Here is a 144,179-nt window from a genome sequence, read left to right on the forward strand (position 1 = left end):
TAGCTTTTCTCTTCGTGGTAATAAAACTTTTGTTTATATTTGCCAGCCTCTGCAACAGGAATCTCAGAGCACGAATTCTGAAAAAAAAAAAAAAAAGGACCCTACAGTAAAATTCAAGTCCAGCCTTCTTTAGAGTAGGCAGGATTTTCTTTTATGAAGATACAGAAGATACAAAATAAAGAAGTGGTTGGAAGGTATGCGTGTGACTTCACCACCTAGTCCTTCAAGAGCTAACGTTTCCTGTCTACTACTAATCAAACAATGCAAAAAACCTGTATTTGTGAGTAATGTATTTTAGAAAAGAGCAATAAAATTGTATCTTGCATTGTATTACAGTTCATTTTTATATATATGCAAGCAATGGCTTAGCTATGGAGTGTACAGGTCCTGCAAGAGAAGTATGGGCTGGAAAAGCTTTGGCAGAAAGGCAGGGAGAGGTCAGAGGCAGCTAAAGAAAAGTGAGACTTGGTTCACTCCCCATACAAACACACAACGACAGTTTGTGAGAAGGACTGTGACTGGCTTTACATCAAGTGTCAATTTCCCTGCCTGCTCAGTCTTTATTGGCGTCAAAATTTTATTGTTAAAACTGACAGATGACTGAACATGACTTTAAAGGGTTAGGGCATTGTATTCAAGTGTGGCTCCAGCTGTCTTAAATCAGGGAGTTGTAGCACCCCTGATTCCTCAACTTCTTGTCTTCCCAACCATTACACTGGCATTCATGAAAACAAGGAGCCAGACCAGTGAGCTGATCTAACTGAGCCTATATTTATATAGGTATATATTGTGGGGGCAAAACAGCTATATAGTCAGTTTTCCACACAGCTTTCCAAGCAACAGTGAACGTGGGAACTGCATGACTGCAGGCAGAAAATGGGACCCTGGCATCCCTACTACGGCCAGCTTAAATTCTGCTGGAAGTAATTCCTGAAAGAATGTTCCAACACACCTAACCGCAACAAAGGAAAAAAATATACAGCATGTAAGGGCAGTATTAGGTACCCAAGCAATCATGCTGAGCAGCATTCATGTCCACTGAACACACTTGGGGAATAATTGCTTTCTATCACAGGTATTTTTTCAAGGGTGTCTTATTCTTTTCCTGTCATTAACATAGCCATGCTCCTGGCTGTACAACTGAGGTCTTTCTCTAAAAAACCCCTGCAATAACTAATAGTTCCTTTGTGGCCTATCTGCACAGTCACAAGGGAACTATTAGTTATTAGGAACTGGATAAAAGAGTGTTACTCTTTGATTGTCAGTCACACTCAGAGGTACAGTAAAAAAGATTTTTCTTATATTTAAATGTAACCTCCCGTGTCTCAGTTTGCACCTATTACCTCTGGTCCTGTCACTGAGCGCCACTGAGAAGAGTCTGGCTTTGCCTTCTTACACTGTTCCATCAGGTATTTATACACATTGATCAGATCCCCCTGAGCCTGCCCTTCCTCAGGCTGAACAACCTCAACACTCTCAGCCTCTCCCGACTGGAAAGATGCTTCGATCTCTTAATCATCTTCATGGCCCTTTGTGGACTCTCTCCTGTCTGTCCCTTGTACTGGGGAGTCCACACCTGGACCCAGCACTCCAGATGTATTTCTCCAGTGCTGAGTAGAGGGGAAGGATTGTCTCCCTCAACCTGCTGACAGTGCAGGGGCTGTTGGTCCTCTATGCTGCAAAGGCACTTTGATGTCTCATGTTCAAGCTGTTGTGCACCAGGACCCCCAGGTCGTTGTCTACAGAGATGTTTTCCAGCTGGTCAGCCTCCAGCATATACTGGGACATGGGGTTATTCCTCTCCAGGTGCAGGACTTTGCATTTCCTGTTAAAGCATTTGCATGTAAAAGAAAATCACTCATAAGACTGCATTATGTATCTCAGAATATTAAGTACTTGAGAGGGCAGATGCTGGCTGACCATGTGCAGATAATTTTCATACTGTTAAATAAGTATAGAGTTAAGTCTCTTTATGTGTCAGGACTTCTCACGTCTTACAGAAAATGCAAAGAAGGAGAAGAAATCAGAAGAAACTGGTAAAATGTCCAGTCTGAGCCCTAGTGCTTTCTCGATGTAAACATGGAGTGTGGAGAAAAAAAAAAAAAAAGGAAAAAAAGAAAGAAAGAAAATTAGTAGTGTGTGACAAAACCTCAGTTTATTTACACAGGTGAAAAATGTGAGAGCAAGTGCGATTTAAAAAAAAAAAAAAAATCAGACTCTCAATTTCCAAGACTTCCCTTTTAACAGAGCTAAATGAAAATATTACTAAACATTTTTCTTGTTGCATTTTCCCGGAGTAAAATGTAGAAGCAGAACAAAAGACCTGATTTATTGAGATGTTGAGTGCTCTCAACTCCCCCTAAAATGAGCTTCTTACTGGATGGAGTCCCAATTTTTTTACATAAAATACCAGAGAGGGAAGCCTTGTTTTCCATATGTGAAGGCACAGACAAGAGACTGGAATAACATGATATACAGAAATTCATGTGGTGGTTTTTTTTTTTCAAAATGAGGATATGCACGCCCACACCTTATGGATATCTGCAGGCAGTTGTGGGTTTTCTTGGAGGGGAGCTTTAATTTCAACTCCATTTGCATCTGTGGTGCTTGACTTAAGAATGATATATTCACAGCTCAGTGCCATAGAGATGTGTAGTGTGCAAAGACAATAGATAACCTAATATAGATGGGATAAAACACCTTGAAGGCTTTTCCCTTTTATGTTGATGCTTTTACAATGAGCCTCGGAAACTCAACTCAGAGCCTGAGACTGCAGCTGCTGAGCCACTGTCATCCTCTTGGGCAGCTGGTGTGAAAGGTCTCAGGTTTAATCAGCCTTTTAAAATTACAGGCATGAGAAAGTTGTTTGTAACCACGGGGACCCCTTGTAGTGTGGTGCTCCTGCCATAAAGACCCACTCCTCCTTCCCTCTCTCCTACCCCAGTAATATCTAGCTACTGACCAGGACATGCTGCAAAATGCTTCCTGCCTTGCTCCTCGACCTTGGAGAACAGCAAAACAAACTAGAATAACTTTATACAGCAGCTTTCTAAGTGCTGCCCCAGAAGCCTGAGTAAAACTTTTCCAGCTCTTTCCACATCATGACCAGCCTGAAGCCAGAATGGGTAGGTCTGAGCATGGTGGTTTCCTATGGCTCTATGACCTGTCCTTGGATGATCCAACATGTACTGAAAACGTGAATTTCAGTAAAAGCTTTTTCTGTGGTTAATTCCTACCTCCTTCTCCCATGCAGATCCTTTGGTGTCTTTATTAAAGTTCATCGCTGGCTTCACCCTTTCCTTTAGTGGAGAACTACTCCAGTTCATTTCCTTCTTTTCTTTCTATTTCATGACAATTATAGGAAAAAAATATCTTTCAGACCTTTATCTGTCTGTCAAATTTAGTTAAAATTGGCCAGAGAGTTTACAATTTTTTTCTGAGGGAGGCCAAGAGCAGCTGACAGCTAAGCATTTTCTGTATGGAATCTCGATAGAAACATCTAAAAATGCATAATACTCTCAGGAACTCTAAAGTTTTATACATGTTAGATAATGGAATTCACTAATTTCTATTTCTTTTAAATAACATTAGGAAAAAATCCAAATGCTCCAATTTCCATATGAAAATAGAATTTCTTTTATTTGGTGCCCGAAACTTTTGAGTGAAGCCACAATGGCAGGTTCATTTTAAAGAGGGGGGTTTCCCTTTCCTAACCCAGTGAAGCCACTGTTGTTAGAAACCTTTATCCTTTTAACTTAAGGTCTGATCCAGCAGTCAAAACTGCAGATTGCAGTCCAGTTACAAAACCAGAACTGTAGACTGTGCAAGTGTTGAGCTTTTTAATCTCTGCAGTGTCACACTCTAGTTCATGTTACTATTCATTAAACAGGAGCTGTTAATGTTATTTGTTGACAGCAAGAGTTATCACTATTTGACAGTCATTATCCTGCAGCAAGGCTCTTCAGACCTTTTTGGTCCCTTTCTCTGTGATTATGCTGTACTAAATTTTTTCTGTTTGCAGTAGCTCATTTATCATTTCAATTGCGAATTACCACAGAAGCCAAATTTCCCACTAAGAGTTAGGAAGAAGAAGGGAAGTAGTACTTTTGAATTAAGTTTGGTCTGTCATATCTTTTAAATAGGGAAAAAAATTATGTTTTCCATGTAGACTGATAGTTTTCCTTAACAGTGTTTCAAATGTGGCTGTGTTACTTTCACTGATCAAAGCTTTTTTCATAAAGGGAAGAAGGAAAAGAAGAAAGGCATGACTCCTGATGCCTGCAAAATTCATCACTTCAGTAGTAGGAGGAAGACAATAAAAAAAGAAAAAAAATATTTAGTGGGATGATGGACAATGAGGCAATAAGATGATCTAAGGGAGCCTGAGTCAGGTTGCCTTTTCAGTAGGATTTTGTAACCCTTGGAGTATCACATTATACTGAAAAGTAATATGGGCAAAAGTTTGAATTTCTAATCCTTTGGAAAAGCATCTTCTCATTCCAAATCAATGTCAAAATATTGAGGTTTTTTCTCATCAGAAAGTTCAGAAAAACTCTGATTCAGAAATAGCTAAATATTGTGTTATGAGTCAGTTTGACATTAAATTGGATTATCTGCCATCCCACATGGTCTCAGAGGAGCTGTATCACTACCAGCTCATAATCTACTTCATAAGCAGTGCTCAGTGTCAGAACTTCATCTTTCACAATGCACTGACACTTATGAATCTTCACATGTTTCAATCAAAAGGCTACTATATGGCATCATGAGAGTTATAATCCATCTGGGGAACGTAGATTACAGACTGTCTAGAGGCAGGACTCTAAGCACCTAATCTACAGATGTTACGAAATTTCAGCGACAAGGAGGAGATCCAGGTTAATGCTGAACTGAAGCTAACATTTCAAATTTGGCAAAAAGGAGTGTTTAAGTATTCCTAATGGATTTTTTTTTTTTTAATCACCAACATAAAAACATGGTTTTATAGAAAATTTATGTTGTGTAGAAGTTGGTCTCCTCTACCTAAAAGAAACAAAACAAAAATTTCCTGGCCATCTCCTTCTGTGATGCAAGTTGATGATTTTAGACTATGCAGGAGAATAGGAGACAGTTGTAACGAATGAAAGAACCTGTTCCCTTTTATTCTAGCAGGAAATAACTGTGTAGAGTCTCTACATGAGGCACTGCCTCAGAAAGGCAGGATGGGCATTAATAGCTGGACTATTAAAAAAAGTCAGATGGCAGAATGTAAGGCAACATGGCTGGAGTATTCTGATGCTTGGTAACTCTGTAACCGGATCTATTTCAGGCTATCTTACTAACCAATTTAAAGCAGCTAATTTATCTGAGCAACCAATTTATCCGAGCTATACAGAATCACATCAGCAAAGAACTATTACATATCAAAGCATAATAAATTGAGGGCATGTTGAGAACCAAGGGTCACTGGCGTGTTGCTTTATGATTTATCCCCACTCAACAAAAAAGGCAAAGAAAGATGATTTTCTAATCAGTCCAATATGAAAATTGGAGATGAGAGGTCTTTCTATGCTCTTTGATGCATTTCCTATGCATTTGTTTTTTCAACTCCAGAGTTCTTTCACAAAAATGAGATGATTCCTGAAAAACTTTCAGAAATTTTCTAATTATAAAAAAATATACTTTACAGGATATATTTCTTGCTCATGCATTTTTTTGCTTTTGTTTTGGAAAATGTGGAGGAGAACGTGCAAGAGTCATATCTCTTTCACTACACTGCAGTCTGTTCTGAGCAATTTCATCCTGTATTGCATCATGTTTCCTATTTGATGTAATAAAGTAACTCATCATTTCTTAATCATGCCCCTTGCCTTTGCTGTTATGAAAAGGTTGGAACAAAATGCAGGTAATAAAGAATTACAGAATAAGAGTACATTTAATGTCACTTGGTGTAGCTAGAAGGAAAATAGGTCTTGTCAAACAAATAAGATTTCATTTTGGCTGAGCTCACAGGTTTGATTGATGAAGATAACTGCAGAGGTATAATTGAATAGTTAAGTACTGATGTCTAAAATTCTGATTTAAATATTAACCATCTGTATGATTAATGAATTAGGAAACGTCCAACTGAGAAACCCCCCAAAAGTCAGTGGTGATCGTCACTCAGTGCTTCTACTGGAACAGACCAAAAGGCTTTCCTGTCTCTGACAACCACGATCTAAAAAGCATTAGCATTTTGTGGTAGAAACTTACAAGATTAGACAGAACTTCTCACTAGAGAGGACATTGTCCTGCTCACCTACTGAATATTTAGCTATATATATAAAGCAAAGAGGTATTGAGACCCTTCTAATAATGACTACAGTATGGTAAAATGTTTCATTTGGGATGTGGGTAATCTGAGTTGAAATCAAATCTTTAGGCTGAATCAAGAAAAAGAGAAATCTGCACTTGGACTTTACAAATTCCTAAAAGGTATATTTCTCATTATTCTGGAAGGGTATTCTGTATCTGTAGTTTTCATTACACATTCCTTAATCTGAGAAATCTCTCTGTAAAATTCTCATTGAAACCAGCACAATCTATGAGGGATTATTGATGTCAATTTATTGATATAATCCAGTGAAAAAGACCTTTAAGAATACCAGCCTACACATATTTTCTACAGAAATTCTGCAGGGTCTGACAATACAGCTGACATTAATCAGTATCTTCTTCAGTGATATGGAAATAACATAAAACCACTGCTGATAAAATCGTATCAAATGATGCAAAGATAAGTGGAATGCTAAATAATGATGAAGAAACACCATTGCACGTGGTAAATCGCTCGGTAAACTAAGTCCATTCAGGCAGGATACTTTACACTAAAATATGTAAGAGGTGCAATACATGTAGTACAGAAGGAGGAACTATTTTGTGGACACAGCAGCTGTGAACAGGTTTATAGGATTCCCACTGTCCAAGTCAACTACTGCAGTAGAGGGTGGATGCAGACCCTGTTCAGATGACAGGTGACTATCTCAGGCTGTATGTGTGTTTCTGAATGATACTGCTTACTAAAGATCTCTCAGATATAACAGAAAAAGCTACTCACATTCAAATTGGAAAAAGTCTCACATTTGCAACAATTTAAACACCAGGGAAATGGCAAATTCATCTTCCTTCACTCTCTTCAAGTGAAGACTTGGTTCTTCAAGAGAAATAATGCTTCAGTCAAACAATTTCCAAAGTTTTCTTAGGTAACATTGTTTCTGTGTTCACAATCTCATCTTGGATTGCAATCCTGTAGCCTGGGAACCACTGACATAGCTAAAAACAAGTTATTAGCCTTCAACATTTCCAGCAAAATGAAATTTATTAGTTTCCAAAATACAGAAGGTTTGATGAGGTTCAGTTCTCTGAAGTGTATCAGACATTAAAGTATGTCATGTGCTTCAGCACTCAGTTCAAGTGACAAATGTAGCACCTCAAGCTACTCCATAGGATAGGTACTTTCCCATTACTGATATGTGTAATTCCGCCATACTCCATCATCAGTGTCAACTATGTTACTGATCAGTTTTATAAAAAAGTAAAAAATCACTCCAAACAAGCATGTATTTCCACAGGCTCCAGCACTGAGTAAGCCTGGTTTCCCATGAACTTTCAACTTACATCATAGACTTTGGTATGTAAAAAATGCTAACTCCAGCTGGAAATTCAATCTCTTTCCCACATGGATTGCCCAGTGCCTCCACTGGGTGAGCTTCCAGACTGCTTTTGCCCTAGCTATTGCATATGCAAAATACTTTTCCTTCACTTACCCACCTATTTTCATGAAACTGGAGAACTAGCCTGCGGTCTACTCAAGCAAATTCAAGCCTGTCATTTGCACCTCAGTTTTAGGTACCTAGTGACGCTGTTTACATGCTTTAGCACAATAATCACTGAATGGAAAGAAGCAGCTGTTTCTGAAAGCTTTTAGAAGCACTTATTGTTCAACTAACTTTAATGCCTAAACAGTGTTCATCAAGATCTCTCCTCAGAGAGATCTCTAAAGGCACCTATTCCTCTTCCTTAACCCTACAGAGAATTTAGCCAGCTGCTTTAAAAAATCTTCTTTGCTAGTAGTGAAAAGATAAACACATTATAAGTCTTCAGCTGAGGAGACTTGACTCTGAATACTAGTCATCATCAACTGCAAAAAAAATTATAAGAGAAGAGCAGAACCCCAAAGGCCATATTAGCACACAAACATGTGGGTATTGTATGTTCCCAAGTCTTTTTTCCATAGAAAGCATATTGAACATAAATTTTATTTTTTAATTTCTGTTTTATTTTTCCCTCTAAAAGAAAAGCTTCAGCATATTTTAAGGTAAGCTGACATCCAAATTTTTTGAACAAATTTCTATTGTAAGGAAATTTGAATAAAAAGGTTTTCCCAAAGTCTAGCAAAATTTATTTTTATTATGTGAGATTCTTATTGATATCTTTATTTGTTCAGAGAACAGTGCTTTATAAATATCAACACCACTTCATCACATTTTTCTAAGTTAACATTACCACTTACCATTATCACTGAGATGATGTTACAGGTGGTTCAACTATCCAGTAAGAATCTAACTGATCACCAGACTGGTCTTAAATACGTCAGTAGAGTTGCTAGCAGCAAAGTCTGTGCGCTGAGAACATATAGATCTACTAGACATGTACTTCTGTACATTATAAAGCTACAAATTTTCAGTTAGTGTACGCAGAGAATATTTTATCCTTGGGCTACCTGCAGTTTAGGATTTGACTTGGATTTTTTCCTCTCCCTCCTCTGTGTGATAGCCCAAAGGATAGTCCTTTTTCTTCCTGAATTTTTTGTTGCTCTTTCCAGCATAAACCTATGAGGTTTATTTTACCCATTATTCTATCTTTGTCTTGTTTCTTGTCCCTTTATCTTGATACACTTGTTCCAAACTGATGGCTATTCTACTTCAGTGCTCTCCCTGAAATTCAATAGTAGACTTCTTTATGAAGATAAAGGTTTTCCTTTCATAAATCTTCCTAGTAAGCTGGATCCACACACTCCACAAAAGATTCAGCCTTTGATTTGGGATTCCTTTCTCTAAAATCATATGGGAATGGAAAAATTCTTAACTGTGTGAACTTTTGGAACATCTTTTGATCTGCAGTTTTTGTTTCAGAACTCATCGAATTTCTCTCTCCTCTGTTCAGACACTATTTCTAACAATGATGTCCCATTTATTTGCTTGGTTTTTTCCCTCATAAAATTATTTAAAAGTTACTATCTCCATTTTTTAAAATCTTTATCATGGGGACCTCTGTATACAGACTCAATTCTGTCATCTGTTGCTTTAGGTAGTCCAGCCTGAACCTGATTTTCTTCTCAGGACTGTAATGTTCAGCTGTTAATCACGGTGTCTTTCTCAGCAAATATCACAAAACTGAAAATTGTTAGTGTTTTCCTTGCATCAAGTGTTAAATGTATAAAAAGATTCTTTTTTCTGATGGCCCATTTTCTGTATATTAAGACTTAGAGATATTCTGCAACACCAGCCAGCAATCTAGCCACACGTTGGCTTAGTCTCCCTTTCAACAGGTTGCTCCTGCAAGCTGGATGGTTTCTTTCTCTAAGAATTTTCCAGAATTTTTAATTAATGCGAAGTTTACTAGAGGGTAAACATGCAAGCAGCAGTGTTGCCAGTGTTCAGTAGCTTTGGTTCCCCTTATGGACCAATAATTTAGTAATCTCCTGCACATTACCAGTACATGACTTTCCCTCTATAGTAGCAGCTGAACAGCAGCTGATGATAGGAAAAATTTCACTGATCCTTCCTGGAAATGCCACAAACTCATCTGGAACTGTGAATCTCCAGAAGACATCCAGGAATTTTTTTCATGTGAGGGTCTACCACAAATCAGTGTCTCAGTATCCCTTAGCGGATCTACAGTTTCTCTTCCTATCTCTGCACTTGGGACACAGATAATGGACTGATTCATAAAACAACTCTAAACTGCAAAACTAGCAGAAGACATGAGAATACAATGCTTTATGATTGCAGCAAACACTTGTGAGGTGTAAGGTAATTAATTATTGTACAAGTGCTTGAAAGTCATATGACTGTCTGAAACTGCCAAGACTTTGAAACTTTATTATTTGTAGTGTTAACTAATAATTGCGAAGTACCTCAAGCAACTATAAACAAGTGCAAAGCATCTTCAGTACTTTCTCAGTTCCTGTCTCAAACTGACAAAACAAAGCATATCTCTGATACCTGAAGACAATAAACAGTAAGCACAAATGATTAGTTGTATAAAATCACAATGGTACCAGAGGGGAGTGGAAGAAGGTAAAATACTAAGAATTGCCCTGGAACAGTGTTGGTTTGTTCAACGGTAGGATCTAATTTGAGCTCATAAAATTGTACTCACAGTTAGGAGGAATGCGGAGCTCCCATTGGCAAAAGATGTTTTACTGAATGCAACAAGCAGTTGTATGTGCAAATCGCTGCTTCAGCATGTCAGTACCCTTTCTCAAGCTGATGCCACTCAGCTGGGTGTACAGCTGTGAGACAGCAACACATATCTTTAAATTGTTCACCAGACTTTGAAAACAGTAATGCAGCAAGTCAGCTCCTCAGCTGGGATAAGACACTGATGGTCATCTGAGATCCTGTTTTCAAACTAGTGGCTGGAAGCCCTGAAACTCTTTCATCTCCAGAAGTTAAAAAATATTGGACTTCTTTTCCATACCCCAACTTTCCACACTTCCATGTTTCAAGATGGGCAGAGAAGAGAGAGTGGCAAGACCTTGATCTGTCTCTTTCCTTTCTGTCTTTGTTCTCTTTAGGTTTGCTCGACAGTGATATTTTTTGTTCTGTAAGTGAAACCACAACAATGACCTTTGTTCAACAAGGACTACCAAACTTATTAGCCCTGGTGACAGAAACAGAGCCTGAGATACAGGTTTTGGAAAAAAATCAAGATGTATTGTTTGTCCTATTTCTCTTCACTCCATTTTTTATCATAAAATTGTCACATCATATGTCTTTCCTTAAAAATATTGCTTTTTGCCTCCAGCAACCCACAAATCACAAACATAGATTGCTAATGATGTTTCTATCTTGCTTTCTTCCTCTCAGAAGTAAAGTTTTTGTCTGATATTCTCTCTCCAAGAGAAATGATCTTTTAAAAAGTGTGGTATGCATTTATTCTGAGACAGTCTTATTTTACCATGCACCCCTCCCATGACTGATTTTTCACTTTGCTGACTTTGTTTTTTATGTCTTTTAGCACTTCAGAAAGCTTACGGTAGGCATTATGACTTTTGCATGAGCACAAATTCTGGTAACATAAATTACATTCAAATCCTCCTGCCCAGCATCTTCTGTTCTCAGCTGGTAGGCCCTCACAGATGAGTGGCTAATAGGAAGCACTGTACAATGAGACTGAAGTGGAATTGAGGTTGTCAAAACCTGCATCTTTATCCTTACAAACCCGAAGTCTCAAGGAGACTCTTTCTTCTGTCTGAATTGAGAGGGCTTTGTACTGAAATATAATAGGTAGCACCCTTCAGATCTAGAGTTATCTTTAAATGAGTTATTGAATTATATGCCTTCCCAGGTTTCTCAGGGCAGTAGTGAGTACTAGACAGTTGGCTGTCTTCTGTAACGTCAGTAACTCATCAAAGGCCAGTTCCATTAGCACCACATACACCTGTGTGAAGCACGCTGAACCCTTATGATCAAGCAGACACTTTGCATGCATTCATTTAGCAATGTAAAATATAAATGTGATGCAAGTGAGGCAGGAGTACGAATTTTTATTTACTGCTCCTGTACTCCTGATAAGAATTGCTCCAACTTATGCAAAGATCAGGAATCCAGCCAATATTTTTGGTTAGTTGAACAAGTAATTTTCTGCAAGGGCTCTCAGCAAACCAGTTTCTTTTACAACATACTGGGTTTAAAGGATATTCAACTCACTGCAGCTGTTAAAGTCATTGAATTGGATGCAATTTGCAGCTCAGGAAGCTTGTGGCATTACTGTCTGAGAGAAGGTATGAAGAAGGAACAGTCTCTAATATTTTTTTTTCTGTAGTCATACACTACTGTATAGCAGAAACAGGACTCCATCCAGCTGATTCTTTGTTTTGGCCACTATGTGTATTTTTATTGTGAGCCACCTCTATACTTGGGGGTCCTTTCAGCTTCAACATATGAATACCGATAAAGCTTTCTGGTATTAACTGGTTTAGTCTAGTTGCTGACTACTATATGAATGTTCTGGGCAGGATTTAAGAACGAAGAGAAACAAGGTGCAAATCTCTCAAGAGTGCCACTTCTATCAGCTGGACACAGTGGGTGGTTGAATCTATTTTTAATAGAAAGCAGGTGACCTATTGTTGGGATTTTTACTTTTCATTCCTGCATTGGTGAAACAGAAGAAAGTAAAGAGAAGAGTTTCAATTAATGGGAGGACATAGCATAAATGAATATTTGTAGTCAAATTCACAGGACAAGGGGTAACGGCTTTAAACTGAAAGAGAATATATTTAGATAAGATGTAAGGAAGAACACCCTCACTGTGAGGGTGGTGAGGCACTGTAACAGGTTGCCCAGAGAAGCTGTGGCTGCCCCCTCCCTGGAATTGTTCAAGGTCAGGTTGGATGGGGCTTTGAGCAACCTGGTCTAGTGGAAGGTGTCTCTGCCCATGGCAGGGGGCTTGGAACTAGATGATTTTTAAGGTCCCTTCCAGTCCAAACCATTTTATGATTCTATGATTCCTTGATTCATTAAATTAGTGGGATCTGCAAGACTTTTCACACATACTAGAAATTCCTCATTTCTTGCAAATATTTAACAAACAAAGCTATACCTAACATTTTATTCTTTGAAATATTTGTGAATTCCTTTTTAGAGGAGCAGAAGCCATATAACATGTCCCATTAAAGGAATTTCAGCATGTACATTTATCATCTCTGTGTAGAAGTCTGTTGTAATTCTTCCAAAATCCCATCCTCATCAATACCACTCTAGCTTAACCACAGAATCGCAAAATGGCTGAGCTTGGAAGGGGCCTCCAGAGGTCATCTTGTCCAACCCCCCACTCAAGCAGGGCCACCTAGAGAAGGTTGCTCAGTGTCATGTTCAGACAGCTTCTGAATATCTCTAAGGATGAAGTCTCCACAACATCTCGGGTCAACCTGTGACAGTGCTTCATCATCGTCACAGAGGAAAAAAGTGTTTCCTGATGTTCAGGGGGAATTTTCTGTGTTTCGGCTTGTGCCCCCTGCCTCTGGTCCTGTCACTGGGCACCACTGAAAAAAGCCTGGCTCTGTTCTCTATGCACCCTCTCGTCACGTATTTCTGTACATTGATAAGATCTCCCCTGACCCTTCTCTGATCCAGGCTGAACAGTCCCTGCGTTTTCATGCTGTCCTCATAGGAAAGATGCTCCAGTCCCATAACCATCTCTGTAGCCTGTCACTGGATATATGTCCATATCATATGTCTGTATGTCCATGTCTCTCTTCTAATGGGAAGCCCAGAACTGGATGCAGTGCTCCAGATGTGGCCTCGCCACTGCTGAGTAGAGGGGAAGGACCACCTCTCTCAACCTGCTGGCAATGCTCTGTCTACTGCAGCACAGGATGCATTAGCACACATTAGCCTTCTTTCATGCCCATACTGAATAATACAAGAAGGGAACAAAGTCCTTGTGCTTTCTCCACGGAATACAAAGTGTTAGGTAGTTAAATCTTCTTATAAAAAAGGAAGCATTAAGGAAAAACAGATGATCAGTGGTCATTACAAGTGAATTAATCTTCTTTATTACCATCCATAAATATTGTTAATGCATTAGTGTTTCACACATTGAACTCAGAGATGAGAAAATATAAATCATTAGTACATCCAGTATTTTCCAGCCACCTCATAATACAAAAGCCTGATGTATCTGTACAATACCTTGTAAAAATTGTGAGACTCTCCATATCCTACAGAGCTGAGAGACCCATGTAAGCTTATTTGCAGCAGGCAGCTGGTTGTAGGAGGAGTTACTAGTAAATTCAGTTCCCAAAGGACAGATTCTTCAGTGTTCATAAGCCTCCTGGCATCAAAAGCAGACAAGTTTGCTCCTCCGTACATGGTATGAACCTGAGAAGTATCCTCAGGTATGGTATTCGGCCAGTGTGATGCCCATATATAAGAAGGGTCAGAAGGATGATCCGGGAAATTACAAGCCTCTCAGCTTGACTTCGGTGCCCGAGAAGCTGATGGAGCAGATCATCCTGAGTACCATCATACAACACATGTGGGACAACCAGATGATCAGGCCCAGTCAGCATGGGTTTATGAAAGGCAGGTCCTGCTTGACAAACCTGATCTCCTTCTACGACAGAGTGACCTGCTTATTGGATGAGGGAAAGGCTGTGGATGTTGTCTACCTTTACTTTAGTGAGGCCTTTGACACTGTTTCCCACAGCATTCTCCTGGAGAAACTGGCTGCTCGAGGCTTAGATGGGCACACGCTTTGCTGGGTAAAAACTGGCTGGATGGCCGGGCCCAAAGAGTTGTGGTGAATGGAGTTAAATCCAGTTGGCGGCCGGTCACAAGTGGTGTCCCCCAGGGCTCAGCTTTGGGGCCACTCCTGTTTAACATCTTTAATGATGATCTAGACGAGGGGATCGAGTGCACCCTCAGTAAGTTTGCAGACGACACCAAGCTGGGTGGGAGCGTTGATCTGCTCGAGGGTAGGGAGGCTCTGCAGAGAGATCTGGACAGGCTGGAGCGATGGGCTAAGGCCAACTGGATGAGTTTCAATAAGGCCAAACGCCGGGTGCTGCACTTCAGCCACAACAACCCCCAGCAGCGCTACAGGCTTGGGGAGGAGTGGCTGGAGAGCTGCCAGTCAGAGAGGGACCTGGGGGTGTTGATTGACAGCCGGCTGAACATGAGCCAGCAGTGTGCCAAGGTGGCCAAGAAGGCCAATGGCATCCTGGCTTGTGTCAGAAATAGCGTGGCCAACAGGGACAGGGAAGTGATCTTACCCCTGTACTCAGCACTGGTGAGGCTGCACCTCGATTACTGTGTTCAGTTTTGGGCCCCTCACTACAAAAAGGACATTGAATTACTGGAACGTGTCCAGAGAAGGGCAACAAAGCTGGTGAAGGGTCTGGAGCACATGTCGTACGATGAGCAGCTGAGGGAACTGGGGTTGTTTAGTCTGGAGAAGAGGAGGCTGAGGGGAGACCTCATCGCCCTCTACAACTACCTGAAAGGAGGTTGCAGAGAGCTGGGGATGAGTCTCTTTAACCAAGTAACAAGCGATAGGACAAGAGGCAATGGCCTCAAGTTGCACCAGGGAAGGTTTAGACTAGATATTAGGAAGCATTTCTTTACAGAATGGGTTGTTAGGCGTTGGAATGGGCTGCCCAGGGAGGTGGTGGAGTCCCCGTCCCTGAAGGTGTTTAAGAGTCGGGTTGACATAGCGCTGAGGGATATGGTGTAGTTGAGAACTGTCAGTGCTAGGTTAATCAAACTAGGTGATCTTCAAGGTCTTTTCCAAACTAGATGATTCTGTGATCACACAGGTGTGAAGAGTACAATTGTACTGTGTTTAAGGCAGACATGTCTCAATCCTCCAGCAATGCCATACAGCTATCCATTCTTTACTTTCATCTGAGGTCTCACTTTGCTTCTGCCTATGACACACCTTTGATTTTCTTCCTACTCCCTTCCATATCTTTCCAAAACACATCCTAATGGTGAATTCCCCTCTCCCTGGAATTGTCAACTACACCTTTTTGGTGCCCTTTCATTGGCTTTACGCAGTTGATGAATGAGACAGATGCAACAAAGATCTGGCTTTCCATTTTGGCTATAAGCAACATGCCAAAGGTCTGCAATTTATAAGAAATGAAAATTCACTAGGAACTCCTGCATGTATTTCATATATATCAGAGCTCACAGCAGACTTCTCCACTTGGTTAGACACCCTGACAGTAGTTGCTATGGATGTTTTGATGGTTTCTTTCTGACTACTTGGCAATTAAAAGGTGTATTGGGTTTTCATGGCAAGGTTTTAGTAGCGGGGGGCTTACAGGGGTGGCTTCCATGAGAAGCTGCTAGAAGCTTCTCCTATGTCTGATGGAGCCAATGCCAGCTGGCTCCAAGACAGACCCACTACTGGCCAAGGCCAAGCCCATCAGCAACAGTGATAGTGCCTCTGGGATAATGTATTTAAGAAGGGGAAAAAGTTGCTGCACAACTGGGCAATTGCAGCTAGAGATAGGAGTAAGAATATGTGAGAGAAACAGCCCCACAGATACTAAGGTCAGTGAAGAAGGAGGGGGAGGAGGTGCTTCAGGCACCTCAGCAGAGGTTCCCCTGCAGCCAGTGATGCAGACTATGGTGAGGCAGGCTGTGCCACTGCAGCCCATGGAGATTAACGGTGGAGCAGAGATCCACCTGCAGCCTGTGGAGGACCCCACGCCAAAGCAGGTGGATGCCTTAAGGAGGCTGTGACCCCGTGGGAAGCCCATGCTGGAGCAGGCTCCTGGCAGGACCTGTGGACCCGTGGAGAGAGGAGCCCACGCTGGAGCAGGTTTGCTGACAGGACTTGTGACCCCGTGGGGGACCCATGCTGGAGCAGTCTGTTCCTGAAGAGCTGCAGCCCATGGGAAGGACTCAGTTGGAAACGTTTGTGGAGAACTGTCTCCCATGGGAGGGACCCCACACTGGAGCAGGGGAAGAGTGTGAGGAGTCCTCCCCCTGAGGAGAAAGGGGCGGCAGAGACAATGGGTGATGAATTGACCGCAATCCCCCTTCCCTGTCCCCCTGCACTGCTGAGAAGGAGAAGGTAGAGAAATCGAAAGTGAAATAAAGCCCAGGAAGAATGGAGAGGTGGGGGGAAGGTGTTTTTAAGATTTGGGGTTTTTTTCTCATTATCCTACTCTGATTTAATTGGTAATAAATTAAGCTAATCTCCCCAAGTCAAGTTTGTTTTGCCCATGATGGTAATTGCTGAGTGATATCTCCCTGTCCCTATCTCAACCCATGAGCCTTTCATTATATTTTCTCTCCCCTCTCCAGCTGAGGAGGGGAGTGATAGAGCAGCTTTGGTGGGCACCTGGCACCCAGCCAGGGTCAACCCACCACCAAAGGTTTTGTAGAAACTGATTTCTTTGACAGTATACATTTTCCCTGAGGTGAATTTCACTTTTGACTACATGCTATTCTGGCATTCTCCTAAGTACCACAGTAATCATTACACATACACACATACATAGGCACAAATCAAATAGCAGAAGATGCTTATTTCAGTCAGGATGTTTCCAGCGCATAGTTAATGAAAACATTCCACATGCAGATAATAACCAAAAGTGAATAGGGGCAGTCTAGTTCAATGTAAATGCAACCCATCTTCACTATAATCACTGTCTGCATGGCAATAAGGCATCACACAGCCTTGCAGTAGGTCAGAATCCAAACCATGCCTCTAGAAATTTAAAAAAAAAAAGAAAAAAAGAAAAAAAATAAATTGCTTATAGCATCTGATATAATTTCCACATTATTGTATAGCACAATGGGACATTTTGTGGCTTTTCATTCCAGTGCAGGAATTAAATTGGGGAATGCTAGTACCAAGTAATGTGTTGCAGATTTGGAGCACTTACAGATGAAAAACAGCCTATATGGATTTTGGATAAAATTAATAACACCAAAGCTGCAGAATACTATCATGAAAAGGTTGATACAGTAACAGATTAATTAAAATTTGACTTTACAGGACAGATACCTTTTATAAGTTCAAATCTCACCTGATTTTAGTCACCTCTTTCTATGTATCCAATTAAAATAATATGAGCAATTAATATTAATCAGATAAAAGATTTGAATTATTCAATCAAATAAATCTTCCACATTTTTCCTCCTTCTATTAAGTTCTTTATATTGTAGGTGTTCCAGCACAAGAATCATTTTGTATTCAACCTTTGTCTCACTTAAATGTCAGGAAAAAATGAATTTTTAATAACAAATAGAAAACCATTACCATTCACAGATACACAAAAACCAACAATCAGTCATTCATGTTATTATGCAAATCAGATTATTTCCTCCCTATTTATATTTTAATTACCCAGGAATAAGTACAAACATGTAGCATAATGGATACTCTGGACACAGAACACATTTTAGTACTGCAAAACCCAGCAATTTCATCATCACTTGCAGTTATAAAATAATAATGAGGATAATAAATTCATGATTTCTAACTTCCATTGTTGGTTTCCATTATTGTACTCATCTTACTGTCTTTCAGGTACATATTTACAAACCAGGTAGGGAAGCTGGAGCACATGTAAAATGCTCAGTGATGAAACTCAGATGGACTCAGCCCACGTTGAAAGACTGACTTAGAGGCATGCTGCAGATTTCAGCAGACAGGTATGGAATAGCTTCATTCATACTTGGAAATGAGAAAGAATATGAGGGGAAAAAAGTTAAACTGAAATTGCTTTGAGGAATCATTCAAATTAGGTAGTGTAAAAATAGTTATCATGTGGGTTAACAGATCCTAAACAGGAGTGAAAGGTAATGGCCTACTGGCCAGCTTTGGAAATCAGCTAGTGCTGGTTTCAGTTAGCTCTTCAGGGATAATCAGGTAGATAGAGTGAACAGGACAGTAATTTGAAAACAGTCCTGTTGAACGGAACTGTGAAAAGCAATGAGTTAGATGACATGACACAACGAGACCTAGAGAGATTAGAAATCTGTGCCAAAAGGAGCTAAACGAGTTTCCTCTTCCAAAAAGAAATGCAACCTAATATACCTGGGGAAATCCAATTAAAAACAGATACAAAAATACTCAGTCTGGCAGAGAGGTCTGGATAAGATTAATGATATAGAAGTCCCAAGGGTGAAAAGCTGAAAGTGGATGAGACAGGGGTTGGCAATGTTATATGACTGCAAAACACATTTATACAATTTAGAGTTGTATTCACAAATGCAGCACATTATGGAACAACAAGGCATGGGATTTTGATAGCACATGGTGTACTCCATGCTCACCTCCCAGGACTTTACTAAAAGAGATGCTGACAAACTTGAAGGAGTTCATAGAAAAGCAAGAGCATTTGAAATTAAAGATTTAAAGAGCATAAGGTATGTTGCTGTAGAAACAGAAAACTGTAAAGACCTTTGACAGGTTTGGGTTTAAAGGGTTGCAGTGGCCATTCTTTCATATTCAAGAAGAGGTAAATTAACCTATGAGAATTACGTGCAGAACTTAACACCATTAGGAGACAGTGGCCCCACGTACTCATGCAAGGTCCTTTTTTAGGACAATTGTCCAGTCAGCTTTAGTAACATAAGTAATTCATGAAGTCTTCCTGTGAAGTAATTCGATAAGTAACAAAAAAGACATTATCATTGCTCAAATCTATTTATGCTTATATGTGTATGTCATACAGAATACAGTACATAAACAGGAGATACGAATTTACAACAAAGCCTTGCGACAAAAAATTCTCTACACACACTGTTTGCAAATATAGCCCTTGAAGGGGAAGTACATTTTTAATTGATACAGAGGTTTTGTTGGACATCTATTATCTGAAACCATTTAAAATTCGCGTCATCTTATGTGTGAATTGTAATTCTACAAATAAGATCTAATTAATATTTCAGGCCATGAGAAATGAATAGTACAGCATATATTACTATAACATAATTAATGCAGTAATCATTGTCCATATCATGCTAGAAATTAAGAATCTACATCAATTTTGATTACTAACCCTTTTGTATTAACAGAAGTTGCAGCATACAGGTAATTCAAATGTATAAAGTTGTACTGATCTTTGGGAAGAGTTAAGGATCAAAATGGAATTTGGAGAAGGCTGAAATCTCCTTTTGCCACGTTACTTAAAATTATAATAGTAATTTGTGTAAAAAGCAAGTTTTCCTGAGTGCAACCCTTGCTAATCAAAAGCAGCTTAAGTTTCCATCTCCAGACAACGCATGAAATACATAGTGTAAATCTTTGATATCAAGTGAATGAATGTGCCACAGCGATATGGAATTTTCATTAAAATCTTGAAACATTTTATAAAAGGAAACAATATACAGTTGTAGTTTGATTCCCTGAACAATGATTCAATACACAGCAAGTTTTCATTGAGTTCTATCTATTTTGTGATGAAATCACAACTAATATTTTGTGTCACAGCAAATGTTCTCTTGGTGGAAGCTTCAGATTGTCCTGCTTGTTTCTCAAGTGCATGGTCCAGCTTATAAATAAAGGAAATCTTTGAGATAATAAAGGACTCAGATGTATGTGTTTTATGTTAAGTTAGATTTGATTTTCATTTGAGAATCCTTAAATAAGATGATTTGGAAATGTAACATGGAGGAAAGATACACAGCATTCCCAGTTTCCAGTTACAAAAGTTCAGACTTCTTTTGTATTCCTTGAACTAGCTTTCTTCAGACAAACACTGAAATATTTTTCCATATTTTCATGTACCTGTTATCAAGGAAAAATCAACTCTGTCTCATCAAAGTTGAGAAATTGCACACAGTGTATAGTACTTGTGGGGACCTACGTAAATCAGAAAAACCACCTGCTCGCTCAAAGTACTCACCTCTGCCAGGAAGCTACACCACCTTGGAAGAATGACATACATGAAAATATGCAGGCATGTGAACAAGTTATACATGGGTGAAACGACAAATAATCTACCATTTAGAAGTCACCCCACTGTTGTTGAAATGCTGACTTCCTTACATCTATGGCAGTTGACTACTTCACTTCCACATAGGAAGATTACATTTTGAAGGAATCTGAAGGGATAGGGAAGAGATAGGGAAGGGGGGCAGGAAAATATTCTTTGTTTAATTAGCTATTTTCTTAAGAGTTTTGAACAAAACTCCCACTGGCACTACTGAAGACTCAAATACTGATAAAACTATACCCTTCCTTCAGTAAACTTTTAACAGAATTTTATTCCTGACACTGACTTTATCTAATGGTTAAAAGGAAAGCTTCTAATATTCTATCTAGCACTGTCAACAGCCACAGTCCAACCCATAATTCACTCCTAAGCTTCAAATTAGTTAAGGCATTTAAAAAAAAAAAAAAACATGTCGTTCTAGTTAGTTATGTAGCAAAAGAATAAAAATAAAATGCAAATACATAAAATGCAAAAATGAGGTGCCTTAATCAGAGAAAAGTACTTTATATAACATTATTTCTATGCAATTCAGAAAGGAAAAAAATATTTGTGTGGTTCTTTATTCCATCAAAAATTCATGCCCTCAAGTCAAATTGAAAATATCATAGGTTTAAATTTATGGATACTTAATTTTGTTCTGTACTGACAGCCCTACAGGTCTGGACTTTCCTACGGATGTGAATATAACTTGCTGGGAGTTAAATGAAGAGTGCAATTAACCAACAACTTAGCAATGGAAAACCACTCATAAGCAGATAACAAAAGGAGTAAAAAGAAAAGAACATATTTTTTATTGTAAGAAAAAATATTTGCATACTTCTCTTCCTGTATATCAAGGCAGCAAGTAGTGTTAATATTACCCAAAAATAGCATCACTTTCCACATCTCAAAGATGGTCCCTATAACTGAGTACTGCAGCATACCAGCCTTACAACTGACTGATTTAAGGATCTGACTGAAGCTGTTGAGGGCTCCCAAAAATCCCACATACATGTTTGTCTTTCTTACAGAGTGCAGCCCATTGTGGAATTCAAAGACAGTTTTTCCCTAGGGGCAAAGATGCCAAAATCAGAAATCTATGCTTCTCCCTCAAATGTTTCTTTATCAATGACATACAATGCTGTCATAGTGCAACAGAGCTAACATTGAAAATGGAAGTAACATGTTAAAAGAAAGAAATAACACCTAGAGATACAACTGTAGGATGATAGGGCTGAAGAAAGAAATTATGAACACATAGAATTCATACCTATGAACATTGCACACTGGGACAGAGCACACACACTGGCTAGCTGGTAGGGTAGATTAACAAATTGGTACACATAAAAGAAAAATATAAAACACAGAGGTCCAGTGGAAGGGGTCTGGAAAGGGGTGAACAAAGAAAAGTGTGATCTGCAAAAGAATCTCTGTGCTGAGAAAATTTTGACTGGCCAAGGCTTGAATTTCCTTGACATAAGCTTCCTCTATTCTTAGCGTTATGGTTGGAGTTGAGACAAAGAGAAAACTTCATTGACAAGAGAAAGATCCTAAAATGGAAAGTAAGAGCTGAGGCTGAATAGACAGAAAGGTCTTCAGATGAATACAACACCTGTGATGGGACTGGTGTCTCCTTCCGTAAAAGTAAGGAAAGAAAGAAAGGGAAACCCCAGAGGTACGGCTTTAAGGGCTTTGGAAATGTTCCAGCAAACTAAAAAGGACAGGCTGATGCAAGAATTCTGGTATGGAAATAGTTGAGTCTGGGATGGAAGTGGAAACTGTGGCAAAAAGGTAAGAATATGGTAAGGTTATGACTTTTGAGAAAGTTGATACCACCACCAAGTGCAATGGTTAGGGGTTAGGTCTAAGAAAGAGAGAAAACCTAGAGCTCTGGTTGGAATAGGGCTACAAAGTAAAGAAAAAATAAAGAGGGAGGAGGGGAGGTGGGAAAGTGTGGGTAAAAGAATTAGTAAATTCCCTGAAATTTTTCTCAGCTCAGTCTTGTCTGGGAATATGGATATAAAGTACAGCATGTGTCTAGGCCAGGATTCTGGCTAGTATTCTCTTAGGGGTAGGGGAAAGAGAAGGCCTAGAGCTCCAGTTGGACTGGGGCTGCAAAGAGGCTGAAAAAGTGAGGGGACAGCTGTAAAAGAATTGTCCACTAAGAACTCGTTCATCTGGGCCAGGGCACTGGGTCTTGGACAAAGGCTCAGCTGAGGCCAGGACCAATGTCAGGGTTTAGGGTATTGGTTAGGAAAGAGACAAAGTTGTCCCTTTTGTCTAAGCTGTCCCTTTGTCTAAGCTGCGTTTAGAGAGAGGTTGCAGAAGGTTGACAAAACAAGGCTGCCAAAAGAATTGTCCCCTCAGGACTTGCTCATCCCTGCTGTGGCACTGGGTTCAGGACAAGGCACAGGGTTACGGTGAGGAAAGAGACAAGTCCTAGAGGTGGAGCTGGAGTGGGGCTGCAAAGGGGCTGCCCAGGAATGCATAGGTTGCAGAAGGAATTCTCCCCTCACATCTTGTTGGTCATGGGGCCAAGGCCTAGGTTTAGGGCAAAGGTTCAGACTAGAAAAGAGACAAAGCCTTGAGCTGCACTTGCAGTGGGTCTACAGGTGTATGCTGCATAAAAAATTCTCCCTAGAGAATTTGTTCATCTGGGACATGGCACTGGGTCTTGGCATAGCGTTCATCATAAATTGGATGGTTTAGTTTTACAGTTTGTCTCTTTCCTAGCCCTAATCCTAGTAACAGCTAAGTCTTTGCCAAAGATCCCCCAGATGTAAAAGTTCTCTGGGACAACATTTTTGCCAGCTCACACCTTCCTTTGGCAGCTCCTCTGCACCACTCTAAACACAGTGCTAGGCTTTCTCTCTTTCCTAATCATAATTTTAATGTTTAATCTGGATATTGGCCTTGCTTGGATCCTATCCCAACACACCAAGCCAGGGTGAACAGATTCCCAGAGGACAATTCTGTTTGCAGCCTACACCTTCCTTGGGCAGGCCCTTTGCAGCTGCACTTCAATTGCAAACTTCCCTTTCCAAACCCCTGCCCTTGGCTTTGGCCTTTGACTTGGATGAGCCCCACCCCAATAACCAGTGCCATGGCCCAGAAGAAAAAGTTTTCCAGGTGACAAGTCTTTCTGTAGCCTACATCTTTCCTGTGGCAGTCCCTTTGTAGCTCTTCTCCAACTGGATTTCTGTGACTATTTTTTCTTGAACCCTAAGAATCCCAAGTGATAGGCTAACCGCCTTGGCCCTCTTTCCTGCTCCTATCAGAGGCTCCACATTCCTGAGAGGAAAATTTAAGTACCAGCTCTTCCTTTTCTTAAAGGATTTTCCAGACTCCTAAACACAGTTATCCCACAGTTTCTCTTTTCTCTTAACTGTAATTTTATTTGTAAACACAATCCCAACCATAAAATAAGCCTAGACACTGCCCTCCTTCATCTTACCCAGGAAAGGATTTACTCAAGGGGGAAATCTAGCCTACAGGATTTTTTATCAAACAGCCCTTCTCCCACACCACTCAAGCTGTAGCTCTAGGCATTTTCTCTCAATCATTAGAGAGCTGTTAAAGGAACTGAGTGGTGCAAAAATAATTGTTTCCTTAGGAATTTTTCATCTTCACTGGCATGTTTTTTCTCATGTCCATTTTACGGTTTGGGTTAAGGTTATTTTTGACTGAAAGTTCACAGCTAAGTTTGATTGCATCTGGACAGCAACTGACAAAAAAAAGCCACAGGCAGACTCTAATATTCTCTTTGGAAGAAGACTGAATCTTTGCATGGAGCACTGTCTTTGGCATATGCATCAGCCAAGCATTTGTGTTAGATCTAGAGGAGGTTTAGAGACAAAGGAAACCCAGAGATGAAGTTGTAATGGCACTGCAACATACCCTCCACTGTTAAGTAAGACCTGGAGGTACAACTGGAGAATTTTATCGTATTTATCTAAGCATATTTCTGAATGGAGAGGGTTTTCTCTCCTATGGCCCAGGCTAGGCTTAAGGTACACAGTTAAGGCTAGGTTTGTTGAGGAAAAGAAGAAGCCCAGAGCTTCAGGGGTACAAGGTCTGGAAAGAGGCTGCCAAAGGGAACTCGGAGTTCCAAAAAATAATTCTTTTGGCCAATTTTCAGCATGGATAAAGTCCACCTGGCCTTTTGTGACACTCAGCTGAGGTGTAGGATTTGGTGCTAGGTCTTTGGTTACTGTTGTGAAAAAGATAAATCCTTGAATGACACTTTGGAGGCAACTTTTAAAGTTAAGTAAAGACTAATGTGAAAATTCTTTTCTTAGGAATATTGATTCTCTTTGGTTGTAGTGTTTGCCCTGTCTTATAGATCAAACTAGAGCATTGCCTAAGGCTAGGTCTGGGAGAAAGAAACTTCAGAACTGCACTTGCAGGGGAACTGGGAATGGACTGCCAAAAGAAACTGAAATTCTCCCATGAGGAAGTTTTTGCCATGACTGGGATGGCATGCTTTTTTCTGAGGTTCACCTTGCATTAGGGTTGGTGTTAAAAGAAGCACAGTAATTTGTTTGAACATGTAAGATGTTTTCACGCATGCATTTTTACTAGACTTAAATAACTTGCAGAGTAATGATGCATTCATGTGCTTGCATGGTACCACCAGTAAGGATTCCTTGTGCTAACCACAAACTTACAGAGCAGGCATATATTCATTTAGGCTAAGTGCAAAAAGTGTGGAAGAGAAAGTTACAAGGCCCTTTGTAATGGAATGACATTTTTTTTTCCATTTTCCAACATACAGCAGCACATACAGAATCACAGAATCACAGAATCCTGTAGGTTGGAAAAGACCTTGAAGATCACCTAGTCCAACCATTAACCTAACATTGACAGTTCTCAACTACACCATATCCCTAAGCGCTATGTCAAAATACTTTTATCTTGTTAGTATTATTTTGATGATGAAAAACCTACATGTTCTTGTTTTGTATGATACTGTTTTCTTGACCCTCTGTTGCATTATATGCATGCTCACACACACACAAGTCTGCTCCAGAATTTTCTGCTGAGATCTGTAACAACTAAAAAGCCTTAGAACCACCACCAGTGGTTAGAAACAACTGAATGCATTTTCAGTGCCTGTCAAGGAAATAAATAAATTCTATATAATTATTCTACATAATTATTTAATTGCATAATTTCACTCATGTTCACCATTGCAGTATCTATGTGTTTATGAGTGTTATACGCTACAGCAAAGCATCGAACCAACACCTTTAGGACTGTAAATCCAGCACACACAACAGAGCTTATATTTGGGAGAACATAAATATAACTTTTTGTTGCTTCTGGCTGCATGGATAATATTCCTTAAACAAATTGAGGATGACTGAGCCTGAGTGTGTCTATTAAGGAGGTCTTTTGTAATAAAAACCTCCTTTCTGAGGAAGAGGCTTATGCCTTAGGCTCTCCTCAGTAAGAACCAGAATCTAATTTTCATAACTTAAGGGAGCTCAGATTCTGTTTTTTAGTTTAGTCCATTAAGAGCAACAGAGACCCACATCCAAATATGACCAAAAAGGTTAGTGCATTCATACTAGGACTTGATTGAGACGTATCTCAGCTTCTTGTCTAGGTATGAGAAAATCAGTGTAAGTGAAATAAGGAGTCTATATGAAAGGTTCTGACATAAATAAGTATGGTTATGGCAGTAACGTTTATGAGAATAATCCTAAAAGTATTGCACTGACAACTCATATTTGGTTTGCTTCTTTGGACTAACTTCTTTCCATGAAGCTAACCCAGTTTATGCCTATGTTGCTTACTGCTTCCTTGAGCATAGCATCCATTTATCAAGTCAGAATTCAGATCACTGTTTTGCATTCTGCATCAGGCATCACTTGAAATCCTCTTCCACCTTCTGCATGACAATCTTTAGAGCTCGAAAGCAATATTTTGAGTAAAGTATATGAGCTCGTTACTTGCCAAGAAATGACTGTTGTTAACCTCCCCATTTAACCTCTTTTAATTATTATTTAAATATATGTAGATGTGTATACAAAATATTTAACATCTTTATATTCAATACTGTATATATTCAAATGAAAGCATAATGTATATGTGTTGTGCTCTATGTACAAAATAAATCCTATAAAATTGCACAGTATTGCTGGGCATATCACTAATGATTACAATGAAGGTATTACAGAAGAAGAAAACATGATACTGCAGCATCCATCTAGATGATATTGAAAAGTTCTTCAGATTGTTTACTTATTTTCTAGAGCACAAGACTGAGACAAACATAGGCATGTGGTATATTTTGTTGTTCCTCCTGCATAGGAATCCTGAGGATTCTAGTCCGTGAATCCATTCATGCCCAGCCATGTTCTAATCACAGAAGCAAGAGTCTAAACAGATGTTAACAGCTGGAGAAAAGTATCTGTGCCATTTTCAAGTCCTTGCTTGTTTAGTATTAATGAGAAGTAGAGATATCTGCTGAGACAAATTAAAATTTTAAGGATAAATATTAATTTTAGCAGATGATATATTTCATATTTTATAGGTTACAGAGAGTAACTTTCGATTTACATAGAAGTGGAGGTAGGTGAGCAGGAGTGTTAGCTGAGGGTAATCAAATTTTAACAGATTTTGCTCACGTATCAACCTTGCTCCCTTCTCAGTACCTATTCTGGAACATCAAGCAAGTAAATTTAATCATGTTTTAATTTATGTGGCTGTATGTGTGTGTGTACACATGTGAATAAGGGTTTGTATTAGTGTCCTATCTACACATTTTTTCCTTTTTTTTTTCCTGAGTGCCAGTAGTGCTGGTAGTATTGTAACATCAGATTGCTACAGAAAAACTATTTTGGGGTTGTGCTCATTGCACCCAGGGATCCAACTGTCCAGGCCTAAGGCAATATCTGTACAAATGCTCTAAAGAAGCGATTTAATCACTACGCAGTATCACTGGAAACAGCCCAATAGGGATTTACCCAGGTAGTGAGAGTGGTCATGTTTATACTATATCAGTGCACAGGCTTGTCCATGTATTTGCCCTATGGCAACAGGGCTATAATTAGAGCTGTAGTTGCTGGATTAAAAGAAATGCTGTTACACTTAAACTCTTGTTATGAGCCAAAGGGAACATACCATATAAATGAAGTTAAGAATGTATTTTTATTCCAATGAAAGTTTTAGTAGTCTAACAGTCCGAATTAGATAATAATTGTCATGGCTTTAATCAGTTTTAATTGCTTGGGGTCCAGGAAAAAAAAAATAAAAAATCCATGGGTCCAGGAACTGCAGTTAAGCTCCTTGCCTGAATTATGCTGTAGGTATGTTTGTGCTCAGTTCTGTCCCTGGCTTGTTCTGGCTTTTTTGTCTTGTGTGTCTCAGATCACCACTAGACTGCAAATGGGTCTTCTAACTGTCACCATCCCTACACTTCTTAGGTCTATGCCTCTGTTGGAACAGATGCTGTCTCACTTCACACTGTTGTTTCTGGCATGTTTTCTCTTGTGAAGTGGCCCCACCCTTGTTATTTCCCAGCTGTACTACATCAGTCTTTTTCATAATAGACCTAAAATTATTTTAGACAAAATCAATTTCTAGTATCTAACCATTTTCTCTGCTGTTATGCTCACCCCTCCGATGTCATCCCAGATCCTAGAGGAGAGGAGCGAGTAAGTGACTGGATGAGTGCTCAGCTGCTGGCTGGGGTTTACCCACCGCAGGCAGAAAGGGAAGGTCACATACTCCAAGCACAATACTGTTGCTACTGTTCTAGTTTCACCACGTGTCTTTAAAAATGTTTCTGGCTTTGCTTGTTAGCTGCTGATACCCAAGTACACTTTTCACTAGTCAGACATGGTTCTACATCAGATTAGCCAGATACTTGGTGAGAGCTAAGAAGAAATGGAGAGTTTCTCCCCATCCCAGAAAAAGCTTTGAATATTGGGAGGAAAGGATGAGAACTGAATGAGATCCCTGTTTCTGTAGTGCAAAACAATTTAATCCTTTACATATTCCCTAAGGCTCTTTCTTAGAGGAGATCAATACCCACCTGCCCAATCTGACATCAGGACATGACTGTGGCTTATATTATGGGAAAATAGTCCACAGACATTCTCTAACCCTCCTTCACTGCCAGTACACTTAAACAGGGACAGGTAGAAAAGCCCCTGAGTATTAGTTTTTGTTGTGGAAAAGACATGCATAGATATGTCCCCAGCTTTTTATAACCCTGACAAGACATTGTCTGTTGTGGCATAAGCAGCTGCTGAAGAGCCAAGGCACCTTACCCTCTATGACAGCAGTAAAAATACACATTTTCTACCCAAGCATAGTCCATTTTGTTTCAGACTGGGATGGCTGAGCACCCTGCACTTCTCTCCCTCATCTGTGCCTCAAGTTACAGTAAAAAACGGAGGAGTCTGCTCTGCACCATCGTGAAAGCTCTGCTAACATATCAATATGAACTCTTTCAACACTTGTACATTAAGTACGTTCCTAGATTTTATATGATGAAAATAAAGAGTAAGAAGAGCAAAAAATCAGTGCTTTTAAGGAAGACTAGTCTACAATGGTTATTGATTGAGACATGTTTGAAATAAGTAGTTTAGCACAAACATCCAACATTCACTCACAGATGCTGCCACCTAGAGACAAACATTATGACTGAAAACAAGGATAAAAATTTTCAAGTAAAATTATCGTATTTGTGTGTTTATTTTGAGTAGAGGTGGTGTTGGTATTCAGGGCAGTATGCGGCAGGAAAAGGTGAAAGAGCAGACACTCAAGCAGCAGGTAATCTTGAATTTTGTGTCTTCCTTACAAAATCTGTGATGGACAAAATCAGATCTTACACTGAAAGGTGGAAGGATGGAACTTAGAATGGGAAAGCAAGTTGGAGCTGCTATTCTGTACATTTATCAGAATATTTTAAAAATATATTTATTTCCAGTTCAATTTCCAGGTCTACAAAATAATGGTCAGCAGACTAAGAGATGTTCCAGTTGAGCAGCCTTGCCTTCAATTTTGATGAAAAAGCCTGCCAATTTTCAGGAAAGTCTTAAAGAAAGTATATTTAAGCTTCTCTCTCTCCACCAGTAGAATATTGCAGAAGACAAAATATCCCCATGAGGCAGCCTAACTGGAAATCCAAGGCAGCCTGGAAAATGAGCTATCCTGCTATGCTTTAGAAATTGCAAACAGCAGCAACCCAGTTTCTCAGCTAACCTGAAGGAGCTGGCAGCATTTGCTACAAGATGCCTAATTCAGTGCCTGGACTCTCACACTGTGTGTATTTTGTTTAGAAATGAGCTATGAACTTGAATCTTAATTTGCACAACAGGGTATAGTTTGATTAAATGTGTCCGGATGTATTTGTAATAGGATTATAGATTTCAATTAGGAGTAAGCAACAATCATTACAAGGTAATGTTTTTTCATGCATGTTTTAACAAGCTGAATTGGGGCAAGAAATAGGAATATGATGGAAATGTCTCCCATTTCTTTCTCCCCTCCACAATATTGTTACTGTTTCTTCACATTCAAGGTTTTTTCAACTTAACCTTATTGTTTTTTCCTTTCCCCTTGCTGGTCTGTTGTCAAAGTGATGGCTTCTAGTTCCACTGAGCTCTAAACGAGGCCATGATCCCAGCAACAAACTGATGTGCAACTCTTTGACTGCTAGTGAATGACAGCGACTCAATCTTTACTGTATTTGATTGCTGAGCCAGAAGGGTGAAGCCAATTGTTTCCAGGCTATTGGTAGAGGTACTGCTTGACCGAACTAGCCACCACTTCCTCTACCTTGGCTTGTGTCTATGCTATGTGGTGGAGAACAGGCTTGAGAAGACAGTGTCGGTTCACTGAGTCACAATCCTCACAGCTGATGGTAGCTGAAGAAGAGCCAGCTCCCAATACTTCCTACTCAATAGGTGACTAAGCCTCACTTACACATACTCTGTCAGATGGCATCTAAAAGAGTCATTTTGCAGAACCACACACACTAGGATTCTCCCTTCTCCAGGAAGCTCTAGAGCCTGGACTGGTTTGGCCCCTGTGAGAGACGATTTGTAAAAACAGGTCCTGAAAGAAACAGGCCTGCGAGAAACAAGGACTGAGAAAAACAGCCTGAGAAGGAGATAAAGGTTAGAGGGGGGAGTGGAGGCCCTCCGAGCTAAGGAATGTCTCAAACACTCACAAGTAACAAAACTATAGTTATGGGGTGGATAGTGTAGAGGTCAAAGCTGATAAGGCTGCCCAAATAACATAGGATGCAGCTGGAGGGGGGAGCCCTGTGGAGACAGGACGGCTCTGCTCTGGTACACCTGGTCAGATTTCAAGGGCCATCTGTCCGGTGAATGACCTTTGCTTCATTATCCATGAAATGCATATTAAAGTTAACACCCCTGAATATGCTAATGAAGACTAACAAGATCATGCTAATTACATCATCCCATGAAACACCTTACCCCTCCCTATACATGGGATACGTAGGTATGTGGGTCGACCAAGGGGATGGGCCCAAGGAAAGTGGGTATAAATCGAGGGGGGGAAGGGGTGGGGGGGTGTGGGGGGGTGTGGGGTGTGTTCCTGTGAGTGAAGTGAAGCAAAGAAGATGGAGGCCTCCTGGAACCCTCACTGGTGGGATCGACACAGGAACCCAGACCAGTGATCTCTATTCTTCTATTCCCTCCATCTCCCTCCTTTCCTTTTTCCCCTTTTCCTTCACTACCATTAAGAAATGCAAGGCATACTGTATTGCTTGCCGCAACTCGTTATATACTTAGCCAATTATTGTGTATCCAATTAGTACATTGTGGAAAGTTAATAAATGTTTGGACTTTGAGACTTGTCTCACCGTTGTCCACTCCATTGGGGATTTACAAATCTGAGTCACTTGTCTCCCTTGTGTGAGCAGGAGGTGACAGCCCCTTAGTGTAAAATTGAGCATGGGTTGTGGTCAGATCTCTTCTAATGAGTGGACTCAAACCTCTGTTGCCTGCAGTAGAGAGACTATTGTCACAGAGACATGTGCCAAAGTACAACTTGCAACCATGTAGCTAAATTTTCTTTCCACCAAATAGGATGGTCTCATTCAAAATGGAAACACTTCCTGGCCTGTACTGCTCTCCAGACTGTGTCCAGGAAGTCTGAGAAGCTGTTGCCTGACATGGGCCAAAATCATGCTAGAAAGAGTGTTAACAGTGCTGGACTTTGCTTGGATCTGTGCCCTGGTCTTGACCAGTTTTGTGTCCTCAGAGAGCAGGAACTTAAGAAATTGGTGAAAGTAGGTATGCAACTGTTTCTGAATAAGATGCTGGTCCTTTGGCAAGAAATACCATTTGTTAACTGTGGTTGAAGTTCTCTGATTCCTCCTGTGAAAAAGTAGGAATGCTGAATGGAGAAACTGAGAACAAAGCAAAACAGCTTATTCTGCCTGTTTTCTTCTAGGGGCTTTGTAATTAACCATTACTGATACAAATAATAATCACTTGTGACAGGCAAGAGAATAAGTTTCTAACATATGTTTTACAGGGATGCTGTCAGGAAATCCATTCAGTCCTCCAGGGGTTGCAAGGAATGGGACAAGGAGGGTAGGTTTTTATGTTAATACACTGTCAAAAATTTACCTGATCCTTTCCTTGTGGGAACTGGGTAAAGATGGGATGTCAGAGATAGCAGCTATTCCTTTATCTTTCTCCATTCCTCCTGATCTCTTGAAAAATTAAGGTCCTTAAGAGTACTAAACGTAATAAATCATACAGGCTGATACATAAAAATGTATATATATAATTATACTCCTGATAAAACTGATCTTGCCTCTGCCATTTCAGACAGTCACATCCCACTTCGAGGGGTATATAAACCCTGAAGCGCAACTGTCTGCTCAGTTATGTCACTTACCTGAAGCACTCTTCACTACCTGTTGGTGAGCAGCTAACTGTATAATGTGCTTCCTTAGAAAGTGTATAAATCCCCACAAGGTGCTTTAAAGGACATGGCAAAGAATGCTACTTTAGCAGACTCTTCATTCTAAATAATAGGCACCCCAGAGAATGGAAAGGAGACAAACTGAATAAAAAGAAGTTTGACTGGGCAATGATTAATGCACGTATCTGAGTAGAGTTATCTTTTTTTCTCATCTATAATTGTGGTGGTTGGTGATGTTTATTATTATATAGACATCTGCCTGTTCACAGCATAACCAGTCAATGTATTTCACATGTTCAAACTCTATTCCAACCTACAGAACCAGTCTGCATCAGTTTGCACTGTACTGGAAAACTCTGTTTGCATACAGTGCCAATACACTGGCACAAACATATGGAAATGACTCACAGGCAATACACTAGTTATATTTTTGCCAAATGGGGCAATGGATTGGCAATTTTGTTGCATCTGCCATAATATTCAGGCCAGCTTTCTCTTCTGCAAAGCAAAGCAAACAGTTTTCCAGACCAGATGAATTTAAAAGGAAATATGACAAATTCTGCCCATTCATTCCATTCACATATTTCTGTTCACTAGTAACAGTATGTTCATCACTATTTTATTTATATCCTGCAGTGTAAGGGAAGATCTGGTCCCTCTTTGCACCAGTGTTCTGGAGAGCTATTACCAATCCATGGAATTGAGCAGACTGCTAAGATCAAACCCCTTTTCTACAAGAACAACATTAAAATATGCAGTCACTTAGCTTGGACTGATCACTTGCTCTCTTGCTAATCCTTTATTTGACGGGAGTCCTAGTCTGATTGTACATTTCATTCCTTGAAATGTATAGAAAAGTACTGTGAAAAAGGTGGGAGTTTAGAGTATGGACAGAGAAATGGAAAGCCAACTGAGGAAAGGACAAGATAAAGTGAGACACACAGGTAACGTTTCCAAAGCTTCACAGCAGTTTAACATGAGGAATCATCATTAACTGTGGCAGGAAGGAACTAACTATATCCCAGACACATCCCTGATTACTTCGGCAAATGAAAGAATGGGAGGATAAAGGGCTGATGAGTTGCAGTGACATAAGATATTAATTTATCCTGAAAAATCGTCCATAGGGGAAATAAATTTTAAAAGATAAGAGGCATGTTTCTGAAAAGCACCCACCTGTATGCCATTTTCCAGGATCACAAAGCACATAATGAGACATAAGACATGATTGTTAGAGGCCATAAGCAAAACAAGTTTTAGTTAAACATAAGGTTATTAGACGAGACAACATCACTGAAGGCATTTCCTTCCCTTACATCTGAAAGTGAAACCTGCAGATCCTCTATTCTTCCCAACTTCCAAACCTCTCTATAACCTTCTCTGTGTCCTGCTGACCATTCATAGAAATTCTCCAGAAGGATGTCAAAGACTCACAGACCAGAAGCAAGCCTGAGTGTCTGATATATAGTGTGGCCAACAAATTCAGAGCAACTCAAGCAACCAGAAGACTGATAGTGAATGCTTAAATGGCCTGTGTGATGCTTCCATTCAATTTAAGCTAAGCTGTCTGCCTTAGCACTGACACACCATCAGGGAAAGATGAGAGGCCAATGGAAGAGTTTTGAAAGGGACCACTCTTACAATCCCTTTCGTCTGCATCCTCTCATCAGCCTCACAAATTCATATTTCCTAAGGTTTTAATCTATATTGCAATACTGTTTATAACAGATGCTCTTGCATACTGTTTATAACAGATGTTCCATATTCAAACCTTTTCTCCAGAGTTAAAATGAAGAAACATGGAACTATAAATATGAAGAGATTCACGCAATGATAGAATTAACGTGTAAAATCCAAAAGGTAGCTGCCCGGGAGAATTAAATGCCAACAGTCACGAGCAGTGGCAAATTCTTTTCACAACATGCAGACAAGCTTTAATACTTTAAACTGGAGCACATTCAACTTTTAGGTGAGGGGTTTGGGGGTCTTTGGGGGATTTGGTTTTGTTTGTTTAGAAAAAAAATAAAGTATTTCTAAGACTGTGTACTGGAAGGAATATTCATTTCCTTTCATCTTACAGGATCAGAGAAGAGAGTATTGGGTCTGTGTTCCCAGTAACTCTTCCACTCTCTATTCCGTGTGGCAGTATAATGAAGTTCTTTAGAAACTCAGATGGCCCCGTATTTATTTCAGTGCATCATTTTTTAGTGCTGTTCTAGATAACGGTTTTGATCTATAATTCCCTGTGTGGTTAAAAGCCGTTGCCATTCTCGTATTTTTCACCAGCTGTTGAAATCTGCTAAACCAATAGCCACTGTGGTGTGTTTGCCTGGATGCACGGCTGGGGTTTTTCAGCAGTTAGCCTTTGCAACTTATCCTTGATTCAATGAAGCTGAAAGATGTCTGACTTTCAGTTAATAGGGTGAGGCAGAGAGCATTTTTCATGGGATTGGAAGGCAATTTCAGCAGGACTGCAGGCATACAAAAGAAAACATTGCTGTTTTCTTTGGAAAGATAATTAATACGTTATGTGAGTGAGGACATTTCATGGACATATACTCCTTCTGCACCCTACCCTCAAGGGAAGGGCTTCACTGCCCATGTGGCTAGAAAAACAGAGGCAAATCCTACTCTGGATTTACAGAGCCATTAGCTCCCCAGTAAGTCTACACCTGTAAGACTATGCTTAATGTGAGCATGCATGTGCATACTTTAACTACAAAGAGGGCTGTTTTTTAAACCTGTCCTTAATAAAGCATTTTAATTACTCTTTACCTCACATGCCAGCTACTTTCAAAGGTTACAATATTTTAGCATGCTTATTCTTTCTTCATACCCATCTTGTTTTCATTCTTTATTCAACAGAGGACTGGAGAACAGGAGAACAATGTTAGTAGTGCCTTTTGGGCTTGCCATAAGGGGAACTGAGATGATCAGTATAATATTCGTGATAAGCACTCTGTCAAGAACTGCAATATATAAAAAAAGGATGACCAACTTTCTGCTCTAGGCCAGCTGTGCCTGTTCAACACTCACAGCTTTACTACTGCTGACAATGCAGTACTAACAGGAAACAAACAGCACTTACATGCGGAGCATCTCTTGTATGTCTTGGGTAACTGTAGACTGCATGATCCAGATCAATTCACTCCCACTGGGAAGCATGGACAAAATACACTGTTGCAGGAATTACAGATTCTGACTTTTGATCCAACAGAACTTCTATGACGGATCTCGCATTTTAAAAGATTTAAGAAAATTTTCATCTGTTCTCTGGGGATGTAAATCTTTCCATCATATTAATGTACAATTTTGCTCAACAGCTGTGATCTCAGTTTCCCTTTCTATTTCTCTTATACAATGTCAGTCCATTTGATTTGCCAGTCATACTACTCACCTCCAAAGTCATTCTACTAAGGCAACTGGTTGACCATGGAAAACGTAAGAAAAATAAAAACAGGAAAAAAACAAACAAACAAACAAACAAAAAAACAAACAAACAAAAAAAAAAAACAGAAGGGAATATGTTCACTGCCTCTGGGATCTTTCATTTTATATGAATAAACAATGCAATTCAGATTCACAGAATGTGAGAATACAAGCTGTGGCTCAAATTTGCAGATTTTACTTACGCAGAAAAGCTAATGTGTTTAAGTCGATAACTCTTCTGATTTCAGAATTAACTTATAATTTATAAATGGTGTCAGTTTTCCTCTACTTTTAAGCAGTCTTCTATATTGTGAATTTATTTTCTATAACACAGATGTTTGAGCTTCTGAAAGGTTTGGGGATGAAGAGCTGTACTATCAGTGTTGAGCTTCAGCTACTCAAATCCCTTGGCACTTAAGTTACAGTTTTCTTCTGTGCAAAATCCAGGAGTAGTGGAACTTATTTATAAACCATCCAACCTGCTATCAGTTGGATGGTTATAAACCATGCCTTTGATTCCTGTGCACTATGCTTTCCAGTCTTTTAAAAGATTATTGCCTCAGCTACCTGAAAGCTGCATTCTTGTCTGGTAACCCACACATCTCATAGCCCACTGCAGAATAATCAGAGTTTTATAAAAGCATATTTAATCCATTGGCACACATATTTTGCTTCATTAGGTATTTCATACTCATGCCATGAGGTTTTATTACTATATGGAACTAGAGTGCTTGCCTTAAAAAATGTCTGGGTCCCTGAATTTGTTAAATAAACTTTGTTACAAGAAAAGGAAAAAAAGGTTTAAAGAAGTCACAGACGATTTCTAAAATTTCAAAGCAGCAGCAAACAGATTTGTGTTTATTATAGGGCACTTGAATTGAAATTTCAGATTTTGCCTCTACAATTAGACCTCTGTGAAATCCACTTCTTTTTTCTCCATTTTTTTAAATTCCATTCCCCAAGAGTTCTGCCACAAGATGGTTTTTTGCCTACAAATATATTTCCTTTTCCTACAGGTTGCTACCAAACACTACAGGGAACCTTATGCTGTCTTGACAAGCTTTTCCTATTACTACATGGTGAGGCAGCTGAGGATAAAGAATAGAATAGAAAAAAGAAACAGTGAGGGCCTTGCTCCCTCTCTTCACCCAAAATGGCCTATTCCAGATTTGACTTGTGTAAAACAACTGTAAAATGTCACAAATGCCTCTCCTATCTTCAAGAAGGGCAAAAAGGAAGATCTGAGGAATTACAGGCTAGTCAGCCTCACCTCAATCCCTGGGTAGGTGGTGGAACAACTAATCCTGGAAAACAGTTCCAAACACATGAAGGACGTGAGGGTGATCAGGATTTGTCAGCACAGATTTACAAAGGTGAAATCCTTCTTAACCAACCTGGTAACATTCTACAACAAAGTGACTGGCTTGGTGGACAAGGGGAGAGCAGTGGATCTTGTTTATCATGACTTTAGTCTCCCAAAACATCCTTATAGACAAACTGATGAAGTACAGATTAGATAAGTGGACAGTAAGGTGGATTGAAAACTGGCTGAAAAGCTGGACCCAGAGGGTTGTGATCAGAGCACAAACTGCAGGCGGAGGCAAATCATTAACGGTGTGTGTGCTCCATGGGTTGATACTGGGGCCAATATTGTTCAACATCTTCATTAATGACCTGGAGAATGGGACAGAGTGCATTGCAGCAAGTTTGCAAATGACACAAACCTGGGAGGAGTGGCTGCTACACCAGATGGGTGTGCTGCCATGCAGAGGGGCCTTAACAGGCTGGAAAAAGGGGCTGAGAGGAGTATCATGAAGCTCAATGAGGGGAAATGCAAAGTCTTGCCTCTGGGGAGAAATAATCCCAGGCACCAGTACATAGGCTGAACAGCTGGAAAACACCTCTGCAGAGAAGAATTTTGGGGTCCTGGTGGACAACAAATTGTCCATGAGCCAGCAATACACCTACATGGCAAAAAAGGCCAAGAGCATCCTGGGTTGTATTAAGAAGAGTGCTGCCAACAGGCTGATGGAGGTCCCCTCTACTCAACCTTGGTGAGGCCACACCAGAAATTCTGTATCCAGTTCTGGGCTCCCCAGCACAAAAGATATGGAGCTACTGGAGTGAGTCATGTGAAGGTCCATGAAGATGATGAAGGGACTGGAGCATTGTTTTGCTGATCGTGGATGCCAATTAAAGTCAGACACCAGAGTGAAAAGAGTAGGCTTATTTTACTGTTAATAATTAAAGGATATAACCAAGTAATACAGAAAATAAGCAATACAAAAAATACAGAATAGTACACTTAAATATTACTACATATAGTTAATTATAGAAAATAAGAATAAGAAAGGTAATGCACCTAATCATTACTACACGATGGGAACAATAGTGATTAAGAAAAATACATCACCACTTGCATATATTACCATCATCCAGATCTGCAGTCGCTGGGGAGCCTCAGTTACAGCGAGGATTTGGAGAGCCTGTCCCAGCAAGTGGGAAGTCCTACGTGATGCATGCATCCGTAGGTGAGGTATCCAAAGTCACAGCAAGAGGGTCCAGCCTTATATACCAAAAAACATCAAGTCAGAATGACTTTCACTTTTCTTTGAGCGGAAACATCTGTTTTCATCCTCCTGTTGGATTTCACCCAAAGCTTGGCCAGGGCTAGGGGGGGAAGAACCAAGGGAGTTTCTAACAAGGCCAAACACTTGAGTTCTCAGCCTTGAACAAGGCTAAACAAGGAAAGTTGGATACACATTCTCACAACATTTCATCCTCGCTACTGATTATATTTTGTCTAAGCTACATCTTTCACTAGTGAGCATACATATTTCATTAATGATCAGATACCAATAATAAACAATAATGGTAATACAGATTTTACTAATTAACAGATACTAATAATGGATAACATTTGGTTGTGAGGTTCATCTAGGGGTCAACTGTGTTTCAGGGCCTATTATTCAGGCCCTAGCACTACAAGTGTCTGACATATGAAGAGAGGGTGAGAGAGCTGGGGTTGTTCAACCTAGAGAAAGCTCAGAGAGGATCCAATCAGTATATATAAATACCTGAAGTGGGGGAATGACGAAGATGGAGCCAGGTTCTTCTCAGTGGTGCCCACTGACAGGATGAAGTAGAATACAAGGGATTCCATTTAAACAGAAGAAAAATCTTTTTACTCTGAGAGTGGCCAAACTAGATGATCTCAAGAGGTCTCTTCCAACTTCAACCATTCTGTGATTCTGTGAAGACACCTGCCACTGAGATGGAGGAAGCTCTCTTTAAAAAGCAGTCTGGAGTTCCTCTGCTCCTTCTGGTTTTAGAGTCCAGAACCACGAATTCCATGAAATCTGGCATCTTACTGAGACCTTAATTGCATGAATTCAAATTTTTATTCTTGGAAGAATATCAACTGTGGGGATTCGGATGGATTTCCTGCAAGGAAATGGGCATGTGAGCAATCCTGCATATGAGCAAGGCTGGTAAAGCCTCAGCGTCGGCAAGGATGTGACGAAATGACCCTGGAAGAATGAGGAAGAACCCAGGAAGTTAAACAACTTCAGGGTGTGGGTCTGGGCGGAGAAGGAGTTTGTACAATGCCAATGTGGCAGTTCTCATCCAATCAGAAGAGAGCTCAAGGAGCATGTGCAAAGCTAACTGTCCAATCAGAAAGAATTGTACCATGTGATTGTATCATGTGATTTTCACCTGCATTATAAAAGGCTTGCTCCACCATAATAAAAATGGGCATTGCTTAATTGATCTGGTTGTTTGCATGTCCATGTCTCCTGCAATCAACCTCCATAGCTACAACCTCCATTGGCTTCTGAGAAAACATAAGGAGCGAACCAAAAATACTGTAAACCAAGAAGGCAAATAAAGAACTAATTAAAAAAAGAGGGAAATATAGATAGAAAGCTAAAACTCATAATTTTGGGGCTAAGCTCGGATTTTGCTGAACATTAGGGACCCAACTATTGCTTGCCCTATCACCAAGAAAGTTAGCTGGCAAGTCTATGTTTGTGGCTCCTGTTTGCAGCACTCCAGGTCACCGCATTCCTGAAATGCCAGTTAAAGAACAAACAGAAGCCAGGCACAGGCATCTCCCACTCTTGTATGAGACCTTCCCTCAGCAGGTTCCTTCTTGTAAAACTAAATGTGGCCCCCACGTGCCTCCTGGCCACAGTTCACTTAGCTCATGAACACCATTACCACCACATGATCTGCCCATGCTGATCTCACAGCAAACCCAAGTAAAATAATAAGAAATTTCAAAGGAACTAAGCTATAGGTTACAAATTAAACAGACACTTCTCAGTTTTACCTGCTGTGCTAGTCTCAGTAAGTGCTGAATAATCAAACGCAATATATAATATATTCTTTTTTCAAAATGCATTTAAGCTGTTCTAAGCAACTTTGTTATGGATTCTCATAGCTGAGTAATGGACAAACTTGAATAATTTCCTGTGATACTGCTCTGGAGGCAATACCAAAAGACCAGTAGAAACATCTACCATCTGTAAGCTAAATTTGAGCATTCAGTGTCAGTGCAGCTTTGATGAAAAGCCCAAGAGCCTGTTAGCACATTCTCAGCTGTGCACATTCCAATTACAAAAGGGAAGATTAATATCATCAACTTCAGTCACCTCAAAGTTAGTTGACTACTTCAAAACGAGTAACCTTAAGCCCTGTATGTATCAAGGGAATGAATAAGGCACCTCCAGAGGGTAATTCATCTCATCCTAAATCTGGTGTTTTAGACAAGATGAATATCTCCCTGCAGACACTTGATTCATTTCACTGACTACAAAACTCAAGAGTTTAAACTTAGACAACTTCCAAGTTTATAAGTCAGGTAGGATGAAGGTTGCATAAAACATCTATTATCTGAACTCTGTTATCAGACATCTACATAGACATTTTCATTGGGAATATATGTCCATAAACAGCCAGAAGAGCAGGTTCCGTAGTGACAGACAGGTTCTGGATGCAAATCTTTCAGAATCCAGCACAGTTATTATATAGCCAGTAGTTACTAGTATCTGAAGACTAATGTCTACATAATATAGCGCTACGTAAGACCTATGAACCTTCAGTTAAAAAGCACAACTTTTCAGAATTCTGCTAGCAGACTTTTCAAATATCCTGTCTCAGACACTGCAAAATGAGCAAACATAAATTTCCAAGGACCTGTTGACAAGGCTGCAGTAGTTAGAAAATCTAAACAAACCACAAACTCTAAATTTAAAGCACCCAATTTATTTGTGGTTTTACTATTTAAAATGTATTATTCATTTTAGTATCATCACAATTGGAATTCTGCATATACAAGATAAGACAAGGTAATTCTCCAGTTTTCTTATACAGCAAATGCCAAAAGTACTGATACCATAACAAAACAAAATAGCACAGAGGTGTTATGGAAATAGTTAGGGAGCTGGCTCATGAAGTTGTTAACTTCTCATGTGAAATTAACTGGTGTTACCCCTTCTGTTAAAAGATTGACCATCCTCCCGACTTTTTGTCACTGCACACTGTCACACACAGGAATTGGAAATGCAACTTCTGATAGCAACATTCTGGGGCCATCTTAGGAAACATCTTTCTTCTTGTCCCTGCATATAAAAAGGGGATAATGGCTGGGTTTCAGCTTGAGGTTAAAAAAGTTGGAAAGTAATTCAGTTGCCCAAGTGTAGACATCTAGTGCATATACAATGCTTTCAGCTATTCAAAACACCTGTATAGGGCTGGTAAATATGACACAATTCTTGAGGATGACACATGCTTCTACAGTGGCAGCAAGAAGAGCAGAGGAAATATCCCACAGAGCCTAAAATGACACTAGAGATCTACATATATGCAACTGAATCCTTCCAAAACGTAGGTGCCTACAGGCATGTTGCTTCCTTAAACTCTCACTACAACCAACAAAGACCTAATCAGCATAATCAAAGGAGCCTGGCATGCATCATCTCACTGAGTAGATATTGACAGCTTGATTTACTTGCCCATCTGTAGACACCTAGTATTATTTCAGATGTCAAAAGGTATTTAAGACTCATGGCTGCCAAACATGATACAGGACTTGAGGAAGACCAGTGTCCTTCTGGAGTGGTGGCTGGAGGCCAGGAGGGTAGCTTTTTAGCATCTCAAACAGCACTAAATATCTGTGCAACCACCCCTCATAGCTGATCACCTGAAGCTTGCTCTGGTATCCACTGACTTTATCGACTAAATGTTCATTTTAGTTGCCTAAGCATAAGAACCTAGACATCTGAGATGTCTAAAGGCCTTCCATGTGACTTCCAGAAATACTAAGGCCTGCCTTAGGCCTTTTTTCATGCTTAACAGATCCATGCAGATATTCTGGATATTTTATAGCATCTCAAATGGCTATTCTCCCCCTTATTTAAGTAGCTGAATCAAGATCCAACTCTCCACTGACTACAGAGGTACCTTAGACATCTAGTATACCTACAGGTACCTAGATGATAAATTTAGGTTCGTTAATCCCAGACTGAATCCCATGCAAGGTTCCTCGGCTAACACTTAAAATTAACTAACTCAAAGGTTGTTAGAACAGAAAAAAAAAAGCATGAAGTGCTCATGGACTTTCAGTTGAGGGCTTTATTCAAGAACGCTATGCTGTTACTAGTAAGAAGAGTAAAATTTGTACTTGTGTTATGGGAGCCAATGTTATGCACAGAGCTTCAGTAGCATATCAATGTAACTGTTGGCTCTTCCTTAGACAACAGCATATTCCTCCGTTTCTAAAAACTGAGTAACACTGGTTTGCTACTTTGGGCCCTCATAGTTATAGGTACTCTTTTCCCAAACTGAGCCTCCACTTTATTATGTGATATATATAGCCAACAAAAGGACAAACCTCTGACCTAGGAACTTACAATCTACTAATAAGACACAGCTTTACAACGTCAAGTGCTCTCTGCATACTGGCAATCTACCTGTTAAGTTCTGTAAGAAAACATGATTTCTATGAGAAGTTCTTAGTTCCTAAACTGATCTAAAAGCTTTTTCCTCATTTTAAAGTAAATTTTAAAAACCCTACCTCAGAAACAAAAACACAGAGTTAAACAGATTTATTTTAAAAATTGCAGATTGTATCTAGATTGTACCAGAAAACCCACTACTCTTGACATGATTTCCCACTCCAGAATAAAGGGATAGGCAAGATGAATTCATGAATTCTAAGTTTTACCCACCCTTTTTTTGGCTTTTAATCCTTCTACCATCCTTCAGCAACAGTTTCCTCTGTGCTCTTTCATTAGACTGACACTATATTAAAAGAGGGTGTCTTCTGTAAGGAAAGAGTTAATCATGTAATATTCAAAATACTGAGAGGATGTGACATCTGAAAACAGAAGAGGAAAATCTCTACAAATTAATTATCTGAGATTTAAGGTTTACATCAGTCCTGAAAAAAAGCAGCACGATAATAAACATACTGTGCAAAAGACCAAAATCTAAGGGATATTTCTCCTACCTAAATATCTGACTCTTTAGCTTCAGTGGTTAACATTTGAGCACTTACCAAGATTTTTTTTTCCCACATCTAGTATTTGCAGATGCAAATTTAGCAGAACAGAAGAAGGTTTGGATTATTTTTTATTTCTTTTTTTGCTGTGTTTGTTTCTAATAGAAGGATAAATTTGCTTCTCAGCATGCTTTGACATTTCATAAAGATCCATCTGAAAGATACTGGAGTTTTTTTATCATAGCACATCTGTGCTATTTGCAGTGCGTGCAACATGAAGGCACCCTCTAACAAAATGACACAGAATGGAAAGGATTAATATGTTAGGTTAAAATAGAACACAGTTGTTCTGCTTGAGCATGCCTATAATTTCAGAGGCTTGGTGCGGGACTGAGTTGAAAAAAAAAACCCATATAAAACTCACGTTAACCCTTTGAACTCTTTCTCCACAAACACTTTTACTTCTTTGAGTCCATTTCATTAGTTTTCTAGAAAGATGTTAAAATTAACTTTTTCAAAGAATTTTATTGTTCAGTTCATAAAAGAAAAGCCAAAGTGTAGGATTGTTTATTTAACTTACAAATGTAAATAAATTTTGGTAAAAGCAGTCAGGAAATGGATTAGCAAACAGTATACAAGAACACAATCAGAAGAATTTGGGCTACTGCAACTTAGCAAGTTATCACACGTTAGCTGGGATGTGATGACTGACCACTGCAAGCCCCTAGCCTGCCCCAACTGTAACATAAGATACAGTTGTTCCAACCTCAAGTTTACTTTCAGTTGGAGAGGGTTGGAGCACATTCACCCATGGATATTATCATGCTTTTCGACTGCTTCTCCACTCACAGAACCTGATTTACATATATCATGAAGCTATATGATAACTTATTAATATCATTAGATTGACGTACTCAGGAATTCAGTCACAATACATTTCAAATAATCATTTTTGATCAGATCTTGAAATGTGTTGATCACCTTCAATTTCCTTTGCTCACATTTACAAAATGATCAGATCCCTGAATCATATGAGTTCTGAATCATTTGTGATTCATTTTTCGTACAAAACCACTTAACTGCACATAAGAACACATGTAAGAGAAATCTCCTACAGATGCAGCTCTCTCTCCAGACCCTGGATATTTTAGACAACTGAGTCTCTTAATTCTCCCTTAGAAAATTCCAGTTGAAAATCGGTTTGGTTGTTTGCCTCGTAACTCACATCTTGAGGTAGTTCCAGATCCTCATTGTTCTGGGGTTTTGCACCAATTTTGCCTCTAACTTAATTATAATTTTTCCCTATGTATCAGTTGTTTACCTTCTGATTAAAGGTTCAACCATATTTCAGCCTTTCTAAATCAGACAAGACAGATCCTTCTTGTAAAACAGACCCTCCATTCCCCTGTCGTCATAAACTGTACCCACAGATCTTACAGGGTTTTTTTCTTTTTAACTTGGATGCTTAGAATTGTACATGATTATTGTAACCAGTGTCTTTCACTGTGGCATTAACACTCCCAACTTTACCAGAAATATCTTACCCCAAGCACCCTTTCATCATACTGATCCTTTTCACAAATATTACACATTTTTAGGCCACACTGATCCTGTGATTGACTAATTCAACTAAAGGACTATGGTGTCACAAACACTAATGCCCATGAATTAATTCAGTTTGGAAATTAGATTATTTCTAATCATCTAGATAGACTGACTCCAAAACAGCTTTCCAAGTGGAAGGGAGCGTGAAGGAACAACCCAATTACTATCTGTACTTCGAAATGAGAAACATAATGTGGTCACCTGTGAAGTGATATAAGAGAAGGCAAACCAGTGATCCAAAGTCCCTATTCTTGTTCAGGGCTGAAAGTAGACCAAGGAGGACGGGAGAGAAAGAGAAACTGCAGTCAAAAGCTCCCTTGTAAAGTGATGGAAACCACATGGTTCAAAGGGGCAATTTCAGAGGTCAAGAGGTAACAGAGAGGCAGGCAGGCTTGAAATCTGGTTCCCTCCTTCCCATTAAAATTCCCCCCACTCTGTGAAATACAGAATGCTATATGTGTATGAAGTACTCCTCCATTTTACAGCAGCGGACTTCCAGCACCTTTAATACTTGAACCCACACTGTGCCCTGAGCTGGCACCTCTGCTGACGCTTCAGTGCCTGTCAAGAATATGCAAAACCTCAGTTCACTGCTATTTTAGGATGGGATCGATGACACCTGAACTGCAACATAAGCCAAATACAGAGGAAGCATCACAAAAAGCTATTTGAAAAATATATCACTGTGAAAAAAAGTATTCTGAGAATAAAAATATCTGGGTTTCTTTTTATTTGCATGTTTGTTAATACTGCATTTTGAAATTACATTAAAAATAAATCTGTTCTTCCCTTCTACCTTTAAGTTCCTTTATTTTATTTCTCTGGTCTTAACTGCTACTAAAGTCTTTCCTTGGCCCTGGATTTTGAGAATTTCCGTTGACAGACCCCTTAAAAGTTTCTCTGTTGCCTTTGATAGTATAAATGCTGGTTTATTTATGCAACAGCATATATTTTATATTGTTTGTAATATTTTACAAGTGCTTCTGGTTTACTGTGAATAAAAATTTTATATACTATTTCAATGCTCTGTTCCATGACAGCTCAGTATGTCAGAGTAAGATATATCTGATGTTTGCAGTATCTCACTATGACATGGTATGCTATTACCGACAAATTGGCCTTCTATTTAGCATTAATCAAAATATTCAGTTGAATGACAAATATAGGTATTTACAGTGGCTTTTGTTCTTTTCAATTTGTTCTACAAATACAGCAGTACATTTGATTTTTAACTGGGCACATGGCTTTAAACCTGCAGATATATGTCTCTCTTCCCCTAAATATTCTGTATTATGTTTGAAGATGAGGTGAAACAAATGGTTACTCAAAATTCTGCATATTACGTTTAACCATTCCTCAAAAAAGATCAAAGGGGGTTTTGTCAAACACATGTGGGAATTTGCTTATTTAAACACTTCAGAACATTTAGTCTTCTAATCCAAATAGAGAAAGCAACCTTGCCAAACAAGGATATAAACTGGACTTAATATTTTGAGCTGAGAAAATTTCATTAGCTCTATATATATACACTAACAAAAAGAAAAAAAGTACTTAAATAAGAAATAAAAAAACAGTATCTATATGAATATAATTTTCTGCATACATGTCTGAACCACATGCATAGCGTGTATGAACAAGGAAGTTGCTGATGCATTTATTATTCAGTTTTACTTGTGAGATTTTCCACACGTATGTGCTGTTTCATGCCCTGTACATCTATAAATATTTTACTCAGGGAAGGCTTTATTATTGATATGAACATTCACTGCAAAGGAAGAACCAAATGAATACCAAATTTCTCCTACTTACAGTTAGGTAGGTAATCACGCTAATTAATTGAAAGTATGGTGTTTCATAACTAAACCAATTACATAGAAAAGGCTTCCTGAGATTGCACTAAGCACACTCCCATTAGCATACAGTCACTGTGCAACAGCCAGCAGAAAAGAGTACAGTGAAAAGCAAAACATCACGTTATTTATAAGTGTGCATTACAAAGGGACTGTGAAAATGAAAAAAGCCAAAGTTACCCATGGCACACACAGCCAGTGTGAAAAACATGTCCTTTTAATATACAACCAATATCCAGTTATCATTTTAAAAAGCTTGTGCTTTATCTTGCCAGCTTTCTCCGACAAAGGAAGAGCTTGTTAGGCACCTGTTCCTTCATCAGAGTAATCCCTCTGAATCACCACATCAAAATTGTTACTTAAATTTTGTATACCACCACAATGAAAACCAAATGAGATGTGAGGTAAGCTTTCCAATTTCTAAAATCAAAGTAAGCACATTAATGAGCAGAACCTGATAGCTAAACCTTTTAAATTCACAAAATCAGCTGTTTGGTAGGAAAAGATGACCAGCAAGTGATGAAGTAATATTATGACACATGTGGAATGAAAGAATCATTTAATAAAATCCTAATTTATACTTCATTTCATCCAGTTTCCAAACTATTTTCGGACATCCTGTTGGACAATTATTTACTCATTTCCACTTCTACCATTTCTAGTTTTTTATCATTATAGTGGTTACACTATTTCCTGCCTTGGCAGGTATCTTAACAAAATGCCCCATATCAAAAACATACAGTCTGCACACAGTCCAGACTACCAAATAATCACATCTTTATGCTTTATTCCCCAGTTAATCTCATACTGATTCCATTCCCAGAAGAACAAAGTGTGGTACTGCTCTTTCTGAGTGAAATATACTATGCATATCAAAATTCCTCTAATTCATTTTTTATGCCAAGTAAAAAGTTTTCTGATAAACCACAGCTCTTAGGAACTTTGTTCTTCTCTATTTCGCATTACTCACTCTTTCTATGCATTTTCTATACACTGCTAAACATACTTCATATGGTCAAAAAAACCCACCTACTATATTCTCAGTTTAATTTGTTTATACATTACATTTATCATATCCTTTGCATGGCAAATTAACACTGTAGCCTTGTCCTCTCATCCTGTGGATTTTCCATTATCAATTAATTTCCTAATCTATTTTGAGATGAACAGGAGTTACATCGAGTGACACAAAAGTCATTTAAGATATTATCCCTAACTATTCAGTTTTCAATGGCATTAATAACAATACTTTTTCCTGACAGGTTTAATATGGGAGGCCTAACTACACCTTTACATTCTCTTCTTTCCTAAATAAATACTAACAATATCAGACAATATAATTGATGTTTGAAGAGTCTGCTCTCCTGTAAAGGAGGATGCACCAGGGACATCTTTGCTGGATCACTAATTACTTCAAGCAGGCATCGTATCAATGCCTTCTTTCAATTATTTTTGTATTAATTACTCTCTTTTTCTGGATAATTGATATAAAGCAACGACAGACACCATGAAATATGCAACCAAAGTATGTGTGTACACAGAGATCAAAATGGAAAACAGGAAATCACAATTTTTTCAGAGCTCTTGTCTTCTTCCAGGAAGGCTTCTAGAGTTGAAAAGCGAGATCTCAAAAAATTAAAGGACACACCTGTTCGGCCTTAGGAGCCTGTGTTTCAGAGTATGGAAATATGCATGCTTGGAGTCTTTGGACACAATTCTGAAAGAGAGCTAGGTGTTTCTACACAAATAATAACATAAGTTTGTGTACTTGAGTGTCATGTTTGTCTCCCGCTCTAAATGTTGTGACGACTGTACGAACTTTTACTAGTCTTTTAGCTAGAAGACAGTATCTTCAGCTGACTGGAATGGGAAACCATCAGTTATAACTTTCTGTAATGCTTGGCAGCCAGCCGTGAATCAGTCCAGTTCTTCAAGTTTTGCTCTTTTGGTGGTTAATGCACTGCATCAGCAAGTAGGAGCAACCACAGAAATGAAAACCGGTTCCTTTAATTCACACTCCTTCATTGGACTGGTAGAAATTCCAAGTTCCCCAAGGAGAGAGTTCAGAATAGTGCATATGAATATACACGAATATTACAATACAAACTTTTATAATGTACTTTGTGTCATACAGACAGCATTGATTCATTTTGACAGGATTAATAACCTCACCATTTGCTTTTATTGTCCCCAATTAAGACAGGGTAATTGATAGTCCCAGAGTGAATCAATGCAATATTGTGCATGGCCTTCATTTGCTTTGTTTTGTGTCAATGAAATATGGCCATCAATCCATATTATAATAGTTATGTAAAGGTTATTTAAAGCTTTGCTATCATTAAAGCTACAAAAACCTTCACACTCAGTTTATACACCTGCAACAATGAAACAAAAACATTTCTATTACTGTGGTGGCTCTGGAATCAGCAAACTTTGGAGTACTGTAGAAAAATAAATGGTATCAACTTTATTTTTAAGCAACATAAAATAGATGGTAATAACATGAGTTCAGTTAAATGAATCAGTTGCTATAATTTAACAGAAGATTTAACTTAATTTATAAACTGTCTAAAGAAGAATGATTTCTACAGAAAAAAACCCTGAGTTGTTACTTGAATAATAATTAGGTATAGAAAACATTAACGCACATGTTGTGCATGTGTACATACATCTTGAAAGAAAAGGGTCTTTATAAAATCTCTTTGATTGCAGAGTCAGAACCTGCAATTTCAAAATACCAGTATGTTTATAACTGTTGTGTGTTTATATGATTCATCTGACTCTTCTATGCACGCTGGTAAAACACAACTAAAAAAACCCCAATGACCCAGCTCTATTTACAGATGACTACTTTCACAGATCTGGCAACTGTGGCTTGAATTCAGGTCATACACACACAAGTGAAGGTCACAAATATTATACTTCACTTTTGGATCTTAACTTTAATGCCCAATTTGGCTAGCCCAAAGAGAGAGTCAGACTTTAGGTGGGATTCTCCATAGCCTGTAGACTATATTTGTAATTAAAGCACTTCGGATACGTTTAAGTTTAGGTAGGAAGAACCTAGTTCTAAGTTCCCTGTTCTTTTTCCTGATGTTCGCTACAATAGCCTGTTTCTGTGTAATCTTCATAAAAGTTGGCCCCACAATTGCTCACATTTTTTCCCTACCCCTCCAATACACTATTCATTCCACCTAAATAGTAATGTCTAAATCAAGAATCTGGCTAAGGAGTCTCCCTTGTTGTCTTCTTTAGCAATGGGGAAAAACAGGCACCTCCAATGAGTAATCAGATACCTTGTCTTAGATGTGTGTTTTAGATAGAGCTGAACAACAATTTGAGGAGCATGTCTCACTGTCTATGAAGGCTCCAAAACTAAACTTCAACTGCTAACTCGAGGTGCCTAAACTAGATGAATCCTGCCCCTAGTTTCTCATCACAAAGAAAATGACCAGTAAAACTGAAGCTACATACTTATCCCATTATAAACATGTCACATACTTATCCCACTATAAACATGTTGTTACTATGCCAGTATCTTTCAAAGTATTTGTTTACACTATTTAAACTGCACCCAGCAGAACACAAACAATGCCAGAGACATTTTCCCGTAACTTTTGGAAGGGAGAGAAAACAGTGTCAGTGAAAACAGTGGCTATGCAGCATCTGCATCCACACAGAGAATTTTACCAGCAAGAACCCGGGAAGGCCGATGATACAGCCTCAGCAAGCACGGACCACGTTCGCCACGTTGGGCAGCTCCCAGCCTCCTGCTGCCGTTCCACGCGGGAGGCCGCAGGCGTTGGTGACTGGCGCTTCCCCCGCTGGCCCAGCACCGGAGCGCTCCCCTCTGCAGTACTCTCAGTCATTGCCACAGACGAGTCACCTTCATCATTTAAAGACCTTTAAAACTGTGCGGCCAGCCTCTGATCTGACAGTTAAATTCAGCTCACCCCTCACTGCATAATAGCGGTGCCATTAAATGGCGAAGCTATTTACCTCACACCCCACTTACACTCTAAATTTCATTTCAGTGTTCAGTAACGTCAGTTTCTGATGTTGCTCATATTTCCACAAATACGCTGAAAGCTCGGCTTACATGACCAACCAAGTTTTAGCCCTCGGCCTGCCAGCGCAGTCCCCTCCCGCTCCAGCACCGCGGCAGCGGGTGAAGCACACGGCCGGGGCCGCACCGCGGGACACCGCACCCCTGTCAGCCGTGGCGGCACCGCGCGGGCCTCGCTGCTGCTGACAACACGGTTCGCCGGCTCTCGTGGCTACGTCCACGGTTGCTGCAGCTGCTGGAGTCAGGCCCGCGTGGGGAAATGCTTTTTTTTCTTTTTTCCTTGTTTTTTTTTAATGACCATGGCTGCGGCGAGGCCCGGCAGCGCAGGGACGGCTCCCGCCCGACAGGCGGCGCTGCGGGCGGCGGCCGCGGGGAGGAGGTTTGTCCCCGCTCGGTGCCCGTAGCCCGCCCGGTGGGGGCTGACGTGTAGCGGCGAGGCGGCGATGGCGGCCGCCTGGGAGGAGATTCGGCGCCTGGCGGCCGATTTCCAGCGGGCTCAGTTTGCCGAGGTGGCCCACAGGTGAGCAGCGCGGCGCCGGTACCCGCTGCGGCCTTCGGAGCCCGCCCGCCGGTGTTCCCGCTGCCGGCGCCCCCTCCCTGCGCCGGCGGCCCTCCACTCCCTGCCCCCACTCCGCCCTCACGGCCCCTGGTCCTGGCACCCAGCGGGGTCCCGGGGGCTTCAGGCATGCACCGCCCCTCTGCAGCCCCCCTTTGACTGGCGCCGATCAGGGGTCGGTGCTTGGGAGCCCCGAAGGGGCGTCCGGGGTCCCTAGAGAGTGTATGCGGGTCCACGAAAGTGCATGGGCCGGTAATCGCCGTTCATTTCGAACTGCTAAACACCGTCACGGCTCCTGTGCTTTGTGTCATCCTTATGTGCTGTTGAGCAGTTGAGGTTGTTACCCAGAATTTACTCAACAAAAAAAAAAAAAAAAAAAATAAAAATATCCCGAACAAGCAAAAAAAAACCTAAAAAAAGTACAGAAGGATCAAAGACACGAATTCTGTAACCACAGCGGTTCCTAAATATGCAGGCAGGTGCATTCTTACAGCAGAAGGGACTGACAGCTGTTCCAGAAAAGAGTAAAAGTTGTTTTAGAGGGATGACCCGCATAAGTGAAGCCACATGGACGATTTGGGGAGGCAATAAGTAGGATCCTGAAATTAGTTTTTTGTCTTAAAAAGTATTCACCCAGAACAGCAAGTAATCATCATTGTACTCCTTGTGTTTAGTATTTTTGAAACATTAATTTACAGGTAATTTTAGCAAGTACTTACTTAGAATAATTGATCTTTCTTTATGCTGTTGATAGATTGTCAGAGCGGAACTGTATAGAAATTGTCACTAAACTGATTGCAGAAAAGCAATTGGAAGTAGTGCACACACTTGATGGAAAAGAGTATGTCACTCCAGCACAGATTAGTAAGGAGATCCGGGATGAGCTTCATGTTTGTGGTGGTAAGTGTGGCATTTGCTTTCCTCCTCTGGATTTGGAAGTTAATTTTGAAGACTACAGAAGAATTCGAAAGTTCTCTTCAGTACCCTTAATCTTGCAAAAAAGTGAGCTTGTTTCCTATTGCTTCATCTACATGTTAATTCACCTACTATTATTTTATATTCACTTCAGATCTGTGTTTGGCTTTTAGGTAAGCATATCAAGATATTTTACTTGGTTCATTGTCACCCATGCAGAATTTCTGAGGTAGAAGTGGCTTATGAACCCTTTGAAGGAAATTTGGCATTTTGCTATGGCTAGGTATCTGGCTCAGATGTTTGGCCTTGGCTCAGAATTTCAAAAATTATTCTCCTTTCATGTCATTAGTAATAATATTTTAAAATTGTCATTGATAGGTCTTTTAATTTACTAGTATGAAGAGCCATCTTCTCTGTAAGGTCTGACTTAGGTATCTAAAGAATTAAATATGCTTCACACAGGTTTTGTCGATGGTTTTAATGAGAAGACAGTATATTGTACTTGTAGTTATCTTTAAGAATTAATTTCATGGCATCGTATGTTTGGAAAATTAACTTCCTTATTATGTTCATACAGATTAGTCATTTCTTATGATTACCAAAAGTATGCCTCAGTTTGTGTTATGCCATTGTCTGTCATATCAGCATGATAGCTTAAACTGAATTTAAAGTTGTTTGATTTTGTTAGTAGCATCATACAAAGGTAGAAAGTTTTGGCAATCTCCATTTTGATACCCATGGACAAGTGGTCAAATCCAGATCAGCACTGAGGCAAAAACTAATTGGGAGGGAGTTTGAACAGTGATTTTAACTTCTGGAATTTCTGTATTGGATTGTCAGGAAGGCCATAGGGTGGAACAACATGGGATATCTTGCACTGAACACCTGTGGCTTCTGTGATTTGACAATATATAAAGCTGAAGTTGGTTTAATTGATTTTTTTTTTTTGTAAAAAAGTAATGAAGAAATATTCTGTACGTGATGGACTATGCTATATTCTCAATCTGTTCAAACATGTTTTATGTACTAAAAGTATATTTGTACTTTTTTTTTGAAGGTCGAGTAAACATTGTTGACTTACAACAGGTAACTTCTTAGTAATAAAAAACTATATACTTCTTTCTTTTTTCACCATGTATATTGTAAATATGGAGTTCATCAGTTATACTCCAGCTAAGTTACTTTTTTAAAAGAAAACAAACTTTATGAACAGCTGTCAGCTCATGTCAGAATACTGCAGATTACTTAATCCATCCATTTACTGCTTTATTGAAAGCTCCTCTCTGCATGATGATAATCTAGGACCTCTGAAATCACCACTAAAATATACAGATTTTCTTATGTACTCTTCCTTTGTAAACTAAGGGAGGCAAACAGAAAAGAAATATGTTTCCCATTTAAATTTAAAGCTGCGAGAGCATGCATAATTAACTTTGCTTGTCTCTTTGAATCTTCCCTCTTCCTTCATTAACCTCTTCTCTCTACTAATCTTTATCCTCCAATAGTTTTCCTCTGTGACTAATTTTCCCTTCTGGCTTGAGTAAAATTACTTGGAATCAGAAAACCTCTCTGAAAGACAATTTAGTATCTTCTGTTCTTAGCTTTCTGGAATTTTTTATTACATAGATTTCTTTTAACCTTGTCACAGTTGCAAAGAGAGCTTTGTCCTCCTAAAGCATTGCTGCTTTATTCCAAATCACAGATTAACTGTGTGTGTATGCAACGGTAGAAAAAAATAAAAGCAAAAGTAGAAAATGCAATAGTAGAAAAAAATTCCTTAAGACATAGGAATGTGTAAATATAATATCTCAGTGTTTCAGAATTAATTTCAATTTAAAGAGCGGATAAGAGGTTTCATTGGGGGTATTTTTTTAGGTAATAAATGTGGACCTTCTGCACATTGAAAACAGAGCTAATGACATCGTTAAATCTGAAAAAACTATTCAGCTTGTACTGGGACAGCTTATAAATGAGTGAGTACTTTCAGGAGCAATATGTATAATTCACATCTATTTTTTTATAATGCAGAGTAAAAGTGTTGGCCAGTCTTTGTTGTTTCTGAAGTGAAATACATTTTTCTTGACTGCTACTAGGACTGCTTGGTGACGATCAGTGCTTGGTGGTGATTAGTTCTTCTTTTCCGAATGGCAAGTGAAGCCTATCTCAGCAGAGCATCCAGTGAATCCTTGGAGCAAAGGCCTTACTGAATGTCTCTGCCCAGTGTCCTGCAGTTGAGAGGCTTCGTTTCTTACCGGGTGTTTTTGTGTGCAGCAGCCAGATCTCATTTGCTATGTGGCTTTCTATCTGTCTGCCTCAGCTATTGACAAACCCTCTCATTTTTTCCCACTTCTTGCTTTACCTCACAAGTCTAAGATGTACGAGCAAGTTATTTCATGGCATTCAGCACACTAACAACCACTGAAGTGATACTCTTAAGGGGTTGTTTCTATTATTGATTGTGCTGCAGGATTTATTCTTGGCAAAGAATGTGAACTTCCTGGCTCTCTTGAAATAATTAAGACCTATCTTGCCCACTGAAGCCCTTGTGACATATAGTAGTCTCACTGACATATAATGTGTTCCTGTTCCTGCTTTTAGACAGTTTCATATAAGCCAATAAATGACCAATTTTAATACTACCTACCTGGTTAGCAGGATTAAAAAAAAACACCCCACATTTTCACTGACATTGTTCTCCTTTATTCATTTAAAATAAATTTCAGTTTATTTTTGCAAAGATGCAACAGAAGGAGGTATAGTGCAAGGTCAATTAATAATTCAGCATGTGACTAACAGGTTGATCTTGAAGTTCACACTTAATATGTTGTTTTTTTTTTTTCTTGTTTTTAAATAAGGAGTTACCTGGATCAATTAGCAGAAGAAATAAATGATAAACTACAGGAAACTGGCCAGGTGACAATATCAGAACTCTGCAAGGCATACGACCTTCCGGGAGACTTCCTGATACAGGTGATGCAAGCCACCGACCTAGCAAATGTAGAATTGATTGTGTTCACCTTCTTTTGTTATCTTTGCAATATTCATGGCTTTAATTGTAATGAGCTGTTTGTCATTCTAAGCAGAAAAGTATTAGATAATAAAGGTTGCAGTGTAACAGCTATTCACAGATAGAGGTTGATGTCTGCCTTTTCACTACTGGGCAAAATCTCTTCAGAATCTTTATAACTGTTAGGAACAGATTAGGGTTAGTAATGTTAGGAATAGGTTAGATTAGTATAAGATCTGAAAATTTTTTTTTTTTGAGATATTAAAGACGTAGGGGTAATTTTATCAGTCCCGTTAGCTACCCAGGAGGCAGAAATACAGTGGTAGAGACCTTTCAGTTTATTCAGAAAAGGTGAAATAAATGTTCGTTTCTAGAAGCTGAAGCCAGACATTCAGAGTAGAAAGAAAAAACTGTTTACCTTTGTTAGTGACTGTTGTAGTGTTTAAAAGGATTAGGGAGAATTGTCTTAGCATTGTTGACTTTTGGTCAAGTTGGATTTTGCTTGGAAGATACTTTTTCAAAGGATAATCCTGTGGCATGTGTTAGATGAACAGTCATATTAGGTACCACAGACAACCTTGTTGACTCGATTTATGACCAGATTTCGTCTAATGTTTGTCACGTGATCAGCTTCTACAAAAACATTTCTAACATACAAAAATTATTACATAGTTTCTTTTTGTTTCCTGGACAGTATTTCCTGGGTTTAGTTCACTTTACAAGGATGCACATTTATAAACTGTTTGCACCTCTTGTGTTTATTGTTGCTAATTTTTATCTTGACTGAAAAAATGAATAGCGAATTTGTCTGCCACTGGTTCATGCAAAATTAATATGAAGGTTAAATCTTAGTTTTCACTGTGCATCTCTAAACCTTACTTATTTATTTTGGAAAGTTTTATTTCATCATGAGATACACATATATCTGATAGAAGAGGGCATTGTGAGGAAAGCTGGATTCCCTGAAGTTTGGGGTGTGGGCCCTAACGGCATCACCTTGCACGTAGTAAGACACATTCTCAATATAACTAAAGAGTAATTTCTCCTTGTAGTCCTCATTTCTGAATATTTTGTCTGTCTTAGCAAAACTAATTTGCTGATCTGTTAATACAAATTTTTTTATTAATTTTTGTTTACCATCGTTAATATACAATTTTAGCAGTCATCCCAGCTTCTATTTACAGGCATTATCCAGGCGTTTGGGTAGAATTATTCATGGACAGCTAGACCAGGAAAACCGTGGGGTGATTTTTACAGAAGCCTTTGTGTCCCGGCATCGAGCACGCATTCGTGGTCTCTTCACTGCGATTACTCGGTAAATTGCAACACTTGCAACTACATATAAAAATACTTTTACGATTGAAAAAGAAAACAAAATAAAGACCTAGCTATAGATTTCTTTAAGTGTAGTTCAGTTTTGCGGTGAAATATTTAGTTGTATTATACTCACTTTTTTGAAATGGGGACCTTTTTGAAAGGAGAGCAAGAAAAGTATAACAATATACAACATACTTAAGTTTTTTGGCTGAAGAAAATGTTCATCTGTAGTTCTTTCATTTGTTTGGAGAGTATCTATCCCCAGTCAGTTACACACTGATGTCTACCCACTACATGTGATTAGAGATAATTTTTTCTTACTAAATCAATAACCTTCTGTGTCAATTTGTATGAAAAGAAAAACTTGGGACAGTGAAAGTTTCCTTACAATAATGATTGTAGCTTTGTTACAAGATACAACTTGATAGTAGTTCAAAATTAAAACCTTGTAAGCTGTGTCGCACCCTGGGGCTAAGATATGTAGTTTTGTCCATCTGGAGAAACCTCTCTTATTTCTAGACTTTCCACATCAATTTCAGGTCATTAGCTTATATTGTTTTGTTTTTGTTTCTTCCAAGGCCTACACCTGTAAGTAACTTGATCACTCGGTATGGATTTCAAGAGCATTTACTTTACTGTGAGTTTCATTCAGACTGTTCTGTATGTTTGTTAGTTAATTCATAGGTTCTCCATTACTAGAAGTATGTTTTCCAAGAAGCATTTTCGTAATAACCTTGATTTTGGAACAAAGAACAAGTTTCTCTTTAGTGTAAAAAGTGTTGAACCTTTTGTGCTATCCATAACAGAAGAGATGTTTTCTGTATCTAAAGCAATGAAAGCATACGTTGATGAAATGCCTCTGGGGGCAGAATGATGCAAGAATACAGTACTCATTTTGCCATCTGTTTTGTATTTGCCCTTAGCTACTGGCAGTTTTATCAGTGAAGCACACAAAAGAGGACAGATTTTATGTAGCCAAATGGCATTAACTACTCTGGATTTTATTTATTGACTTTTCTCTGTGATAGCAGAGGCAGAGCTTTTGTTATGCTCTTAGTTAAATGTCTTTATATGCTGAGAGATAAAGCATATCCTTAAACTGTTTACTTTTATTTTCCACAGTTCCTTTTTTAAATAGAAATGCCTAAAGATTTACTATCCAACTGCTGAAACTTCCAGGCAGTACATAATTGTTTCTCACTTCTGATGTTGCAGCTTTTCTTTGACTACCCCCTCCAGTCTGTCCAAAATATTGCTTCAAGCATCATTAGGCTCATATGCTGGATGACCAAGTGCTGCTGGTCTTCGAAATTCTTTAATGGTTTTCTATCTCTTCACATGAAAGTTAATATTTCTCTTTTGTTTGATTGGGTCTTTTTGCCTTCAGGGCATTGTACACTTTAGCTCCACTATAATATCTCTCTGCTTACCTTCTTGTTCTTTGTGACAAGCTTATTCATTAATAATTAAAATCTTAGCATTTAAATAAAAACATATAAACACTCTACTTTCACATAATCAATTTCAGATTTCCTCTTTTTTTTTGGAATGTGCCATCCAGGTATTCATGGATTAAAAGGAAAATCTGCTAAACTGCATTATAGTAATGTTGCAGTACTCAAAAAATTTCAGTATGCAGTTACCGTCTTCTTCAAACAGGTCCTGCAAGTACATGGTCACGTTTTGTCATGTACAATGTTAATGTGAATTGAAGTTCTAGTGTTTTCCTGTCACCACTAGTCATCACAATGGCTACGTGTATTTCTAATACTTTCTTTTAAGGGAGCTTGTTCATCTTTTTCTTTAGTTTTTCTTACTGTATTTCATTTCCTCTGCAGTTTCATAAGTTTCAAAGAGCTTTTTACTCGCTGCCAAAGCACATTTGATTTTATTCTGTCTAGTTGCTGAGATACCATTGCAATTTCACAAATGCTGGAAACTTGAAAAATACCTATTAATGATGTGACTTATACTCTCTGCTTTTTATGTTTGCCATTATTAGCAATGTTTTTAAGTGGTCTTTGTCAATTTTGTGTCTCTTCCTGAAAAAAAATTCAGTGTATTGTTTGTATAATTTACAAACAGCTAATTATTTAATCAACATTTAGTGTTGGACAAGAGAAATAATATTCTTTGGTACTATCACATAGCTGTGCTGCCATTCATGTTAAGCTGGTGTGAAGTTATGATAGAAGACAATTTTAGAAATGAGAAACTGTTAAAGTTGAAACAGTAATTACAAAGCATAATGAAAGCACAGATGTTCTTTATTTCTGAACATTGTGTTGCTGGTGTAGGACAGGCATGGAGGGACGCTTTTCTTCTGTGCCAGACTTTGCCAGAGACCTAATAGGACACTACAAACTGCTCAATCACCTTTGAAAATAAATGTGAGATTACAGTAGTTCTGCAGAGGTCCTGTTGTTTTGTTTTAAAACAAAAGACTATCTAGGCATAATTGTAGTAGGGGTTGTGAAATCTATGAAAGCACCTTCTCTGTCCTAGAGCTTTAGAACTGGCACTTGAAATAATACAAAAACTAATTGGCATATTAATTTCTCCTCCTTTCTCTAAAGACTCCAGTTCATTGGTAGTGCTCCACAAAATTGTTTGAAAATCTGTTAAAGTTTTACTCTTTTTTCCAAAAATCTTGAATAAAAACAAGTTGAGATTGCAAAGAACAAAACTGTATTGTCTGACAATTGCTTAAGTAGAATAGACACGTTGACTCTATTTTCTAGCATAACTAAACTATTAATAAGTATAAAAATCTAATTTGATTTTAAGAATATGTCTTACAAGCTCCATTTTATACAAGGTAACTGAACCATGGCAGAACATGATTTCTAGCTCTTGTCTTAGATCACATTAAGCTATATCTTGTTTAAATCAGTTTCTCTTTCTTCTACATTTTTTCAGTGTAAGTACTGTTCAGCTTTGTTAGTGGCAGTTTTAGAGGCTTATCTACACTATGGGCATATCTGGCAAAAAAATGATTTAATATGCAGTATTTCTGCTGGAACCATGTTTTCAGGTAAATTCTCCTGTGTAGGTGAGCTAAACCTCCATAGGCTGTACTAAGCATGTTGTAATGTTGACTGCTACTCATATTTAATGAGAAAGAAGCCATACCATGTGATACCATTTAATGTTCTGTTCCAGGGTAAAATCTGTCTTTTAACGAAATAGAAATCAACACAAACTGAGGATAAAAAAAGCCGTCTAGCAAAGCTCTGGAATTTAATGGAGCTTGGCAGTTGATGTCACTGATTTATTTTTTTTTTTAATATATCTAGTGACTTACAAAAAGGCAAAAGCCGAATATAGGAGGCAGATCAGATATTACTGTGCACCTTTAATGGATTGAAAATACCTTATTTAGCATCAAGAAAGGCTTAGTACTTTGGTACTACCAGTTACCAATATGTTCTTTGTCAGCGATGTTTGTGCATTATCAGGAGGTTATTACTGGCAACAGTGTGAACATTGTAAACAGATGGTCACCAGTAGGAGGTGTTCACATTTATGCAGCTCAGGTAGCAATTTTTCGTGTCACTTTGGTGTGTTCAGATCTCTCTTTTTTCCATCTTGGTTAACATGCAAGCAGTGAATTGAAAGAGAACATTATTAATAAAATGTTCATATATTTTATTGTCTGGACAGAGAAAGATTCTTTTATGATTACATTTTCTAAATTAAAAGCTCAAACTGTCCATGTATATCTTCAGTAAAAAATGTTTTGTTCCTGCCGTTGTGGCTTACTCTTTTGAAACACTGTATGATTTCCAGAACTTTTATCAAGACATTCTCATAAGCCTTAAAAATAATTGTTAGAACTCAGAAATGTTTCACTAGAACAAGCACAGACAACAAATGGGTGGGGAAAAAAAAGAAACAAAATGGGAAATAATTGCTGTGTTTTGATTAATGGGTATATCGAAGTGGAAAATGTTGCTTCATTTATTTTCTTCTTGTAGCTGTGCTAGAAGAACTTGTTAACACTGGTCGTCTAAAAGGCACCGTGGTTGGTGGGAGACAGGATAAGGCTGTGTTTGTTCCGGACATCTATGCCAGAACACAGAGCAACTGGGTGGATTCCTTTTTCAAGCAGAATGGTTATTTAGGTAATTAATCTATATTCTCATAGATAAAATATCTTTCTAAAACTAGTTTAGGTAATTGCTCTTACCCTAATATAGATCATGTGTAGAGTGAAACCTCACAAGAATAAGTGGAAATCAATACAGTAGTTGATACTTCTTTGTTGAAAGACAATCTTGCTTGTAATGATGTGTTACTTTATCACAAAGAACTGCATTTCAGCAGAGAGAACCATACTGCTAAACTAACTTTACTTCTCACAGAGTTACAAATGCTACTTTTATTGCTGTTCTGGAAACATTTTGCTCATTGTAGACTTCTCAGATGATCATGTTTGACCCACATGGTTGGAGTTTCAGTCCAGGTGTCCAGATTACAACCAGACTTTGTCTGTTAGTAGTCCAGGTAGCCAAGCGTGCAATGCACAGGAAGAACCTTTTCCAGAATAAGATTTGTAAAACTGGAGTGGGTAGCACTAGTGTCCTGATTTAAATCCAAACAAGTCTAACTTAAAGCTGAGTGATGCTGAACGATGGTGTTTTAAAACAGGAGCTATGGGAAAATGTACCCTTGTGGTCCCAAAGGGCCAGTCCCTAAATAAGAGTTAGTCTTGCAGTTTGAAAAGGTTGACATAATTTACTGCAGTAGTATTAAGTGTTTCTGTAATATTGCTTGACTGATAGAGTATCTGTCAAAGTCTTTGAATGTTTTCAGAACATCTAAGTATAAACTGCCAAATAGTTGAAATGCTTTGCTTGTGAGGCTTTGCATGATTCTACGAGTATATTGGAGTAACTTTTGAAAACATTTTGACATTGTATATATTGTAAATATTGTTCATGTTCTATTAGAATACCTTGGGAAGATATAATTGCAAAGATAAATTTAGTGGTATAAGAATCTGAAAAAAACATTTTTTTTCCAAAACTCAGACCAAAGTCATGTCCATGATTTAATCTTCGTATTTCTGTTAGCCCTGTTTAGGTGTAGCTTGTACTGAACTAAGTTTTAGGGCAGCATCACCTTGAGGCTGCATTTACTTGTATAAAAACTATATGTAATGCTTCATTTCCTGCTTTCAAAAAAAGTTACCACATAAGATCCTGTATGTATATGAAGATACTTAAATGTAACAGACATCTAACTATTTTATAGAATTTGATGCCTTGTACAGACTTGGCATCCCCGACCCAGCAGGCTACGTTAAAAAAAGATACAAGTCCACACAGCTGTTATTTCTGAGAGCAGCTTGTGTTGGTCAAGAAATTGTGGATCAAGTTGAAGGCTCTGTAGAGGAAGCCATCAGCTCTGGAAACTGGATAGATGTAGCGGTAAGCAATCCTTTCAGTTCTTGTTGTTGGATTTATTTATTTAGTCTTATTTTTGTGTCAAATGATACTTTATGGAAACTCACATATGTATAGTGAAAACAGCATGTTGTCAAAGAAGAATATTCAGATAAGTAAAACAGCAAGTAAAAAGGCATTATTTGCCTTTAGGTTGGTCTGAACAAAAACAGGGGAAGGACATACCAGTATTCAGTTGATAGACACCTGAGACTAACTTTCATTTCAAGATTAGTGTTAATGTATTCTGCTAGAGAGCAATATATTTCTGTGGGGTTATTTTTTGGAAAACAGTTTAAACTGAACTCTTATGACAGTTTCAGTAAGCAGAGGAATATTATCCATTTTGTCCTGGCTAAATCCTAATTTTAGGCCATGCAGCACTACTTTGTCACTTGTAAGGAGGCCTGCTGTTGTTTTGTGTTTGGTGTTACTCTGTATCTGTTGAGCTGCATTTTGAAGAAGTTGACATGTGTTTTCCCAGAGGTAACATATGTTCTAGAGCAATGTTGATTTGGGATGTCAGAAGATTTAAAATAGTGTTTACTCTTAAATTACTAGTTTAATTTTAAAAGTGCAATATATTCTAAATAGTTAACAGATGTCAAAGGGGGTGTCTGTGGATTCTTTTTATTCTCATACAAGTATGTCTGTCTGTTCTAGAACAGATTATTGTATGTAAATTTTTTTTTATTTTATTTATCCTAGACTCTTCTGCCCAGTTCATTGTCTGTAGAAGATGTTGGGATTTTGCTTCAGCAAGTGATGAGATCTTTAAATAAAAATTCTTCAGGTTTAGTCTTCAGTGACACCATTGTGGTCAGTGAGAAATTTCTAAGCAGCTGTGCTGATCTGTTTTCTGATATGATGCAACAGAAAGCTGAAAAGGTACAGATTTTTTTAATTGGTCAAGATGCAATACCTGTTGGATGTTGTAGTGTAGTTTATGTGACTTCCTATTTGCTGTGATCTCTTTACATCTCATCCGAAATTCAGTTTGAGAAGAAAGGCAATAATGAAGAAAGGGTTTGTATATGTAATCAGTGTAATTTAATTATATTAATTTGCACTCGGGGAACACCATCACACTAACAGTATGATCAGATGCTGAATTTTGAAGAGAAGAATAAATGTCTTTTCGTGTGTTGCACTTGGAAAACATGGTGTTAGATTAGTATACTTAAAAATGGCCAGATGGCTTAAATGTTTCCCTATGTAGCTTTTGTTGCTGTGTATATCTTTTTTGTTGTTAAGTATGTGTTCTTCATTTTAGGAAATGAAAAATAACCCTGTTAATTTAATCACTGAAGAAGATTTAAAACAGACTGCTGGTTTAGAGAATTTATATGCTAATAAAAAAGACAAAAAAGATGAAAGACGAAAGAAAGCAACAGGTAAGGCATCAATATTTAGTTTAAGCCAAAAAAAAAGAGGCTTGTTTAGCCTTGGAAATATTCAGATAAAAAGTTACTGCATTTTGTAGTCCATTAGTTGCCTCCAGTCCGTTGCTGAAGATATTTAAGAAATAATCCAACCACTTCTCATCATTTTACTGGAGGTGTAGATGTATCTGAGCTATGTCCATGAGAACTAATTTCAGATTTAGAAGTGCAGAGGAAGTGCCGTAAAGATATCTTGCGTTCATTCAACACAGGTCAGCTGGCTTTAGAAGGAATCAATGTTCATTTATTTGTATATAAGATTAAGTTGTGCAGTGAGGACTGACCAAACCAGTATTAGCTCGAGGACCTCTGTACCATTTTTTTATTACACAGTGTAGATACACTCTTACTCTCCACTTTTCAGGGATCCAGGACAATGAAAATATTTCTTAATAGTCTTGAGAAGTTTTTTCTGAAATTACTCTAAATTCAGAAGTAAGGTATTAAGATGGTGTTTTTTGGAGAATATTATGCATCTTTTCTGAGAATCCCATGCCAGACAATTTTCTGTTGTTTCCACACATAGCAGTTATTTGGAGATTAACACAGTTTACTTTAAGGTATATTCTGTGTTAAATTAATCCCAAGCCTTACTCCATTTGTGTGGTGGCTGTTTGGAATAGATCCACGTGTCTAGACACATTCATATCCACAAGTAATATATGCTGCACCATCAGCAAGCTCTACCCTGAAGTGGTCTTTTTATGGACTGTTAGGTGTATTACCTTAAAACAGTCGGCATCATGGTTTAAGGATTACGTGGTGTTATTGTATAATGGCAGAATCACGTTGCCTATCTTAAGGTCTGTGCATGACTATATCACTATATACTGTTTAAGTGTAACCTGACCTGGTGTAGTGTTAATGCAGCTCATACAAATATGGATTCCATCATGTATTGGATTAATGAAAGTTTTAAAGACAAATTCTCTATTGTCCATTTGTAATACTATTTGCAACAAACAAGTATCTGTGAGGCATGTGCTCTTGTATTCCTTTCTATAGGTTACAGCCCGCGTTTCCTGTTGTCAGAGATACAGCTTTTCTGGCAATAGTCTCTCCTGCGCCATCTCTTTGTGGATAAGATCTTGACTGCAGATTGCAGCTTTTTCTGTATGGCTATTAAAGCGGAATACAGAATGTACGGAGCTTGTTTCCAAAATAACTAATATGTTGCACAGTTGACAAACAGCTTGTATCTGCTCAGCTAAATGCAGTCACATTTCAAATAAGCTTGTGAAAAACACCAACTCTTTTTTTTGGAGAGGTGAAAAACTCAGAAAGTCTCACAAGTACACTGTCTGTTGCTAGCTGACAGTGAACTGGTTGGCTGTTCCTGCAAAGTAATGCTTAAACATCCACCTACAGCACATACCAGATGTGGTTAGCTTTGTGAGTAGTAGCATCTTGTCTTTGTGTTTCCTTTTCCTAAATGATAGTACTGCTACGTAATGCAGTTACTTGAAATCTTGGACCTTGTATTTAAATGTAAACATAACTAACTTTTCAAGACTTAGTGCGTGTATAGAACCAGTTATTCTGGAGTTTTAATTTCTTTCAAGTGAAAAAAGAAGGGAACAGGCTGTGAAAAAGGGAACAGCAGAACAGCTTACTTTGTGGAGAGGGACTGTGCTACAAATTGAGATCCTGTCTGCAGTGTGAATACATGGATTACAGGACCTACAAACTAAGTAGTTTGTTATGTTTATCAGAACTGGAACATCTCATTGCTTTATAGTCATCCAGGAATAGTCAAAAAAGAATTAGTGTTCTAGTTAATTGAATACACGCTTCCAAGAATATTTTGGATAAACGCTTACTGCATAGGATTCTTTCTCTGAAAATTAATAAAGTTACATTATCTGGAATATTTTTGAGTAGCTCAGTTATTCAGCATCACTGAATAAAAATGCTAAATGCTAACTAAGAAGCTATTTTCAGCCAACAGAAAATCTCCCATTACATTATGGATACTGGTATCTCATCCGTTTTCAGCTGGAAAAAGATATTGATTTTTTTTTTAATGATATGTACATTTGATATAATTAATATTTACATTTATTAGCTTAAACAAAGCTTTGACTCAGTTGCTTTTTTTTCTTGAGAATGAAACTTAGGTCCCTAAGATTCTGGAATATGTATTGTAGGTTACGTTTAGAATCAGGCTGTGTTTTTTTAATTCACCATTGACAAGTAATGTGGATAAATTACCATAATACTGTAAACTTTTTAAGTGCTAGAACTTCACTGTGCACTAAGCAAATAATTCTCCACCAGAGGGCAGTGGAAGCGTGAGAGGAGGAGGAGGTGGTAATGCTAGAGAGATTAAGATTAAGAAAACCAAGAAGAAAGGAAGAAAGGACGCTGACAGCGATGAAGAGTCGCAGACAACTAGCACAGGTTTGTCATTTTATTTCGGGCACTATTTACTCATACCGACATGTTTTTATCACTTGCTTTTCCACATCTCTGTTTTTCCCCACTGTATTGGTAAGATCAAGTAAAATATCAAAGAATTTGAGAATACTATTCTGTTAGAATTGTGTCAATGGATATGATATTGCTATCTAAGTGAAGTGGGCATACTGTATTCACTGAATAGTATAACTTACTCTTTAAAAACAAAATTTAAGTAAAGGAAATGAGAGCGGGCAGATTGTGGGGGTTTTTAATTTGGTTTTATGTAGGAAATGCCTTAGATTTAGGGATGAATATTGTTTTTTTAACACCTTCTGAGTACTGTAAGATAAATGGATAAGTTCTCATCCAGTTCCAAAGCTTAATCAGCTTAAATTAACAAATCATAGCAATGAATCAGTACTAAGATGTTTTTCCTCATAAGGGTAAAATATATAGTCACAATAAAGTTTTAATATTTTAAGTAAGATTCATCTTGTTTAACTGAGACTTCTACATCTGAGCTAGCTCCCTTTATAACTGCTGACTTTGTAATGGAGGAAAGTGGGTACTTTGAAGGCCTAGTCTGTCTCGCTTGTTTTAGATCTGTACTACAGGATGAGTTTGAATCACTCCCTGTTGGTGCCCATTTCTCCATCTTTACTGTTAGGAGAAGGAGCGTGGATGGCTTCCTCAGAAGTAAACACCTATTGTTAGACTTAGCAAACTGGTGGCAAATGAAACAATCATAATTATGTGTTATTTCTTTTATTCGATGGAGTACCAGAAATGTGTACTTCCATTTTATATATAGTATCTAGAATTTCAGTACTGACTGAAAAATACTTGTAAACATATTTGAAGTTGTAAAGTACAGCATCTTCATTTTATATGATACTATCATAGGTTACTCTAATTCACATATAAATGAAGTTATTTTTCAAGACTACTCAGTTATTGAGTAAAACAGTTTAAACCACCTTTTATTTTGGTGTAACCTTTCATGTTTTACAATTGTATTGCTGTGCTGTAATAAATAGATTGAACCAAAATACCAAGATAAATTCAGATGTAACCATTCAAATATAAATAAGATCATTCCAAAACCTGATTTAGTCTCCCTTTCCACCTGTTTATATAGCCTTGTATGTTGTTTATTGCTACTGTGGCACAACTAGGAACATCATTAATTTCCATTCATTCGGTTACCTTATGTGCAGAATAAATGTGGTTTATGCTGCACCTGGAACATGGAATGCCTGTCCTTTTCTGGTTCCCTGTCATCATCCTGATCTCATTCTTACATGTAAAAACTAATTTCTGCAGCATGCAGACAAACCTTATCTTTTGTCCAAAACCAAAATACAGATGCACTAATTAGTATGTATTTACAAGCAACATGCAAGTTGATTTTGTTACTGGAACTTGTCTAGTTTAATATCCTTGCTTTATCATGTCTCGAATTTTATATTGTAACCTCAAGTTTAGGATACTCTCTGTTACATGACTGTGTACTTTACTAAATGGGGTTTAAAAAAAAAGCAACCAACCACCTCATGAAATCTGTTCTATTCAGTTTTGGCATTTTAAAAAACCTATTTGGTCTTGGTGACGTCATTGTTTCTAAACTATTGGATGGGCTGGGCAGTTTGAAATGTCTCACCAAAAACACATTCCATCATATACTATTTAAGTTGTCTATTACAGAAAATAACTTCTAAGCGATCAAAAGAGAAATTTTGTGTGTAAAATTTAACTGTCATGCAGTCATCCCTTTTTTGCATTGTCGGTAAAGCATTTCTTCTGTGGAGGTGTAGACTTTGAGGCATTGCAGTGTTTCACGCTACAGACTAACTGCAGCAAAATTAAATACAATGTTTTCTCAATTAATGTTGCTCATGGCCACTACAGGCAGGAATAAGCACCCGGAGTTCCCTTTCATGTCACAAGAGGAAATTCAAGATGTTTTAAAGACCCACATGCAGGATTGCCCTGAAGAGCTTATTACAGAACTTGCTGAACATCTAATGAGGTAATTTCAGTAATTCGACTGGAGTTATAAAGTCTGTGATTCACTTCAGATGAATCTTCTCTTCAGTCTCTTTTCCTGCTTAGAAAAAAATGTTTTGATGATAGAAGTCAACCACAATATTCTTTTTCTATAGGGCTCCATGTTACCTATTTACTTACATATTAGAAAGCTGTGCTGACACAGTAATGAGAAATAATGCTTCTGCTTAGCAGTAGGTGTTTCTGCATGCTTTGTCAGCAAGCATGTAGTCAGGTTCATTTCTACCCCCTTATGCTGATCCATGTTGGGGTTTCACCAGTTCCATCTTCTGCACAGCCCTTGGTGTATGTTCATGTTTCCTGTCTTTTGTGGCTCCGCTGGCACCTGTGTGAACTGAGTAGTAAGCTAGGTCAGCAAACTGATCTAAGCAAAGATGAATAACTTACTTTAAAAGATGTTCCATACAAGAGAGAGGATGCAAATACGTGTGTTTAGGGCAAAAAGGACGTGATAGAACTGTAAGAGCCTAAGCTTGAGAAACTTGGGAGTGCAATGGTAACTGCATCATTAGAAGGGCCTGTGCTATTTTAATGCAACTTAAGTCTTCCCCTCTTACGGCTCTCATTGGTCTGAAATTTGTCCACGGACCCCTGAAAGAGTTTGTGAATTGTGTTGCTTCTGAAAATCTTTTCTGTCTTTCATCTTGTTCCCATTTAGGAGTTGTTGAATTAAAACCTTGGCAATCATTTACATACCATGCATACTGTAACCAATAGTATTTCTGCAATTACAAAAGTACATTTTAATTTCCTAGTGCTTTTTTCTGATTTCAATTATTTGCTTTTTATTTATCTCACCATTCTGTGGCATTCACGTCCCATACATTTACTATGTAATGAGGTAGCTTTCTCTATTGGTGATATATTTGGAAAAACCTTCTACAGTTTTACACTTTGCATAATGTTCCCTTTTTCTCTTTTCTTCTTCCCTGTTCTAAGACCTTTAACAAAAACTTACCAGGAAGTTGTGCGTTCTGTTTTTACGTCTTCAACATCTTCCTCTGGAGCTAGCAGAAGACAGACTATGAAGGACTTGCAGGAGGAATTCTCAAACTTGTACAACAACATTCGGTTATTTGAAAAGGGAACTAAGCATTTCACAGGTACAATAAATATATACTTTAAAAAATGGAATATGATACTTCAGGGATGTTGAATATATTCCAGAATCTACTTCAAGGTCAAAGAAGAGCAACAGTTTAAAAGGAAAAATTTAGAGATGTATTTACATTGCCTAATGCTGACCTGATGCTGGATTGTATTGCTTTGTACACTTACTGAAATATGTTATCTTTATTTCATATCTATAGTCTGTTATATTTTTTTTCAAGATAATTGTGGGTTCCTGTTCTTCCTTCCAAAATGTTTGCATTCCTTCCCAGTTTTTAAGTGTCTGGGGGGAAAAAAAAAAGAAGAAAAAAGAAAAAAATTTGTAAGCTTACTTCATTCTGTCACCTGTGCCACTAATGAGAGAATTGAATACTACCTGATTCTAAGAAGCCCCTGTGAAAACGTCTTTTAGGTTTGATACTGAAAGTACCTGCTCCTTGAGGGTAGTTTTTCAAAAAGGTGTAGAGTCATTTTGCAGTGGGTTACTTTGTAAGGTGTCTTCTTTAGCTACCTATATTTTGTGACAGAAAAGTAGCATTAGGAAAATATTGTAGACATTTTAACGATTCTCTGCTCTATTCAACTTTCTTCTAGAACTTTCTCTGTAGAAAACATAAAAGGAAACACTAGCAAAAAACCACAATATTCCTATGTTTAGGAATAAAGGGAATTATTTCCCATTGGCCTCTGTTCTTGTACATGTGTTCTGCAGCTTCTTTTTTCTAAAATTCTACTGTTTCAGTCTTAAGGGCATGTGCCTCCTCTTCTGTTTAACTGCTTGTCCTGTAGACTCTTCCTTTACATACTTTTGACTTGTTGGTGGATAGCAGTGGTTGTTCATTAGTGGTTCAGGAAAATTGTACAGGAACTAGTTTACTGCTTGTACAGGTACACCTTTGAAATACTAACAATGCATTAAAATGAACTTACAGACCATTTCTCACTGAACAGTGTTCCATAAGCAACTGCAAATGAGGGATGTGAGCTTCAGGTATCCAGATAACTTTCTCATACTTTATCATGATTGATAGAGTCCATGTTTTAGGAAGTGCTGTGATAACTGTCATAGGAATCAGATAACTATAAGAAGTTACTTTTAATCACTTATTTCTTTTAACAGATGAGACTCAGACTAATCTAGCCAAACACCTGTTGAAGACTGTCTGTACAGATATTACAAATCTTATTTTCAACTTCCTAGCATCTGATTCAATGATGACAACAGAAAATTATTCTACAATCACAAGTGAGGTACACAGATAACAGTTTCTTTTTAACAGTCTCAAATAGATCAGTGATGTTTATTTAATATTTAATTATCTTCTGCTTAAATATGCCTGCAGCTAAAATGGTAATTAATTATTACAGATTATTTCCATTCATGTCTCATACAGGTCCGGACCAAGATTTTAGGTAAATTGCCAGAAGACACCAAAGGTCCTTTAACTAAACTGCATACTTCTCTGAATGGCAAGGTAAAGTGATCCAGAATCTTTTGAGTTCACATTTTCTGTTCTGCTGATACAATGCTAATAAACAGCCGACATAAATAGTGTGGTACATAACTGCTGCTGCTGTGAAGGGTGAAGGCAAAATAATCTTTTGAAATTGTGTAAATCAGTGAGAGTAAGTACAGTATCATATCTGTGAATTTTAAGAGGTGGAAAGGTGGTCTTACATTTTGATATTGATAGTCACCTAGCTCTTTGCTTCCAGATGGAATCCAGTGTATCTTTTGTGTGCAGGTAAGAAAAGTAAAAGCTGAGAGAGGATCAGCAGTTAAAGTAGTTGATATTTCTTGTATTTTGTTCCCAATGTTCCCGGTTGTTATCCCATGTATTTCTGAACTAGTAAAATCCTAGATATTTAAAAAAAAAACCCTTCAGACTATGGCAGTGTAAGTACAAGGGAAAGTAATTTCTTAATTCTTCTATGCAAAAGGCCATACTGATATGTTTCTTAAGAAAAAAAATCTGTAAATAATTGTAGAGCATGTATTCCTTCTTTAATTCCATTTTTAAGACTAATGGATTATAGTTTGTTTTAGTATTTAACACTAAAACAAATACTTTCTACTTTTTCTTTTCTTCCATAGTTTATTTGAAATGTATTCAAAGTCATCTGTTTGTGGGATTAATTGTGAACAGTAGGTAACCTTTTTTTACACAGATTAAATATTTATATCATTTTTTGATAGAGCATAGAAGATTTTCTTTCATGCCTGGATTCTGCAGTGGATATTTGTGGTATTATGGTGAAAAAAGGAGACAAAAAGAAGGAAAGGTACCTTAACTTTATTTATTCTATACACAGTATGTGAAGTGTAGCTCTTTTGCTGCACAAATATCAGGTGGTTAGTTTGGTAGCAATCACACAGAATGTGTAGGAGACAGCCTTCCTTTCCAGACTGTTTAACTGAAAAATGCAAAGCCAAACAGTCCTAATTCCATGGGAGAAGGAGCAGGGGGAGGGTTCCTGTTTAGCTAATTTGCTTGACTGACTGCTTACTACAACATACCAGTTTATAAATTCTCTAGGGGGCTTTTCAAAATCTGACTTACACCAGTGCTAGCTTTTTTTTAAAAAAAAAATAGAATTTCACATAAAGAACTGGTCGGTCAGAGCAGAACAGTAAAATTAAGTTAAATATGTTTTAGAGTGTATTTTCAACTACTATAAAACAGAACAAGAAATATATTTTTATATAATGTATTCCTGTTCCTTAGGCAAGTCCTATTTCAGCATAGACAAGCTCTGATTGAACAGCTAAAAGTCTCAGAAGATCCAGCTCTTGTTCTGCACCTGACATCGGTACTGTTATTTCAGTTTTCAACCCACTGCATGCTTCATGCACCAGGAAGATCAGTACCACAGATCATTAATTTCCTAAGTGGCAAGATCCCAGAGGTATTCCTTTCTAGCTTTTTAGGGGGAAAGTGCCTTTTTTCTATGACAGAACATAAAAGTTGTGCCTTATACTATTCCTGCTGCATAAGACTGACACCTTTGTGTTTCATGTCTAATCATTACTTTATGTGCAGAATATACAATTTCTCTGATCTGTATTGTATTTCAAACCTATCATTTCAGGGATCTGTCTTCAGTATCTTTTAATAAAATTAAAAATCAATCTGTTATTAGTACTGTAGCTTTTGCCTTTATCCATCGAGACAGCTATGTATTGGGGGATATTATCATTCCTATAACTGACATTTTTTGTGCTCTTTTTCCTCCCAGCTAGAGCATGGTTGCTTTTAAACTTTTCTAATTCAGTTTTAAAGAAAGATGTATGTTTTCAAAAATAAAAATACTGAAATTCTATATTCTAATCTGCCAAAACGGATGTTTTCTACTAACTGCATTGCTTTTCTGCTTCAGTGGTTAATTGTCCTGTTCTTGCAGCATGGATGCACTTTCATTTTTCTGCCTCTTTGAACGTCTCTCAGAATTTAGGTTGCAAAATACCTTGATGGAAGTATATTTATGTATCACTAACCTTCTTTATGCAAGAATGGGAGAATGCTTTTTTAAAATTTAATCTTTAATTAAAGGTCTTTATACCTTCTCTGTAACATTGACATTCCTTTGTTTTGTTCTGTTTTTTCCCCTCAGGATCAGCATTCTCTGTTAGTCAAATACCAGGGATTAGTAGTGAAACAATTGATCAACCAGACTAAGAAAACTGAACATGGAGACAGCAACACAACAGATAACCTGGAAGAGAAGGAAGAAGCAGATACCATCCGAAAAGAGCTCCAGGAAATCACTACCTCTATCAAAGATCTTGTTCTCAGACCTAGGAAATCTTCTGTAACAGAGGAATAAAATTATTATTCAGTGTATCCACATCCATGATACAGTCAGATTTTATTTTTTTTATCCTGAAGGGAAGGATAGCAGAAAATGCTTAACAAACTTTAAAATTTGGCTTCTAACAATTGCAAATCACAGCCTGGGAACACAGTTGTTGGGTGATGGTGGCAGATGGAGTTTTGTTATGTACTACTACATGTAGTACAGGAACTACAGGGTATGTATAACAGACATTAAATGTAGATGTGACAGAGCAGTTGTGGACACTGGGTATGAAATTAGTGGGTTTTAATTGGCATCTTCACGTAAGACCTCAAGAAATGGTTATTCTTCAGATAGCAGTGTATTCTGTTCCATACACACACGGGCTTATAGTTTTACTTCTCTGATTTGGATTTATAGTGATCTAAGGATTGCATATAAGTGTATATAAGCCTCTATATCTTAATTTCAAATGCTAGTTTTGAAACATATACTCATACCTAATAGTATACCAATGAAAGGCCATCTTTACTTTTGGATATCGTTAGTGGATGTTTTCAGCTTCCAGACCACTGGGCCACAACAGTAAAAACATTGAGTACGAGTGTATATTGCTAAACTTAAGAGAAGTGACCCAGTGCTAATGTGAGTTTCTAAATGTACTGAGAGCTTATGGAAATCAGCACGCTCATGCTATTAATGTATTCTGTTACTCTCCATAATAGCTGTTCATTTAAAATTTTGTAATTTGGACAGAGGAAGTGATAGAAGTGATACCCTTTTGCATTGATATTTTGGGAGTGGATAAATACTGTTATGTCTGCCATATTTTACATGCTATATGTTCATTTAGTGGACTTGTTCAGTTCTTACTCCAGTTCGCATAGCAGTTAGAAGCACTTGCTTGCATTCTGTCAGCTCCTTGAGAGAACTTGTGGTATTCTGTTTATCCTGTGAGTTTCTTGAAAATAATTTAGTTTATGATCTTTCTACATGAACTTTATAGACCGAAATATTGGCTAAGTGTTTCCCTCAATTTCGTACTAGCCTTATTTTTACATGAGCGGTACTTTGTCTTCAGGAAAGTGGAAGAATGCGTAAAATAGAGTTCTGCCACTATTACTGACATAATTCTTGTATGTCAAATATAATTCCAACTTATTTTTAAAAGAAGATAATTTTCAAACAGTAAATATTTGAATTGTGTTACTTCAGTAATGCCCATTGATTTCATGTGTGTAATTTTAGGGTTTTGCATAAAATCAAGTTTGAGTAGTAAGTCAAGAAATAGAGTTATTTTCAGTGAAAATGTTATTCACCCATTCTTGCCAAAATTCTTTGAAAGCAAATTCTGTGCAACCCCTACTCTGTTCAAATATTTCTGTTTTCCAACAGTTCACATATTCTATAAACTTAATCATAATATACCCAGGCCTGAAATTGCAACAAATGAAAGTTGAAGAGGCCAAGTATGGAAGCTCAGTAACAGATTAACCAAGGTTAAGTTTATTTCAGTAAGGTAAAAAATTGAATTTTATACATATATAAAAGGCAGTGATGTTTAACAATGTTCACATCAATGCTGATCTTTTCCCAGCTGTAAAAGCAAAACAGTTTGGCAGAAGCAAAGGTAGTTGTTTCCTTGGCTGGAGGCTATCATAGCTGACAATAAAGGACAATGAGGAGTAAGAGATGAAAAATGCTCAGGCTGTTTAAGAAATAGAGTTTGCATACAGAGAATAGGTTTGATTTCTTGTTATTTAGCCAGAATAATTAAGTTTCTCTACTGAATGTAAACAATTTTGTATGACATTGAGCTACTTTGTAAATAATATGCCATATGATATTCTGTATGCAAATATGAAATTATTTTAATAACATTAAATGATGAAGTATTTAAAACACATTCTGTTGACTTAACCAATGGTTGATCATCTCGCAACTTGCAGCTTTCAAACAGCAATTGGTAGTATGCACCATTTGATTTAACATGCCATTGAGTGTCCCTGTTTGATACTGTTTTATGCTGAAATGATAATGAACTTACTAGATAATTTACTGTATTGTGTGTTAGACTTGCTATATTGTAACCAATGTTACAGGAATGATAAAATATTTTTGGAAGTAGATAAGAGATAATTCGAGATAACTAAAATTCAGAGATATCTTCTGGCTACTAACAGAATTCAAGGAGGCATAGTTTGGAAAACCTTCCCAGATATTTTTATTGTCTCTTAGATGTGGAAAATCAGTCTTTATGATACAGAAGTATTTTGAAAGAGAAAGAAAAGGAATATTCACCATTTTCTGAATATTTTGCTAATTCTTGGGGTTTTTTTCTCTCCCTAGGAGGAATGTATGCAGGAGGAAGAGTAATCTCGTCTTAGAAATCAGAGGTTCAGTTCACAAAACAAAACTGCTGTTTGGAATATCTAGAAAAATGAAAGTCAATACAAAGTATACAAATTAACGCTTTTACTTTGGTTTAAAGTATTTAGTGTCAGCCTCTCATGTCCTTCACCTATGGTATTTAAACACCACCATTCTATTTTCATAGATCCATAAAGCTGACATGTATATATGCAGGTAAGTGTATATACACAAATATTTATAAACATGCATCCCATAGCCTCATTTGCTGCTGCTCTCAGAAAATTGGAACAGGTGCGTTAGCTGTAGGTAGAGTAATACCTTTCTCAGCAGCAGCCTTTCCTTTCCCTGTTTTTAAGTGGCAAAATATGACTTTTGTAGCTGGTTATTTGCAGATCTGCTGGAAATAAGCAAACTGTAGCTCTGTTAGAACTTGCAGCCTTGTTTTCAATTCTCTTGTTTCTCAGCTTCTTAAAAAAAATTGGCACAAATTTCTAAATAATAGCATTGGGATTTGTTGTCTGCATGAATCCATCTTAGCTTGCTCAGATAAAACTACAGCACTTCTGGTCTCTATGTAGGCTCATGGGTAGGCTACCGATGCAGTGGTGCCTCCTTGAATTTTTTTTTTAATAAGTAACAGTTGCATTTTCCTTAGGCCAGGAAAAATGGAAATTTCTATAAAACTGGTTAGATTTTGAGGTTTTTTTAATAGGAAGTTTAGTGCTCTTGCAGAAGACACAAGAGCGTACTGGATCAGGTCAGAGGTCTATCTATGTAGCCCCTCCAGCAGGGGCCAAAAGTGGATGCCTAGGGAGCAATATAAGAACAAGGCATGTAGTGATTTTTCCCTTGAGTGCTTTTAGAGCCTCCAAATATGTGCTACTCAAACTTTTTGAACGATGATTGTATTTTAAACATAGAAATTGTAATTATCTGAAGCTTTTGGATAAACAGGATACTTGTGAGAGCAGAATTCCATTCTCTTCTGACCCAAATAACATATTCAGTAAATGCCAAAGATGTTTTCTCAGGAAAACAACAAATTAATTATTTATTTAACTTTTTTCTAGGAATTGTTAAGGAATTACTTTTATCTTTTTTAATTAACAAAATCTGAAGTGGGAAGAGCAACTTAAGAAGTTTTTAAAGAGAAACACCACTTGGTTGATGAATTTCCCAAATCCTCAATGTGAAGAGTTTGCTAGGTCAAGGCAGGTCATGTTTGAGGACAGATGAAATAAGCTGTTTTCTGTTTCAGGATGTTCATGAAGAGATGTGGGATCATCAGGAAGAGATGTAGAGTCATCTAAGCAATACTCTGAAGAAGCAGCAGAGTTTTTCTTGTTCTCTTCAGTTGTACCCAACTTGCACCTGTTGGCAAAAACTCCTGACTGTTTTAAGTACTTCTCTGGGCATGTCTTCTGTTAACATATGTATGATCTCTATCTACAGTTAGACAAATTTAAGGGCAGTCTTTGAAGTTTAAGGAAGGTGATATGCTAGATGAGGTGTTTGTACTTCTCAGCCTTTCTGGAAAGAATGTATTGTGTTAGAAGTGTTTCTAAGTGTCATTAGCTCCTTTGTCAGATCCATTTGGATAATACTTTTGTCTTGCTTTGTCTTGCGAGCTTCAAAAGGTTCTTAGTCAAGAACTGTACTTTCATTTTTTTCTTTTTGAAAGTAAAGGCAAGCTATTCATGATTCTTATTCTGGACTTAAATTCAGACCTAACGTCCTCTCTCTTCTCAATCTGCAAAAAATTGCAAGCCAGAAAAATCAGTATAGAAGTGCTTTGTATAAATTAAGCTTATAGTCCATTTCCTCCTAACAACAGGAGGAAAGAATTCAATCTAGTTTGAGTATATGACAAAATAAGTGTCTGCAGAGGTTTAATAAACCAGTCATCTACAAATAGAGATTATGAATTCCTGGCAATAATAATCAACTGATCAGTTTGATGTAGTATCTTGCAAGAACTACCTCAACACAGATAACCTCTGGAACACATCCTGATCTGGCAATTTTACTGAAGTCTTCAGATAACAAAATACATCTTTAAACCGTTTAAACACTTCTTCTTTCTTCTATCTGTGATATAAAACAGCTCCCACCCACTTGACATTATAGACTAAATGATTCAGATCTATTGGCTCTTGGTTGTGGAAAAATCTGCTTGGAGGTCAGAAGTGGTTCATACCACAAGCAGCAACCCTTTTTTTCACTCTGCTTGAACACAATATCCTTACTTTCAGCTGCAATTGATTAAAGGTCTGCATAGAGTCTTATGCAAAGCGTAAGTGCTTCTGTATGCTCCATGCGTGTGTTAGACTGTCTGTGAAAGCTGGCCCCTGCTCTGTCCAAGCAAAAAGTGAAAGAGATGACTGCAGTTCAAAGGCCAGAACTGAGAAATATTGAGAGAGAACCTAGAGGAGGCCACTGATGCCCCTCTGAAGGTAACCCCATACGAACACCTTCCTGCCTGCTGGAAGAGTGGCAAATTGTTCCAGCCCAGAAGTTGCTTCAGGAGCTTCAGAGCAGTTCTGCTGGGTCCCCAGAAGTCTTTTCTGAAACTGGAAGTGTTTCTCCCTGCCCCCCATTTCCTGTACACATAGTAGTCATGACTTTTCTACTTCTTTCCTGATTTACAAGCCCACATGAGGTCTTTTGGATTCATTAAGCATGGGCCAAAGTGTATCTGGAAATGAATGATAATTCATCTTTTTTCTTTTTTTGTTTTTTTTTTCCTTTTTTTCCTTGTACTAAACAGTTTGGGGCTTGGGGGGGTTTTGATTCTTTAGTTTTTTAATAGAAGTGCCTTTTTCCTTTGGACAACTGTCTGAAATATGTTCCTTTAAGAAATGGTATGTATTTGCAATTTGTAAACACACTATGTCAAAGAATGATTTGATTCAGTGGTGAGGCAGCCAGCTATTTGCATGTCATGAGGTCTAAGGGAAACAAACTGACCCTCAGCCTTCCTCCATCCAGCCAAATTCTGATGGGACCCTCAAATAGCTCTGGCAAAGTGTTCTGTTTCTTTTGGACTTGACGAATGCTTGTTTCTGTGAAGACGTGTAATTATTTCTTCCTTTATTTTGCTGCAAAAGTTACCAAGAGAAGCAGCTTAAAAGCAAATGTGAGTATTGAGGCTCTTTTCCATTATTCCTTTATCTGATAAGGTTTAAATGTGGTAGTATACAAGGTACCCAATTTAACATTTTCAGCAAGTAAGCAGGAACTTTTTTCTTCAGACACAAAACTGCTAATTTAATTAGATGCAGAATTCTACATATATCAATTTTTCTTTTGTGTACCAAAAGAGATACCACAATTTTTTTGGATGCCATTGTTTTCATTTTAGTATTTGGCTCACTTGCTAATTTACAGGAAGATTGTTTGGGGTTTCCTTTGTAGTGAGATGAGGATTAATTTTGTCGAAGAACAAGCCAACAGAAAAAGTGTATGCTGTTTGCTGTGACATTTGAATCACCATTTTTATTTCTTAGCAAGCTTTCATAGCTATTTGCTATTGCAAGAAAACTTTCTAGATAGTGTCCTTTCTGATAAGGTAAGTCACTTGTTTCAAGTATAACTAATTTTAACACCTGGCATTGTTCTTGCTTTTTTTTTTAAATAAAACCCGTTTCCAAGCTGGTGTTTATAGCAATATTTTGACTTGCTATAAAAATCAAGTATCATCTCCATATTCTCTGCAAGACACTTGTTTTATCTTTTAGCTATCACATTTTTAAGATCATAATTTTGGTTTGGAATTTGAAGAGAAAGAGTATACCACTGCTTACTGAAATAGTGCTGGAAATGTGTGCCTATATTGTAGAATTTAAGTAGTATGGATAACGATGGAAATATTCCTTAAATTAAACTCTATGTGTATAATTGTGCTGCTACCTGATTTCATGATGGCAGTCTTTTTGATAATAAGGTTACAGTTAAATTTGGACAAAACTATTGAATATAATTTCAATAATATGAATGTTTGGAAATATATTTCTTTAACTGTCTTTTATATTTGGAGCTGGGCACAAAATCTCTTACATCTAGAAAACAGGTTTCAGATGCCTTTTTTTGTTTGTGGTTAATATTTTCACCCGTATTTTTCTTCCATTTGTGTGAATAGTTGACATTTCTAGAGTATTTTAGCAGAACAGGCTATAACAGTTTTAATATATTAACGTTATAGCAGATTGCTGATGGTCTTGCCATGTCATTTTATTGTAGTGTCACAAAAGTCACTTTGGTTCAAAGTTGTGTAATTGGTAGAAACTTAAGATGGCATGCTAACCTTCTTGTAAGATTAGAACAAAATGAAATCAAAAGCTGCCTGAAAGAGATTCTGATCAGTTGTGACCTGTGGTGTCTCCAGGTTACTGCAGGCAGTCATATTTTACAAAGTATGTATTTTTGGTTGACTTGGTAAGTCATATGTTCTGTGGACTATATACCAATAAGGCCAGCTTTCTTCATTTTTTTCCGTATCTGAGTTTTATTTCTCAAAAAAAAATTAAAAACTTTTAGAATTACCTAACAATGCACAGACAGAAAGAAATATGAAAATCGTAACCAGCATGCTTCAAAATGTCAAGCCCAAATCAGAGGGTGAAATTCTGACCCTGTTCAAATGAGCAGTCAACTGAACAAGCTCTAGATGCTGTTCAGGCTTTAGATCACCTGAGGAATAAAACTGACCTGAGATTTTCTGCACACTTCCCTGCCAGTTAAGGGTAAGATGATGTCTTATGACTATTTCTAGGATGCTCATAAAATTAATGTTTTCCAGTTCAACTGTTCTATTAAAGTCTCTAGAGCCCCAAGTTTGGAAGTTGGCGTGGCAAAATGCTGCTGATGCTCCACTTGCACTCCTGCAGCAGAATTCATTCTTCTGGGAACAGGGCGTGCAGCTCCACTGAGAAATGAGTCTGTGAACTCCTCATTTCGTACATTTGTATTTTCCTGTAAAATCTAAGAGGATGGTTTTATAGAAGTATGCAAGCATTACTCCAAAAACACTGATGTATTAAAAATAAGTTAATAAAATTCTATAGCAGAGATACAGTGAGGGACAAGACTGTTACAAAGGCTAACTAATCTCCCTTGGTTGCCTCTATAATGATAGCTAATTTAAGTTTCAGCTGTGAATTGCCCCGGAGAGGACTTTATCTCTCTTTTCACTATAAAAAGTGCCTTGCCTCATTAGCCTCAGTCGGCTTAGGTTAGCTTTTGTGAATATCCCTATTCTTCTCTGATATGTGCAGCATACATCAGCTATCATCCCTTCTTGTTTCCCTTTCTTAGACTCAGAGTTTTCTTTGATCCTACTTCATTCATGCTAGTAGGTTACTTTTCTTCTCAGCCATGGTTACCTTTGAGTTTGAATTTTTTTGGGTCTCTCTATATGGACTGGTAAATTCTTGCACATCTCAGCATATTATGGATAATGGATCTGAACAGGGTGCCCTAGTTCATTGCTGGCCTCACTCTTAGATGCTTGATAAGTCAGAAAAATACTCATTTTCCTGTAATGTGTCTGTGCATAGATAGCAGAATTGATAGAAGGAATGACCTAGTGAGAGCATGGCTTAGTTGTTGACAGCGCACACACACAGGTGACCACAGTTCAGTCCAGGGTGACCTCCAGCAAGTTGTTCTGTGCCTCCGTTCCCCATCTGTAAACCAGATTTGTAACATTGGGGAGAAAAAAATGAGTTCAAACCCATGTTATCCAAAAGTGTTTGGAAACAACCCAAATTCACTGGAAAATCCTTCATAATTAGGAATTCTCTCAACCACTGTAGCCCTAAGAGGTTTGACACAAAACTGGAAAAAAATTCCACCCCGAACATTTTGTGTAAGAATATTAATCAAAACCTCAGAGTAATTAAGGACAATTGCAAAGTTCACAACTGGAACATTTTATTGCTTCAGCTAATTTTAGAAGTGTTTTCTACCTCTAGCACTGGAGGTTGACTACCCGACAACCTTCATACAGTGCTTTTGCCTATCCGGGCCAGTGCCGTGGACACAGCCTGATGAACAGACCCATCTAATGGCAAAGGTGTAGCCACTGGCTTCGCTTCATCCCACTCCTCCAGGTTTGCTCTCTGACCTTGTGTGAGTCAGTTACTTTTTGCTTTGACAAGTATTAACCTTTTATGTAAACAAGTATCTCACAACTGTGTTTTAGGATTACTTTATTATTGTTGTTAGAAAAGCATTCTGAAGCCTTTGAAAGGAAGGCTGTAAAATCCTTCAGAGTATTAGGTTATAATTCTATTTATCAGAAGCCCAGAACAGTATTAGGCTGTGTATCTATTTATTGGGAGCCCAATCTTCCTCAAGTGAGCTCTTCAAGTTTCAAATTCAGCCACATCATGATTCATTTATGTATTGTAACATGCAAAATTGTGGCATAATTAGAGTTCTGTGAGTCTGGGATTCTATTTGCATGGAAAAAAAGGAAAAGATTAGAGGAAAAACTTTCATGTTGATCTTCTAATTGTCAATCTTTGTTTAGTTTGGTGCTTGAAAATTGAAGACCATTGAAAAATATTTCAAATTGAAAACTCAAAACATTTGGGGTTTTTTTTTAAATACAGTAGCAGAATTCTTCATTTGTTTAATTACTTGCTTAGACTTTTTACTGAAAACATTTACTGAATTTAACATAAATTAGCAAAAGAACTTGAATTGTATTTCTTCCTTAATGCAGTTTCTTCTACTGCATACCACTTTCCTCCTCCTCTGACTGACCTTATCCACCACAGCTGGTCAGAGTTATGGACTCTGAGCATCATCCTATACTGAAACCGGCCAATTCCATTGTAGGTTTGCAAAGATGGTTGCTATGTGGCAGGCTTCACGACCTCACTTGAATAGACTTTACCAGTTTCAGTGGACTCATTGTTCCACAATACCCTTGAGTTAAATAGCATGTTCTCAAAATGTTCCTAAACGTTAGAAAGGAATTTCTGCATTCTTACCAAATTTCTTCCAGAATTCTAATACTTTACTGATGTTTTTTTGTTTCTCTGAGTCATATGTTGACTATCTTGGGTGTTTGCATAAACTTTCCTTCAATCAGAGTAGAGCAATCTTACACTGGAACCAGCTTTTAGATAGAGTGTATTTATGATCGTAGAAAGAAATCCACTCTGAAAGTCAAAGGGCCAAAACCAAAAAAAGGACCTTTTCACATGCCAGGACATTACAAAAATCCCAGCAGGGCAGTAACTGAAGGGTCAATAACCTCACATCGTAATAAAGACAGACAGAATACCATGGTCTACTCATTGCAGGATCTAATTTTAAATCATAGCCACTTTTAGGAAGATAGACTACGTTAAAATAGAAAGATGTTTAATGTCTGACACAGAGATTTTAAGGCTTAAGGCAAATATTAGGATACTCAGTCACGTAATTGTTCAGCAGACCTAATACCCTAAGTAGGCAAAACAGATAAAGAAGAAAAATGGCAGGACATGAACAGAAGCCAGGGCTGAGTCTCTCTAAGGACTGGTCAATGTGGCTGCTCACCGTGCATAAGGACTGAAGTTAAAACAGAGTTGATGCCATGATATGCTCTACCTTATTTGACAGGACATTATCTACTCAACTACTCAAGGTTCAAGAGGTCTTCAATTAACATTTTTTTTTCTGATTAATGGATGATGCACAAAGCCATGTATTTAAAGAAAAGAAAAAACAAAACCAGAAAACCAAACCCAACTTTTTTTCTGTATTCATCCTAGTGACACTCCGTTATTTTTCCTCCCTGGTAGAGGACAAACAAGAAGCCGAAGACCTCCATTTCCTGCCCTTTCTGCCATCAGCTCCACTCCTAAAGGGGTTCACAACAGAAGTCCTGTTGTCTCCTAGAACTGAGTTTTTACATTGTGAGTCATATATCCTTTTGCCGTATTGGAAAGAAATGTGCTGGTGTACTATCAACAGTGAACACAGGACATGTAAAAGAATGTATTTATCTGAATATTTTATCTTTTTCCCCTAGCCCAAAGACTAGCAGCCTGCCCTTAATGTACCTGCATAGTTAAACTAATAAGGTTTTCCAGCTTTACAGTGTGTTTAAAACAAATACAGTGCAGAAAATAAAAGGAAAAAGTCACCCTGCTATAATTCCTCATCTTCAGTGAAGTACACACACAGCTGAATTGTACTAGTTTGTTATAGGTGTTGAGATTTGTGGATGAATTGTGCCTAGCGCTCCCAAATAGATATGAGGACACCCAACCCTAATGTGCAGAGTTAAAAATCTTACCCAGAAAATATTAAATCACCTAATTTGACATCTGTGAATTGAATGAAATAATTCGGCTACATTCATTTACATACATATGCAAGTGTTCCCAGAGTCCTGTTCTAAGAGAAGCACCTTCACAAAGCAGATCCTCATGTAACACTTAGAGGGAAGCAGAAGTAAGTTAAATTAGTCTGCTTAAGAGCATCCACAGTGTATTTTCATGTTGATTGGTTGTTGTGTGCTTTCCTGGAAACCTTTCTTGCCCTCTGTCTCAGTTATATTGTATAACCAGTTCATTACTGTAAAAGCTGTAGAATACAAAGAGTATCTACCACATCTTTCAGGTTTTCTTCACCACACTGGAGCTTTAATGGTCTGTCCACCTAGCAGATGCAATATATGCATATGTATTTTAATAAGGCTGTGTTATTTTTGGATCCCTGTATTCCAAAGATTGTGCAATTGCAGAGGATCATTACTGCTAGATATCATAGCAATGCCTACTGTGTTAATTGTCAGCAAAAATCCAAAGTACATAGGTAGTCCTTGCTTTGAGATCAGGCTGTTGCTAACTCTACTCAATGTTTCTGCCCATTCCTTCTCTCCTTGATCCTGCCCCTTGAGCCAGGATCCATCTTGAAGCCCATTTTCCCTTGGAAAGGTCCATGGGGGCACATCATGCAGTTCCTCTACACGAAGAGGAAACTGCCACAGCAATGGTCTCCCTAAACAGCTCACACAGAACGTGAAGAGAGGGTATATATGCTACATTTGTAGTTGTCAACATTTCTTAGACTGTATAATACAGCAGTGGCTTCAGAAACTATGATTCCTGTGGGCGTAATAAGCAATCCAGGGCTTGTCTACAGAACCGTATCATCTCTGTTTTCAGTGAAAAGTTTGGTAGAAAGGTGGCAACCAAGACTGATGGAGCTCTGCAAGCAACAAAACTGGCCATTCATTGAGTCTACACATCTAAATACCTGGGAAGAATGATAACTGAAGTAGGGATCTTACATACCAATACTCTGTACAAGTAGCCTTTGCTTCTCCTAAGCTGTAATGCCACCTAGCTCATGACAATCTTTTAACAGGGCTGAGATCAGAAATCTTTACATTTGGTTCATTTTGATAAGGTATAATATTTTTATTACAGAAGTGCTGCAGCTCGATTTATTTTTTTCCTCAGAAAACTAGGTCAGGTTGGCACAGTGCAGTTGGGAGAGAAAAGGAGAAGGCTGTGCCACTGCAGCAGATGCTTTATTACCACTTGAGGGATTTATGTTTGGTTTTGGGGTAAGGAGGTCTTTTTTTTTTTTTTTTTTAAATAGAGTAATGAAAATCCTTTCCAATTTTAGCTTGCTGCTAACATTGCTGCTGCTGCTGCTGCTCATCTTTTTCTTATTGCTCATTTTATTTCTCAAAGCAGTTCTAAAGTAGGTCACAGGCTTTTAAAGAACCCAGCTAGAAAAAGTTATACTGCATAGTCAGTTGTAGTTTGTTTGGGGTTTTTTAAAGGATTTTAATTCATGTGATACACCCATTCTCACAAGACATAGTACTCTTTATCTGCCTTTCTGTCCCTGAAATAAAATGTAAGGGTGAGGGAAATCCAGTCTCTGTAGTTGATGCATCTGCAAAGACAAGAAATGGCCTGGTATTTATTAAGATCTTAAAGATTGCAGTCAACATCAGCATTGCCTACTGAAGCTCTGTTACCTCTTGTTAGTGGCAAGGCTGTTTTGTTTCATGGCCTGTAAGCACTTCACTCCCTGCTGTACCACAGGCATCATTTCCTATTGCTATTGTTTTCCCCAGGAAAGCTTTCAGTCCCGAAGGTAGCCTTGTGTCATTTCCAGGTATGTGTGTTCCTGCCCAGTGGTATTAGTGTATTACTAAGATGCTGCTGTTTCCCTGGTGGACTTCTGCTCAGCTGTGCAGGCATTTTGACTTCTGTGCATTCTATAGAGGGGAATCGGGAGGCAAATATTTGATGTGCAGATGCTGTTCTAGCAGAGATTGCTCAGAAGAGCTGCTTTGATTTGCACACTGGGGATGAACTCACTGGTAAAAGCCTCAGATCAGGACTTCAGCACATGTCTTCATTTGTAACTTTTATTTAAGTACTTTTTGAAGTATTTTCCATGATTAGGGGTTTGTATGTGAGGGTGGAGGCAGGAAAGGGGACTGGAAAAACCAGGCAGAAAGGGTAGTGGGGAAGACTTTGTATTCATTGCCAGAAATCAGCTGTGACCTCAGTGATCAGTTGTCATCTTTATCAGTTCAGCCCCAGATATTTCATGTTTCCTTTTCAAAGACATTTAGTACTTGCTGGGTTGTAGGTTGATAGAAGGAAAACACCTTAATATTTTCATGCAAGTACAATACGTTATTCTCTAGATTCCCACCATTTTAATTGAAGAAACTGTAACCCAGCTTAAACGTCCTCTTGCTACCAAATTTCTTCCCTCAAAATGAGAACGCTCTGATTCACATCTTTTTTTCCTAGAATAAAAGTTAGCTATAAAATTGCTTCTTCAAATTAAATTTTTAACTGTATATCAAAATTTAAAGTTTTTACTAGAAATTTTTCTGTTGAGAATTTAAGATCTTTTTTAGACCAAACTTTTCAGTCAAATTTCACATTTTTGAATCCTACTTCTCTAAAACAAACTGACATTTTCAATGAAGTGGGTTTTTTTAATTCACAAATCTTTTCTATTAAAATACATCAAAATTTTAAAAATAAAAGTGTTAAGGCATGTTGGATCAAACTTAGTGAAAAACCCCTTTTTCTTCCAAAAATACCCTGATGCAATAACTTTTCTTTTAATTTATATTTATTTTGAAAGCTTATAAATGCTCAAGTTTCAGAGCATGAATTTAATCCTCTAAAAGGGATTAAGAAACTTTCCTCATGAGCAGGTTGTTGCCTAACCATCTCTTGTAGGGTTCCTTAGGATGGTTTTACCTGCTGAACTGAAAAAAAAAAAAAAGGTAAGTACAGTTATAGCCATTTTACCTCACATAGTCTTTAAGTCATCACAGAATAATTTTTAGATCTGCTTTCCCTGCTGAGTCCTGGTAAGGAATGTATTTAATGTAGATGTCAGTGCCCCAAACTCTCCTGTATTCCTCATTGTTCTGCACAGGGCAGTGGCTGAGCGACGGAGCAGAGCACTGCCTACTTCCTCCTGAGCCAAGTCACTGAAATAGCTGAAACTACTGAAGGCATCCAGACCTTTACATCTCTTCTGTAGCATGGTCTGTAACATTTAACAGCAGCTTAAAATTTAAAATGATCACTGAGGAAAAAGTTTTGACTTGCACCAGCCTGCAACAACAAAAATAACAAAATCTTTACTGTGGTAAACCAGATACCGCAGACAAGTTGGTAAGTCCTTTCCATCAAAAAGGGCCCAGCTTTTGGGCAGTACTTCTCTAAGTATCAGATGGTTGACTAAGGACACATTGATCATGTTTCACACTCAGTAACAACACAGAAAATAATATGTGTATGTCTTAATTTCACACATGACTGGGAATGGAGAATGTTGAAAGTGATTTTTCCCTATGGAAATGCTGAATCTATGGAAACTGTTTTTTTCCTTTGACAGAAATTATCTAAAATCACTAGTTTCCTTTGCTCTTTCCTCTGTAACCAAATTCATGCAATTCCACTGAATGTATTTCGATTGAGAAGGATTTAGAGACTATGTTTACCAGATTTGAAGTATCAGGAAACATTGAAATTAATTGTAAGGAACAACCTAATTGCTTATATGCTTTTTTAAATCACTTTTTTATTATCTTTGAAAATATCTTTCAAAATCTCTGCTCCAAGGATATAGGCAGCAAAGCTCTAAAGCATGGATTCAGATTCAAGCATGTAAATATTACAGCTGAAAGCAATAGCATTTCTCACCCATTTAGAGTATGCGCATATCTAACTTAGACAGGGACTCATAATAAGTCATCTAGAGAAGACCTGTTTTGTTGTTATGGGAATGACGCCACTCCTGGTCAAATGCCCATAACAAAATAATGAGGTTTTGTGGACTCTCTCACCCCCTCTCATTTATCATTCAGCAGAATAGTTGAGGTGGCATGGGACCTGTGGAGATCATATAGTCCAACCCCCTGCTTAAGCAGGATCACCTAAAGCAGATTGCCCAGGGCTATGTCCAGTCAGGTTTTGAATATCTCCAAGGATGGAGACTACACAGCCTCTCTGGGCAACCTGTGCCAGTGTTCAACCACTCTCACAGTGAAAGGTTTTATTTCTTCTGTTTAAATGGAATCATTTGTATTTCAGTTTGTGCCCACTGCATTTTCTTCTGTCAGTGGGCACCACTGAGAGCATGGCTTCCTCTTCATTCCCTCCCTTCAGGTATTTGTACACAATGATAAGAACCTCTCTGAGTCTTCTCTCCTCCAGTCTGAACAGTCCCAGCTCTCTCAACCTTTCCTCATAGGAGAGATGCTGCAGTCCCTTTGTCACCTTTGTGGACTTTTATTGGACTCTTTACAGTCGCTCCATACCTCTCTTGTACTAGGGAGCCCAGAACTGGACCCAGCACTCCAGATGTGTCTCACTAGTGCTGAGCAGAGAGGAAGGATCATCTCCCTCGGCCTGCTTTCAATGTTGTTCCTAATGCCTTGCAGGATGCTGTTAGCCTTCTTACGTGGAAGGGCACGTTGTTGGTGCATGTTCAACTTGGTGTCCTCCAGGACCCCCAGATCCTTCCCTGCAAAGCTACTGTCCATCTGGTTGTCCCCCAGCATGTGCTGGTACCTGCAGTTATTCCTCCCTAGAGGCAGGTCTTTGCATGTTTCCTTGCCAAACTTCATGAAACTCCTCTCACCCCACTTCTCCAGCCTGGTGAGGTCCCTCTGGATGACAGCACACCCATCTGGTCTATCAGCCACTCCTTTCAGTTTTGTGTCATCTGCCAGTTTGCTGTGGGTTGGAGATGCCCCATCTCCAGGCCATTAATGAAAATGTTGAATGCTGTCGGTCCCAATGTCAACCCCTGGGGTACACCACTAATGACATTATTTTAAATTGTCTCCTTTAACATTGTACCTAGAATTCACTAATGATTTCTCATCCACATATTAGGCTCATGGGTGCTTTGCTTTTGGAACTTGGACAGCTGAAGCTAATCATTTTAAAACTGTCTAAATTACTTGCAAGTATATAATTCACCAACTAATTTGGATATACTTTATTATATGGCCCTTTTGTACCAGATGCAATCCTCAAACCTGTCTTATCATTGAATATAGAGAGTATGACTAAGAATACTGCCAGGATTTTACATGAAAAGGTACAGCAATGCACAGCTGAAATATTTCATTGCTTCATTTGATTCTATAAATCTGAGAGTAGTCAGAAAGGAATGAGCCCCATCATGGACACAGGAGAAAATTCTGGCTCTATCAGACTATGTGAAAACCTGTAAAAAAATGTGGGTAAGAATGATTTCAGAAAAATAAAAGAAATTATCTAAGTCATAGCATTAACCCTACTTTTTTTCATGTACTGCTGCTGGTGAAAGTATTGATGACACCCAGGAATCTGAGCAGATTAAAAGGTTTTGTGTTCCTAGGTAATAGCTTGGGAGAGACTTGAATCGATACCGAGCACTCCAAAGACAGTTTGTCTCTACTTAAACATGGAGCTGCATTACTGGCCAGCAATACTACTGATCAGCCAAGCTTGTTGTGTTGGGAATAACAGGGCCAGTTATTCTGGACTGGAATCTCTGGGCACCATTGTAGCACTTGTATTAAATGGTGAATTGCACTTCCTGACTCTCACATGTTGCTTAGTTTAAAAAAAAAAAAAAAAAATCCAGCAAATAATCTAGGTTTAATTCTGTAGCCAGTTAGCAAATTTTCCTTTCCCTTCTTCCAAAAAAATCCAGCTTTCAGCTACTGCATTAGACATGCTTATTTCTGACCCCTAATTTCTCTGTACAGTGGCTTTACTGTGATGGTAATTCTTGAGCTTCACTAGCAAGGTTTACAGTAGAGGAAGAATATCCTTTAGAAGAGATGCATACAGAGCCATTAATTTGAATTTTGCCAGCTATATTGCTCAGGCTGCTCTCAGTAGCAAGCACAAGTTTTATTGGACAAGCTGGATGCCGCTGGTGAAAGTTCTGTGGATTAATCAGTGACAAGTGGTGTCCCTCAGGTGTCTGTATTGGGACCAGTACTGTTTTAATATCTTCATCAGTGACATAGACAGTGGGATTGAGTGTACCCTCAGCAAGTTTGCAAATGATACCAAGCTGAGTGGTGCAGCTGACATGCCTGAGGTAAGGGATGCCATCCAGAGGGACCTGGATGAGCTTGAGAAGTGGGCCCATGTGAACCTCATGAAGTTCAACAAGGCCAAGGGCAAGGTCCTGCATATGGATTGGGGCAACCCCAGTATCAATACAGGCTGGAGGGATGAAGGGATTTAGACAGCCCTGCAGAGAAGGACTTGGGGGCACTGGTGGATGAAAAACTGGACATGAGCCAACAATGTGCACTCACAGCCCCGAAAGGCAACCATATCCTGGGCTGCATCAAAAGAAACATGACCAGCATGTGGAGGGAGGTGATTCTGCCCCTCTGGTGAGACCCCACCTAGAGTCCTGTGTTCAGCTCTGGGGTCCTCAGCACAGGAGAGACATGGATCTGCTCAAGTGGGTCCAGAGGAGGCCACAAAAATGATCAGAAGGATGGAACACCTATCCTATGAGGAAAGGCTGAGAGAGTTGGGGTTGTTGAACCTGGAGAAGAGAGGGCTCTGAGGAGACCTTATTGTGGCCTTTCAGTACTTAAAGGGGGCTTATAAGAAAGACGGGGACAGACTTTTTAGTAGGGCCTGTAGCAATAGGAAAAGAGGTAATGGTTTTAAACTGAAAGAGGGTCAATTCAGACTAGACACAAGGAAGAAATTTTTTACAATGAAGGTGCTGAAACACTGGAACGGGTTGCCCAGAGAGGTGGTGGCTGCCCGATCCCTGGAAACACTGAAGGTCAGGTTGGATGGGCCTCTGAGCAACCTGGTCTAGTTGAAGATGTCCCTGCTCTTTGCAGGGGCATTGGACTAGATGACCTTCAAAGGTCCCTTCCAACTCAAATTATTCTATGATTGTATGAGTCTATGAATTAAAGCTAATACCTAGATTGCTACAGAGGCAATGGCGCTAGGCTATTCCAACCTACTCTGTAGTTAGTAAAGAGCATTTGAGGGACATAGACTAGACAGGTCTTTTCTGCAACAGCATTTCTGTATGTCTGCACCACTGTGAACACTTAGTTGAGGTACTTTCACTGCTCTAATTTGTCCTAGTTTGAAGTTTAGGCAAGTAGTACATTATGCTGTACTGGAATAAAGGAAGAATTTAGATGACTACACCAACATTTGAGTTGGCATGGTGTAAACAAAGCAGACAACAATACCAATTAAGGAGAAAATTACAGAATTCCTGAGATGTTCGATCCCCTAGTTAAGCCAGATGTCTTGTCCTTTATGCTTGTGGTCGTGGAGTGTGTAAACATGGTATAATGCAGTATGGTGTGGTTACCAGATCAGCCTCTAGATGAGCTGCTTTGCCTAGACAGTCCATCAAAACCATGTCACTTGTGGACCTTGAAGCAGTAGAGTCAGACTGTTACAGCACCATCCTGGTTGGCATCCATCCTGGCTGCTTAAAGCAAAACTTCGTCAGTGAGAGCTCTGCGTCTACACAGATGCTTGCAGGACCTGAGTATTACTGTGCTGTACCACAGAGATAAAACAACTTGTTCAAAGTTAATGCCTGTGTCTCTGCTTTCCTATAGGCACTTGCTTTGACTTGATCTGTAATATGTGCCTTGGTTCCTATTGTTTCTTGACCCATTTTTAGAAGAGTGAAAATTCCAGTATCCTTAAGCACTCAAGTATAACTTGAAGGTATCACTGGGAAACTTGCAGTTACTCTAAGGGAGGAAAGAGACAAAGCAAGGGTATTGCCAGTGTTTTGAAAATGCATCATACATTTACCTTATTGGTTGGGTTTTTTTGAGGTGTCAGGACTTTTAATAACAGATTTCTGGGGGGTAGCAGGCATCCAGAGAAATCAGGAAACATTGTTAGAAACTTATTTATAAAATAATGATATTGTTAGAAACTTTTCCTTATAATGGCTTATAATTAGCTTTATAATGCAGTTGTAACCTTGAGTCACTAATGTATTTTGCAAATTTATGTGATGAATTGTTCAGCAGCTCTCACAAAAAAAACTCAAAAAATGAAGTCAGCAAATTCATGCAAATAAGCAAAACCATATTCCAAGATAAAAACATGTACTTGACTGAAAATAAACAAGTGTCTGGGGTGGCTTGCAGGGGTGTCCCCCTCATAACAGATCAATTTGTTTTTCTTATCCTTCAGGGCTGTTGCAATGATTCATTTTGCCATCATTTTTCTTTCCTTGTGCCTCTAACAGAGCCTTATTCCAATCATTGTATGTTCTTAAAGAAAATGAAGATGCAATTCAATGGCAGTCTTATTCCAATTGGGAAACAGTCCATTAGAATTTCCATAAAGCAAAAGATACAATATTTTTACATGTATGTTTATATCTACATGCATATATATATTCCCATCTAAGTAGCATTAATGTTTCTGGGCTTTTTATACTTATATAACATAAGGGAATTACCATGTGTTTATAGAAATTGTCAAGATAAATTATTAAGACATATATTAACATTGTGATTGTGCTTTTTAGCTCAAGTGAAAAAACAAATATTCCTTTCCTGATGGTTCCACATTTAGCACGTTTCACAGCTTCACAACCATTTTCTTAGAGCTTTCTTCACTGGAAGTCTTCTAGTGCTCTGCAATTTGCAGGAAACCATTTGACTCTACAGAAAGTCCCTCTCCTAATTTGTTGTAGCTAAATTCTATCTTAATCTGCTGGAACAGCAGGCAGACTAGCCAACTCTGTTGTTTTATTTTCATCTGCTTTATAATTCATACCATGACACTGCTGTATTCTCAAATCTGACCCCAGGGACTCCAATTGCAATATCCTCACATCCTTGGCAACATCTCCCTGCACCCCCTTGGAATATGCTAACACTACAAATGGTATCACATATCCGTGCCTACTAGATACATAAAAACCAACAGTATTTAGCTTTGCTCCAGTTTAAATAACAAAACCCTCTTTTCCCAAGGAATTAAGACATTTCAGTCTTTCCCTGTGCCTAGGACACGAGTTAGCAGCTGGAATGCTAGAGCCAGCGTTTCATTCCATGTGAGTGAATAGCATCAGACCTCCAGAGATTTCTTAACTGACCTTCAAAACACAAAGTCTAGCTTCCAGCAAACTTAAAGTAAACATATTTCTCTAGAGATTAGGATCAAAGCACAAGAAAAACATTCTACTTAACTACGTGGTGCTCAAACCATTACTTATTTATTGGAGCAAGGGTAAGTGGTTCTGGAGGAGACGAGATTCACTTATTTTGTTGTATTGTCTAATGGTAAAAGTAGTTCACAAAGGTTACCCAGACCTTTGCCAAGAGATTTTCAAAAATCATCATTCTCTTTCATACCACTGCTGCTTCATTCCCAAATATGGTGTTATATCATCATGGTCAAACTCTGAAGACTTTCTCTGAAGCAAAGCCTTGAGCAACTAGACAATTTTACTAGAGGAGCAGCTCAAGGACACCCCCAGGCTTTGACTCTGGTCTTGGGGGTAGTCTTTTAATGTTCTCAAGCAACCACTGTCATCTGTAAACCAGGAGTAATGGCACTTTGCTCCCATATCCATTTAGGAGGATAATTACATTACAAATTCAGAAGCTCTGAGGCATTACAACAGCAGATCTTGTTTGTGCACGTAACTTGGGCTTCCTGGAATTGGCTTACTGATTGACTTCCTAGGGAAAAACAAAAATAATAATCAAGAGAGTAACTTTTTAAAGAAAATTGAGGGTTATGCAGAGTTTTTGATGACTTAAAAGCCTATTGCTGTTCATTAGAATGAAAAAAACGGAGATGTATCTGTAGATATCTGAAGCTATTTGTTGGTGATCTTTATGCAACAAAAAGCACTATAAGTAAGATAAGTTCTTCATGCATGCCCTGTTAGAGTTTTGCTAATACCTCTTTTAGGCTGAGATGAAACTGTGTTAGGAAGCTGTGGTACTGATTCGGTAGGGAGGAGATCAGAAAGGTGGTTCACTCAGGGTTATCCTCAGAGGCAGTTCATAACTCTAATTCCCACAAAAAAGGAATGAAAATTCCTCTGAAATCCAGTTGCAAGCCTGTCCTATGACCTTGAATATGGAGCCCAGTTAACCGCAAACATTCCTTGATTGTTTCCCTAGCCACCAGATCATGCTGCTTCTTCAATACAGAATAAAATGAGCAAAACTTAACTTTGATTTTGCTGATGCCTATGTAGTGATTGTGCACTAAATACACTGTGTTGTGTCTGGGTTTTATATGTCAAGCTGATGTATGTTATTTTCTCATATACATGGGTTCATTTATTTCACATTCAAATCTCCGTTTCATCTTAAGGAAATGGAAATCCAGATTCAAGCCCTGTTATAGTATTATTCCACATAAAATACATCACATATTTTTAAACAAGCATGTTTCCCAGTGATCTGAGTTACAGATTATTTGATTTCCTTACTACGCCCTGCCTTGGCTAGCACAAAGATTTAGGGCAGTCAGAAATACAGTAAATCAATTCAACTCAAAAGATTTTCAATTTAAAGGAACAACAAGTTTTCCATAGCTTGTGCCAAATGATCAAGTCATTATCTTTGGTCTGAAATAAGCATTATAGCCTCTCTCCCTGCCCCCTTTCCACTGTCTTACTACTATCCCTCCAGGAATAGATTAACAAATGCTTGACCTTATGCATTGGTGCCAGTAGAAACCTGCAGTAATTGTTCCTTCTCATAGTTCAAACAATCATTTTGGATTACATCTCACAAGCAGAAGCACAGAAAAAGATGAAATGACTTTTTAAAACCATGGGTATAAGACAGGCAGTGACTGTATAAAAGCAAGTATGAGGGAGTAACTCTAAATGAACTAAATGTAAACGAGTCCATTTGTGATGGTTAAGCACCCCCTCGAATCTTGTTCTTCATATGCTTCTTTTCCTTACTCTCAGGCTTCGCATCTGGTCAAGGTAAACTAATTTGCACTGTTATTCAAAGTGCAAAGATTTCAGTTTCCCGAAGTCACTGATATGTAAATATTTTAGGAGACCTTCTCCAGTTGTTCTCAAGTCTTCTAAAATTTATGATTGCTGGTGCTGGCTGCAGCTACACTCGACAAGTTTAATGAAGAGTGCAATCCAATGAGTCCACCAGATGTTCCTGAATTTATTTCACTGGGAACTTTCTGGATTCTTCTTCCTTCATTCCCAGAAATCAAGACCCAATTTTAGCAAAACACTGATGATCCAACCAGCAACAAGAAGACTGAAATAAGTCTTCATCTCCACAATCCTTACAATGTTCAGTATTGCAGATCTATAAGCAGCTGAGGTTTGGATGCTTATCCAAGCCTCTTTAGCCTGGAAAACTGAAGGATGGGAAACTCATACAATTGGCTCTCAATAGATTTGTGGTATTTCCTGCACTTGTCTGGCACAGAAATATAATCTATCTTACAGTATTTTGGCACTGCCAACATGGAACCTGGCAATAAAGAAATATGTAAGCAAAGAAAATAATTTCCAGTAACAGCAAGAGAAACTTTCTTTGAGTTATAATTTTGTTTGAGTTATAATTTAGCTTATTTATGTTTATATTTTGCTCTTTTTCTATCCAGGGGCATTTATGTCACCTTACATTGCCACCAAATGTTAGCAGCACAGCTGGGATTATGCAAATAACAGCTATAGAGTTTGGAATCCCTTTTCTTCCTTCTGTTCAGTCAGGTAGAGGTGGGGGTATTTTGAAAAGGAAGGAAAGAGCAGAAAGGCAGGAATGGCAAGAGAAAGCCAAGAACACACTATAAAGTGCTTGCCACTTTTCTTTGGCCTTTTGACTCCACAGTTGGTTTAATTTTTGAACTATTGCTTCTATCTCCATTTCCTGATTTCTGAATAAACCATGCCTCACAATCCAGTACATAATGCTCATAATGCCAGTAGCTGTACGTAGAGAATGTGAAGATGACTTCATTTTCAGATATCAGACCTATCAGTGTAAGTACCATCAGATTAAGCTGAAGCAATCTTCTTGCTCCCCATTATGTAGGTAACACAATACATGGTATATGTTGTTAAAGACTGCTATTTTATTACGGAACAGCTCAGCATTAGAAGTCTAGGGCACTGCAAATGACCAAGAAACATCTGTCTTAACTTTCACAGGTAAAGCAGCATTACTTCTTATTTGAGCAGGCAAACAGTCATCCACTGAATTACATGATTTTTCCATCTTTCCAGATCACATGGAGAACCCCACCAGAATGACCAGCAATCACACAGACTGTCATTACTGCCTGCAGTCGCTTCGTGGAAGGAAATATGCATTAAGAGAAGAAAACGCTTATTGTGTTACATGTTATGACAGCCTATTTGCCAACCCCTGTGAAGAGTGCAAGAAACCTATTGAGTGTGATTCCAAGGTAAAGATTTGTCTTTCACTTCTTGTTCTTTGCTAAATTATACACAAATCCCATTTCTTTAATGGTAGATTCTATATCCAACCCTCTGCATATCCCTGTACTGGTGAAGAGACCTAAGCATAGCCATTGTAAATCCACGCGCAACAGAGACAAACAGTGCTATTTTCCCAGAATAGGAAAGTTCTGGGGCCAAAGATTAGGAAATTTGCACATACATGTACCTCAAACATACATCGATGCTGTATCGTATGTGTGGATGACAACTAGACTCCTTCCTTCACTTCTAGTTGCTCACTGGCTGCAAAGAGTGCACAGTGCTTGAGGGATGGTAGGGTGCTGGTATAATTCAGTGGATCAGGTTGAATGACACTTTGGAATTTCTAAGAGGTGTCCATTGAAAAATGTATTTTGAATATTGCATAAATTACTTTTACTATAGGTGTCGACATGCAGACGCCACGCTGAAAAGAAACCATGTTTATAATTTTTATGTTATTCCCTCTGTCTTTTGGAAATTACGTATGTTTTAATTTTAACTTAATTCCATGTTTACCTTGCTCATCTCACAGATGGTATGTTAGTGGCAGTGTTTCTGAGCTTGGCTTTCCTTTCACCTCTCCCATTTTTCAGAATGTTAATAATATGAGTTCCTCTGTGGTCTTTGACAGGGTTTCCAGTACTCTATACTTCAATTTAAAGTCTGTACACTTGACTTTGAATTTTAAGTTCAGATGAAACCTATCAAAATGCCTTTGTTTTGCCAAGTTCAGTTTGTAGTTTTCACCTTCTCCCCATGCTCGCTTTGCCTACGTTGTTTTGAAATAAAAGGTCAGCAAGTTATTAAAATAAGCCTCTCGGGAGGCATCTCTGGCCAAAGCACTTCATGGTTTTCAAAGCACATTGTCTGAGTACAGCTCAGTACTGTAAAGAAATCATCCAAGGCAAATGCTGATTTGGATAAAGACACTTCTCAAACTCTCATCAGCACTTTTCAACAGCAAACTTGTACACGTAGCACCAGTCAGGGTCACCTGGAGAACATGTGCTCTGAGCTCACTAATTTCACTTTTAATATTGAAAATTAACTAAGTGGCAGGACTACCTATGTCAAAGATCATTTACAAAAAGTCATGTCTTTGGACTGAATGGAAGGAAAAACTGGGAGAAAAAAGCAAGAGTAACAAGAAAGGAGTGCAACAAGCCAGACTCAGTTAGAAAAGTGACCCACAGAGATCTACAGCTGGTTGTCCCACCTCTGCCATGGTGCTAGAGCTTGGATCTTTTCCTCTGCTTCTTACCCAGTCTTTGCCTCAGGCTGCTCTGGGGTGATAGCCTGCTTTCTACAAGGTTCACAGTGCTATCTAAAGCAAATTAAAGTGGTAGGTGCTCAGCACCTCCTGAAATGAAGCATGCTATTTATCTCATTTTTAGCCCTTTAAAGGGTGGGGATCTGACAAAGCAGAAAAATGAGATTGGATTTGTGCCATTTTGTGCTTCTTACTTATAAAGGAGACCGGGAAGGGTCTGGTTTATTTTTTAAGGTGGAGGCTTTTTCTGGAAGTGCATTTTTCCCTTGTTTTTTTAACCTTGGAAAAATAAAATCTGCTGTTTGCTCTTTTTTTTTAATTTTTAGTTGAGGTCTCATACATATACTGTTAGCTGTTTCATCCCCTAAGCCTGCCAAGCCTTAAACAAACATTTTTCTGCCAGGTTTTTAGGAGGAGTTATATTAGGTGTAAACATAAACAATGATTTTTTAATAATCTTCCTAAGAATCATTTTGTTCTCAATGAGATTTTAATTGCTTGTTTTCTGCAATAATGTGATCTTTCTTTAGTGTTATGTAGTGTCAGCTGGAATAAAAAGTAGTTACATTAAAAAATACATGAGATTCATTTCAACGTCCATAGAGAATGCACTTCTTCTCAGGTGGCCCGCACACATTAAAAATGTTGATCATTGTTTCCCCTTGAAGGCCAACTATAAAATATAAAATTATTCTTCTAATAAAAACATATCTCTGATGTCACATAAAGACGATTGCCTGTGCCAAAGCAGCTCCAAATGGCCTCTGCAAGAGATCTACAAAATACACCAACACAGTGACGTATATCACCTCTGAGCACACCTCCCGCCAGATGCACATGTCACATCTTCAAGTCACCATTCCAATGCTCTCCATTTTTCACTTTATTTCTGGGAGGAGCTGAGGGATAAAAGCACTATAAAGAGATGTCTTCATTAACATGGACTTACTTTCTCCAAGGATCTGGCCTACAAAGGCCGCCACTGGCATGAGGGGTGCTTCAAGTGTGCCAAATGCAGTTGCTCGCTGGTGGAGAAACCATTTGCTGCCAAGGACGAGGTCTTGCTGTGTACTGAATGCTACTCTGATGAGTATTCATCTAAGTGTTTCCACTGCCAGAAGACCATTATGCCTGGTAAGACAACAGGGACACTTCAGTGAAAAATTGAACTGTATTTTTAATTATAACCAGAGCTTTGAATAGCCAAGCTACAAGGTCCTTGAATTTCAGGACAACTTTCAAGTGACTACTTCTCCTTCGTGTGTAGTACCCTCCCAGCAGTGAAGAGAAGGCAGGCAGATACCTCTGGACTAGCACTGACATGGCTTATGAATCCTTATAAAGAATATTAGAGTTCAAAATAGGGTTAAATGTGTTCATGTTGAGTCCCTGATTCTGTTGCAGTTCTTAGGAAGCATATCCCACTGTGGGTGTAGGTAGACAAAGAGGGCTATCGTTAGCAGGACTTCCAGATTAGACAACAATCTGCATTTTTGTCTGTCACATTGACCAGAACTTGAGGTCATGTTCTTGATACCATTTCTTTCAGTCAGAAATATTTTCTGTTTTCTGTGTTCAAATCATTATCAGCATTTTTGCTAAAAAGAATACAAGTACATTGGTGTTTACAATAGGTTTACTTCCTGCCACTAGCAACCTTAAAAATTCTGCACTTTCCACTAAACTGCTTCTCAGCTTTTGAGCATGAGAAGGACATCATCTAGGCCTTTCATTGACACCAGTAAGGCTCATACAACAGAGAAATTGCCCAAAAACTGACTCTCCAGAGGCATCTAAGAGAAGCCACAGCACCATACGTGGCAAAATGAAGCAGCTTGCTTAGGAAAGTGGGTCCTTAACTTTTGGAACAGTGAACTACCCTCAATGTTTGAACGTTTTTACAGATCACATGTATAACTCAAAATAACAGCTGCAAACTATCTGCCATGGCCTCTTGACAACTAGTTTGGGAATCTTTGGCCAAGCACATCAGAAAATTTTGCAGTGACATAGGAATTCTAATTTTCAGTAGATCTTAATGCCAAACAATAATGTCTGGGCTGTGCAGAATTATTGTCTTAGTATAAATACTAGGTTACTGATGTTGTGGTTCAACCTGCAACACTGCTTTGTGTTTTTAGAATTTATTTCCTTCTTATTACAGGTAAAAGCTGTATTAGTAGAAATAAATGTTGTGGCAATATAGTTGTGTTCAGTTTAAGGATGATATCTTGCTTAACGTTTATAGAGTTTAAAAATATGTTGTCTAATAGGCATGCCCTACTGAATGTGATGAGAATAGTACTGAAATATACTCAGGATTGCATTATTATCTTCTGGATATACACCTTGCAGATTTTGCCCCAGAGTCTAGGAGACTAAATCCTTGCAGCAAGTGCTGAGGGTAGGAGTAACAGTGCAAATAGAAAACTGAAGTGGCATGGGAATTCCAACCAGTTTCTAAATCATTAACTTCTTTGTTATCAGCTTGCTAGCTCTGTGTTGAAAAGACCCAGTAAGCAAAGACAATGAAGCCAGCCTTCTGATCACTGGGAGGAAGCTGCAAAGCTTTTATATTTAAATACAACCAGTAGTTTCTCTCTCCACTAACCTCACAGTCCAGGAAACAGGTATTGCATGATTAATCAGTTATATCAGCAATTCTCTTCATGTGGAAAGGATGGTAAAGCACCTGGCACCTCTCTTTGGAGTCTGATGCTACCAGCAGGGGAGGATGGTGGAGAGTCACTGCAAAAATCATTCTCAGATATAGGTGCACACCTTAGACTTACACATCTACATTAAGGTGTACAGGGCACCTGTACACAGAGCTAAGAGCTCTGAAACTCCTCTGGCAGACATTTAACTGAGTGACTTTCTGTCCTTATGCTGTATCAAAAGCATCTAGTAAACATGATGAAAAGAACCATTGATCTAGGTTGGAAATGATGAGCAGTGTAGTGTGCTTTATCACAGAAAAGGTATTTACTTTTAAAAACTTCACAGCTTAAGCTGAATAAGATAAATAATACATTTATAAGTGAAGAAGCCTTCATTTAAGAAAGACAAAAGACAGGACATTAATAGATGTACTAAATGTCAAATTAATCTTTAATTTATAAAAGTGCTGTGTACCTGAACTTTATCACTGAGTTGGCTGGCCTGAGAGAAACTCTGAGCAACTGAAGCCTATCACAGAGAAGTAACCTTAAAAGATTCATATAAGGACAGACTCTAAAAATCACAGCTTAGTCAATTTAGAACGTCTTTTGCCAGGTGATCACATGGTGCTGAATGTGTTCTTGAAATTTCAAGTACGTACTTAGAAACTCTGTTAAATTGAGGATAATTGCTTTCTTGGGTAATCCAATACTGAGATAGAAGATTAAAACCAAGAGTATTCCAGATGTTTAAAATTTATGTTACAAGGCTGTATCTGGGGAGATTGTTCACTCTGGGTTTTTGCAGGTTCCCGTAAAATGGAATTCAAGGGAAGTTCCTGGCATGAATCCTGTTTTGTTTGCCAGTATTGCCGGCAGCCATTGGGAACAAAACCATTGATCACCAAAGACAACGAGAATTACTGTGTGCCCTGTTTTGAGAAGCAATTTGCTCACCATTGCTACTCTTGCAAAAAGGTAATGAAACATACAGTGAAAAAATTGCTCTAATGAGGCAATATTGCTCATGGGGAAGGGGCTGGATCATGTAAAATGTCTGGTGAACTAAGAACAGAGTCTTCCTTTTGACATCAGACACTGAAAGCCAACTATGACAGTGTCTGCTGTCCCCTCTAGTTAATATTAATCTAAGCCAGATTATATTTTAAATAAACTTATTGACCAAAACAAATACTTTGGGGTTCTTTTGTTATTGATTATGATTTGTATCAAAGGTTGAATTTTTCACTGAAAATTACGTAAAACCCTTCTCTCCTGATAAGCTCTGATTTGGCCTTGATAAACATGCCTCCCTTTCCAACATTTTTCAGATATATTCACATGCATAATAAGCCACCTAAGCTTCAGACAAAGCATTCACAGTCTTGCTTGGTTTTTTTCTTGAAATCTATCAGACAACAATCAGATTAATAGTTATGATAATACTAGTTAAGAGTCCCACTGTTTCAATACATGACACTTTCCCTGTCAGTGCCAGAAAGCTTAATTTCAAATGAGTTTTTCTTTCTTCCCCCAAATACAAAAAAATCAATTCATCCCTCCCTCATTTTCTCATGTTTTAAAATTGTCTCTGGTTGACAAAACACACAAAATATTGCACTACTCTAATGTGATACTGTTCTCTAGGGAAATGTTTTAAGCTGCTTTTTATGGCAGGATCTAACTTACTCTTTAGTGCCTGTACCACTCTGGAAGTAATTTTTTTTTTTCACTTCATCAAATAATTTATAATTTCTGTGGTTATTTAATGTTTATCTGTAAACCTCTACTTCTAACAAAAGCTTTTAATTTAAGAAAAATCTGCTGCCTCTTTTTTTCTTCAGTAGTTAAACTTTAGAAAGTTCTTTTATCTGTTCCTATGTCTCTACATGTAGCCTTTAATTTGCATTAGATGATCACATGGCAAATATAGCAATTCTGATCTGTTAGAGGCATTGTACTTAGTAGCACTTATGTGAAATCAGGATTTGCTTCTTAAAAATTCTAGAAATGCAAAAAGTTTCCCCTACGTAATAGCTAAAACAATTTTACTACTTAAACTTGCATGAGTTCCCCTAAAAAAGAATTAAGCCCAAAGAGATTAAATTGCCAAACTGGAGTCCTGAATTTTGTGTCAGAGATTTTGAGATTTTAATGGAAAAGCAAATGAGAGTTAGAAGTAGCCCAATACTGGAATGCTAAGGGGATTGGGAACTATTTAAATTTTTTTATTGCCTGACATCACCCAGTATATTTCTTTATTTCGCTGAAACTCTATTCCCCAGGGAAATTTGATGATGCCACTAATTGTACTTAATTGTGTCTCCAACTTTTTCTCCTCCTGTTCCAACTGCATTCATTCATTCATTCATTCATTCATTCATTCACTGGCATGCATGTGACTTGACAGTAGAAACACTATCTTACAGCTCATCTTTATCTCTACAGAAATTTCTCTATACGGTCTTTCACAACTTCTGTGAAACCAGCTCTTTACCAAACATATTGAAGCCCTAGAGCAACTGGAAATTTCCCTCGTCAGAAATAAGCAATGGAGACCTGTGAGAGTTGCAGGGAATGAAAAGTTTGAAGACACTGATAAACACCATTTTTTCTTCTCTGACAGTGTAGATCTCCTTTCTGTCTCACTTCTGTTTCTTTACTTTCTTCCTACTTAAAATATTGTTTCAGTTGCGAGACAGAAAAATGCCATTTCCAGTTAGAGATTAGCCATAATCTCAGCATGAGTTCTCTCATCCACTGTCAATCACTGAGAATTGCTCTTCTGAGAGCATGCCTGATGCTAAGTCTTTATCCACATGTATAATAGAAAGATTTCCTAAGAAGCTAACCTGTTTATTACAAACCATGAGATTGTTATATGATAGACAATTGAGAATAACAAACCAGTGGCATGTTCAGCTCAACTGCAGTTAGTCAAACTGATATTCCAGATGAAAAAGAGTTGATGTCACCACACTCTCTTCTGTCGTGCATATAGGAAAAGAGAAAACAAGTAGAAGGATTTCTGAAGGATTGAATAATCCTTCATGATTCACACCTTTGTTTCATTGCTCTGTCATTTTTTGTCAATACATTAGGTAATAACTTCTGGGGGAGTGACCTACCATGACCAGCCTTGGCATAAAGAATGCTTTGTGTGTGCTGGGTGTAAAACCCAGCTGTCTGGACAAAGATTTATTTCCAAAGACGAGTATCCATACTGTGTAGACTGTTTCAGCAAATTGTATGCTAAGAAGTGTGCTGCTTGCAAGAAACCTATTACAGGTGAGTCTCATATTCTAGATGGGACTAGATACACTGATGAATCATCGGTCTCCTCTCAAAACAGACCTTTAGAAAACATTATTAAAAGTAGTCCCATCATAATGAAAGACTGAAGGAGTTAACTGCTAGAGAGACACTCTCTCCATCACATGTAACGTATCTTGCTAGGACATAGTGATTACACATGTTCCCTAACTACTGAGGAGTTTTATGTGACGAAAAGAGTTCCTCCATTGTTTGATTTAGTGCTTTCTGAACTAAAATTAATCCTTAAGAATATAAGAAAAGGCACTTTCTGGCTCTTACCAGAACATTACACACAAGTACCTTGTGTCTGTAATGTCTTCAGCTTTGTTTTTAGATGCAAATGTAATCAAACTGGACATGACTTAACTGCCTGCTGGTAAGGCACAGCTGTCAAATTAGAAAGCTTGCCAAATGCAGCAAAACTCTATTGCATCCATCCTTGTGTACTTAGATGATTTATAATTAAACATATATGTCACTAGTCTATGGTAGCTGACGTTTTCTGAGAGCATTTGCTGGTGTTCTGCACTCTACTTCTATTATGCGTGGACTCAAGTGTTGAAAAGTACTGGCTGCTTGCTGCAGGTGCATGCTGCATATGTAAGTGGACAAAGAAAATCATGAATACCCAAAAGGGCATGATTTTACAAAAAAAAAAAAAACAAATAAAAACCCCTCAAACAAAATCCAAACAAACAAATCTCCAAACCCAAAAACCCTCCAGTATTTTATTTCAGATACTCATGCTAAGAACATCGTAATCTGGTAATTTCCAAAAGACTGCATCTTGAAGAAACATAGGTGGAAATAACTAAATTTCACTCAGTGTTATAAGAAACTATACATATCAACACATTGAAAATAATTTTCATGAGAGTTTGTTAGGAAGATCAGCAGACTTGAATGGGCATTCTGATAAACCCATTCTGTTCAGAGTTCATAATGGGATATGAAAACAAGCGACTTGTGGCTTTGCATAAAATATTCTCACTATATTTAATTTTTAAGTTTTTTTCACCTCAGCCAACAAAGGATATTTCAGACTATGGATTTTTGTTCATTTGTTTGTTTGCTATGTGAATGACAACCAGATCACACATCAGAAAACAATCTGTTGCATTTCTGGACGATGTCCAGAAAAAACTGGATTCACATTGTCTTTCTCATAATCTCTTTCAGCTCTTGGATGTGCCAAATTTATCTCATTTGAAGAGCGCCAGTGGCATGGGGAATGCTTTAACTGTGCGAAATGCTCTGTCTCGCTGGTGGGCCAGGGATTCCTCACTCGGCAGGATGATGTCCTTTGTCATGAATGTGGCTCTGCTTCATAGTTCAGTGGAGAGCTGTACAGCTGCATTATTCTTGCTCTGTAATGATGCGCTTCATTACTCTGCAGTAAGAAAACCATATAAAAGGTATAACAGTTATTTAGTCATTCAAGTAACTTTTCAACAGCAGTTTAATTCTATCATACTTCTCAACTGCTTATAAAAAAGTTTAAACGGCCCCATACTGGTTAGGAAAATAATGCGGAAAAGATTCTTATATATTTTAAATCTGACTACAGTATGTTTCTCCTTGTAACACACTGCACTCTGCTGTTAGAAGCTTAAAAATTTACATTCCATCTCCCATGAACCAAGAAGGATTGTGAAAAGTCTGTATGGTGTATAACTAATGATGAGGCATTAGCACTGCTTCACAGATGCACACTTTGATGTGGAGAGCTGGGTACATGCATTTTTCTATTGGATCATAACATTGATGAGAACTACTTGTAAATATCAACTTCCTCCATACTTTGGGCAAAAATGGTGCTGACAAAGCAGGCAGAAAGTGGGAGGAGGGGGTACTTTTACACAGAGGGACACTGAGTCAGAGAGGCCCATTCCAAGGCCAGATAAAGGGGGAAAAAAAAAATCTTTTTCCTCTCCTTACTGAGATTGTTCCTCGGGAACATAGTCTTTAGTCATCCAAAAAACTGAAAGAACAGTCCTTTCCCAAAATTGGTTAACCGTACTTAATTTTTCATTAACCATATACCAAATTTTCATCAACCATAAATAAACCCATATTTTGAGATACTGTGAGGATTCCCCAAGATTGGATAAATGCTGATTGATATACACTTTCCCATAGCTAATATGCCTTAAGACTCCATCTCTATTGTCTTCACTAGACCTTCAGATACAAGCATAAAATATATCTTTTTATTAGTAGACACAAGAGCCAACTCATACTTGTCCCTTTAACCTCATTGTTTTCCTTCCCTTAAAACCCATTTGCCAGCAGTCAAAGCACTGTTAAGGGCCTTACCGTTTCCACCCTGATAGGTCTTTGATTCACAGTCTACCCCTTTTCTTGTAAATGCCTGCTTGTCTATAGCAGGCCATAAGCTTTTCAGAATCAATACCCAATTCATTTTGCCATGTGCCACATGCATTTTCCAATATTATGCCAAGAATTGGTAATGCTGTCATGACAAGCTAGGCAGTCCTCGCTTATAGTACAAGGTATTAGTTTCTCAGTAGCTGGCTTTGAGAAGGTTATATCTGCTTGCTGAGCTTCAGCATTCAAGTGTCTATTATTAATGGTCATCTAGAGCTGAGTTACAAACATTTCTCTTCTTCCTTCTTCCATACCGTATGTTACAGTGGCCTGGTTCATGTTACGGTGTCTGTACCGGGCCATTGTGAATGCTGCAGTGATATTAAGAATGGCAGATTCTGCACCACTCAGCACTGTTTTACTCCTCATCTTGCATGTCTTTAAGTCATACATTCTCCTTTAGACTCTGACCTTAAGCTCATAGAGCTATTTGGCTGACTTGAGTGGGCTTTATTCATACTGAAGACAGCCATTACTTTAGGTAGAAAACTGAAAAGAAAGAAAAAAAAAAAAAAAAAAAAGAATATATGTACATAGCTAAGCCAGAGCTGAACTGCAGTGGCATAAAATCAATACGGATAATGACTGACCAACAAGTACATAGCGGTCTGTTTTCCGGTCAATAAAATATTGATCTTTTGCTCTACGTGGTGTTCATTTCTGGTTTTCAGTTTCTTCTTTCATGGCAGCTTTCATTGCAGTCTAGAATTTGATTAGTTTATACCTTTTCATTTTATCTAGCTGCTTCCTTTTCTATTTTCACATTTCACATGGCTAATACAGGTTCTTGGTAAGACTTGGATTCCCATAAATAGCAATACTTTTCATTGCCTTAAATATATATCTATACACACGCACATATACTGGTTCACAGTTATGTATGATGTTCTAAAAATGTGCACTAAGTTATCAGAAATTAGCCCATTGGTAAATGTTAATTGTCTTAAAATTTTAATTGAAAATGATGAATCACCAGATGTAGGCTTGTCTGTGGGGTGTACCTTTTGTTTGTGTTGTGTGAAATAACATTCAGCAAATTGCAAGGATGTGGTCTGGACCCTTTACTCAGTCTTGACTGAACAATCTTCCAGCTTAATTACAAACTGATGAAAGAATTACCAGGCAGAGTCCTAAAACATGACAGAGTCACAGGTCAGACACACTGATCATGATAATCCCAGTCTTCCAGCCTTAACATTTAGGAAAATGAAATTCTTCTCTGACTCATCAACTAATCATATTTTTAGAAATACCAACTGAATTATTTATTCCTCCTGCAGTAAATACACTACAGCCAAATCTGAAACTGAGCACTTTCACTTCAGAGTAATAATAAGAAATAAATGTGATTGCTATAAATAGTTTGAATAAAAGTTATATTAGATATCAGATGGATATTTCCTAGTCTGTATCACCAGCTACCAATGCCTAAACATATATAGAGTAATACTCTCGTGGTGGGTTGACCCTGGCTGGATGCCAGGTGCCCACCAAAGCTGTTCTATCAATCCTCTTCTCAGCTGGACAGGGAAGAGAAAATATATTGAAAGGCTTGTAGATCAAGACAAGGACAGGGAGAGATCATTCACCAATTACTGTCACAGGCAAAAGAAACTCAACTTGGGGAAAAATTAATTTAATTTATTACCAGTCAAATCAGAGTAGGATAATGAGAAATAAAACCAAATCTTACCAAAAAAACCCTTTCCCTCACCTCTCCCTTCTTCCCGGGCTTAACTTTACTCCTGATTTCTCTAACTCCTCCTTGCCGGCAGTGCAGGGGGATGCGGAATAGGGGTCGTGGTCAGTTAATCACACATTGTTTCTGCTGCTTCCTCCTCAGCAGGAGGACTCCTCACCCTCTTCCCCTGCTCTAGTGTGGGGTCCTTCCCACAGGAAACAGTCCTCCATGAACTTGTCCAGTGTGGGTTCCCCACCCCCAGGCTGCAGTTCTTCACGAACTGCTCCAGTGTGGGTCCCTTCCACAGGGTGCAGTTCTTCAGGAACAGGCTGCTCCAGTGTGGGTCCCTTCTACAGGGTGCAGTTCTTCAGGAACAGGCTGCTCCAGCGTGGGTCCCCCACGGGGTCACAAATCCTGCCAGCAAACCTGCTCCAGTGTGGGCTCCTCTTTCCATGGGTTCACAGGTCCTGCCAGGAGCCTGCTCCAGCACAGGCTTCCCACAGTCTCACAGCCTCCTCCAGGCATCCAGCTGCTCCAGCGTGGGGTCCTCCACAGGCTGCAGGTAGATCTCTGCTCCACCATTAACCTCCATGGGCTGCAGTGGCACAGCCTGCCTCACCGTGGGCTGCACCACCGGCTGCAGGGGAACCTCTGCTGAGGTGCCTGGAGCACCTCCTCCCCCTCCTTCACTGACCTTAGTGTGTGCAGAGTTGTTTCTCATATATTCTCACTCCTCTCTCCGGCTGCCATTGCCCAGTTGTGCATCAACTTTTTCTCCCTCTTAAATATGTTGTCACAGAGGCACTACCACCATTGCTGATGATGCAGCATCAGCAGATCAGCCTTGGACAGTGACAGGTCCATCTTGGAGTCGGCTGGCATTGGTTCTGTCAGACACAGGGGAAGGTTCTAGCAGCTTCTCACAGAAGCTAGCCCTGTAGCCCTCCCGCTACCAAAATCTTGCCATGCAAACTCAATATACTCTGCACAATTTCGGTCACCTATGCTTATGTAGATGAAATCCAACTTGAATAGGTGTGCAGAAGGGCTGCAAGAAGGAACAATGTGTCTCTGTGGAGGACTGTAGATCATGGAGGGGATTAGATAGCTGCTATAAGCCAAGAGACTACACTTAGTTCAAGAACAAAGGCAAGTAAACTCCTCAGCACTGGAAATTGGAAACTGAAGGCTGCTGCTGCTGACCAGTGATGCTCCAGGAGAGCCTCTTTCCAGAACCAAGAGGGGAACAGCTATGTGGTCAGTTTTAAAGTGATGTTTGATCAGTGTGTTAAATGGCATATATAACATGATTGCCTGGGATAGCAAAGCACTTGGCAAAATGAAGCAGATGGTCAGCTTCAGTCTTTGTTACTAACATTTGATTTACTGCAGGATGGTCAGGGTACAGACTCCAGTGCAATTCAGTTTTCTTTAATAAACTTCAGAGAATGGAATTTTGAGAGATTTATTTTTAAGTCAATTTTTTTTTAACATCATGTGCTTTTCTTTAACATTGTACTGGTTTAATTTAAAATATATCTAGTTCTTCCCTGTGTATTAGTTGTCCAGTTCTAAGGTAATCACATTGCTTTTATAATAACATTGCTTTTGTTATGGTCAAGTTCAATTAGCCTAAATTGCAGTGATGTCTCTAATTCCCTGATCACATCTCTGCTGTACTCATAGTTATCCCAGGGGACTGGGAGGGATTCTGCCATTTGCAACTAAATTCTGAAGAGTGAAGTAAGGTGGCCTATTACCTCCCTCAGTGCTTAAGGCTGAAGTTTAAGTTCTTCGACCACTGCCTAATTGTCAGAGAACTCCTGGGCATAACATGCTTAAAATACAAAGACAAGACCTGCAGTATTGTTACCAAGTGACCCTTCTCTACTCATACTTCCAAATGTCACATTTTTCACTCTGAGACAAGTTCATATAGTTAGAGCAAGATATCAGCCTTTTCCTGGACTACTACTTTTAAAATCCAGGCATGTTTTCAGTAGATGTTGTTGCAGGCAACACAGAGCAGCAGTAATGCTGGAACCCAGGATCACTTCCCAGCATTTCACATGCTCCAGACTCATGACACGTCTAGGATGAAACCTAGACATTCTCCATTCTCTCTCCTTGTCCCCTGGTTTTCTGGGAAAAAAAAAATCTGTGAGTCTATGCTGGGAAAGATCTAAGCCATAGTCTGGCCATATTGGTGAAGTGGGTGTCACATCACAGCGTAGTTTTTCTGCAGTATCTCAGCATATGCAAGTTCAACTGGTTCTGGTACTCTACCAGGGGTATCGTTCCAGTCTTTCCTCATGGTAAGAGTGGCTCAGTGCAACCACAGGAGCATTAGGAGGGGACTGGTAAGGTTTTGCAAGGCCTTCTGGACCTGTGGTTTCAAACACTTCACAGGCCCCAATATGAGAGGGGAAGTATGTGTTTATGCCCCGCTGAGCTGACCAGCAATTTCTGCACCTGGTCAAAGTTTTTATGAATCACACTTGATTTAATACAATGGATGTAGAACAGTGTATTATATTTTAGGAAGACAAGTAAAAACACAGTGACATTCATATAATGACAGGTATCAATAGCTGAAGGAAAGCAGTGTTAAATGACTGCCTAAGTGGAAGCTGGGAAATAATTTCTGTAAACAGAAACGATGGATGGAATTCAATCCTATAGCCAGAACAAACTGGTTTACCAATCAAGCAGGAATGCTACCATAAATCCTCTACATTCTTGTTAATAATATCTCAAAGAAAACATGTGTGTGTGCGTGCATGCTTGTTCACCCTCAAGTTGCCAAAACTTGAATAGACTGAGTCACAGGAAACCTGGAAACGTAAACCAAAATACAAAACACCTAGCATGGTTATAGAATACTATTTCCAAACAGAAGTTTCAGTTCATTGTATTCAGAAGTACCAGGTACAAGTGCTTTGATACAAAAAGAGGACAGATAAGACCTTTGGAGGACAGATATGGCTGCACACAGGAATGTAACACAGGGATGTTATCCCATTGGCAATACACGGCTGCAGTGGAGGATCTAGAGGTATCAGCTTTGGCTTGAATCACTAAGCTTTCCTTAGCTTGCTAGAGAGAACATTTGTCCAATAGTGTCCCTTTAAACATTTTTATAGATTTCCATCCTACGTTTTTCACCCAAGTCCTTACTGGGCCTCCTTGAAGATGAAGCCAGACAAAAGCATCTCTACAGCACAGTCCCACAGACACACACAGTGGCTAGCAAATACAGCCCATAAGAACCTGGATTTGCTCAGTGAAAATTAATTCAATGTCAGAAGAACAACCATTGTACATCATTACATCCAAACTAATAAACCTTATGTCTCTTGGATATAATTCAATATCTGGCTTCATCAACTTGTGCCTCTGCTGTATGTTTTTTACTGTCCTCTCCAGTAAGATATTCAAGCTTGTAGCTGCTCACATGATTCACTGCAGATTTTTTTTAGTACTGACTGAATTACTAAATTGCATACAAGAAGCTGCACTACCATCACATCTCTGAAAAACAGGAGCCAACTAGTCCCTTTCATGCATAGTCTGTGTGAGGCTTTGAGAATGAATCACACTAAAACAACAAAGAAACACTTGTCTCCTGCCTGTAGCCGGCACAGATATGAAGGTGACCACCAAAATACCCAAAGTCACTTAAAGAGCAAACAAAAGAGCACGGCCTCAGATGTTTGAGGAACTGAGTCAAGCAGAAAACTACCTAGTAAAATCAAGAAACAATTGAGCAAGTTTTATGGGGTTCAGATGTTTCACTCCAGTATCTCAGCGCTCTCTCAAGTGACTTGCTATCTCTCACCCAACACCTCACATCCTAATCATCCTCAGGCATTTCCATAATTTCCACTTGTGACCAGGAGAGCAGTTTGCTGTGAAAGGACCTCAGTCTGGCACAATGGCCCAGCCTCAGGAATCTCCTGGGTGACTTATCAAATAGAGGATTGGCCCAGCTGGAGGTAAAAAATGCAAACAGCCTTAGATGGTTGCTCACATTTGAATCCCAGTGCTCAGCTTACAGTACTTTTATAACAAAAGCATACCTCAGGTAGCCATATCCACATTGTTCCTGAATGAAGATCCTCATTTGAACATCTCTCTCTTCACCTTAGACTTTTGATTAGCTTTTGCTAGACTAATTATCAAAAAAGTAAATTTTTAAAATCTCTTCCCTCTGAGCACAATTTTCCTGGATTTAAAAAAACCAAAAATGGTGCAAAATAATGTAAACAGTTTATCCAGTTATGCTGAATTGCATTTTTTGTTGTTCTTGTTTCCCAAAGGAAAAAAAAAAAAAAAAAAAAAGGACTACTTCTTTCTTGAGAACAAGTTCTTTACTTATAAAAAAAGCAACTCAAGCCCTTAGTCAAACATTTTCATTGGAAGGACAGCAATCTGAGTAGAAATTTCTGGCTATGAAAGCAGATGGCTGTAAAAGGCTGTTAATATAAGGAATAGGACTCATCTCAAATAACAGAAAAATTGATAACAAATCTGTAACAGAAAGGTAGCCTAGCACGTACTTTGTGAGCCTGTGACAGAGGACCAAGCTCAGGACACCAGTCTCTTGTTGGGGGCCAGGCTGTTCTCATAAGGCCTTGGAGAAGTGACAAGTTGGGTGACCCTAACATCGCATTCCGATGTTTTTAAACATTTGGATTTCTTTAACCTTTAACTCTTGAATTTCCTGGCTTTCTCAGAATAGTCATTTTATTCCTTGTTAGCTTGATTCTTTTTTAATTGCTACAAAATCCTCTTTATAATCTTAACTCTTAACTCACTGGAAAGTAAACCCACGCTGATTGATTTTTTGGGGAGGAGGCAATGTCTGTTATCAGCTACCAAGATCTTCGAATTAAAATGTTTTCACTTGCCTATAAAACACTGTCAAAGTTAAATACTTTGAGCTGAGCTCTGTGCCAAACTTTCTCAGGCCAGTTCCTGCTTCCCTCTTCCCCTTTTTCCTTTTCATCACCAGAAACTTACAGTCAAAACCATCTTATTTTTCACAAAACAAAACACAGGAAAAAATAAAATACTTGCCCTATACAAAAGAACCCTGAAAATTTTCTTAGAGGATTTCAGGTGCTTCACATGATTTTGGTTCAGGAACCTAACTGATAACAAAAAAAACCCCAACTTTCTGTCATGGAGATGTCTCCTGCCATCTCCACAAAAATCCACTTGTCCCAATTACATCTCTTCTGCATTAAGAAATTGCAGGCACATTTCCCACAGGGCAAATGTGTGGTCCAGATACTACATGCTTGGTGACAATGACTTGTAAGCATTTTAGGTTGAGTACATGTTTCAGTTCCTCAGCTGTAAAATAGAAATAACTCCCCATCTTGGAGGAATCAAGTTAAATTATTGTGAAAATTAATCCACCTAAAGCACTGTCATAGCAGACTGCTGGTGACCAACCTGACAAGGCCAACCTCTGAGTAAAGCTCCCAATTCTGTCATCAGAATAGCTTTCAGCACAGAGCCACATAGCAAACAGTGCTGAGAGTCCCCAGTGTAGGACGGCGCTCGCTGTGAGAGCATGATCCACTCTACATGGATGATGGAGAATGGGTTCCCTAGGAAAATAATCATTATAGGCCATTTTGCTTAAAGCCTGATCTATGCAGGAGAGGTAAGGGCACCACAGAGGCAGCTCTAATTCCAGTGTTTCCTTTGAAAAGTCTAACCCAAATTAACCAGGATTAGTCACTGTTATTTTCATTTAATATTTTGGAAACCCACCAAAGCCCACAAGGTTTTTCAAAAGAGGGCTTTAGCAGGATTTCTGCCCTCTGAGCATGTCAAGGAGGCAGCAGAGGGCTGGCCACTGCACCCAAGCAGCCCCTCCCACCAGACGCCACTAGACGTCATGACACAGTGGCCTCCTGGCCCGTGGCCACTTCGACGAAAAGCTGACACAAACCATAAAATTTCATAAACCCTTACAGTTACTCGAATCCGGTCAAGTTTCCCTTGCTTCTGAGGCAGGGATGTGCCCCATGGACTCAGGCTCGCTGTATGTTTAGAGTGTGCTGCCTCGGAAATGCAGTGATACTTATTTTCTGGATTTATTAATGCTTGTCTGCTGCTCTTGTTGATGTGCTGCTGTCAGGCACAGAGTTGGGAGGTTCACTGGACCCAGATGCCTCTCTCCCGCTGAGTGACCCCCACTTATTTCCACAGACCTCTTTCTGGAAGATGGAGATTTTCTGTCAGGGAGCAAACTACAGGGCTGTGGACTACAGAGAAAAGACTCTGTCAGAACATAATACTGCTCTTTATGGGCATCTAATTGGTTCTCATTACTGAAATTAAAATCACTCTGTGTGATGAAAAACAATGGTCAAGGGTGGAAATTCAGCTGCAACTACAGTCTGATAGTTAAACAAGAGCAACTTAGACCTGCTAGAACTATTAAAGAGGAATTTAGCTTTAACAGGATTCCCATCTTGCTTCCCTTTTGCTCAGAGGTTTAGGTAGCCTGCTCCATTCCTGGTACAGAAACAATTGCTGTTGTTTCATCGTGGGAGGTAAGCAAGGTCAGGTCCCTGTTCTACCCTTCACACTTACTGGCTTACAGTGGAAGCATTCAGCAAACTGGGACTTGCACTCTACCAAAGAGAACTCGTACCAAGGGAAGGTAGCTAATAGACACCTTAGTGTCTTACACCTCTTTTTGGTTGCCTAAAACAAGAACATACCATCTAGCAGAACAGCACATGCTTTCCTTTCAAGCATGATATCCAACTGTTAGTGCAATGGTAAAGTCTGCTAAATAACATGCCATCTGCAATGGATGTGATGAAAAACCATACTCTGGGCACCAATGTTTATTTCCAGCTACCTTATCTGGATTTACAAAGTCTATATTCCCCTAACTAAATAGCAACGACCTCACTGTCCTGACGAATCACAACAGGCTTCCTTTTAGGTGGTACAGAGAGGCTGCATGATCAAAAATCAGGATTTACAGCAGCTATTGAACTGAGTAGTGGAGTGTCTCAATTATCCAAAATTAAATACTGCTGGGAAGGTTATAGGTTAAGTCAAACTGCTCACTTCCAATTCATCAAGGGCAGGAAAGCAGCTCATGTCTTCCTCTGCGATTCAAAGCTGTGGAAGCTCTACCAAGATACTTAAGTACTTGTGGTGGTTTAGTCCCTGCCGGGGTCTGAGACCACATGGCTGCTGCCCCTCCCCCACAAAGAGAGTGAAATACAAACCCCAGGGCTGAGATAAGGAAAGGTTTAATACAACAGAGCAACAGCAACACAACAAACAACAACAATAACAATAACAGTGATAGCAATGAACAGAGCAAGGTACGTAGCGATACAGCAGTGAGAGGACCGGTTGCACAAACCCCACGCGCTCACTGAATCTTCCCGCGCTAATGGCGCCAGGATGTGACGTCAGCATGATATATGAATAACCCAGCTAGAGCTTCCCCCCCACTGCTGGGGAAACTTAACCCTATCCTGGCTAAACCAGGACAGTACTCTACCAAGCACTTTAAGCAGAGTCCTGACAGAAGGACATTTGTGCATTTCCACCCTTCTAGATGTGAGAGCTCAGCAGTGAGCATGGTCACCAGGAATGTGAAAAACCTAACATCAACTCTCTTCTTTATCCAGTTTGGATTAAGAATTTAAGCTTCCTCAAGAAAGTGTCCTGTCCTGAGAACTGGTTATTTGTGCATTCTGGAATCAAGATAAGTGCCACATTTCTTGCTGAAGAAATTTTCATATTATACAATATAATTAAATAATCATAGGTTCAAACAGGTGAGAAGACCTCTATCATAGATTGTCATGTTGCTCAGCTGGGAAATGTGGAGTATCCATTTCCAGCTGCAGATGACAACAGTCACTATGTGACTATATCAACAAGTCCCAAGACTCAGATACAGATTTGTTGGAATACAGCTTTTCCAGAGGAAAGGCTGCTTCTGTGGACATTCATACCATAGGGTAAGGGCATTGTTCACTTCTCTCCTCTCAGGATTGCACTATGAACATCATGGTACAGATTCAGCCCAGATATCCCCTTCAAAAACAACACAGAACCATTTTCAGCACAGTCAAGGTTATTAATCAGTAATATTGGCTATAATATTCTGAGCAATTCACTTTATTGTCTCAGAACAGTAAACATGGGAAGCAAGAAATTTAGCTCATTCTTAGATATTACCAATAACATTATAATTTCAAACACCAACCCAGGTGGGAACCATCTCTCTCCTGAGAAGCAGTAGAGAAGAGGTTTTGCAGAGATACTGCTGGACACCCAGAGGCTGGAACAATGTCAAGCCAAAGGGTGGTGGGTCCCTTGATAGGGACAGAAATTTGTCATAGTCTACCTCTGATCAAATGACCTGAGAGCTCCTTTTGCACCATGTTCCCACAGGCATTCTGGAGGTAGCAATTCATACATTTTATCAGGCCACTGGGAAACCTTTCAAACAAATCTACTTTCTGTTTCTCATTCTATATGGCTAGATATGAATTTTAAAATTACATAGAATGGAAACACTCAAGAATAACCATCAATTGCTCTGTTCCAGGAGGAATTGCTGGGTTAAGAAGGATTACCTTTAATCTGTTGTATGGTTGGATAAAACAGAAATAGACCTTAATAATATCCCTGGTAGGCACTAAGGTGGATATAACTAGTAACAGCTGGATTAAAACTTCCCAAATACAAGGGTATGGTGTAAGCAATGAAAGAAGAGTACATTAATGGAAAAATAAACCCAGTAATAACTAACAGAATGAGACAGAAAATAAATAGGTCTGTTGTAGCTAGCTTCAGCTTTATTTATCAGAATAATCCTTGTAAGTACCGAACTAAAGCATATATGTAATTCCTCTGAATATCAAATATTAAACATGCAGGCCATGCTCTAAGAGTGACAAGCATAGTAACAGAAAAGTGAAAGGGAGCAAATGAAATATAGGAAAATAACAGTAATGCGACAATCAGTATTAACAGAAAAACTTCCTTATATTAAAATGATGTAGCAGTTTAGTCATGGAAAGATGATGTTAAATCTAAAGACTTGCTACGTGAATCAGTCAGGTATTAAAAGGAGTAATCTGTAGAAAAAAAAAAAAAAGAAAGAAAGAAAGAACTAAAAGCAAAGTCCTTTATCCTATGTAACTGTCTTAGAGTTCATTTTATTGTCTATTGTCACAACAGTGCCTGGGTGACAAGCTAATACAATAAAGTGCTGTAACAATTTTAAATGCATTATAAATCATTGATGTATTTTCAGCATATTTAAAATTTGCATCACTTAGGACACATATAGTTGAGTCTGTGTAGATGCCTGTCATTATAATCTAGGCCAGATAAAATTATTTTCACTTGATGAAAACATTTTGTGTTACCACACAGATTTTCTCATCTTGTTAACTGGAGAGATAGGTAAGTGTGTGTGCGCATTTATTTATCACTTGTCCCATAGCCTTCATAAACAAGGAAGGGAGTTTTCTTTGTTCCAGTGGATCTAGGAAAAGCAAGTCCTTCTTTTTTTTTTTTTTTTTTTTTTTTTTTTTAGTCCTGTGCCCAGCAGAAATAAGACAAAATTTTAAAGAGGCTTTGGCTACCCCACCTTATGGTCACACTCACAGTTACAAACTCAGTCTTCAGTGACAAAACCAGCTCTTCAGTTTGGAGAGTTGGTTTTGCACCCACACAATTTAGAAGAACTGGCTTCTTCACTCACACACAAAAGATCTCAGTTAGAGAGTGATAAGCCTGTTTTACCTCACTGCATGCAATTACGGCTCCTCAGGATGCAAGCAGCTTGCACAGCTTCTCTGCAGTTAGACAGCACACAAAGAAGTGTGAAAGTTAGCAGGACAGCTAAGAAAGACTACTTTTAATCCACCAGGTTGCATCCTCTGCTGTGTTCAAATGAGTCTATGATAAATTACCTACCACTGAAGTTACAGGTGTAGCCTGTCACACAGTGTGCTCCAGCCACAGGAGATGGCTCAGAGACAAGCACGCCCACCTTGACCTGGTCATACAAAGCTCGCACAGCAGCCCTCCACTGTTCTGCACATCATGCTGGTGTTGAACAAGCCTTCCAGAGTGCATTCTCCAGTGAACTCAAAAACCTGTTTTGTCAGGTCACGAAAGAGAGGTGGTGTCTCTGACAGGTTTAATAGAAAACCAGAGCAAGTGGCTTTTACGCTCTTTACATGAGCCCTCAGGAATAACCAGAAACTCACCTTTCAGCATGAAGAAGCAGAAATGCAGGTCATTTGCCATTATCCTTCACAAATTCAAAACTCACCAAGCAAGCTGTTGAAAGGATGATCTATTAGAGTTGGTTAAACTTCACCAGCAGTACAGTAGTTTTCTCTCCATAGGAATCTGTCATTCAGGTCAGCTATGGTACTTCTCACAAAGGGTTCTTCATTGAGCCCATCATTTACACCCAGACAACTGCAGCTAACTGTCATTGAGTTCATCATTAAGTTCATCACAAAACACGTGTCACTTCCTTGGAAACAAGAAGTATTCAATGTGACACACTTTTGCCATTTCTACATTTCTGGGGTTGGAAGTTATTCCTCTTGAAAGACAGTTGCTTAATGTTGCTACATGTTACTTGACAGACTGTCAGGGAAAGTCCGACACTCCCTGACCACCTATAATCTCAGGACATTGCTAGTTACCTGAAGGTTTATCACATGACATTGTGTGAAGAAGAAAAACTACATTTTTCTCATTTCCCTACCAATTGTCATGCAAGCCAGTCATTCATCATGGATACCAATACTACTTGGTAAGTAACATTCACTGTCTTTAAAGCCAAAACCAAATTATAAAAGGAGCTCCTGCTTTGCATAGAGGTACAGTCCTGCTAATACTGGCTAGGACTACATCTCCTTTTTGAGATGGAACTCTTGCTGAGGTCTGTCAGCCCACCTAAGGTCTGCTTGTGTGTTCTGCTTGGGAAGGAATAACTGCAGACCTGTGTCCACATCATGAGGACTACTCAAGGTCAAGGGAGCTTCTACATTAGGCCTGTCAGTACTGACTAGCTGGACTGGGCTTGTTTTTGAAGATCATCAGGAGCAAATACTCATGAATCAGTTTAATATCTGGGGTGGGAGACAGAATGCTTTATTAGGAGTATCATAAGAGAGAAGTTAGAGGCTTTTCTGACAATGATGTATTTAGAATTGGAGTTATGTTCATAAACACAACTCTTTAACTGGGATTTTCCTTCTTTTCATATCAGACATCAGGCTTTTATTTTTAAATTCCAGAAACACAAAACTTTATTTAATGATATTTGGCAGTTTTTCAGCACAGCACTTCACAGTGCTTTGGAAATATTAACCACACTTTAAAGGTACAGAATAGCACCTAAATAAAATGTTTGACATATTTATAGAGTTATGTCAAGCACATCTTAGCCTGCATTAGGAAGACTATTACTAGCAGGTCAAGGGGTGTGATGTTTGTCCTCTCTTCAGCACTTCTGATGCTGCATCCAGAGTCCTGTGTCCAGTTTCCCAGTACAAGAGGGACCTTGTTAACCTGGACAGAGTTCAGCAGGCAGAGGGCCAGCAGCTCAGGCTGAAGCACTTGTCCTGTGAGAAGAGACTGGGGGAGATGGGCTGTTCAGTCTGGCAAAGAGACAGACAAGAAATCTCACTGTTGTCTACAACAATCTAAAGGGAGGGTGTACAGGAGACTGAGCCAGACTCTTCTCAGAGTGTACAGTGACAGGATCAGAGGCAGTAGGCACACTGCAACAAGGAAAACTTAGAGTCCATATAGGAATTTTGTTTGTTTACCATGATGGTGGTCAAACCCCATCACAGGCTTCCCCTGAGAGGCTGTGGAGCCTCCATCCGTGGAGATGCTCAGAGCTCAAATGGTCATGGCCCTGAACAACCTGATCTACCTGAGCAGGGTGTTGGACTGGACAACTTCTGGAGAAACCTTCCAACCATCACAGCCTCTGTGTCTGTTAGCAACCTTATGACCCTCACAGCACTCCTTTGAGGGAAATGTACGTGTACGTCATACCACAGGGGCTTAGAGAAACCATGTGAGATGAAATGGCGATGTATTTGGTATCAACACTGTTTCATGATTTTTCTGAAACAGTCACAAACATGCAATCAATTAATTCTAAGTGCAGAAAAGTGTACAACATTATAGAAGTAGCAACTGCAAAGGAGTTCAAGTCATCCTACTAAAAAGCTCATGCAAACTTTAATCATGCCTCCAAGAGGAAAAAAAAAAAAAAAAGAGGAAAAAAAGACATGCAACATGGTAACAGGAAATGCACCCCAAATCAAATTACTGAAAAGGTTCAAATTTCTTCTACCCAATGATAACACTGTTATATTCTCCTAGATAATATTCATTAAGGACTGTAATTAGTCCTTACTCCTAACTTCTTGACTCCAGTAATTTCAAGTTTTAAATTACAGTCAGTTATGAAACTTCTGAAATTAGACAGTTATGTTACATTATTTTCTGAAAAGCCAATATTTCATAACAACCTGTTAAGGTACATTCAACAAGCTGCACTAGGACAAAGAACTCCACTGGAAGATTTTGTTATTCACCACATACTTGGAGTATAAATTACTTTGTATAAGCCCTCCTTGCCTGACTAAAAAGAGTACAAAAGGTGAAATTGCATTTAATATAAAATGGTTGGATAGAAGTTATAATGCTGTAAATAATGCTGTAAAAAACTTGTGATGATTTGGGGTAGTTTACTGCTTTACTCTTGGATCTTACAATACTGTGCAGCACAACTATTTAGCCAATACTCTAGAAGTGCCAGCAGAGTTTGCAGTGATATATTTGCCCATATGTAAGTGTAAATCATGCCCACAGCAAAACCAACACTTCATAAACATGATTTATTTTCCTTTGAAATTATGGTATTGCTAACACATTCCAGCCTGTTGCAAGAGCTTTCTTTTTCTAACCCTGCTCCTCAGAGGAATGTATACTTAAAGGTGTTGGGGCAGGTGGGGAAGTATTCATCTTTTTTAAACAGAGATTTTAAGCAAGTTGAGGGGTGGAGAGTGGATTTTTGTGGCTGACTTACTGCATTGAATGCACTTAACAACTCTGAAATAAACAAAAACAAGAGTCATTCTGCAATTCATCAGCTATGAAGTAACTCAGTAGTGCACAGAGACAGCAGTTTGTGACCCTGACCAACCCCTACCCACACTTGCTATAGCATTGAGGAGACCTTTTCACAGTGAGATAGCACTCCTACATCTGTGTGGTGGAGCGAGAGATTCCTGATGCTCTGGAGACCTGTGCCTTGCTTCATTTGACTGAGTGGAGGAGGAAGCCCAAGGTCTGGAAGGGGCCCATATCAGAGCACGAATGTAGTTACTAGAAAGGAAGACGCTCAAAACAACATGGAAAAAGTTCCACTCCTTCCCTCTACACAAATGAAAAATTATAGTATCACATAATGGAATGAATAGACTAAGGGAGAAAGGATAGAAGAAAATGTTTCAGAAATAAGAATGGGATATAGACCTGCAACCCAAGCCCAAAAGGTCAATTGGAAAAGATATTTCTTAGGTACTAAACAAATAATAATTTCATGTAATTATCTCATTCTTTCAAAAAGAAAAGAAAAAAACCTACAAAACTCATCTCTATTTCCTACCAACATTCCCTCAAACCCATCTAAAAGGAGAAAATACATTAAGCCTCCCAACAGCAGAGTTTATCATGGGAGAGGAGAGCAGAGCAGAGAAGTGGTCAGTGATGCTTGGCTACACCCCCATCCACAGATGGCTTTCTGGGGATGCTGCTGAACAACTGCATCAACAACTACTTTAAGACCAATTAAATGGTAGCTCCTTTCTTTTCTTCCTTCTTCTTCTACCAGACAAGTTTGCTTTTTCTTTCTCTTTTCTGAAAAGTGACAATAGCCATATAAGTAGTAAAACAGTTCAAGTACAAAGGACTTTGCATGCTCAGAATTGGTAGCATGAAGTGGTCAGATTGCTTCATCCCAGAGTTTCTATAATCTTAATAGCTACTGAAACTCAGAAAAAAATCTGTTAGATTAGGTGTCCAGTTAAGCTCTTCTCTTCTCCCCCATTTGTTGATCTAGGATTTACCAGAATAGTAGGTGAAAGGGAAGAGAAGAATTACTTTACTCCTTTTGGTCAGCCAGACCAAGCCAAACATGCTGTCACAGCACTGATGGTGAAAGTACACCATTAATCTAACCCTTGAGAAGTTCCAAAACTTGTTAGTAAATCTTTAATTAAAAATAAACAGGGGATACTGTATATGTTCCTAAAAAGAAAGTACAAGAACTAGGACTATTTTCTGTAAAGAGTATTCACCCAAACATCAACAAGAATTAATCAAATTAATTATAATATCCTGGTAATGTTTATTTTCTTTTCAAAAAAAGGGGGAAAATGTTTAGTCTGCTTTTCATTTGTCCCAGACTACAACAAATGTTTTTTTATGCAGAAGTTCTGTGTGAAAGCATTGGACAGATGAGGGTTTGGGTTTGAAGATATTATTACCCCTCCATCTGAATGTCCATTTTTCTGCTTGTGGTTACCACAGCTAAACTGAAAGCAGACTGGACAAGGTAGAGAGATTTATTCTAAGACACCATGTTGTGATCTGGGAGCAGCAGTGGTTTTGCTGGAAGAAACACCAACACTGACCATAGCCACCTTCCACTCAGACAGCAATGTTCTCCAGAACCTTCTTATTATGTCCTCTGCTGTGCTCCAAACTCAGATTACTACAGGAAAGCTTTGACAAATCAATGTATGTCACACATTCTGTTTACAGATAGGATTAATCATTTCCTCCAGTAGCTCATTCCAGACATATCTCAGAGGCAGCAGCCTCCCACCATAGACATTTAATTAGGTCAGCTTGGGGCTGATTCTTTCATGAGAATCCATTGAGAAAGGCAGGAGTACATGACTCTCAACGAGATGTACACAAAGTCCAGGTTTTGAGAAATGGCTTCTGTGTGGTCAGCCCAGCTGTGCTCAGTTTTCTGCCAGACAGCCTGACTCTGACCCAGATTAATCATTATACCTATGCTTTTGGTCATATACAACAAGTGTGAGCATGCTAGCAGCTGTCTTATGACTCTCTTTTTTAGATTACATTAGACCTTGCAGGCTGATTAATTCCTTTCCTATATTTTTTTAAACCTTTTGCTCCTATATATGTTCGTGAAGCTTGACAGGTGCCATTCAGTTCAGAGATACATTTAAACCCACAGGGTTAAAATTGGTAGTATACCTCTAATCTCTAAACCAGACCATGAAAACCACTTCTGTGCTGAACTTAATCTACAGTCTCTTGTCTCCAAACTACTGGCATGCATACACATATAAGGATGCACAATGTAGTTACTGCATTTTCAATAGCTGCTGCTGCAAAGCTAACTTGGCCAACATCATTTAAAACCATATTTGCACCCTTTGATAATAAAAATTTCCTTAACACCTTTGATAAAACTGAAGCTGTGCCATTTGGCGCCCATTAATATGGACAATCCTTTCATTCATATTTAAACCTTTCTGGTTTATTTCTACTGATATATAAGGGTTAGCCTTGTCTTTTATCTGTACATTGAAAAGCTTACCCTGAATGGTACCTCAAGCTTGTATTCCAACATATTTAGAATAACCTTTCAGTGATTCAGCAATGCAATGTAACTTTCTGGATTTATTTGATCTGTATCTTTGAAGCAAACAGTTAAGCTGCCTGTCTCAGAAAGAAAATAAAGCACTTGAACTCTTGCCTTGGTCTTAATTTAGAGTTCTGTTTGCATGTCTGTTTTAGCATCTTCTGGGAACATTCTGTCTCCTCAAGAGCTATTCTACCAACATTGAAACTCAATTTGACTGAAGTTTTTCTCATAGGCTTTGTCAACTTAATTTTCTCTTAAATATGCAAATGCAAGGATATAAATTATGCTTGGCATTATAAGTACATATGGCCAAAAATAGAAAATCTCAGCAACTGTTATGCTGCCACTATATGTGAATACAGTATTTGGCTGCTAAATGGGATGTCAGCTAGAGATTTTTTTAGAAAAGCTGAAAGAAGTCCAGTTTCCACCTCCTTAATAATTTTCTCCAGACCACCTAAATACCCGTGAGACATGATAACTAAATGCAAGATCACATTTTTATGGACTTCTCACTTCTGTATGTTTGAGTGTTAATCACACCTCATTGAACTTAATGGCGTTTTACCTTCTTAAATTGCTGCTACAGAAAGGCAAAGGGAGCAGTTCTTTGGGTTTTCATAGTCCAACCAGTAGGCAGGGAGTCAAGGTAAGTTCAGTGAGCTGTAGCATTATAGTCACATTAGAGTACTTTATAGCATGCAAGAAGTTTGTCTTTATAGATGTTATGGACACAGCAAATGTCTGCCAGGACTGGAAGCATCGTTCTGCATACATTAACATGTTTGTCACATTGCAGAATCACGTAAAACCTCACTGTAGGGTGAGCCAGTTGCACAAACACATGGGAGAAAACAATTCATTACCAAAGGCTTAAACTTCAGTTGAGAGGCTGCTTGTGACAACCAAAGTGAGATGGAAGTATAATAGGACTGACTGAAGAATGGGGCCAGCTACAAAGTAAATCCATTTTGGACCATCATAGCATGTTTGCATTGGATGTTCTCAGATGTCATCCTCAGGGTAATCTCAGTGACAGCCAGTCTGTCAATATGAGATGTTAGCTTTGCAGCTATGCCAGCCTCAGAAGCTGATCTACACCAGCCCAGTATGTCAGTACTGTACACTACTGCACCAGAGCTGACGTAGTTTTAACCACTTGTTTTCTCATTGCTGAACAGCACTTACTGGTCTGTTGAATTTAATGCTAAATCTGGATTAACAAATTAAAAAAAAAAAAAAAAAAAAGAGAAAGCAGTTTAGTCCTTTCCTTTCTATTGTGCCAAAAGAACTGGCTGAAGCAAGCTCAGCTCACAACATCTTCTTTTAGATGATGAATAAAGAATACTCTTGTGTAAGATAATGGTAAATTGAGATGGGACAGAAAGTTGGAGTATTTCATGGGTGACAAATTGCCTTTATAACAAAGCACAGCTGGTTCTCATTCGGTGATACTATGGCTTATTCCAAGCTCCACAGCATCACAAACCTTATCAGGTACCACATACCAAGAACCAAATGACAGCCTGCCATGCAGGGGATGGCAGCAGCAATGTGTACCCACGGAAAAAGCAAGTCAAAGCAGCAGCTGCCATTGTGAGTGTTGGGGGAGGAGAGGAAGGGGAGGTTTGCAACATAATCAGCTCTTTTGAAGTCATCAAGATCTAAATGTAGTAAAAATATGTAAAGTAGAAGGATCAAGACTTGGGCGCCCTGAATACAATGCATTTTAGGACTGCATGGACAAAAACAACAACCAAATAAACCAATAAAAACCTACTTAGCAAATATATTTGTGTTAAGAATTTTTTTTTTTAAAATTAAATGTCCTTGACATAAGAGACATTCTCTGGTCAGAAATCTGTTGATATAATGAAATTGCAAGGGATTTAGATCCAGCACATGAGCTTCAAGTTGACTTACCACCAAATAAGCTTGTCTTCCCTCCTGTCTTATTACATAAGATAACCTGAGTGAAAGATCCATGCTTGTTCACCTATTTACGCTCTTGGTGGAAATAAACCAGTCACACTTCTCTTACTCTCGCAGGTCTGAGGACTGCAACAGCTGACAGAACCAGCTGTTCTCCATTCCTCTCTTCTCATAGCTTTTTCTGGCAGAGCATCTAATTAAGTTTTGCTTGGATGCAGTTTATGTGGTATTGAGTAAACAAACTCATGTATTTACTAAAGCGAAAGAAAAATCCCATTGTCTGGTTGGATCATACTGCTTAAATCACAGCTTGGAACCATCACTATATCTCATGTAAAACTGAAGAGAAATAAACATCTGAGGCCCGATGGATGATGGAACTAACACTTAAAAGTACATAAACTTAGCCAAAATAAAGCAATATATTGGAAAAATGGATGCTTAGTGGCAGTGAGTATTCACTAAAGGAAAGGCTGGACTACATCATCACCAAAATAATTTTTAAACTCTCATGTGGTTAATCCTGTGATTACTAGGACAGTAAGTCCAGTGTCTCTCTCATTAATCCAATAAGCCAGGTGCCTGGGAAGAACTGCAGAAAAGCTGTAAAGCAGGCAATGGAACATGCTCTAACTGAAATCTGCCAGTTTATTGCTAATACGGTGGAAAAGGCCTTTTCTAGAACCAAGAGGACCAACTCACAATTTGGCATCTAGAGATCTGGCATTCTCAAGAAGAAAAGATTAAGTTAAGAAAAAAACTGCTGGTAATGCAGTAGTATATTTTCATAAAATCTGAGGTCCATGTTTTTCCCCTTCAAAGTCTGATATAATTATGGCTTTTTTGGCATGCAGGGAAATAACACAAACCAAAAAAACGGGTAATAGTAACAATAGGAAAATAACAAAAGTTGAAAAATGGTGACTTGCCTGAAAATTTTTTTTAAAAGTTTAATAAACTCAAGTAGAAAATGTGTAAGACAAGGATAACCAAACTTCAGGCAAGACTTACGGAGGCAACTAATGTTCAGTTCACATTAAAATTAATGAAAACCGATTTCAAGCCACTTATTCAGAGATTTCTACCTTTTAACCTACAATGATATTTCTCCTAATTTAAGTACAGGAGTTCTATTACAAAGCTCCTAACTAAAGATGCAACAAAGTGCAATAATAAAAATGTATTTCAAATACATCTAAACAAAATGAAAAATAATTCCTCATGTCCTTTTGTATATGAGAACATTTGTTCCTGCCAGTAAGATCTTTCCCAGTTTCTTAACTGAATTCTAATTCTGGAGTGGGATAATATCATTCCTGCACATTTCCACCCTATCCACTATTAGTCTGGGCAACAAAACAAGGCTTTTGCTGTCACCACCTTTCTAGGGAAAGGCCTAAGTAGAACATAAAATCTCATTTCAGTCAAACAAGCCATGCTGTACCTTATTCAGTTCTACCGAACAAATGCACACCCTTCCAGATTATATGGGCTTCCCAGAAAGTTCAGACATTTTGAAGAATAATCCAAATCTATTATACCAAATGAGCAGACCATACTAAATACTTTCAACTAAATATGGTCAACCTAAAGCCTTGATGGCTCTGATTATCCACAATAGTTCTTTGTCCCTCCTTCTACATACTCCTCCAGCCTCAGCTTAATTGCTCCCAGCTGTTCTTCAGATTCCTGTGACTTTCCATAACTGACCATCCCTCACTTCTCCTGCAGTATCTTGCAATGCTCTTGAAGCCATAAACAACCCAGCTTCCAAACAGGTGTTAACAAACCAGAGCTAGCTGATTTCAATGCATGTGAAGCATTCAGTCAGCAAACTGGGTTTCTTTTTTTAAACAGGCTATGCAACAAGCAGAAAAAACATTTTGGAAGATAGTTTGTAAAAGGTGTGCTGGTTTTAGAGTTCACTGTTATGAATGATTGGATGCTTAGTAGCTGTGTCTGATTATGGAGTTCTACCTCCCCACACTTCAGCTTTTTTTTTTTGTTCTTGGGAACAAACGTGCATTAGAACAGATATAAAATTTACACTAATTTACAGCAAGTTCTTGGCAGTCTAAGGTTGCAATCACCAGTATTATTTGTAGGTCCCCAGCTGGCCTCTGGAGAACTTCTAAGAGGCCTCCTTCACCAATAACTTGGGGGTCTTTTGCATGCGCCATAGGAGGACTGCGTTGCTAGGCATCTGAAATGAAGACACAAGTTGCGCACCAAATTTAGGTAGATTATATCCTTCCCTTAACTCCCTCCCTTCTCTTTTGCAATCATTTCTGTTGAGATGGCTCTGTTGATCCCAGCCACCAAACCACCCAGTGGATCTGAGCAGTTCTACCTAAATGAGAAGATCCAGGCAGCACCCTAAGCTTCTCAGTTTGGGTGAGCTCCCTAGGCACATATGTACCCAGCCCCATGTCAGGATGACATCCAGACATGTGCATCATCTTTCTTTCCACCTTCCCCTTCCCCTTTCTTCTTGCACTTTCATCTCCACCAGAACCACATCTCAAGTCAGAGAGTTCACAGTCGTCACTCAGCTTGGGCACAGGCAGAGGGACTTGACCTGTACCGTGTCAAGCCTTTTCCTGAAAAACAGGGCACACTGGTGTTGCTTGGTCAAGACTTGACACAGCTTTTTAGATCTCTCTAACCACAGCGCTCTTCTTTAGCAAGTCTTTCACTTCTTGAATGCATACCAAACTCTCTTTGGGTTTCCTCACCTTCAGATTAGGAGATCTAGCTGCAGTTAACAGAGCTGGTCAGAATATGGCCTTTTTTACACTGTTTGTGGGTAAAACCAAATTATGAGTATTATAATAAATAGTAAATATATTGGTTGCTACATACAGACAGACAGTGTCAGAGGCATTTAAAAAACATGAAGGTATTTAAAAAGCATGAAGGGCAATTTTATGTGTAGTTTATGTTGCCTTCTCCCTTCCCTGTTTGGGCCTTTTGTTCTTACTGTCTCCCCACTGCTGGCAATAAAATAATGCAGTTCTGCTGTAAGACACATCAGCTGGCTGATTTTTTTAAAAATAGGTTTTTTCCAGCTAGATCAGCAAGGTGATCTGACTCTCTCCATGATAATACCAGCACAAGCAAGGCAGTTAAGCAGGAAACTTTCATTAATGAAATCAGTAAACTATTAACAAAAATATTTTCTAAGCAGGATTCCAAGTGCATCTTAGTTACAGTCTTAGCATTTATTGTACATTTTCTGGCCAAAAAATTAGGTTTCTTTACAGGCAAGTCTTCTACCTTGGGCTACATCACACTGTTGATTGCCAGGATGAGAACAGGCTGTGGTAATAGGCTGCAGTATAGACTGCAGACATGCAGGTAATTGGCAATTGTTTTTAAAGAAAGAAAAAAGACAACTTCTGTTCAACTTGTGCAACTTCAGAAAGCAAATGCAGAAAGGAAAGCTTTCTAATACAACCAGATTAAAGATAAAAAGAAGTCCAAGACTGTAAATAGTGTCAGTTTTAAACATAGTTCAGGTGAAAACATGAAAAGCATGGGGAGCAGAGGGGAGAGGTGCAGGTAGGGAACATTTTAAAATATGTATATTTATAATTATCTGAAAATCCTGCAAATGTGTCTGAGTTTTAAATATTGTATGTGTATCTCTACCCTTGTTCACCGTGTCGTGCTTACCCTCTGAGACTGCTCTCAGTCCATAGAAAGCAGAAAGCACATTAGAGGACCCTGACAGGAGTAATAAGCACTCTGTAATCTCAATATCTGCACAGTATATTTGATTTTATATTTGTGAAATTGTCAGACATCTAATATTTGCAAAAGCACAATTCTTCTTCTAGTCTGGGATGAGTTTTCAGGCTTAAGTATCTTCTGGCAAGGATTTTTAACCTAAAATTTGCAAATTAACTGACAAGGCCCCCTAAATTGATGGTAGTTCCCCCAGTTTTCTACAATACCGTAAGCCCATTCCACCTCAGTCAGACACTTTGGTCTGAACCGGTTTATCAACCCCCTTCTGCAGGAGTATGCCCTCATCAAAACAAATGTGTACTCATTTTGCAAGAGGGATCCAAAACCTATAGCATACAAAATAAAGCCATTCAGATAGAATATCTCATCTTCTTCACTACCTTTGAAGCATTCACTGGGACTTGATCAACTTCTTCTGAGACACTATTTCCTTTCAGTCAGTCAAGAAACCTTTCCCACCTCAATTTGTAAGTGCTACCTAGGATGACAGGAGGTGTTTTGTACCTCACTAGATGTTTCTATCAACTCTTAAGAAATGCTGATCTGGAGCATTCAGGACTATAGTGCTTTATCTTATAAAACATTTCTCTAAATCTCTCTTATCCCTCACATAGGTAGTAAGATACCCTTCATTTTACAGCTCTTTATATAACTGATTTCCCATGCAATGTCTTTTCACTTATCGTCCCCATCAAGTGAAGAACTTCTTCCATGTGGCCTCTTACTTATTTTCCTTCCTAATAATCTTCATTCATTTATAATTTTCCTTGTGGTGTTCCATGTAATTAGATTTTAAAGTGTGCTGCCCCACCAGAAGAGCCAACCCCACATTCCTGCCTTTTTTCTTTTTACCAATACTAATACCCCTTTGGTCATTGGACAGCTCTATCATGGAACATATCCATCTGAAATCACTGCAAGAGAAAAAAAAAATCATTTAAATTAGAGTTCATAAGATGTTACTTGTATTAATCCCTTGACTGACTACCCCTTATGCATGAGAAAAAGGCCAGCACAACATAAAACAGATCCAAAATAGAGAGATCCAAGTGGACAGGTCCAAGTTAAAGTCAGTTTTGCATTCCTGAAATCTTAGGGGTTGTCATGGTTCCTGACAAAGTTTATAATCATCAGCTCACTGTTAACTTACATTCTTAAAAACAGTTCCCTATGCACTGTTGTCATTAACAACACTTGAGAAGGACTGTAAGCCCTACCTGAAATCTCTGGTTTCAGTTCAACTGTTCCCTAAACTGTTTGTTAGGCCCTTCATGGAGAAACCCAAAGCAATCAAAGTTTTACAAAACTTGTAACGTTCCTACTCACTGAGCACATGCTTCTCAAGAAGAAAAAAGATCTATTTGCATATTGTCATTTGTGGAGTCACAGATTCTCAGCTTTTCACATGTGCAGTGTTAATTAATTCAGAGTTATAGTGCAATTATTATAAATACAGCACTCTCAAGAAATTTATTAGGACTCCAGGCAGGTCTGTGTACACACACACAAAATATTAAAAGGGAGTGAAAGTTTTTGGGGAAAGGAGTGAACTGCAGCCAACTCTGACGGCAGAGGTTTCAAAATCCCTTTTCCCTTACTGATCTTCCTGTCAACTTGCCAAGGAACTTTAAAAAATATAAATTTAAGGAGTATGGCCAATGGTGGAGAATCCAAAATTGTAAGACCTCAGTCATGAGATTAAAAAAAAAGTTTAAAAAAACCAGAAAGAACTAAAAGATCTTTTTTGTTACTACTGTAGCCTTTTTTAGTATGCAGGTTTCAAAGTCTCCAGCAGTTTGATTCGAGTTGTGGGTTGCTTCTCTACAGCACAAAGAAACTGAAACATGCCTTATCTTTCATAAAATACCTGATATTCTCGCTGAATCATCCAAAGACCTCCTTATTAAGAAAAAAATCTACACCACAAGCCAGGCAGGAAAATGGAGAACAGTGGCAGTGCTGCATGCCACTTCTTCCCTATCCCTCCTAGAACATCAGAGAAACACCGACAATTTAGTTGACAGTGCAAAGACAAAAGGAAAGGACCATCACCTGCAAAGAGCTGATCCTGTTTAGGTCCCCTGGAAGTTGCACTTTTCAGAGAAAAAATGGTCCAAAGACTTGATTTGGTAGCAAAAAGCAACTTTTTTTGTGGTCCGCTGAATATCAGTGCAGTTCCCCCAAGTTGGTAGAAGCATTTGAGCTTTACTCTAGGTTTAGTCTAGGCTTAAACATGAACAGCTATTATTAGGATGGTAGTTTCAGTAGGGTCACCCACCGGCCTTACAACTGGCTCTCTTCTGAGTGCTGAAGAGCAATCCAATATCCAGGCTGGGTGGCCTCATTAAAAGCATCCTGGGATTCTTCTCCACACTTGTATGTTGATTACCCGTGTCTGTGCTAGGTATTGTGTCTAATCCTCAAAACTAATGAGGTCTATCTCCAGATCCGAGGCAGGGTCATTGTTCTCAGTCTTCCTGAACTGACAAATCTCCCAGGGACGTAGCGTGAGAGAGCTCACTGGAATAACTAACAAAGGTGCCAAACATTACTATAGCAACTGGGGAAAAACAGAAGCTCAGTATATAGTCCAGTTACATTTTCTATTTCTTTTATCATTCATGCTCAATCTTTACACAGCTATACTGCAGTCCTTTGGCATTATAAGCCTTTATATTTATTACAAATAAAGTAAAACAATGTTACTCAACTTAATTGCATTTCATTCCCTGGAGGTTCACCTTGCACATTCACTGACAGGCTAGCTCCCTTTCTGTGTCAAGAGAGAAAATTAAAACTTTCTGGCCTAAAGTGAACTGAAGAAGAGTAGGAAGCAGCATGACAGAATGTATAATGAAAACATTCTTTGAATGTAAATCATATAACTTCTTATTTTTTTAATGAAGTGTTTCATAGGTTTTTACTGTAACTCTCACAGCATTGTAAGAGGCATGAGGGAGACCTGAACACTGAATTTTTCTGGTTTTCCAGCTTTACATTTCCATGGTAGGTGTTTGAAGGAGCACAGGATATGGAGTGCAATTTGACCGCATTTTTATATGTTTAATTCCCAATCATTTTTTCTTCTTTCATTCTTTTATATACCTAAATGCACTATGTTCACTGAAGAGAATTTATAGTCTGTCAAAGAGTGTGCTAAGGGGTACTTCAATACCTGGGCCTCTAAAACTGCCTGATACTAAGGACCAGACCCCAGATTACCCTTTTCTGTGACTATGCCAAAAAATTGCATTTTCTATCTGAAGAAAAATATCTCCATTTTCTGCATTATTGCTGTATGGGTTTCAGCACTGGATTCCACTCACTGTTCCAGCAAATCTCTCTAGCTTCATAATACTCCGGTAAACTACTCCATAAAACCTAGAAATAAAGTCCAACTGCTTTCCAGCAATATGAGCTAGGTGCTTGGGGTTTTGTGTTGGCCTTCAAATCTCAGCAGAAGATGGTGATGTAAGCTCCACATGGGTCCTGCACAATGACTCCTTCTTGTGTAAAAAAAACCTTTTAAGGTTATTAAGACTTTTTATAGGGAATGTTTTGTGGAGGTGGGTGTATTTATCTCAGACGGCCTTTGATGAAATAATTCTCATTTTTTATCATACATTTTTTCTGAGTTTTGGGATAGTTGTAACAATTTTCAGACAGCTCAGACTAGGTGTATATTCTAAAGGGATTTTGAAAAATTATCTTTAAAATTAATAATCCTGTAATCTCATGTTTGGAGTTATCAACATTTGCTCCACTGTGCAGAAGTATTTTTTTTCACTTTTGTTTAAGGTGATCTTTTAATATTAATACTAATAATGGATTACCCCACTTAATAGTTCTCATATTTGAGCAAGTGATTTGTTAAGCAGAGTCAAAAACAATGAAGGCTTTGATTTTCATAGATTTTGATTCTTTTATAATTAATAACTGGCAACGTATGACTAATTTATTTAATAAAGACAAAGTTATAATTCATATTCATTGCCTAAAGCATAAATCTGGGAAAAGACATAATGGGTTCAGGACAATTTTGAAAAATGTAAGATAGCAACTAGAAATAGGTCATAAAAACTAATATACTTTGACTATCTCTGAAAAACTTCAGAAATTTTCTCTCTTATAGGCACATGTGTGGTATATGTCAGGCCAAAGATAATTCATACAGCACTAAGAATAACCATGCTATTACCTAGAAAAACTCCAAGCCTGCCTTCATAGTCAAGCAGCTCCTGCATGATCTGCATTTTTGAGTGTAGACTTACATTTTAAATGATGAAAAATATCCACTGTTTATAAGTAAATACATTATAATCAGCAATAGAGAAAATTTATCAGTAAACATGAGAGTAATTGGCTGAAGCAATAACAAAATAAAATGCTACACGAGCAGAGAAACAGCAGAGGCCTGGAAACATGAACCTAAATTATGTCTCTTACCCCTGTCTTGCTTGTCACCCCAGATTGTCCACATGCACTTATAATACACCCACTGGGAAAAAGAAATCAGTGACTATGACTCATCTGGAGCTGGGTCCACGTGGACAGGCCAACCTGTTATGTGCATGCCCTATTAGCCAGGAGGTTGCTATGAAAGAGATTACAATGACTGAGCTATGCCTTCCTTGGAGGAGTCATAAATTTCTTCTTTATCCTGATATTTATTTCCATTAGACTAGTAGGAAAACATCTTTGAGTACTGTACCCTTTTTCAAACATGGTTAAAATTAGACAGCGTCAAAAATAACAGGGGAAGGGACTTGGCAAAGGGATCAATGCAAAAATTATATAACAATCATTTTTTTTCAGGAATTCAGGTCTAAATGTATTATGAATTAAAGCATCCATGATCCTTTTTATTATTAAATGCTTTTTACCCATCCCAAATTCAGCAAAATGAAAAGTTCATTAATTTCCAAAGTGAACAAATTTTTCACAGCTCATAACTCAAGCCCTGATCTTGCAGTGAGTGCTGAGTCTGCTGTAAGTCATATGGGATTCAGTGAGGCTGAAACATCCTGCGTAAGGACGTGGAGCTGCCTACCTGTATTGTTTTAATGACAATATTTACTCAGCCAATATTTCTTTGGTAGCTCAGCACCTCATAAACTGCAAGTTATTTATTTTCACCTCTGTGAAGTATGGAGGCCCCTAGTTTACACATAAGGTACCTCCTAAAGTTACTTCCACCAAGGGAGATGACTAAAAAAGCATTTAGCACTGCTGCAGTAAATTTTTGGATACCAGGCTCCTAAGCAGAATACATGATTCTTCATCAGGTCCTTGATTTCCTTTATTGTCCAGATAATTGGAATTTAGGTGCCCAAACACAGGCAGAGAGTGTGTATTTAGATGCCTTAGGGTATCACCTACACCCTCCGGGAAGACACACGTCTCCAAATGTACTGTGTTGTATCTGTCTGCTCCACATTGATGATTCAGTAACAAAGGGCATCTCCAGTGGCACTAGGCACCTACGTTTATGTATCTTAAGTCCCACCGTAGATGGGGCATTCACAAGGGAGTTCACAGCAACCAACATTGTCTGCATGGATGAGATTGAAACATCTTAAAAAAAAATGAACAAGTCCAGAATAGGCAGGAGCATTAGACAAAATACTGAAGGCCCCCAAACCTGTGAAACCTTTTAGTATTTGGGCATGAAGTGGGAGTGTTCCACTCAGCATTCACCAGGAAGATACTGCCTGCACTGAGTTGTAGACATGAAGAATTTTGTAAGACTGCCAGGCTAAGAAACATCTAATCTTCAGGATCTAGATTTTGAACTTGGCTGTTTAAATACGAGACTTAAATTATATTTTAGGTCTTAACATCCTTTATATGCTTGAGCTGAAATGAATTGATCTGTCATAAAGAAAGTCTGGAGGAGAGGGAGAAACTGGACCTCTTTCTCCCATCACCTAAAGCACTGGCCCATCCACTTGTGAACTAAGAACAACCCTAACTCAGTCACTACTTGCTTGATTCTTTATTCTGTTTTTATGTTTTCTGTCCTAGAAATGATTCTTGGAGAAGTCTAACATGACATTAAAGAGATGTTTAAAGAGGACAAAGGGGACACAGATGTTCTGGGAAGTGAAATTGTGCAATTGGAAAGTACCACTCAAGAAAGGTCTTACCTCCTTTAGTTCTGGTACCAGTACTGATGAGCGTTAAAAGCACTGGCACTGCAGGATGATTACTGAAAACGTTGAAAAGCAAAACAAATGGCAGTCCTTAACTCCCTAATTAAAACAGATTAGTTACAGCAATTTACTCTCAGGATTAATGCAGCATCAGCCAGGCAGATGTGACCTATTAAATAGCTCTGCTTTTGCCAAAAGAAATGCATTCAATACAACTGGATTTTATAAAATCTTCATTGCATCTAAACATCTGCATCTAAAGCTTTACAACTTTATGGCGTTTTTTAAATTCCCTTTTCTAAATGTTTTATTACCAGAGGGTATTATAGGTTTTAACAGATTTATAAATATGCATTCCTTTATCTGTGTCCTCTATTGAGAACACAGACACACTGTAAAGCTTTGTTTAGATCTCTGTGGCAATAATTTCGACCTCACCACTAACAGGAAGAATCAAGAAAGCTACAGTTTTCATGGCACTGGACCTCCATCTAGTGAGAAGAAGAATAGTGCATGTTTCTGGGGCATAAAACCAGCACAGTTCCTGTTTCCATGTTCAAAAATGTTTTCATAAGGGGAATTGTGTTTCCAAAAGCTGCCAGAAGAAACTTGGATATATTTACATAAAATACAAAGGAATATGTTATTTTATACTATGAAAAACTTCACAAAATTCATAGTCTCAGTTTCAATTAAATGCCAGTGATTTCACACAAATCTCAGTAGAGGAAACAGTCCTTGAGAAAATCCTGCTGTAGTCAGACACGTGTAACAGCTGATGTTATATTGCAATGTCATGCTCCACAGTTTATCCAGTTTAAAGACTGAAAAAGCCAGTCTAAAGGCCACCTTCCAAGGTGAGGAGGTCTTGTCACCCCCATCACACAGGTAGGGAAGAAACACACAGATCAAGGGTTGGATTTCAAAGGTTTAAAGGGGTAGAGTTAGGCACCTACTGAGCTTTTCAGATATGCTTAAATCTTTTTTTTAAGTCAAGGTGCTAAGTGCCTGAGTCCTCCTAAGCATCATGGCAGATGACTGTCTACATCTATTGCCACATAAATGCCTATAAAACTTGTCCTGACATGCCAGACTGATACCCTGCTCTTCTTCCCATCTGGAGGGTGACAGAACTGTGGAGTTAGTATCTGCTCAGTGATGCTCTTGCAATAATGACAGTTCAGTATCACCCCCCAGGGACTTGCATCAAGAAAATCCTCAGAGCATGCTTCATGAGATCACTGAAAAAAATTTGGGGACCTTTTTACGCAAAGGACAAAGCCACCACAGGTATCTGAATGCCCGTTTTTCTCTGATGCCTTGACTTTTAAAAAGTTAGTTTGAAATTTTTTTCAGCTGCTTTTTCCAGATCCAGGTGTCTGGATTATTGCTGTGAGATGCTATACTATAGAAACACCTTTTTCAAGCTAGAAAAAAATCTTTGCAACAGTTTGCCTCAGTCTTTGCAGGTCATAAACCACCAACAGGCAAGGACTGTTTATTAAGAGACATAAGTATCACCTATAAATATGGTGACAGATATGTCTTCAAACAAGTAATTTGCTTTAAAACTCATTAATAAAACCATATGATATTTTCAAGATTGCAAAAGAATGTAAAGCACTTATCCACTCCTACTTTTCAAAGCCAAAATTTGCACATAAACACAGATTCTGGTTTAATGGCATTAGACAATTTTTTAATTTAAAAAGTAACTCTTGTTTCCCAATTCTGTTAGACCATATCTCTTCCTCCAAATCATATATTTCGTGGGTGCATGAGAAGAGCAATAAACCTAAATAGTATGATCTACATCCCTGGAAAATATTATTCTATACCAAGAAAATATTCTTCACATAGTACAAATTTCAGGTGAAATACTGCAGTGGTGAAATTTCAGGTGAAATAAATTAATTTCTTTGCTTTGATATATTTGTCTGGACCAGACATTAATGTTTCTCTAGTTGTGATTACACCAGGTTTAGACTTTTAGATCCCTGGACATGTTTCATTCGCTCTTCCAGTCTTACTTTAGTCAAGTTAGTTATGGTGAGTACTTCTACATCATTTGCACCTTGAGCAGAAAAAAATTAAATCTACTAGGTGCTAGATACAGTGGACCTTAGTAGCAGACTTTCTCTTTGCCAGAATACATTAAGTTTTGTTATCTATCATCTAATCCATTTTTAGCATGAGATGCCAAAGAAGAACTGCAAAAATAATAAAAAGAAATAAATGTACATACTCATATTCCCCGACAAGCAAAAAAACACACAGTAGGGGAAATAGGGTTGAGAACAGCAACACAGTACAGTTTGGTCATAGATTTGGAGCAGCAGGATGGTTTAAATATTGAAAGGTCCTCCAATTTTATTTTTCAGAGTGGTTAACTGAGTCTTTGATTTTCAAAGGTTATGAAACTTTGACTGAATTGAGTTCACGTTCACAGTTTTTTGTCATATGATTCCTCATGATGCTTACACTGTTCACCTGCATTCTGTGAAACAGCTTCTTAAGACAAGCAGCTACCATAGGTCTGGCAATATTAAACCCTTACTGATAACATTGCCTCAGTCAGCTTTTCAGGCCACAAATATTGCAGTTCAGTATCTGCCCATGAAGTGGACTGATTTGTATAGAGGCAGGTGGTTCACAGGCAGTAAGAAGTTGAATGAGATAAACCTTCCTGTGGTTCAGGAAAGATACAGCAGAAACTGGAAAACCTGAAAACAGAGCTCTGACTTCCTACATGAATCCCGGGATGCCCTGGAGAGCTCTTCATTTGATTCCATAGCCTTATTGCACTTCAAAAGTTTTGGACTTTATCATAAAATCTAAGGCAAGAGGCAAGCCCATGTTTAAAGCGATGCTCAGTTCTCAATTTAAAGGTCCTGTCACTAGGCAAACAGGACCTGTGGGTAAAGCCACAGGAAGCCCCAGGTAAGCCCTACAAAGAGAAAAACAACTCCTTTCTCACAAAAAAATGCCCATATTATTCAACATTGTTAATGACTTGCAAATTACAGATCACTGAGATATGTACATCCAGACTGAAACTCTCTAAAAAAAAGTTAAAGACAGCAGGCATTCACTGAACTACATTTAGTGAGCTACCGAGGCAGCTTAAAATACCCTTTAATGGGCTGAGTCATTAAATTGCAGGATCTGTATTTGGCATTCAGCTTAGCCCACATGGATGTTTATTTCAAAGTCCTGTCTGATAACTGTGTCCCCTTTTTTTTTTCTGCATTAGCAAATGAGAGTCTGAGGGATTAGACATTGGTTCTGTGTATTAAAATGCTCTAGACTGTTTTTTCAAGGACTGGGAAGCTTATCGTCCTTTTTTGGGGGAATTACCTAAGGATACTGGAGAAGTATAGGCTGATCCTGATGATCCCACCTTATAACCTTACTACAGAATTAATGGATCTGTCCAAAGATAATGTATATCTTATATTTTAATCCATGCCTTAAGCCATGACAAGATGGGTTTAAATAATAAAGACGACCATGGTTGGGAGGGCTATATATGAACGCTAGAGGAGTTGACAAAAACTCATGTAGGGTGGAGTGGTTTCTCTGTAATTGTAATTAAACAGTAATCAACTCTAATAAGTTACTATTGTTAATCAGAGAAATGTAGCAATCATTTGAGATATGTTCCTAAAAACAATGCAGCTTGTGGAAAATAGGATATTAGGAATTATTGTAGAAAGAAATGAGAAGAAAAGAAAGTATATCTAGTAAATTTCTCCTGAACACTGCATATGGTTTTGGCCACTTCATCTTGAAAATAACAGGAAAGGTTGCAGGAAAGGATGTCAAAGATGATGGAAGATAGGAAATGGTTGCCTAAGAGCTTTGGAATAGATTCCTGACAAGGAAATAGTGACTCAATTAGGACACTTTGGTTGAAAGGACAAAACTGAGTGAGGATAAAAATTACTATCCTTTAAGACAGTGGGTGAATCAGAAACAATTATTAACTGTATCCCATAATCCAGAGTACATATGACATTACCTGAAACTATTAAGTAAACATTCTGAACAGAATGTTTGTTCACACTGTGTGGTTAAAAGGTGTTCATCTAGTGCTACTTACTGAAGACCATGTTTCAGATGTAGCCTCCAACATGGGTGGTCTTTCAATTGCTGGTACCAACAGCTGGGAGAATATAAACAGGAAAGATCACTTTATGCATGCTCTCTGCTTTACACTTTTTGTGAAGAAATGCTCCCCAGCTGGGAAATGTGGGCCTAAAGGAGGAAAGCAGGCTGTTCTGTGCAGAAACAGAGAACTTTAACAGTTGCTTTGACAGAGCAGAGTTTAAGTCCTCTGAGATGTCAGCAAGGGACAGTGTCCTCTGTCTTTGATATCACTTCTGCCAGAGGAATCAAATGACACACACAAACATCAGGCACATCAAATAGTCTTTATTACAAATGGGAAACAGACCTGGAAGATCAAGTCTGGATATAATTCAACATTAATATTATTTCCTGCACTTTGGAGACAGGGGAACTTATCCAGAGATTATTAATATCCTGTCAGTTTGTGGTTAGAGAGCTCTCATCTACTCTTTCTACCTACTAAACTTCAGAAAGGATTCACGCTTACAGGCCCAGTCAAATTTGACAGTTCATCACCTGAACTCTCCAGTGAAGAAAATCCCTCCAGAAGGTGTTATTTTAAAAATCAGTGTGTAGTGGAGCAATTATGACTTCAGCTGGTGTTTTTTTCTGGAAGTTTGCAAAGTTGTATTTGCTTCTCTGCAGGCAGTTTCAGAGATGTGACCTGAGGATTAATTGAGATAGCTCTGTGAAAAATGTTTGTGGTTCTTCTGTCCACAAGTGTTTAAAATACATCCCTCTGCAGGGTGCACACACCTCTTGTATACTGCAGTTATGACTAAATTAATACAACAAATGAAACTGTTGAAATTGTGTAACATTCATCAAAACCTTCTGCTTTCTCTTACATTTTCCACACAGCATAGCTTACTTTCCTCTGAGTTTAGTAGTCCTGTTGTTTTCCATTTTCAGATTGGCAATTCAGGCCTCACCATTCCATTTCTTTGTAAGAACATTAACCCAAAGATTTTCTCATTTATCTTCTTAAAATATATCAGCCATACAGTTTTGCATTTCTGAAGGAAACTATATAAGATGATTACCTGGGATAGCAGAGGACTGGACTTAACAACTCAGGAGATGGTTTCCTGTCATGTGTTACAGATTTCTATTCCAGTCAGCCTGAAACAATTTCAGCCTAAAGGCCATTAGGCTCACACCATACTTTCCTTCCCTTATGTTGCTTCTAGCAGCTGAGATTGTGATGTTTGGGCTCTACAGTGATGGCAGGATGGTTATGATGTCCTTCATCCCCTAGATCATCCCCTTTTCATCCCCTCTTCAGCCCTAGGGGTAGCAGAGCTCTATAGAGTGGATTGTTCATGGTAAAAATGGGTGAAGGAAGATCAGACCTTGGGGTCAGTATCTCTATTCTTGAAGTGAGTGGCACTTTGTTAACCACTGGCAACTTTCTCAGCTTGGGGTGAAGGAGGTGTTTCACTATGGCAGTTGGCAGGCAAGTATATTGCAAAAGCTTGTTCCTGTGTGTGAGCACAATAAAGCTCCAAGGCTTTCGAGAGCAATATTATCAAGTTTAGGGCTGGGAACTGAAGACAGGCACAAGCCCAACAGAGTGCCAATAGAAAAGGGAAATGCCATTCAGAATCATCAAAGCTTGGCCCTGACTTTGCTCCTTCCTTTTCTTGTGCCTTTCTTGTGCTGGGAAGGCTTCACATGTCTTGGGGGCAACAAATACCCTGACAAGGATTGTACTGAGTGTATTCCCCTTGTAAGGACCATACACCAACAGGCGATGCCTGTGACAACCGGCTGAACCTTTTACAGGAGGAACACTGAGCAAGAACAAGGTGCCAAGCTGTGCACCAGTGGGCAGAGTGTTACAGGGGGTTGGCCAGGCTCACCACATACCCCAAATATAGCTGGATTTTCTCCACTACACTTTGACCAGAACCCCGCCTGGCTTTAGGACATGCTCGTTTTATAACTTCTGAAAGTTCTTTTCCAGAGTAATAGCATTCATTCTGTCTCACCCCCATCTTTCTGATGTAGAAATAAAGTCCAGCTGCGGTTCATTAGCTCCTGGTTAGTATCAGTTTCCATTTGAAGACGAGCATTACAAGAAAAAGCTGCAAAATCTTAATTTTGAGAAAAAGCAAGCTGGCTTTCTTCTTTCTGACTATAAGTTTTCCTCACTTATCCTGTGATTCAAGGAGATTTTGCAACCCTGCTGCAGCTCAAGAGCAAAACACACAGCATAAATACAACAGCTCCAGCCAGCTTTATTCAATTCATTCAGGTGTTATAATCTTATGTATTTATAAAACATTTAAGAGAAATTTATAGGATTTCTATATGTAAAATAAAAGTGTATGAGATATGTATGTATATGTCATTAAAATTGCCTCTAACTAGATAATGACAATAAGACAAAGATCTATTAAATGAGTACTGAGCTTAGCTGCATGTGAACTGGACATAGGAATGAGTAAACAAATGTTAGATGTGTCATTAATGTCATGGTAATTTTTTCTTCTTCTCTCTTAACTCCCTGGATACTATAAAACCCACATAAGCATTAAGAAACTATATTATTGTCAGTCACAGACTTGACAACCTCTCTCAAAATAAAACCATTGAAGCAGTATGCCTCTCTTAGTTGAAAGAAGAAAGATTCTCTGCATTAGCAGGACTTTCACACCACCAGACTTACGCTACCAGTTGCCATTTATACCTTCCCTGTTTCCCTATCCTACTTTAAAACATTACTTTTGAAAGCTGCACAGAGGTAATAGAATGACAGCAGCTTATTAGTTGGCACAACACAAAAGAAATCCAAGGCTGGAAACAGTGGAAATGAGATGGTAATGCTGCAAGAACACAAAAATTGTATACATGAAACCACTGATTTCCTGAGGCTCTTTGCACCTTACTGTCATTCCCTTTAATATGCCTTGGCATGTCTGCAACCACCACTACAGCACATAAAAATATTCGTATATATTTAATAGAAGAAAAATGTGCTAAAGTCTGAGTACTTTATATAAAAAAATACATTCAAACCTTATCTTGAAATTCAAAAGATTATGACTGCAAAGAATCACTTCTTGTAGAAATGGTATTTGAAATATGACCATAAGATTACAAGGTTCTCCAGCCACATGTACAGTTATATTCTGCTTTTCTCTAGGTATGTTTTCCTATTCAACGTTACCTCATTGCTTTGTTATCTTGTGAGGGAGTAGGGAAAACTGATTGTAAATTCATACACATACATATAACCACACACAAGCTTATCACTGGTGTATATATATATCCTTGTTATTTTCTGGTGTTCACCCATTCCTATCACAGCTGTCATATTTCATTACTTATTAAATTCAAAATAAAAGAAATTTCTGCATATTTGTTTATTTGTTTGCATTTATTCTATATGAATGTATTATTCTGCATTATTATTACTTACTATTTTATTTAAATTTCCTAATTATTATGCATCTGTGTATTTATATGAGGCACAAAAATGTGTGGGGGTGGTCTCTGAATATGCTGTTACCTTGTTCCCAGTATATGCACTAATTTCTTGTCATGTGTTTTTAAATTCCTCACTAGATTTCCTTTGTCCCATTCAGGAAAGCTACTCTTATATACAGTAGGCTCAGGTGTGGATTCCTCGTGACTATTTTTAGGATGAGCTTGCACTAAGATTGATAACATTCTCTGGAGGTGTCTGTCTTTCTACACCGATTAAATTGGCAGGCTGTGTGACTAAGCTTCTAATTTAGGCATCTCAAGGCTGGTTTGGGGCACAGGCTGTTCTCTAGGGTGCTGGCCACATCACCTGCATATCTGGCATCATTAAGAAAAGCACTTCCCTTCTTACCAAGTCTTCACTTCCATTGCACAGAAAGTAAAAAGTTATTTTGTCCTTGGCCAGGGGACAGCAAAATACAGCATTGTCTGCCCTTCATGAGAAGACCTTGGTCACTTTGAGTGGACATCTCAAATCAGCTGCCTGTAATTTTCTAAGTCCAGGATCAGCATCTCCACACACAGCTTGAGTTCAGCCAATAAGACTGCATATGTGAAGAGTGAACCTGTACAAAGCCCACCACATAACACAAGGCTCCCCTTCAGGCGTTATGAGTCAAGAGGATGTTATTGCCAGCACTGCCAGGAGCTATTCTGTGTTCTTCTTCACTTCTTTTATCGCAGATCTTAATAGAAGAGCCATCCATCATTTTTCTGTTTATTCCTTATAACTGTGAAATTTGTCATGGATTTTCATCCTGTATTTCTTAGATGATGGTCAAATATTGCAGAACTTTATAATTCAGATAGGAATGGACAATTTTTAATTTTTTTCTGTTTCAAACATGAAAAAAAAGAATATTTCTGACCCCTTGCTTCTTAACCATTGTTTCCTTTTACAATGTATCAGTGTACATTCAAAACCCCACAAATTTTCATTTTCAGAGGAAAAGCCTGATGGGTTTTTTAGACAGATATGAGGAGAAAGCAATGTTAAAAATAAAATATAGTTAGTTGAAGTGTGGGAGACATCAGCCTGTCAGCCTTGCACAGCATCTGAATCAACAGCTAGGCTTTGATGAGAAACAGGACTTGGGAGAAAGATAAGAAACTGCTGAGTTGTGCCAAGGTGGCAGGGAAAAACAAGGGACAGCTGCAACACTGAACTGTGGAAAAGTACTGAACTGTGAGAAGTTACCGCCGCGTGAACAGCG

At 38.5% G+C, this 144,179-nt stretch overlaps 2 protein-coding genes across 5 annotated transcripts; both read left to right on the plus strand.

The window, feature by feature from the left end:
• The first annotated feature begins 51,179 nt into the window (after window positions 1-51,179).
• On the plus strand, window positions 51,180-75,021 carry UFL1 (UFM1 specific ligase 1). The gene is made up of 19 exons (XM_074862110.1): window positions 51,180-51,579; window positions 52,370-52,515; window positions 53,588-53,616; window positions 54,406-54,503; window positions 55,386-55,500; window positions 56,722-56,852; window positions 57,433-57,491; window positions 60,832-60,978; window positions 62,111-62,286; window positions 63,010-63,189; window positions 63,575-63,695; window positions 66,021-66,143; window positions 68,052-68,172; window positions 69,150-69,313; window positions 70,441-70,571; window positions 70,715-70,795; window positions 71,518-71,603; window positions 72,047-72,227; window positions 72,933-75,021. Exons 1-19 carry the CDS (start codon window positions 51,503-51,505, stop codon window positions 73,143-73,145), a joined length of 2,379 nt encoding a protein of 792 aa, XP_074718211.1. The 5' UTR covers window positions 51,180-51,502; the 3' UTR covers window positions 73,146-75,021.
• A 137-nt stretch (window positions 75,022-75,158) lies between these two features.
• On the plus strand, window positions 75,159-106,740 carry FHL5 (four and a half LIM domains 5). Of its 4 annotated transcripts, XM_074862118.1 has the most exons (8): window positions 75,159-78,624; window positions 83,255-83,398; window positions 84,953-85,059; window positions 96,243-96,424; window positions 98,691-98,865; window positions 101,200-101,369; window positions 103,493-103,679; window positions 104,886-106,740. In XM_074862118.1, exons 4-8 carry the CDS (start codon window positions 96,248-96,250, stop codon window positions 105,035-105,037), a joined length of 861 nt encoding a protein of 286 aa, XP_074718219.1. In that variant the 5' UTR covers window positions 75,159-78,624; window positions 83,255-83,398; window positions 84,953-85,059; window positions 96,243-96,247; the 3' UTR covers window positions 105,038-106,740. The 4 variants fall into 4 exon arrangements, with proteins under 4 accessions (XP_074718219.1, XP_074718215.1, XP_074718217.1 ...); XM_074862114.1 differs by lacking the exon at window positions 84,953-85,059; XM_074862117.1 differs by lacking the exons at window positions 75,159-78,624; window positions 84,953-85,059 and adding an exon at window positions 78,979-79,056.
• The last annotated feature ends 37,439 nt before the right edge of the window (window positions 106,741-144,179 follow it).

This window comes from Strix uralensis, chromosome 3 (genome assembly GCF_047716275.1).
Source record: "Strix uralensis isolate ZFMK-TIS-50842 chromosome 3, bStrUra1, whole genome shotgun sequence".
NCBI lineage: Eukaryota > Metazoa > Chordata > Aves > Strigiformes > Strigidae > Strix > Strix uralensis.

Excerpts from the sequence above, each read along its gene's own strand:
- UFL1 (XM_074862110.1), top strand. The coding sequence starts at position 51,503 with ATGGCGGCCGCCTGGGAGGAGATTCGGCGCCTGGCGGCCGATTTCCAG. Across the intron at positions 53,617-54,405 it reads ACATTGTTGACTTACAACAG|GTAATAAATGTGGACCTTCT; the intron begins GTAACTTCTTAG and ends GTATTTTTTTAG. Across the intron at positions 62,287-63,009 it reads GAAACTGGATAGATGTAGCG|ACTCTTCTGCCCAGTTCATT; the intron begins GTAAGCAATCCT and ends TATTTATCCTAG.
- FHL5 (XM_074862118.1), top strand. The coding sequence starts at position 96,248 with ATGGAGAACCCCACCAGAATGACCAGCAATCACACAGACTGTCATTAC. Across the intron at positions 96,425-98,690 it reads CTATTGAGTGTGATTCCAAG|GATCTGGCCTACAAAGGCCG; the intron begins GTAAAGATTTGT and ends ACTTTCTCCAAG. Across the intron at positions 101,370-103,492 it reads ATTGCTACTCTTGCAAAAAG|GTAATAACTTCTGGGGGAGT; the intron begins GTAATGAAACAT and ends TCAATACATTAG.